The sequence below is a fragment of the Dicentrarchus labrax genome, unplaced genomic scaffold (assembly GCF_905237075.1).
Source record: "Dicentrarchus labrax unplaced genomic scaffold, dlabrax2021, whole genome shotgun sequence".
In the NCBI taxonomy this organism is placed as follows: domain Eukaryota; kingdom Metazoa; phylum Chordata; class Actinopteri; family Moronidae; genus Dicentrarchus; species Dicentrarchus labrax.
Window position 1 is genome coordinate 13159458 of NW_026136711.1, and position 121896 is coordinate 13281353.

A 121896-nucleotide genomic window follows, 5' to 3' on the forward strand; every position below is an offset into this window, starting at 1 on the left:
TGTTCTTGTTACCTTAGAAGGAGCTGTGTATAGAGTGCTGCAGAGGGATGATGTATTTTTGAAGGCCAACCCAGAAGTTAGCATTGCCCTGGTTCCTTTGACAAAACGGTATTTTTCCACTGGATTTTGAATTCTTGCAGAAAATAGGCTTTGAAGCGAACAAATGTTTATAACACTCAGCAAGATAGTCCTCACAAATGGACACTACTTTTATGAGTTTTGAAGTGTACATGCAAATGTCAAAAGTAAAAAGTTAACAGACAGGCCACAAACAAACCACACCACAGTTGCATGACTTCAACGTCACTGCCACTAAACCAAGTTGTAATGTTTTATTTAGAATAATAATGCAAGAGTATGAGTACAAACACAATGAGGCTGGAAATGCGGACTAGTGAGTAGATAAGTTTCTGTGTTTTGCATTCTGACGTTTCTGACAACTGTCACTGACAACATTCTTAGCAACTGCATTTTTTTAATACACATAAAAGCAAAAAAATTACTGTGTTTTTACTGACTTATTTTATGTCGTAGAGTTAAACGTGAAAATTGCTTAAGCTTGTGTTAACCACAGACCTTGTTTCATGCATCTAACCAAAAAAAAACAAAACATTATAAAACCCATTTACTTTGAGGCGAGGGAACCAGAAGTGCTAAAATGCTAACTCAGTTACGGGTTTTAGGACCCCTGCAGCACTCAATATCTACAGAAGGAGCGGGTCCTCTTCCACGGAGTTCACCATGTTGAATATTTATACAGTGGCCCAGAACGGACACCCCAAACACTCTAGATAGGACCTGTCGTGAGTTTCACAGCTACTGCAGTTGCAACCACAAGGGTGTTGCAATCAGCAACTATACCGCTAGGTCCCACTATATCATACACACTGGACATTTAAATGAATAGTTAGAACATATTGCAGGAATACACATATTTGCTTTCTTTTGAAAATTAGATTGATGCCATTCAGGGTACTTATTCAGGGTGTTTGGAAAACGATCAATTGGCCCAGCTTGGAATTATTTCATTTTACGACTCAGTGAACAGTAAGTAGGTACACTTTAATAGTGTCTTTGACATTGTGAATTATCCACAGCTCAGCCTCCATAATTCTTAACATGGTCATGTTCCTGTGGCGGTTTACTTTGTCCCAGCCAAGAACCAAAGCCACAAGTGTTAAGGTTTGTACCCGTACACACAGCTTTCCGCTGATAGCACGTTAAGGGAATTCACACATTGTCCTGACCGCTTCAAACAAGACACGTAAGATCAAAGAGTGTCTAGACTCATAACTACCGCAGCACCGCGCTGTCAGTGTAAAGCGTGGAGCCGGTTGACATTTTGTCGAGATAAAACAGCCACGTCATGATCCTGAATCAAACAGCAATTTGCCAAAAGTGTGTGGCTGAAGTTAGAGATAAGGAATCAAAGTTGAGCTGGCACCAGTTGAACCACAATTGGGGCTTGAGAGGTGACGCGAGCATGGCCACTATCACTTTCTTCCAATACAGGCTAATCTAATCAGTTGTGTTACAGTAAAGACCGACTGGAGGTGAAACTGTATAGACGCCAGAAGCCCAACACTCCAGAGATTAAACTCATGCCAGACAGGACTGGAGACAGTCTATAGGATGGAACACAGAGAGTGAAAGCGGGACTTTCACCACATGTACACAAGAGATTAAAACTATTTGAAGATAGATATATTTGTGTTTTATTTATTTCGCATATCAACTTTCACTTATTGCTTATACAGCCTTGTTTTTAACTCAAAAGCTGCCACTTTTCTAACATCTGGTGATTCACAACATAAAGTGCTTAAATAGCAGGCCTGTTCTTCTCCAAAGGAATTTCCTCTGCGCTCAGTTCTTGTTGACACATATTTGTTTGTGGTGGGGCAGGGAGGAGAGAGGAGGGCGAGGTGAGAGGCAAGGAAACCATCATACCCCCTTCTGAGATGGACAAGCCCCTATTATCCCCTCGTCCACCCCCTTCTCCTTCTCTGAGTGGGGGCTCATAATTGGACCTTTGTGCTGTGTGTGAATTCTTCGCCTGCACACACTTTCCCAGACTGTGTCCGGCCACCAAACAGATGGGGTCTGTATGCAGAGGACACGCACACACATTGCCCACACACACACACACACACAGTGCGTCGGTCCACGGGACATGTCACACAACCATGCCAGACCCTTCTCATGCCCCATTAATAAAAAAAAGTAGCACAATAACAAGAGAAGGGGTTTGAGGAGCACTCGGCCCCTGCAAGGAGGCCTTGCACTCCGGATTCTGTGGGCCTGAAACGCACAGAACATTCAATAATGTTTTTGTAACTGGGACGTTTTGAAGTCATTGAAGGAGAATGCATCATTTTTGGGGAAAGGGGGAGGGGGAAATGGCCAAAGGTCCATTGTTTGGCCTTTCCTTGGCTTTGTTCACATTATTGAACATTGTGGTAAGTAGCATGGCTTGGAAGAAAGCAACATATTGCCAAGGCAACCAGAGCCTGTAATTGTCTGCTTTAGAGCTTGCAGCTGCAAGCTCTAAAGCACTCTTCTGTTTTGGCCATTGGTAATAATGGCAAGGAGAGGCAGTTTGGGGCACAGGGGTGGGTTGTGTGTGTGTGTTAATGGGGGCCTCCCACTTTTTCTGTCTTTTAGAAGTATCAAGCTTTTTTCTCCTTTTTGTCCTCTTCTTTCACTGCACCTACTCTCTCCTTGCTTCGGTTTGTTTCTGCCACTCACTCACATTCTCACCTCGTTCCTCACTTTGTCACCAGCTCTGTCACATGCCCTCTTTACTCTTTTCACTCATTCTGTCAATCACTCCCCTTGTGTCTGTCTCACCTCTCTCCCTCCCTCCCTCCCTCTGTCTCTTTCTCTCTCTTTCTTCTCTCTCTCTCTCTCTCTCTCTCTCTCTGTGTGTCAGGTACCTCTGTATGTGACGAGATAACCGTGAACTGTGTAGCCGATTTGCTCCATAAGTCAGCGACTTGTTAGGCTGTCGGATCTGCTTCGTTTGGACACTCCTATCCGTCAGCAAACAAGCTCTGCAATCCATATCTCTTGAACCACGCTGAGCTCATTTTGTTTCAGCACAGTGGCTGGAAAAACATCACTTTTTCATGGTAAATGCCTGTATTGTGATTATTATGAGACAAGAGAATATGATTTGTGTCCCAAGACAGATATCAGATAGCAGAGACATGTTGATTTGAATGAAAGAGACAGAGATAAATTAGAGAGCATGGCAGAAAAAAGGGTGTTTGTAGCTTAGCTTAGCTTAGCTTAGTGTGTGTGTGTGTGTGTGTGTGTGTGTGTGTGTGTGTGTGTTTAAATGCACATGTCCATGGGTGTCTGTGTTAACCTGTCTGTCTGCCTCCTTACAGCATTTATGTCTTTTGACAAATAGGAAACAGCTTCAAGTGCCTCGCAAAAAGCATGCCTGCTTCCCGCCATTTAAGAGCAGGACAAATTGGAGCGGGGTACTTTCACAATTCAAAGCAAACAACATGATGGATTCTGGCAGGGATTTCCTCCAAATCAATAGTCATGCTTTTTCAGATGGAATGTAGCTGGAACATCTGCTGCCCGAGGTCTGACCAACAGGTGCTGCTGAGCAGCGCAATGTCGTGAGAACACAGAGTCCGCTGGGAGCAGGGCAAGGCCAGGTGCTCCAGACTCCATGTTCATCTGCAGGGGAATCCGCTTTATTAAACCAAGCAGAACTGTACACTTGATCCAGGACAGAGCAGAGTTTAACACAGGGCCAGCTCGCCCACGCAGGCTAACATTGCCTAGTGAGGCTCTGCACAGAGAGGAACCGGGTTATTCACCAAGCTTCTTCTAACTCCTTCACATCCCTGTCTGTCACAACAACCGCTGTTGATGCAAAGCAAGCACAAAGATTTTTAATTTAAAGTTAGGAAATGTGGGACATGCAGAGGGGAAATACTGAAATTTTGTCACTATTGCTAATAGTCTGCATACTGGGGGAAATTTACAGAGGGAAAACTATTCAGGGGGAAAACTAACTGAAACGACACTTCACCCAGAAATGTTTGTTTTTCCCATTTTGGCGGTATTGACATAGCTGTTCCTTCGTTCCGGCCTGTCCTGTCCTTTTACAAACACACCCAGGTGCATTTTGGGAGTGTTGCAGCCAGCCAACCTTGTCGCTGCAAGCCTTCACCACGGCAACAAGCCCAGTGGAATTGATGATTTTCAACACTTCACCCTGAGGGAGTGTGTAGATTGCTGACGATGGGGACTGCAAGGTGTGTCTACATAAAAAGAAAAGACTATTACCAATAAGATTAGAAACTGGGTTATTATTGAATTTTCTAAAATCAGGCTAAATACTACATTTTCACACAACCCTGGCGATTGCATGTTCCTCCAATACTCAGTATTCAGACATGCTGAGCAAATCGTTTTGTTAATTTGGGTTTTGGTGCCAGAAATGGTGTGATATTTCACTGAGAGGGGAGAATAGTAAAGTCCAGCTGTTGTGTTTGACAGCTTCAGGGCACAGCTGGTCTCGGTCTGTTCGTGTGTGTCTGTGTGGGGGTGGAGTGTGTGTGTGTGTGTGTGAGTGTGTGTGTGTGTGTGTGTGTGTGTGTGTGTGTGTGTGTGTGTGTGTCTGTGTGTGGCTGGCTGATATGCACGTAAAAGAGTGTATTACTTATCCAGTGGCTCACATCCGTTAAGTCCATTCACTTTAATTTTGTGAAATTTTTAATAGCTGATGTAACGAGGTATGATGTTCACCAGTTAATTAAGACTTTGAAATGATATGAGGCTGTAATGCGGTATTAAATATTAGTGAGATGGAGATATAAAATCACTGAAATCCATCATTATTTAAACACCTCTGGCAAGGAGTAGATCTTTGCAGAATATAATAGGAACATCAAATTATGAATATTTACCGAGTAAGATTGTGAAGATTGATCCAATCTTTTCTAACTACGCTTATCAACCCTTCCTCCCCTTACACTGACCTATGGGACTCCTGTAGATGGATGGAGGGAAGGAGGAAGGATGAGGGGTAAGGGGTCCTGTCCCCTGGGTGTGGTGGGGAGTTAGATGAGACTTGGCTGTAACCCACAGGGATCAAAGGCAGCACAGTCAGACGCAAACACCGTCCTCTCCTCTCCCCTTGTCTCCTCTTCTCTCCTCTCCTCTCCCCCATTGTTCTCGCCTCTCTTTCTTATCTGATCGGGCATCCACTCACTCCTATTTGCAATTCTAATGAAAATCAGACACCTGCCCTGCCAACCTTCGCCCCTCTCTGCAGATCCCTGCCACAACAACAAGGGGAAAAAGACAGAAAAGAAAAGAGGCAGAGAGAAAAGCGAGAGAGGTGAAGAGAGTGGGAGAAAGCCCCTATCAGAAGAGAGATATTATGTTACTGCTGGCCTGGTAGATTGGATTGTCAGATGGCCCAGTGAGGGGAGAAAAGTGGTTTCTTTCATTCTGGGTCGCTACGACAGAGTCCTTCTCACACAGCGAAAGAATTACAATATGATGTTGGTTGACAGACTGGTCGGAGGACCTAATCACCCCCACGGGAGGTCCAATATCGGGGTGATCCTGGCCTCTGTCAACCTCTTCCATGTTGGGGGAAGAGGTGGGAGTTTCAAAGGCGGTGATGTTATGAAGTCCACAAGGACTGTAAAGCCATCAGCACTGATATGCATCGACAAACCTTCAGATATCACTTCCACAGTGTCATTTCAATTGTGTCCCCTTAAAGACTTATTTATGAGCTGGTATCAGTGAGGGTGAATGCGCACCATATAATGTTACAGAATGTGTAACACAGGTTGAAGACAGTGTTCACTCCGAACAAGAGTTTACTGTGTATTCTCCCCATTACCTTACCTCATCTATCACCGCACACAATCTGCACCTCTCCCTAGCCCTCACTTGCTGATAGCCAAAGGTTGAGAGTATCAGCAGCCCTAAATGGGGCCTTTAACAGCCAGCAGACTTAAGAGAGGAAAAGAAGCAGGTGGGGAAGGAGGGAGGTTAGCACGATTCTATCAGTCCATTACAGACCCCCAAGGACAAAAGCAGCTTCTCTCCCTTTCAGTCTGGCCTAGTTGTGGCCAATGCAGGGCCACTGTGCTCCACATATGGGTACCTGGACAAAGAGGCCTTGATACAGGTGTCAAGAGGTGCCAGTCATTTTGACTGTTGCTTTGTTCCATAGTAGAAAGTAACCTAAAACAAGGGTCAACTCAGCACACAGACCAGAGGCCCCAAAAGGCCTTCTTCTACCATGGCAAGTCGAATGAAAGACCCTATTTGAGTAGACCACAATACATATACGGTTGATGATGTACTAGAATTTAGATGTTCTTTGGATTTAGATCTTGATATCATGTGATGTTCAGCATTCACTGTAGCCATAGGAAATAATGTGTAAAGAAAAAAATATATATTTCAGCTTTGGCTCTAATAGCCCTCCCGGTAACCCCAGTGCTACTTTGCTGGGACAGAGAGAAATATTTTTGTGTGGGGGCCTAGGGGACAGCTAAGAAAAAACAACACACACCTGTTTCCCCCCCTTTTAATGCCTTCCACACCCCCTCCCCTTGGAGCAGCCACTGGGGCATGGAGAGTGGATTGTACCGGTGCTTAATCCAGACGGGCGAGGACAGTGGTATTGTCACCCATTTAGAGGGTGCCGGGGACACGTGGCTCACCCTTTAGCACGCTTGAGGGGGTATGGGTGAAGGCAAGCTGCGGGCCGCAGTGGCAGGTGCTGTGACGGATGTCCTGTGGAGTGCCAAAGCAAACATAGGGAGGCGAGGTGGGGTCAGGGTGGGGCAGTCAGAAGGGTAAAGCGGGTATGGGGAGATTAGTGCTCCATGGCCCTGCCCTTTAGAGACAGGAGAAGGGGAGGGAGAGGTGTGGGCAGTGAAAAAGAGAGGTGTCAGGACACAGGGTCACATTCTGCTGCATCATGCCTGTGCGTTTTCAAGCAAGGTGCCGAATGAATGACCTCAGAACAGAGTCGAGTATGAAATAACGCAAGACAGAAAATGAGAAATGTCCAAGTCAGCTTAAATTCCCCAGCCAAACAAAGAAGCAGTGTTTGCATGGCAATCAACTCTTCATCTACTTAGGCTTGTAAGACAACTTTGAAGTCCAGCTCCAACTTGCAGCAGCACAGGGAGGAAGTATGAATCAGGTAGAGTTTCACTTGCCTCATGTCCTCTAATGGCCCACCCAATCACCAGGACATGAGCATTACACAGAACATGTGCACAGGAAGCCTGGAGGTATTGCTGTTACACAACAGAAACTGGATACGCCTTGTTCGCTAACCTTGGGTCCCTGTCCTGCCCTCAGCCCCCCTTGCACCATTATAAGGGCGACGAAAGAAAGGCACAGAGAATGTGTGAGCTTCAACCTATTCTGGACCGAGCACCGGCGAGCTGTTGGATGAAAGGTTACATGGAGGTTGTGGAGAGATTGCATTGCTAGCCAAAGGTCCTAGAAACATCTGGAAATGTCTTTAATGTTACCATGGTAACGCAGGGGGATAGAGCATTGAGTTGGGGATGTCTGGGAGAGGAGCCAAAGCCAAAGGTTAGCCTGCAGGCTTTGATTTTGATCAGGCAGATCTAGGGGTCTATACTGCCTCTGTCTGACAGTGACAGTGGGCCTGTTTTCCAAAGCTGGACCTTGAAAAGAAAATGGATGGGAGAAATAACCTGATCACAATGTGCAAATACAATCCATTCTCTACTGGTTGCCAGGTCAGTCATCACAGGAAACAGGAATGAGAGTAACAGGTGGTAATATAACTTCCTGTTGCCTTGTCCTGACCATGGATCTTAGGCAGCATCGTAGTCTGGTAAAACATCATAGTTCGACTATCCAACAAGCACTCCAGTTGAAGTATACTGATGCCTTTACTCTATCGTGTATAATTTTTCTTTATGGATCCATGGCATACTGTTCCAAAACCTGGATGTCTACTCAACGAAGCAGTGCATAAGCATTAAACATGAACCGAGGAATGTCTGATAGAAGTTCAGAGGTCAGAACGAAGTATGCCTTGGCAGGGACAGAGGGACATAGCCACCTGGTCATCTGGGTTAATTATAAATGTTGCAGGCCGCAAGGGGAGAAGATGAGCTGGACAGCTGTCTCTCCAGACCCACATATAAACACACACACTCAGGATCACAGCACATATGCATGGTCCGCTCCGTTGAGCACCAGATCCCAGGGGCCCGTCGTGGCCGAAAAGCCCTTCGCCGCAGCCAGGTGAAACTGGGGAAAAGTTCACCGTCGCAGCCGCCAAACTCTTTTTCACTCTCTCTGTCCTTCTCTGTCCCTCTCTGTTTCTTTCTTAGAGCCTCCCACGGAAATACAAGATGTTCCTTGGATTTGTCTACTGTAATTCTCTGGTATTCTCATGACTATCCTGGTAGGAAATAGACCTTAGAGGGACTTTGGAACATAGAAATAACTGATTTATAAAGAGTTAGACATTGTTGATCAGGTGAGGAAATGAGCAGAGCAGAGATCAATGCTCGAGGGGTGAAATTCTTATTATTTGTACCTTATTAAGTTGAAAAATTCTGTCTTTTGTCTCAAGGATAATTTCAAATAGGGTATGGAGAATTGATTTCAGTAATATATATGAGGGGAGGGTTGTACCTCCTTGTCCCCATACGATAGTCACAGATAAACAAACACTGAAGATGTTCATAATAGGGCCTATTTTATTCAAACAGCAATTTGTCACAGCCTCCCCTTTGCTGTGCCCATGGGTCTCTGTGCTAACAGGTTGTGCTCGGTTTAATTGTGAAATAAGTGTTTCTCTGTTCACAGGCAGCAATCGGAAACCCCACAGGTGCACAACGCACACCAGCACACACACTGGTTGATCGTGACATGGTGATGAGCCGCACAGCGACAGAAAAAGGACACAGAGGTACTGCCACTGAAGGGGGAAGAGAAAAATAGCAAAGCGATGGGAGAAGATGAGTAATGGTAAAGGTGACAAGGAGATGGAAAGTGATGGATAGGGATACGTGTTAAAGAGACACCAAGAGAGTGAGAAATATGAAATTGAAAATCAAGCAGGAAATAGAGTAGGGGTGATCATTTGCCAAAGAGACTGATACCAGCCATATGTCTTCATCACAGGTTATGAAACTGGACACACATCGGATTATGAGTATCAGTCACATTCAGCACCTGTGTTTTTACTTGATAATATTTCACTGGCTGAGTGTTGATGGAGGTAAAATGATAAGGCTGATTATTTTTTGCTGATCTTGTACATAGAGCAAAATGCACTGCTCGAGACATCAGACACACACAGCCACTGAAAAATTATACTGCTGTCCCTGCTGATAGCAAGTTACATGAAGTATGTCTATGTTTTTTTCTGCCAGATACAAGAGATCTAGAAAGCAGACAGTTGAGCTTGAGCTTTTGTGAAAGCATTGTCCAAAAAGGCACCCCCCCACCATCACCACCACCACCACCCCATGAAAGAGCTTTACTGTATGCAAGTGTCCAGTGACTGGAAAAGCCATTGCAGTAAAGTGGAGGAGTAATCCTGGCAGGGCCTGTCTTTTCACTTAGGAAACCCATAAGAATCCAAGCCCTGAGCAGAATGCCTCCCCTGACGCCCATAGCTGAGATAGCGAAGACGGCAAAGAGGGCCACTGTGTTTGAAATAAACACAAAACCTGTGTCCACTGGGCACAATAAGACTGAGTCTGGCTTAATCACTCTCATGGCAACAAGGGAAAACTTTATTTACGTTGCAAACAAGTGTGCGTGTATGACTGCTTTGTCTGTGTGTGTGTGTGTGTGTGTGTGTGTGTGTGTGTGTGTGTGTGTGTGTGTGTGTGTTTGAATTTTTTTTTAAGGAGTGCACATTTGAAGGATGCACCCAAGGACACATCGCATTAATATTATACCCTTCCTCCAACCTTCTCCTAGCATGAATGCCAAACCATACATAGGAAAAATCCACTAGTCATTTTTTGATTGTCATACTAATATGCATCTTTTGAAGTCCAATCCATAAGGATCAGCACACTTCACTCTAATGTTGTTTGTCAGATCCAAGCAGAGGAACATGCTTAGCCTTTCATTTCCAACCGCACAATGACAGCTGGGCACAATCTGCTGTGTATCAACCATGCCAACTCACTTCTTCTCACAGGCATCTGCCTTTGAGAAATGACAATGTCACCTGTCACTCATGAGCACCATTAAACCAATCAGGCCCCCAGGAGATCTGATTAGGTGGGCCTGCTAGGATTTAACTGAGTAAGAAAATGAAATGCCCTGCTGTTGTCCCTGCTTATCATGCCTGAAATCGGCTGTCAACAGCACACTGAAGTTGGCCAGAAACACAAGATAAGAAGTCTCCGGTAGAGATGTGGTCTGATGAAATGTTTCATGGGTACATAGATTCATTCTGAAATGTATGTTTTGTTAAATTGTGCAGTAAGTGCTCAGTAAGGATCAATAAAGTAATTTAGTTGATGGCAAAATCTTCTGCTCTGTTATGACTTGATGTTGTTGAACATCATATGATCATCATAATTCGTGTTTCTTGTATATTTGCCAAATTTAGTGATAGTAACCAACTTATGAAAGTCCTTCAGCTCAGAAAACTTGAAAACGTCCTGCTGAAGTTTTTGCTTAGCAAGTCTTTTAGTTGCACCAAGCTTCAAGGGCGATCTGTAATCAACTCTGAACTTTGAACTTTCCAGAATAAAAAGAGACATTCCTTGTATGAGTCCTTAATAGAGCACAATAAAAACAGTTCAATCTTCTATCAAAACACAACCTGAAAATGATCACTTTGCTTATATCACATCTCAGTCTGAGACACAACTCTCTCTGATCAGAGAAGCGGGCCTCAGTCACCCGGCTACAGCATCCAGCCGCAGCCAAACAAAGCAAAAGTGCCGATCAGCTGCAAGTTGAGCCCAGCTGTTGCTGGGGCTGGGAGACGTGGAGCAGAGAGAAGGGTGGGGTGGCGACTAAATGTCCAGCACAGGGAGAAGGGAAGGGGTGGTGGTAAGGTGGCAGCGGCGGTGGGAGTGCAGAAAGGGAATACAGGGGATGGAAGGGATCAGGTTGGAGTGTGGGATGAGGGATCGGGTGATGTTTGGCCATGGCCTGGGGAAGTATCATATGCGACACCTTCATGCGAGAAGGTTACTTTGGGGCTGAGGCAGCCTCCTGGACCACAGGCCTCAGGAAAAGCTGACGGATACACATACACAAGTCCACACAAACAAATATGCATACATGCGCACAAACACACCCACACAATCTCTGCTCACATTCACACACAAACATTCAAAGATGAAGGCAGTCAGTGAATCACATTCTCAGCAAAAGTCCCGTTTGCCAGCACACACACACACACTCATTGATTAATCCATATGGGCTAGCACAAACACAGCAGCGTCTAACAGCTGAATGGTGAAATTGGAGGGCTCCACCCAAACAAAGCTTAGCAGGTCACAATCAGTTCAATAGTCTGCTGTCCCTTGCAGGGCCTTGGGATCATAGGAACTCTGCACCATGTGCAAAATCCTTGGTACTGTTTTATAATCTCATCAAAACAGACACTGCACTCATGTGATAGCAAACATTCAAGCAGGAAATAATAAGATAATATAAAGCAGAAGACCACTGAAACATTTGGCATATCAAAAGATAGTCTTTCCATATGATGCAGGAAGCATTCCTACTGCTACAAGGATAAAAGAATCCCATCAATCTTGAATGTCAGGTCATCACTGCAGCCATCATTGTGCCAAAAGATGAAAAGGACACTTTCTACTTTATCTATATATCTATCACTCTTTCATCCATCTATCCATATTGGATCATCTTTAGCACTTTTATTGTGCATTTATTACAAGGATAATTCAGCTGAGCTTACAGAAACTCCTTTTCCTCTGGATCGAAGTGCCCAATCAGCAGGTGGTGGTCTGGCGATTGACATCTGAGCGAGATGTGATCACAGATAGCCCTCCTGCTCTATTCCACCTGGAGCTGGCCCGGGACTCATGACTGACAGCTCTGCTCTTAATAATTCATCCGGCCCTGGGTGTCTGAAGGTCAGAAGATCATCTGCTTGGGCTTGGGCGCTGAGGAGAGGTGGCACTGTCATCAAATATTCATTGACCTGCTGTACTCCCAATACACTCTCAAAATACACAATCTCCTTCGCTAAACACAGCACAGATTCGCACCCAGGAGCTTCTGCGGAACGGCACAGATACTGTTTGACTGTGTGTGTGAGGGTTACTGGTTGTGGAAGTGGGGTACAAAGGACTGAGAGTGTCTGTAGGTGTGGTGTGTGTGCATGGTTTATTTTATGCATATGGAGTATGAGTCAGCCAACAGACATAATTGTTGATGAGCCAGTGTGTTATCCATTTTTAATTGCACAGCCAGATGGAAAATAGCACTGAATGCACCAACACTCAGCATTACAATGCTGTTAATCTAGTATTTTATGCAATCACAGAGCAATACTGTGAATGAAATTACAGATACTGAAAGGGAAATTCTGGCATTTGTCAACCTGCGTATGTTTCTCATATTTTTGTCAATTATCGCTAATGGTCATAACAGTTGTTTACTCAATGCCTTCTTTGTAGAGATTTAGGGGGAATCGTGAAGTCAAGCAAGAATGCCATCACTCATGGCAAGGAAAGTTTGCTTCTTCCAGATTTACAAAAAACGTCAGTGCTACAAAGGTCATCTCAGTCTCATGAAAATCCCCTTAGAATGTATGCAAAGCATAGCGGATCCATTCCCTGGTCAACGTCCTAACTGACGCACACACACGCCAGTTTGTTTCCTTTAGGGTGAAGCCGCGCCAAGCTTTCAAAATAGCGGATATGAGTGAGATAAAGTGATTACGGTCTCCAACTTTCCCAGTTGCAAAACTAAAATGACAACACTACACACTGTGCAGTTTATGTTGCACAATGCTATAAAGCAAGACCTAAAAATATAATATGATAATAATACTAGAATCTCCCTTTAAAGAAAATATCTATAAATTAATAAAGCAGCACAGCACAGTCCATATACCAGCCACAGCATTAGTCAATTAATTATAATTGGGAGTACAGCAAACCTCCAAAAAGCTGTAACGAATCATCTGACCCATTACAACCCAGAAAGTCACATTTCTGGTTCCAATTCAGAGTAAAGTGTTCATATGAAATATTTTGTGAGCAGAAAGAACCTCCATATGTGGACATGTCTCCACCAGTCAAGCCCAGCAGCTGTAGAGACGCCAGCAGAACTGATGACCTAATGCTAGTCCTGCTTCATCATGATCACTCCTGAAGGAACATACACACACACTCACACACACTGAAATACACATCCCCTCTCTGAAGCCAAGGCATTACGCTCCACTCACTCCCAGATTTCAGGCAGGTGCTGCTGTTGTTTGTCGGAGCGTTTGGCAGCGCAGTCTTGGATTGCAGCATTTTGGTGCATCTGTATCAGCTTGATACAAGTAATTACGTGTTCCTAGTGGTATGCTGCAGACCTAACTCACAGGCCCTAACTGTTCCAGTACAAGGTTTCTCAATCTGAATGTGGAGTCTATGAATGTTTTATGCCTCTTAAAGAATGACTGTTTGCACATGGCAGAGTTATCTAACTGTATTCAATATCGTTGTGTGTGTGTATGCACTCGTGTATCCATCTGCATACTGTTATGGTCTTTTGTGAGTGTACATAAAATACACGTGGTCCTTCGGGCGGTTACGCCAAAACACCTAGGTGTGAAGGAAAATAGTGTGTTTCCTCAAGGTTTTGGAGAATGAATCATGCAGCAACATTTTGAGGGTCTGCTGCTGCTTATAAAACTGCATGTCACACTTTAACAAACCAAACTCAGAGTCAGGGCATGGAGAATAGTGATACACTTAGGTGTGTGACTGGAGCAAGAGTGCGTGGTTGTGTGTAAAACTCTCTTAACAATTATAGTCTGCCTGTAAGAAGTTTCCATTGTAAATTACAAAGTGATTTTATTCATGAGGTAAGACAGGGGTTGTTTATCATGCAGTAGGTGAGTGAATATCTGCCTCAGATCGAGTCTACTCATGCATGAGTGTGGAGTAATTTTCTCCTGCTTAGAGGCTGATGAGTTGTGCATGTTTGACTGGAGGCGTGCACATCGGAGGTGGATGTGTCCACAGTGACACAGTTGGTGCAGTGCCAGGGAGTGGAAGTGAGTTTGGGGGAGCAAAGAAGAAAGAGGAGAGGAGAGTTTACTAAGTCCAGATGTCTTGTGTTCACTAATACAATCTACCTCAATAAACCTCTGGGGGAACACATTTGTATAGCTTTAATACCTTTGATCAGCTCTTTTAGTTGAGTATCTTTTTGTGAAGGATTGTCATCCCACATTTTAACATCAGGTCTGTTCACACCTTTATCTAAGTATTTGTGAGGCAGGGTTTGGATATTAAAAATAGTGTGTTAGGCTGATGGCACTCACACTATGCATGTGGCACAGTGTGATGTAACATGCTATAATTTCCTATCCAGGCCATATAATTTACATCTATGTAACTCACATTAATTAGTCAGATTGATGTAACAGAAATGTTAAATTACCTAGCCGGTGATATATTTTGCTTGCTATTTGGCACACTGCTGGAGATGCCACAGTTACATTAATTGGCTTTCTGAATAGCCTTGAAAGCAAACAAGTAAAACATTTATGCAGCCTGTTTAAATGCAGCCTGTACATGTAATCTCAATGACTTTGTGCAATAATTCTTGAGGCATGTAAAAAGACAAGTAAATTAGTGCAGAGTACTGCAAATCATGATGCAGTCTGATTGTGTACATGTGTGCATATAAATGTAATGAATGTGTTTAATTTCAGATGAAAGGTCTAGATGAAAAAGACAAATATCACTCATGCAGCCTCCGTCATACTCACAAAAATCTAACAAATTGTCGCTGCATTCAGGTGTCCAGAGAGCAAGCATGACAAACGACTGCACATTGTATGAGGATATGTGGAAGATATGAGCAGTTGTGTTGGAGCTCAACGAATGGAGCCACAGGTGTTAAACAGCTAAGCGCTTTAGCTGCTCCGGGGGAAAAGATGTTATTGAACCAGGAATGCTTCTCAAACAGCCCCTCTCTGCAGGCCTACTCAAAGCCCAGGGGTCACAGGTCACTGTGAGCAGCAATGGAAGCCATTTGTTTGGTTGTCATGGCTCAACAGGTGAGCCCTGGGTGGGGGACCAGGCTTCTCAAAACATCTCACCCGGCAAGAAAAAAAATAGCACCACAGGCTCAATATCAGGAATGCCCACCACACACGGTCACTCACTCACCACACACGTCACAACAACCTGTGTTTACCCATATTCCACCCCATGTTCACACCCTGTGTTTGCTTTGTAGCTTTGTGAGGGGAGGCCCCCCAAAAAAAAAAAAATGCTGAAACAGAGAGGAGAAAGAACAACCACGGCCACCATCGGTGCACAGCTCAGTGCTTGTTTTTGTTTGAATGTCACAGGGTCGAGTTTTTTTTTTCTTTAGTCGAGGGAGACACCCCCAGCTGCACCTGTGCTTCAAGTGCCTCTGGACTGGTAGCTACAGCTCTAGCTGGGTTGTTTTGTATAGCATCCAGCCTAATCATCACATTGAACGTGTTGCTGCACACATTCCTCCTCCCTTTAGTCCATTGTACAAACTGTGTGGCCAGTGAAGCATTTTCTATAGAAGTTGCACAGCTCATTTATACAGCTTATGGGTGACTTCCATTTCTTCACAATGAGGCCTGATTGCTTGTTGGCCACAGGTCATTTAAAGCTAATTTAAATGATGTCCTTCATGATTTTGTGTGAATGATTGCAGTGTCCAGATTAATGTATATAAAATGGGGCATACATAATCTTGAACAGTCAACACATCATTTCATGTCTTAAGCACTAATAGAAAGTAACTAAATACACTCACTCAAGTACATTATAAGACTTTTCACAAACTATTTGATCCATTAGTAGAATGTGATGCACTGAAATAGATTAAACTATTCAGCAGCATGTAAAGTAGTTAGAAATTAGCTCCACTTCAATCAGCCACAATATTAAAAATGCCGCTTGCATCAATAATAATGCAGAGTGTGTAATGAGTACTTACATATTACTTAAAGCTGCACTAATTAAGCTTTTCCTATTAAGAATAGATTAAATCACCACCAAACAGACAACGTTAGGAGCTAATGTATGTCTTACATTTACCAAGATGCTAAATAAAAACTCCAAATAAATGCTAAGTAGCTTAACTTCTGCTGGATATAAATAGGCAACTGTTTGCTAATGTAAATACTTCATAAAGTGATACTATGTTGTGTTTACAGCATGTTTTGCTACCCCCAAGAAAATCACACACTGCTTTAAATACATTTTGCTGTTAAGATACTGGATTTTTGGCAAAATAATCTGCTCAAGGTCCACTCACTGGCTTTTCTGGAGCTTTCAACCCATTTTAATGGTCTTTAACCTGGAAGAGAAAGAGTTCAGGAAGTGAATCTTCAGTAGACCTTGAGTTTGTCAAGAGTAAATTGTCAGGCTCTGCTGCACTTTGCCAGACCTTTATTTGTAATGGAGTATTTTAACATTGTACAATTACTACCATTACCTAAATCATTTGTCTAAATACTTCCATCACTGACTACCTGCTGAAAATGTCTTTTCAAAGACTCGAAATCGGCTTCCTAATGGTTAACTCAACACAGCCTGTTCTTTCAGACAGCAGATCAGTCGACTAACAAGCATGAAGTTAAGGTCTGCAGCAGAACACGACAGCACATTAGATGAATTATCAGAAAGGGCCGTGACTATTTCAAAGCTGTAAAAACAAGGCGGTACACATAAAAACACTGATGTGTGTGTGTGTGTGTGAGTGAGAGAAGGTGAAAAATATAACAATTTCAGACCAAGAAAAACACATGGAACATCATCATCTCAATTTTCCAGCACTCCGCGGGATCGACGGCACATATGCAAGCGAACATAAACACACACACACACACACACACACACACACACACACACACATACACACACTGATGTCCTATGTCGTCCCGTCTTGATGGGCTCTGCAATAGAGATAATTATGTTTAAATGCAGCCATTTAAAGATAAATGAGCAATAGTAAGTAATGATGGCTTATTTCCCATCTGTCTGTGCATCGCTCTGCAGCTGAGCCCTGTGAATGAACATCAGTGTTCTGAATGCACAAAACTACTTCAGAGCCTTCATTTATCTCACTTATTACAAGCGTGTAATATCAAGCGGTTCGCAGGCTGTGCTGTACCCACAAAACCGTCCCAACTGCTGTTAGAAAAACGCCACCTTGAAAGAGAAATTTGAATGGTAAAAAATGCGGAGCAACAGGAATGAAAAACAAAAAGGATGGACTAGTTGATCTTTGTTACCGCAACAGTCTTCCTGGTTCTGACTCATGGGCCTGTAAACCAGATAGTGAGGGAGAAGAGTGTTTAAGGAGGACTTAATGCTTTGCAGGTTGATTGAAACCAGGCCATTGACATGCAGGAGAGTCTTGTTGGGTGATTGAAAAAGCAACTGTGCAGAGGGAAAATAAGAGAAGGTCCTGGGCTGAGCGAGGGAGGACCTGAAAAACATCCTGCACGCTAACTCTAACAGAAACTTTACAGCTTCTCCCTGAAAGTGCATGGGAGAAAATGGCCGCCTGGAGCCTCAGCCACCTGTCTCGACGCTTTATTCTGTTTGTGTTTATCTTGGTTTCATTTCTTTTTTACCGTCTGTGTCCCTCCTTCTCTTTCTCTTTTTCTGTGGCTCTTTTTCAACTCCTCTTTCTCTTCTTCTCACGCACACGAACACACACACGCACACCCTCCAAACAAGTCCAGGGCCTGCAGGTGTGAAGGTTGTGTAAGCAGCTTGTCCCAGGTGCAGATCAAATGTTTCTGCTTTGACAAATGCTGCATTGCATTTCCACATTCCAATACATTATTAACCTTCTGCTGCAGTCTAATTGTTTGAAAAGTAGATGCGCTAAAAGGCACATTTGCACATTTGATACATCTGTTGTTTATGTCATATGATACAGAGGCTTCAAAGATTTCTTGACAAGGTTAAGCTGGCTGTAAACTCCGTTTGGAGAAGGAATGAAAATCAGTTACTTTTTTCAGGTCAGTTAAGCCTGAGTGAAGCCTGTTTAACACCAAATCAAAACTTTGTATTGCACTGGGCATGCAACTGGAAAGCAGAAAAAAATTGATGAAAATTAGGTGAAATATGTGCTTAAGCCTTTGCGCAGAGCATGGTGGGCACTTTTTTTTGACTGCTGAGCCTGACCTGCATTTAGAGGAGCAGACCACAACGTGATTGATAATCTTCTAAAGAGGAATTCGATCGAAGAGGCAGTGCTTGGCATAGACGCACAGACTCCCATCTGACAGTGTCTTCCACATGAGCCCATATATCTGTCACCAGATGCAGAGTTTTCATTAAAGCCTGTGGAGTTATGATGACAAACTGGCACTGTGATGAATAACTCACAGTTTAATGAAGAACAGTAAAAGGCAATATTTTCCATAAATTCACAGGTGAAGCAAACTTTTTTGTGGCTTAATGGACTAACTTCCTGTCGCATGGATTTTAAATCTAAGATGCATATCTCAAAACTTGGCAATTAAGACCAGTTAGATAGCGCTGCCACTTTGGTCCAGACTGAAGTATATAAACGTATATAAACAAATATTGGCCACAGTCTCCAGAGGATCAATCCCAATGACTTTTATCATCTCTTGACCTTTCTTTTAGCTCCGCCATCAACTCAACTGTATTTTCTTATCCAGTGAAATATCTCTACACCTACTAGATGGAGTAGCACAAGCTGTTGTACAGCCTTTTATGGTTCTCAGACAATGAATTCTATTGACTTTGGGGATCACTTTTCCTCTACTGCTGCCACATAATTACTGCATGTGGTTTTGGGTGAAATATCTCAACAAGTACTGAATAGACTAACATGAAATTTGGTACAGACATTTATGTCCCCCTCAGGATAACTTTTAATAACTGTGGTGATCCCTTAAAGGACCAGTGTGCGGGATTTATTGGCATCTAGCGGTGAAGTTGCAGATCGCAGCTGAACATTGTTCACGTTTGTATTTGAAGACCTCGGAATGGCTCATTCTGAAAAAAAGAAAAAATAACAATTTTTATTTTCAGGTGATTATACGCTGATGAAAACATACCCATGAATATTATATTCCTCTCCTGCCAACAGATCCTCCTAAATGTTTCATACTGGCCCTTTAACTTTTCATTTACAACAGGATTCAGACAAAATGTTAATTTCTCCAAAGCATGAATTTTACCTTTATGACCAAATACCTGCAAAACTATCATTTTGGTGAACATGGTCATTATGATGTGTATCAACTTACCTTTTTGCATCTTCACACATTTCTTCAACAGCTGGCACAGGCTTCCCTAGTCTTTCCAATCAGGCAGACATTTCCTGTCCAATCTGCTGTCAAAGAGAGAAGAAAGAGAGAGAAGTGAAAGATGAGAAGCCACGGAAGGAGAGAGAGGGTGGAGAAAAACCTAGAGGACTCGTTGGTGTCATTGCTGCAGTTAACTGTCCGTGTCTGCAGGCATGCACACACATATTCACACCTGTAAATGGGTCAGTAACCCGCACACCAAATGTTCATTCGCATGCCTGCATGTATGCATTCATGCATGTTGACATATACACACACATAACGGGCAGGGCATGTGGAGAAACACAATATGGCAAACGTGCATGTCCACTGAATCCTGAAAGACAGAAAAAGTAAACACACTGTGCTCACTCACTTTGGAACCACACTTTTAAACAAAATTATATAAGCCTCAAATACCTGTCTATTTCAATTAATTTAAAGTCCATCTAATTCATTCGAGCTATTTATGACATTGCAAGTAGGGGAGGCCCTACTCCAAACAACTCCGAGATGAAATCTGAGATTAGTGTGTTTAATCCAAGACAATCAATCTTCTCCCCTCAATGACTGCCAGACTTCAGTGCTCCACATCTCACTTCAACCCCGAGTTTGATTTCCACTGCAAATTTCCTGTTATGGTCATGTTCTAATCAACCTCAGTGTGTTTGACTTGGAGGCTCCTCACAGGTGTCAAGAAATGGATTATTCTGAGGACAATATCCAGCAGAGGCTGACACGCTCAAAATGTTCGATTATTTCACAGGACTGCTGTTTGAAACAATAAAATGCGGGTGTGCTGAGCATGGTTCTGCTATGTTGTGTTTTTTGTTTGTTTTTTTTTACAATTTATTAGAACATTACTGTAATGTTTTTGTTAGTTCATTTATATTTTTAACCTTTGCTGTCAGGCTGAACATACAGGGAGACTGATTTATAGTCAGAGAGCAGGATATGCAGCAAGAGACAGAGAGAAACTGTGAGTGTCTGCTTGGAGTTAGACATGCGGAACTGTGGTGCATCTGTCTTGTCACGCTTCTGGCCTCAAACTGCCTGAGGTGCCCACACTAAATAAGCACAACAAATTCAGCACAGGAGGGTGTGTGTGTGTGTGTGTGTGTGTGTGTGTGTGTGTGTGTGTGAACAGGAATCAGGAACATCAGGCAAGTTTGACACGTAGCAGCACCTTACCAGTAAAACTAATCACCTCATCATGTCTGTAGTGCAAGAGGTTAAATTGATCTGCAGGAGTTAAGTCAAGATGGAAAAGATCCAGACTGTGTGAATGACAATCCGTTGCTGTCAGCGGCAGCAATGAGCTAATGAGGAATAAACGCAACCTGTTGAATGACTTCAGTGGTGAAATGAAGTGATGTTTATAACACAGGTCTCAGATGTCCGTATCTCATTATGAACTTGATTTTAAGGCTTCTCCTCCTCCACAGATCCAGACATCTGCTGTGTGCTCATAGATACACTACGTATTGAGCAACCCGAAACCACCAAGAAACTTCTAATTCATGGGTGTTTTGTGGTTTTTTGCATCATGGCCAAGTGCTACCAGCCAGAGTCTGGCATATGGAAGACATTGTCAATATCTTGTGTAATGCTAGATGTTAAATTATCACATTTGATGGCATGGCAAATTGGATTTTGCAAACTTGTTTTGCGTGGCATTTCAAATTTGTCAAGGTGCTGAGGAATGTTAATTTACACCACATGGCTGATTCTTATTTTTTAGTATTTGTATTATAATGATTCACTCTAACGAGATCTTTGAATTTGTTATGTCCAGCAACATACATACAGTGCTCTATAATTGTGTGTTTATGTTTGTGTGTGTGTAAGAGCCCATGTACATGCCGTGCAGATACATTGTGTGTGTCTATGGAAGTGTGCGCGTTTGTATGTATTTTGGCACTGCGTGTAAAGGCTCTTGATACGAGTTCAGCACACTGTGTTTGATTTCTTGAACTCCAGCATTCTTCCAGCACAAGCTCCAAATAATAAAGTAGAGGTGCATGCTAAAATGTTATGAGTGTCCATCTAGAACTTATCCAGCTGGATGAGAAAACCCTGACAGTTTCTGGCTCTGCTTTCGCTCCACTTTATCTCATGTGCCTGCTCTTTTACGGGGGAGAAAACGTTAGCAGAGGGAAGTCTCACTTTCCCTTTCACTCAGTCCCCGGGCCTCTTTTTTTTCTCATACCTGTGCCTTGCTGTTTAACTTAGACTGTTTTTCAAGGAGGAGGACACAGGGCTTGCAGGCCTCAAAGCTCAGTTGTGTGGCCAGAGGTCCCCTGCGCTGTAAAAGAATCTGGATGCACATCAGAAGCAGTGAACATCTGCTATGTAGTTTAAACAGCACCTTCACAAATCTGGCCAAAACTCAGGAAAGCTCAAAAGGCCTTTTGTTATTGTCCACACGTTTTCCAATAAACAGATGCAGATAAATGGAGTACATTTTTAATACACTATAAATCATTCTCTATCTCACCTACTTTACCATTGAATATTTAAAGGAACCAATTTGTAAAGATCTCAGCAATTTGTCATTCAACTTATTAACTTGTTTTTTCTTTTTTAAGTAATAAGTAACTAAGAAATACAATTAAGTTTCACAACCAAACTTAGGATATATTTTGGATATATTTTGATAAAACCCTGTTTAATACAAGTTTAAAGAAACTCCATTGAGTTGTTTTACACCGTTGTCAAGAGATTAGGAACTTCCCAATTACAGAGTATGAGTTATAGCCCACAGCCCCAGGGCTGAGTGGCTATGTTGGATGGTGAGTACTGCAGTGTCTATAGACGAGAGCTTAAGCGCTTTTGACTGCATGGGCTTCTAATAAAGCCTGAGAGAGTAGAAAATGGTGAAAACTTTGTCTCTGCAGGACTGTTTAACGCCCAGTGGAATTCTGAATGTAAGGTAAGTGTGTGCAATTTACTTAATTTAGACTTTGGAGTTGATGTAGAAATTCACTCCCTGTGTGATCCCTGCACCAAATTTTACATCGTTCTAAACACATCCTGCACTCCCCAGTTTGACGGAGGAAGCAGGCACACACACATTCCCACACACAGCCCTCAGCACTGCTCTGTGGGTCTTAAGTGTGCATAACATGGCAGCCATTATCCTATTAGCAGCAGCAGAGGCCTGGGGACAGGCAGGGAAGGGGGGGGAGGAAGCGAAGAAAGGAGCGAAGAAACTGGCAATCAAATAAAGGAGGTACAGTCAACAAAAGGAGGTGAAGCAGCAGTCCATGGGCAAAAGGAGGGAGGTTGAGAGGAAGGAATGAGAAGAGCAAAAGGGAGGAAAACAAGCTGACATAAGCTGAACAGCTGTGGCTACAGCGGTGGTGCAACAATACCACTGTGAAAACTGGAAGGACGCGGATTAAAAAAGTAAGAAAAGAGACAGAGACTGAGGCGACTGAACTTTTAAAAATAGCCCCACAACCAGTGTAAGCCCACCTACAATCTTAGAATAACCACATGGATAAAAGCACTGGGAGGCCTGCTGCGTGAATATCATTACCACTGTATCCAGCATGCATTTTAAAGCTTTAAAGTACTTTTTTTCTGTTTGAGCTCAACAGAGGCCCTGCCAAGCTTGATTTGGCCAGCATCCGCAGGTCCCAGCTCCAAAGTCAGTCTCCCCTTTGAACTGCCAAAATAATTGACTTCTCCTACCGCTTCATTATAACATGCTAATTTCCATTATGATTGATTAAAGCTGCTCTTCTCCTCCTTCAACGACCAACCCCAAGAGCTCTGCGCACAGTGGGGGCATAACGATGGGCCTATGCAAACTCTGTACCCTCTCTCCTCCCAATTACTCCCCCCCTTCCCCCTTTTCTTCCTTCCTTCCCTCCCTAACTTCCATTCCTCACTTTCTCTCCCCGTATTCAGCTACCCTGTCCAGGCTCCTTTCACAAGGTCTCTATTGAAGCCAGGGAAAAAGGCTCAGCAGCAGCAGCTGGCCACTCTTTTCTCCTGGGCAGGTATAGAGGGGCTGGGAGCTCTCTGCATGAGCGAGCCCCACTCCTCCAGCTCCATTCAGCCCTGCTTTTGCCTCCGCTATTCACCAAGGCCCTACTTTGTCAGGAGCAAGGGAGCACAGAGAAAAAGGAAGGATCACCCTTTTCTCTCTTTGTACTCCACATAGCTATACAAGCGTTCCCAAAGCCTCCGCTAATGAGTTGGCCTCTGCAGTGTTGTGAGCAGAGAGAGAAGCAGGTTTGTGGAAGAGAAAAGGATTGATTAATATGGGTTCATTCTCTTTACTGATGGAATGTCAGTCCTGTGTTCATTAGCCTACTGGGTGGTTTTGCTTTGTAAGTACGTTCATGTTGTGTACTCCTGCTTCAGAATATTTATAGGGAGAGCTTGCCAATTAAAGTCTTTATTAAATGTACAAGTGCAAATGCAGAGGACTGTTTTATTGAATCACAGTAATTTGTGTGATTCAGAAGGAAAACTTTTGTGTCCAAGCAGTTCTCGAAAAAAAGAAAAAAAGAAAAAAGAAAAAAACAATTCTCTGTGAACCTTTCCTGTTTTCCCAGTGGCTGATAAACACACACACACACACACACACACACACACACACACACACACACACACACACACATTGCAGCATCAGTTAACACACCGTCTAATTGCCATTTCTCCACAGTTAATAACACGCTTAAGATAATGTAATGATGCTGAATGAATTGCTCGTAAACATATACAACGCACACCAAGGGAGAGGCCATATGGTCCACTGTGCAGTAAATGGGTATCCAGTTACTTCAAATAAATTGAATTTTCCACCTCTGGCCTGCGGTGCCATTGAGCATGTTTGAAGACCTAATTGAATTTAGACTGGTGGACCATTCTGATTTAGCTGGCTAATTAAACCGCTCAGTGGATGTCTAAACAAAGGGCTACGTGTAGCCAACCATAAAATGTGTCAGGTCAGAGGTAGAGCTGGTGATTTTATATTTCAAAGGTTTAAATATGGCAGTTCAGTTCACAAGGCTAGAAAATGGCTTTTCCAATCTAATCTCACAATAAAGGGCATTGGGTTTAATCATTCTCACAGCAATAATTATATTCCACACAACAACAAAAGCTGTGTTTAAACCCCTTCAGACACTGAACAGAGAGCAGGAGTGAGAGACAAAGACAAAAGGGGGAATGAGATGCCTTCTTGGTGCAAATGCATTCACACTAAAAACACAGAAACAAAGAGTGCTGGCAGACAAAAAGCTGTTTGGCTGCCGCAGCCGTGCAACACAGAAGTCACCTTTCAAAGAGTGAAACAAGCACATTCCTCTCCTTGCGCAGAACAAAAACTGTTCCAGGCCATCGCTTCTTTTATGAAATATTCTATTGACAAGGCCTATTAAAACAACCATAGCCAAATACACAAGAGAGTCACCCTTCCCCACCCTGTCTGTCAAAGAAGCTGTAAACCAACAAGCCGCAGCTTCAACTTTGTCTTCACAGGGTGAGGATGTGAGAAATGTAGACACAAGTAAACACCTGTTGAAAGGACGTGGAAACTAACTGCCATTTTGGACCTACTTTCAACAATGCATACCTTCATTGCGGCTGACACCAAGGTTTGATGTGTAAGCATAACAGACAGGGTGAGCACCTCTAACCACGCCTACCTCGTGATGGAACAGGTTAGGGAGCTGGTATGGTTTGTCTCTAATCACTTGCCATTGGGCCGCCAAGCTGCAAAGCCTTACCTACTGACAGGAACTTGGCACAGCATGGCCTGATTCACCCTCTTCATGAGCAAACACTGATGAGAAATGTAAATGTTTGCACACACTTTTCAATATACATTTTTTTTTTTAAAATAGTAATACGGGGAGAATAAAAGCCAGAGCTGTGGTGTTTGGACACCTGCAGATCATGCGCTTGTGTTGAACACTAACAGCCACATCACATCTGAGCCTTCTTTATTCAGACATCACTTTGTTTTCACCTCCTTCATTAACAGTTGTTTAGTTCATGACCCGGGTGAAATATCTGCTCCTCGTAAGCAGTGTTGGGTCACTATTGTAGTTACTGTAAAGATGTAATCAATTACTCAGTTACTACATCACTTTTGTTACTAAACAACTCGAAATCCTCCCACACACATATGCTTTTCTTAGAAATTAGAAACATTGACATTAGACATTGTGGTTTAACAAGTAGCCTACATTTGTTAAGTATTTACTCACCATCTATTGCAGCGGTGCCCACACTTTTTCCCTTGGAGGGCAAAAACGTAAACTTTCCGGTCGTGTGTGTTTTCATTTGTGTATAATGACCTGAAAATAAGGAAGTTGTGTTTTTATTATCTTAGAATGAGCCATTTTTATCTCCTGAGGGAGTGGGTCCTCTTCTACAGGGGCCACCATGTTGAACCACCATGTTTCTACAGTAGCCCAGAACGGACAAACCAAACACTGCTTCTAGATAGGGCCTTTTGTATTTTTTGTGGCAACAGAAGAGTCTCCTCAGTGGTATTCAGTTGGTTGCCCTTCTAGATGCCACTAAATCCTATACACTTAGTGGGCCAAGGGCCAAAACAAGCACCTGTTTTATTGTATTGTTAAGATGAAAAATGTTACTAGTTCATTTGCTTAACTCTAGAAAAATAATTAATGATTAGGGATCCTACAAATTTAAAGAGATTTCAATTAGCATTAACATTAGCCCTACTTTGGCACACCCTGATCAACAGCTAGCCTAACATTAGCCATCCAGAAGGCCCGTCCTCACAGTGACACTCCATGGTTTGCACATCCGTCAGGAGTCGCCTGTGTCATGCCCACAGGTCATCATTTGTCATTTTGATTGGTTGCCAAACTTCTTTTTGTGGAGGCTACCTGGCTCCACCCCATGACAAGCTAAAATGTAGTTTCTGTCCTCAGAATGCAGAGACCAACCTGATACCAACCATCCCCCAAACTCCTGGCAAGACAGCAAACAAGCCAACCCCCAAATTGTTGTTACAAAATACAATTCCTTCCTCCACTCAATCACAGCATTATAATGGTGTTATCAAGTTAGTGATTCTGTCTGACATTGTTCATGAGCTGGTGGCCAGTATCAGTCCTCATATTTATGCTGATTAAACCCTAAAGGAGGCTTTTGGTCCCATGAAAATGATAAATACACCATGAAGCCAAAGAAAGACAGAGCCTTTAAAGCAGTTTGGGTATGTTAGATTTGCATAAATATGAAATTTAGCCTCTAAAAACTCTAAAGATCATGCTGCATGTTGTCCTCTTAGATTTTCTCTTTCTCTACATCTGTCTTGCTGTGCTTTTCCCCTGTTCACTCACGATCTCCCCCTTGTATCACGGCACTTAGCAGGCAGCCTGGTATTGACAGAAATGCCCAAACTGTTCCTGCTTCCTATTAGCAAAGCATCTCCACGCTCCTGCAACACCCGTTAGCCATCCAGTCCCAGTATGAGTTGGCCGGGTTTCACGCCTCTCCATTTTATAGTTGATGAATAGCTGCAGCAGATGGTTTCTTATCTTTGAAGATTCCAGTAAGATGAGCGTGATGAATTGCTGCAGGCCTTACACATCCATCCGCCTTCTTACCATCCCCAATCCGCCATCACGTTACCCCTCCAGCACCAAAAACAAAATAGGTGAAATGTGAACAATATGTGGTTGACTCATCAAGTACACCTATGAAGCTTCTGCTTTCACTTCTTTCATTCCAGCCCCAAAATCTTTAGACATGTCTGCATTGACACTTGCGTTCCATTCCAGCTGTGCAAACACCAATGTGGTTGGTGTTAAAAACATCTATACAAAAAAGAGCTCATCTGGTGCAGTCATTATCCTCTTTACAATGCACTCTCATCACAGACTCACGTCCACTCTTCTCATCAGTCACAACTTCACACAGCAGCTCACAGGAGAATGGGCGCGGGGTGAGTATGAAGAGCAGACCAGTTATGGTAGCAAAAGCTGTTAATGCTTTCCTTACAATGTGAATTCTTTGTAGGGCTCTCTGTTTCTCAGATTATAAATCAATCCATACCAGGGGAGAAATATCCCTCACAATGGTGATATGCGAAATGTCTGAACTCTCAAGGAAAAGAAACCAGATTGGTGCTGCTCAGTGTCATACATTAATGACAGAGATAGCTTGGGTACAGTGAATAAAAATGTGCATACTCACCTGTTGTCTTATTTTGCTGTGACAAGACATGGAAGTTGGTATGTGCTGTTATTTTTTAATGCAAAATACTGTGACACCTGAAAAAGAAATGATTTGCTATTTTCTATTACATCAGTAAGATGTCTACTAGTCGATGAACTACACCATTTCATCAGTGGGAAGAAATGGCTACAAACTTCCGCCACAAACATTTGTTGTGAAAGACCCTGAGCTCGGTGGATTGGTCAACATTTTAACCTGGTATTTGCCTGCTGCATTAGTAAAGTTATTTGTGTGCCAAGTCATACATAGCAGATCATCCATCAAATAAATCACATTAAAAGACGTGTCAACAGTCCTCTCAAAATAGACCCCCAAAGTACCTGGTGCGCATACCCTATCTGTTGAAGGAACATCAAAATGCAGGGCTGAGCATACTCGGAATAGCTGCAGGTTTAGACCTCCTGTCACTTGTAACTTGAAGATTACTGAAGATATGACATAAAATTACACAGAAGGCCTAAAATAATGAAGTGAAAAGGCAATATGCAATAAAATTTATCTTACTTTGTCGATTTATATTAATTTTATATTCAGTATGCTGAAAGAAACTTTAAAAAATGTGATTTAATACACCACCAGCAAAATATGCTTGTTAGATAAACTGCAGCTTAATTGACCAGATATTTATATTGTAGGACATGTTACATTAATCATAGTGTTTTAATAAAATTACTGTAGGTCAATCAAGTCATGCTCTATGACAAGTAACCATAATAAATATATCTAATAGAGTGATTGTTAGCCATTTGACCAAGTTATATTTTAGTATTGAGAATGTTTTTCTATTTCTTTAAAGGGGGTTTTCTTTTTAAAGACATTGTACAGCTCCAAACTACTCCAAGTCTCAAAGTAATAGGATGTCAGGACAAACTATAGAAATTGTTTGTCGTCCATTACTCAGTTTTCCATCTCCAATGAAGTCATGTTTTAACAGGGTCTCATTTCTTAGATATTTCCCTTGCTTCTAAGAGCTAGAGGCCTCACCTGCAGGCTACTGTGCTCACTCACAGACACATGATGCAATGTGAAACCTTCGTCTATTCACTGAAAAAGGAACGAGGAACTGTGCCACTAAACTGCCTGCAGTGCTGCAGGTGTGAATATCTGAGTCCTCGCTACTGTGATTAATAGCAATGAAATCCGGGACTTCTCCCAACATGATGCGATCACAATAGCTCTGACAAAGTCGATCAATCCGATCTGTCAGTGCCAGGAAAAAAATGTGTTGAGAAAAAAGTGTTCGTGGGGCCAAGAGGCTGACAGGACAACTGATTTATCACAGATGTGCATTTTTGAGACAACGGGCGAACATGACTTCAACATTTGGGAAGAATTTCGTGCTATCATGTGGCTATTACAGGGCACGCTCAAAATGGCTTAAAGATCAGTCTGGATTCACAAAACACATAGACACGCATGCATGGGTGTGGCTGCACACATTCACACCTAGTTAGCACACCATCGTGTACACAGATGCACAGACACACCTGCACAAAACATCCACTTTTGCTCAATACTCATACATGATGAAAGATGTATTTGGATGCTTTACCTAAAAGACCAGTGTATGAGATTTAGTGGTGAAGTTGCACACTGCAACCAACTCAATACAGCTCAGCCTTCCAAGTGCGTAGGACAAACTACGGTGGCCTAAAAACGCAAATGGCCCCTATCTAGTGTCAGAGTTTGGTTTTGTGGTACTGGGCTCCTGTAGAAACATGGCGGTTCAACATGGTGGTCTCTGTGGAAGAGGACCCACTCCTTCTGTAGATAAAAATGACTCATTCTAAGGTAACGAAAACACAACAACTCTTATTTTCAGGTGATTATACAGTAATTAAAACATAACTATGAATATTATATTCCATTTCTGACAATAGGTTTTCCTAAATGTTACACACTGGACCTTTAAGTAATATTGCATTACCCCATTACAAGTAAAAGTCCTGCATTACAATTTTTACTTTAAGTAAAATTATTTTCAGCAATATGTACCAAAGTATTTAAAAAAGTATTCAGCCACTTAACAGAATCTTATGATCTCATTATGTTATATTACTGTAATATTATAATTGATGCTATAACGTAAGCAGCATTTGAACTGTGTATTTGGTAAATATGGAACCAGTTTTTCTTCATAATGGGCAGTGCTGGAATGTAACAGTACTTGATACAGTACTATTAATACAATTTTAAGTTATTGTACTATACCTTGGATTTCCATTTTAGCAATATTTTTATATACTTTATCCTGCAGATTTTGGAGCTAAACTAATAAATTGTGATGTATTGTTATAGATGAGCAACCCAGCAGTATAATTAAAAGTTAGCCCCACCTTTACCAGCTGCAACATAAGTAGTACTTGCAGATTTAACTTCCCAGCAGCAGAGCATTATATTATTAATGTACATCAATAATTATAATCCATATTATTTGGGAATGGGCTGTTCTGCATAATGAGTACTTTATTTCTACACTGTGGTATTGTTGCTTGTTATTTAAGTAAAAGATCTGAATGCTTCTTCCACCTCTGCTGCTGGGAAGTGAAATCTAAACAACTTAGTAAAGTGAGTGAAGTATACTGTCTTTAACTGGTAATACTCAGGTATTACTGTGTGCTTATTACTGTGCACCACTGCTCAGAGGCACACACACTCAAACAGTGCACAAGCAAAGATACACTGTCAAATGAACTTGCATCTCCAGTTGTAATTTTATCTTATTTGACAGAGCATCAACGGAGCTGTTGAGATGAATTTAGGCTCACATCAACAGAAGATATATCAAGAGAAGCAGTTGCAACCTTTATGACATGCAGTACAGACACACACACACACACACACACACACACACATAAATATACCAAGAGTAACAGTATCATTATGCCGAATGTCACATTTTAGAATAATGTGTCTTGGATTTCAATCACTGACAGATTAAGTTATGTATCGCTTTAATATTGCAGTTGGTAAAGCTGGGGCTAATTTTATGACTTCATCTACTTCTGTGTATCTTAATATATAATAATATGTCATATTGTTTTTGTTGATAAAGTTTTGCATCAATAATCTGAATCAGTAAAGTAACTTGAAACAAAATGTATCAAAAAATAAATGTAGTGAAGTAAAAGGTACAATATTTCCCTCTGAAATGCAATGGAGTAGAAGTGTAAAATAACAAGTACCTCAAAATGTACTTACCTACTGATACAATAGTTAGTAATGGCAGTATTAATAAAAGAACCACTAGGCCAAGTAACACTAGTTGCTCTCTCCTTCATATCCCCTGTGTGGAGATTGGAGGAACTTCCGCTCTGACTTTTTCTTTTAAATATAAATCTTGATTTCAGCCTTACTAACAAACACTTTAAATGGCATTGTTATGGCATTCAAACCAATTATGTTATTATGGCTTGTTATAATGCGATTACAGAGCTTGAGCCCAGTGATTGTCTCTTTAAGAAGCAGTGAGAGTGAGAGGAGGTGGTGCGGTTTCACACCCCGGGGTGGGAAACATAGGCGGGGCCAACAGCCGCTGACTGACAGCCGCTCAAAAGCTCTCCAACGCCGCGGCGCACGGAAAACCCGTAACGACCAATCAGATTAAGCCTCGACCCGCCCATCAAGTCACAACAGCCAATCGGAGCAAGCCATGGGCGGAGCCTGGACTCGCTGTTGTGCATCCAACGTGGGACTACGGAACGCTCATCCAGAAAAAAAGGAAAAGTAACTCAAGAAAGGAAAAAACTCATGGTGGTGGTACACGGTCGGAAGGAGGGGGACTCTTATTTTGCTATTAATCGGATCGTCGAGATTTTGTGACCACAGACTGCACCTGATAAACTGTCGGTTGAGCTCTTGTGGGACGGATTGTGTGTATTTCAAAGTTGGATTTATTCGACCACAGAGCCGTGAAGTGCTGCGGAGATTTGGACGGTATGCAGCGCTCGGTTTGAGACACCGACGCTGGAGTTTTCGGCACTATTCCTGGGGGTCCTAACTTATTTGCTACAACTTCAACTTTGTTTCGGACATTTAATAACGCCGCCAGAAGCCTCAGTGTTACCTTTTAGCAAAAGTTTTGAACAGTTTTGCTGCGGCTCCGTAGATCAACAGTTATTACATTGTGAGAGCTACCCGGGTGTCCTTTAACATTTTGCTGTTGCATGTTTGTCAAACATGCCACCAAAGGCATCACCCTAACGAGAAAGTAGCTTTTAGCCTTTTATGAACTCACTGTCGACTTCTATCTGTGTTCAGGACGACACACAAGCTCTCTGTCGGCTACTGTTGCTTTTTAATCTGTGAATCACCTTTGATTTTTAGCCCGCGTCGGACACCAGAGGACAAAGTTGGACTGGGAACTAAATGACTGCCACTGGGATGGAAAACGTTTTACTGCGCCACACTAGTTCTTTCTATTAGCCTCTGTATCACAAGAAGACTATTAATGTGCTATAAAAAGCACCCAGTTTCTCCAAATCTACATTAATATTCCAGTTTGTGGGACCGAGGAGAGAGCTCAGCGGCCGCGCTATTAAAACTGGATACAAAATGGCGGCGTCCCTGGGACGATTTGGATTTGTTTCTCGTTGTGTTTTTTATTTCATTTTGTCGGACCAGCTGTTAATCAGTTATGGACAGAGTTCAGACTTGCCGTGTGCCCAGAACTGTACCTGCAACGGAGATTCAGTGGACTGTAGCGACCTGGAGCTGACAGCTACCCCTCTGGATCTTCCCGTCCGGACTGTTTCCTTGTAAGTAAATCGCTTAGTTGCCTTAGCCTATTTATTGACCAGACCATAACGGGGTGACAATGTTTGTAAAGAAGAGAAAAGTGCACAATAGCGTAGAAACTTTTCCACAAAGACACAAATAAATAGCCAGTGTGCAGGGGACCCTATGTTGGTACCGGTTCTCTCCAGGAATCCCGTCTGAGGAGATTTTTGTGGCTCTGCTTTAAGTTGCATAACTTAATTGTGTATCAACTGTAACACGGAGAGTGACACCAGCTGTCAGGGTCCTTATGTTTATTCCTTTCACATAACAGTCACTTTTGAGTGAGTTAAGACTTTAAATTGAAGTCTCTGTCGTTTTGCTGGGGACCCCCATGTTAAAGACCCCCGGAGGTCCCTGCAGCAACAAACCTCCAGCACTGTTTACTCAGACAGCCCGGGCACATCACGTTGTAACTTGATTAGGTCTGAGTTTTCACCTCATCTTTCACAACAGGCACAATGGTTTCTTAATTGAGTTTGACAGTATTGTCATTTGTCGACGTTCTGCTTTTAAAAAAAACCCCAAAACTTATGTAATCAGGCTTGATGACTTGTATTTGCAGTAATTTAAGATGTAGTGACAATTGCAGGAAGAGGGACATACACAAGCAGCATTCTGCTAATGGACATCATTTATTTAGGGATAAAATGTCTTGCTCAAGGGAACATTGAAATATTGTGGATAACAACAATAACTCTGTTGTGTCTGACAATGATCCTGTTGGTTTGAAAACTCTTCCTAATGTGTCAGACCTTTCTTGCACCTTGAAACATTTTTTTCCATTATCAAATTGCTCCTATAATGTAAATTAATTCTAAGTTCCTTAACCTTAAAATTCAGTTAACTAAAAAATAAAAATGCAACTAAATATCACAAGTCATGACTTCTGACATCTTCTTCAGTAAGTAAAGTAAAAATGTGTCCACATTTATCAGTGATAGAAAGAACAAACGGTTCCCTCAGGGTGAGTAAACAAATAGACCCGAATGTGTCATAACTAATAAAGCTCCCCTTTATTCACTCAGATTTATGACAGGTCTTACCGTAATTCTTGTTTCTGTGTTGCTTGCCATCGTTCACAAATTACATTTCTTGTAAATTAAGAATTATCCTCAGGACAAGACTGACAACAGTTGAAACCCTGTCTGCCAGCTCATTTAGGAAATGAGCCAATTTGGGACATTTTTCATGGAACATCCTCCAATGTTTAGGGAACTTCAGCACTTAAGCTGAATGACACAATTTATTTACACACAACACAACTCTCTGTCTTCCCAATCAACATTTTGGCTCTAACTGCTGCATATTGCAACCACTGTGTCCAGTGGCAAATGTGAATCCTGAGTGACAATTAGGCGTCTTGTTAGAGCATTTTCAGCATCTGTTTGTGTGTGTGTGTGTGTGTGTGTTGCTGGGAATGTGGGGTTAAAGACCAAAGACCCAAAGACTACTCTGGCTCCCAGGTTCCTGTGTTAGGCGGTTTATCTTCCCCTGGGAAGTAAGGAATGCAACTTTTAAAAAAGTCCTCTAAAAACATGAATAACAGCACTTGTGCCCGGGTAGCCTCATTGCCCTGAAGCACCACTTAGCCAAGTTCAAGTGCAGAAGCTGTTTATCATGCATGTACGCAGACACACACTGCTCCTCCTGTCCTCGTGGACAATGGACAGCTACTGTGGGACAAATGTCCCATCCCAAACAGCTGCTCTGAACCCTTCGGTTTGTGTAAAGATATGGTCCTGCGTGAGCCTGTCTCGTTCCAAGTCTACTTCTATTATCTCGGCCAAACCTTATCGGTCAAGATTTAAGGACCGGCAGGCTTGTTGTTTTCAAAGGGAATGGCTTTATGGCTTTGAATTATCTTTTAAAACACCTAGGTTGCATATTTCCACACCACTTGAGATAGTCACATTTTGTTGGCAGGTAACTCAAAGGGAATCCGTTCTCTTCCTCCGGGGTCTGTAAATGAGCGAGCTTATCTGATGATTACTGTTAACCCAAAGAGACATGTATGGACAATTTCACCTGTAGCCCAGTGTGATCCCATTATAAGGTCCCTTACGCCAAGTCCTGTCCACTGGAGTGGGTGAAACAACTTTTTGTGTTGTGGATTGAACGTTTTCGAGTGCATCCTGTGCACAACAATGTGTGTGTGTGCTGCCTGTGAGTGTTACTCACAGACAAAAGTGAAACTCTTTGATGCAAATAACAAGTTGACACAGCAAAGGTTATAGCACAGTTCAACAATAACAGTTTTATCCTGTTAATAGTGCTGACTGTCTGTTTGCTTGATGGCCAGGTTTTTAAATGAAGCACATTTGTCCGTCTCTACCTTCAGGCGTCTGAGCCAAGTGAAATCAGTGTGGAATCGACTGTCTCTGTTATGTTTACCCCAGGGAGGGAGCAGCAGTAGGAGTGTTGGTAGGGAGGACGGCATTGGTGGGTCTCAGTAAACACGAGTCACCGCAGCCAGATTTCCTCCCTCCCTCTTCTGCATAACAAAGATGTAAGGCTCGAAGGAATATCTCAATAACCTAAAACACCTGTAGGATTTGCCTTTTAAACGAGTAGCTAAAACGTGTGACTGCACTTGTTAATCAACAAGAAGCCCCCCCAATTAGTCGTACATATATGTGTGTGTTGTTACAACTACTTACAGACTTTTAAAGTCCTCCGTGTGCTGCTTTGCTCTCTATAAAATGAAATAAGTAGAAGCAGAGAGGATGAATCCAGCTTAAGATAAATGGAGTTTTCCCACCCTTTTGTGTGGGTGAAGAGGGATTGCACTGTCATGTATTTGTTGCAATTATCTTTATACAGGCTCTTAAATTGGGATTACAGTAATGAATGCAGTGATAGTACCTCAGGACCTGCATTTATACAGCAGCTCACAGAGGGAAATGGTTCTTAAGGAGAGTCATCATATCTCCACCAGAATGTAGGTGCGTTGCAGTGCTTTGTACAGGTGGCAAATGACAGTGGCAGTGTGCTCGCACTTCCTGGTAGAAATGGAAATATAAAATGCTGAACTTTTTAAATTGACCACAAGCTTTTCATGTGGGATGTATCACCTTCTCATTTTAGAAAGGCACAAAAGGAGATCTGGCCCACCCATAACTTCCAGTGCTAGATCAAACTCCGTGGCTTTATGCCTAAAAGACATGATCAACTTCAAATAAGTGGGCGTTGGATCTTCATTGTGAACTCTCACCTCCTACTCTGAAGTAGCACTGTTTTTAGTCACTTAAAGAGCACTGTGTAGGAGTAATTCTGAGAAACCCTGATGAATGTATGTCCAAGAGAGATATGTGGCTGGAGGGTAGGTGTTGGCAGTTTATGGCCTGATTTTAATAGTCCCCTGTGTGGAAACGGCCTTGATGAGGAATCAAGGAAACAAACATGTTGGCACATCCCGACAGGGCGGACTGAGCTAACAGGAGAAATCGCAAGGGACTGAAGGGAACTAGAGTCTTGGAGGAAGATATGTGATTGAGGTGTGGCATATAAAGTAGAAAAACTATAATTTACACAACAGTCATTTAAGAACTTCTCGCCAGATTCATTAAAAGGAAACTGACCATTGTATACTGCTGTAGCAATTATTTATTAATATGCTCCCTCCCTGTGATTGACCACACAGGTATACAGAGTGAACAATTGTGGTTAAAGGGCTGATATAACTTATTTAAAGGCTCTGCAGTCATATCCTTTGCTGTTTTACATCAGTGCTTCTAACATTTAACAAACTGACCACCAGTCTCAGATGTTTGTCCATTTTTTCTGATTGATGAATAGCCTAATAACATTCAAAGCAAGTTTGCTCTCATACAGTCACATATTCCCTCTCAGGAGTGGTGCCTTATCTTATTTGCAGCCACGGTAATGTGTATAAAAAGCATTTTTGCCCACAGTGCCACAGGCGTAATGGGATTTTGCAAGTAAATAAAAGCATGAACATTACTAATTTAGGCTGAGATTGCGGTGGTTTGATAGAGATAAAGCAGATTCATGGTGTCTGTTTGCCAGTGTCTCTCCATCTTTTCTTATGTGAATTTGTCAAATCCTTTTTGTTTTTGACTACAGAAAGCTACCATTTTTTTTATGGGATTTGTCTTTATTTTTATTTGTCAATGTTGAGTCCTTGCATTACCCGTTTTACAGCAACTCTAGTGAAAAGCCAAAAGCCTGATCTTAAATGATCCCCTTTGCAGTCCAGCCTTTCCCAAGTGGTTTCCCAAGTTTCCCAGTCTGCTGGCCATAATGTTTGGTGTACGCCAAACGTTCTGCTGCGACTCAACCCCAAACTGTAGCCTTAAACCTCACAGTACAGCCTTATTGGTAAACACCACCCCCAACAGTTGGTTTTGGCTTCTGCCCTCAGGAAATGGGTTTGTGTTGGTGGTTTCCTGGCAGGGGCTGGGAGCTCAGCTGGCTGGTTGTGTGTGGACCGGTCGGCAGAGGGTGGGGCTGCAGATCACCTGGCCTGGGGGAATATGAGGGGAGGTGGTGGCGACGGGGGTATTTTCCGCCCACTGCATGCAAGTGTTTTGTCAATGTCACGGTCTGGTGCTGCTGCTGCCTTCAGGCTGGTTGGTTAGTTGGTGAAAGTGCTGTCAGTGGTCAGAAACCTCAACCACTGTCACACATGTTGTAACACACTGAGAAAACCCAGAGGAAATGATACTTTACAGGACAGTCGCTAGTATGTCACATACTGCACAATTCCTTTATTTTTAGGTTGTGTTTTTGTTCATTTAACCTATGAGTAAGCATACAAAAATCATTTGCCACCATAGGGCTATGGTTGCCATTGGTACAGTGTTTCTACCATGTGCATTTCTACAGTTACTAAGTCTGAACTTGATAAAAAAAGACTCCGTAGAAAGGCTTTTCTCTTGCTTAAACAGGTGAACATTTCAGTAGTTGGGCAACAGCAGCAGCACTCAGCAGGGGTGAGCCCCTTGTGGTTTGTGGGGCAATTCTTGCTGCACAGCCTTGTAATCTTGTTGTGTTGGTAGTAATTTTACCAAGTGTGTTCATTGTCATAGTTTCCCTGACTCACATGTCTTCTTACGGCTATTTTAAAGTCAAACTCAAGCGTTTGAAGAGGTTTAGAATGATACTGTCACTGGCACTGATTTTTATCAGCTGCTTTTCACTTTTTCCTCCCATATCAGGCTGTTTGGTGTGAAGTTGGATAGTGAAAGTACAGGAAGTTCCTATATGGAAATTTAAAGCAGCAATCTATTTTTATTGTAAATGATCCTGTTTTAACCGTTTGAGATGATTCATGCAAAACATTAGCTGTGAACAAATTAGGAAGGAACAGCTAAGGTTGAGCCCCTACTCTTATAAGACCAGATAAAGTCTGACATTAACATGAAGATATGGAATGAGCTCATGGCCTCTCACTGGCTTTAATGACAATCAAACAGCTGCTGCCACAAGTCATTCTACAGGAATCCAGTCAGCAGAATAGATGGCCCTTTTGTGAAGACACTTTAGGGCGCCAAGTTTTTTTTTTTCCACCTTTCCCTCTCCCCCGAAGTCGGTGTCTACAAAGTGGGCTTGATCGATGAATCATCTGTGAATTCTCTACATCTGGTAAGAGTTTGGAAATCTGGAGAAGATGTTAGAGCAAGAAAAAAAGCGTGACTTGGACAGAGAGGGAGAGGTGCTGTGCAAGTGAAGCAGTTTCTCCCCAGAAAATAGGTGGTCCTTCGAGAAGTGAGTGAAGCTTTTGACTGCTAAGTTGGGCCAAACCTTTCTTTTTTTTTTCAATAGGAACGGAGAAAGGAGCATCAGAGCTCCAAAGTCTAGACAGCCACACATTCACTCAGATTGTAAAGTTAGCACAGTCACTATTTAGACACTTCATTCACCACTGGCTGGAGTGTAATTATTGCAGAATTTTCACTCTGCTAGTATAATAAACAATAAGTAGGAAAAAATTGACTAATGATCCTGTCTTTTTGTTCACTTTGAAGTTGAGAGCATAAGGTCAGCTGTTTGCACAGTACTAAAACAATAGCCCAACTAAAGAGACAAGCAGTACTTACGTTATTCTATAAAACAGACACTTTTTCCTTTTACTCATACTGAAGTAATCTTACATTGTTATCATGCTAGAATCCAGTGTTAAATGCAGAAGCGGTCCTGTGTGTTTGGACAGTGTGTGCACATACATGTATGCAGTTTGGACAGCACAAGTTGTTATTATGCTTCTCATCTGGAGTGTCCGAGCTGGCGTTGGTTGGGCCTGCGTCTGGTTCATACAGTGCCTCAGGCTACTGCAGGCCCTTTTCCTCAACCATCTCCCTGTTTGTTTGGAGTGCCCCGCTCCATCCCCTGCTCCAGCCCCAAAACCGGCAGCGTGAAGAATGGTGGTGCACATGGCCCCAAGATGTGGCCCGCCTTCCTGTCTCAGAAAACTTCAGAAACTGAGTCACGCTCCCAGCCCGACTGATTTCAAAGGCTGGAGCAACTCCTTTGTTGAGTTGTGTGTGTGTGTGTGTGTGTGTGTGTGTGGGGGGGGAGTGGGAATCTGTAATGCAAATGGTGAAATATGCTGAGCCCATCAGCTCTGCGCTTCTTTAATCTTGTACCTAAGTTCTCCTCACCCTTCCAAAATCTTACACTTACTGGTGCTCCACTCACATTTCAGCTTTTCACATTTATCATTATTATTATTATCTTGTTTATCGGCTTATGCTTTTAACCTTGTCACAGTTGATAAGATATTGGCTTTGTTCTGCCCGTTTCCTTCCTCTGTTTGACTGGTGTGTAAAATGGTGGCCTGGAGCTGGTGTTGGCTTTGTGTACACTCTCCCTGCAGTTGCCTGGCTATAAACTGGCCCTTAATGACAGGAAGAGTGGTGTGTGTGTGTGTGTGTGTGTGTCTGGCCCTGACACTCAGGTTATTATTTGGCTAGTTTTATGATGGTCTGAAATCGACCACATTAAAGGGCCTTTGTCTCCCAGCTGGACTACAGAAGGCTCATCACTGACATCACTTCACACAGCGAGCAGAGTTCACACTGCATTTATCAATCATAGAAATGGGAAAGATAATGATGATGTATCTCTGTATGTGTAAGTCCCTGCTCTCTTCCTCCCTCCTCATATCTCCTCTCTCCCACACACAGTGTGCTGACTTACAAGCATAGTGTCATATGCGATGACATCACTCCTGTACTCCCAGCTTTTTCTCTACTCCCACAGCACCCATAACACAGCTATTTTTTAAAGCCTTTTAATGAGTTTTATATGTCAGATCAGCCACATGGTCCAGCAATGACGGTCTACTGCAGGCACCGAGCCCTATTTTTCTTCCTTAGACAGTTTGCTTAGTCAGACGGGCCTTTTATGAGTTTATCACGTTGTATTTTAAAGACTTTCTTTCTAGGCAGGCTCAGATTGAAGCTAGTGTTTCCGATTACTCATGTAACGGACCACTATTTGGCTGATTAGAAGCTGATCCAGCAATTATTTTTGTCAAGCCTATAAATGCCCTTCACTAAGGTCATAAATAACATTTTATTTCAAAGTTATACACATTTATAAAGAGAGGAATGGGAGAAATGCAAGGGACCTCATGTCTGAAAACTTGCAACTAGCAAATGCTTGGTTTTTATAATTGCTAAATGACTGAATCAATGACTAAATAGTCATCAGTTTATATTTATAGATTAATGAACTGAGTGATTGTTTCAAAACTAGTGGCACGGATTCAGGGCAACAGGTGGTTCTTTTTCGTGGTATTATTGTGCTGCAGCCTTGTGTTTGAACTTACTGCTATTATCCACAGAGAAACATTTTCCTCCTGATAACAGTCTCTCTGTGTTTGTGGTTATTGTTTTGTAATGTGTGGGAAGGCGTTTGGGTTGTGGCGACTGAGTGGGATTGGAAGGTTGGAGTGTAACTGCACCTCTTTAGCCCAGACCAGCCCTCTTTCCAGCTGCCCTCCAGTTTCGTGTCTCTCCAGCTCTGCTGACAGAAACGAGGTTATGCTGACCTTTGTGCTCACGGCTGGCCAGCAATAAGATACACTTAAAATGTCACCTAGTTCAGTTAAGAACAGATGAGAATTGAGACCTGTTTTATAGTTGTGAATATATGTAATATCAGGCAGTTTTGACTTGAATATGATGACTTTATAGGTACTTTGAATGGTGGTTGAGAATAATCATCATAATCGTAGCATGTTTCTGTGGTTTAGTTATGATAGTCATAAATTAAATGTAAATGATACTTTTAAACCAACTGACTGCAAGAGTAATAACATGATAATTCATTTTAATAATCCTTTTAAATTATTATTTTAAAACACAAATAATTTAATTCCATATTTAGTGACTGTAGTTTTACCTGGCTGCAGTGCAGCAGCCAGTACAGCTGGAATTCAGTGGGAAAATTAGTATTTGGCTCAACACGCAGCCTTAAATTATCACACACTTTCTTTGGTTAAGTACCTGGCAGAGAGTGTTTTTGATTTTGATCCCGCTGACTAATGTCAAACAGTCCTGCCCATTTGTATAAACTAGTTGTACCATACAATGGAATGCTGTGTTTGAAGCATTATGGCAAACTGCTTTGTAGTGTTTGCCATGGTTAATCACAGCGACTGTTCCCATCCTGACTAGACGTCCTTCTCAGGCAGGTTGAATTATATGATGTAAACTTATGGACGCTGTTGTGGCATTGTTGGTTTGTTCTCTGCACCTAGCGTGGAGTTTAAATGGTTATTTCGAAGATTCTCTTTCTTCTCAGTATGTTTGTTTCTGCCGGTCTTCTTGTCTACATCTCTCAAAGTCAAAAACTCTAATGACTCCTAGGCTTCTGATCCCCGCTGTGCAAACTCTTCCAGAAACAGCGTGATTGTAAGGTCACTTTCTGGAAAGCATTAACCATGTTTAACACTGGAGCTCCCCACCCCCCCTCCAACCCCTCCTTCCACAAAAGAGACGGGGGAAGGGAGCGGGAGAGGGAGGGAAACCAGCGTTATCACCATCGCCTCATACAGTAGGTGTTAAAATGCTGTGAAACTTATCTCATCTGATAGGGAAGAAAATAAATCTGGCTGAATGAGATGGAGTGAAAAAGACTCAGTTGTGTAAACACCATAGGTGACTGAGAAAGAGGCTCATGCATGCTTGTGCACACTCTCAAAGGACCAGTTTTGTTTGTTGCTGTGGCCTTTAGCACCAGTATGGCAGGTTTGGCTCTCAAACGTGACTTGCTTTTTTTTGTTAGTCATCCCTTTGTTCGGTTTTGTCCTGTTCCTTTATTTTAAGCTTTGACTTTGAATATGTGCATAGCCAATTTCCTCCACCTTTTGAAAAAAACATTTTTAGAGGTGGTGTTCCTGGATACATTTTTTTTTGTGTGTGTGTGTGTGTGTGTGTTGGCTGAATATACATACCTCCAGGCAGAGGCGGCCCATAGGAAAGCTGGGTGATTTTTCACTTATCGTCACCATAACAAGGTAATTGCCTCCTGTTGCAGCGGACGACAGTTTAGTGATCTGGGCCACAATGGTAGGTGCCCCAGTACATCATAACATAGACACACATGCACACCTCCCTGTCAGGCCTATGTCTGTAGGGCAGACACATGCTCTGCTATTATCTCGTCACACACACGCAGGGAGAAAGCTTTGGGGAGAGAGACTGTCATTATCTGTAATCAGGCAGAGAAGACAAGAAAGGGAAATTTGTCAAGTGAGTTGGAGATTAAGATTGATAGGAATAAATAGTATTAAAGAGGTATTGGGCAATAAAACATGTTTTTTTGAGTGGTTAACTGAATTGTATTACTGTACTGTGATGAAGCATAGATGCTGGTGTCAACCTCTAACCAGAGGATGGTAGCAGGCCTCCCCCAGCCTCTGCTTCGAATGGAAGTCTATGAATTTTCTAATGCTGATCATTCACAAGAGTTTATGCTAGTTTTTGCTTAACATCTACTTTGCATTTTTTTATTTTGGTGCAGTGGTTTTGACTTGTGCTGTAGACGGCTGTAAAAGCACCACCAGACAGCAGTCATTACCTTGATCCAAGGCACTGACATTCCCCCTTACAAACACACACTCACTGTCCTTTGCATGTCTCTGATGTAGGGAGAGAAGGAGGGACTTTAAAAAAACAGTTTCTTTAATTAAAGTCCAAAAACATATTTTAAAAAGGTGGAGTGGACTTGACCACACAGCGGTCTTTTAAGGCCACGATGGGACAAGAGGATGAGGAATGTGTTGCATCAGGTGAAAGCATCCCTAGTCTCTGGGAACAAGCAGCCATCTCTCGGCAGGCCTGTGAAACATTCCTGGGCCGTCTCTCACGTCTGGACAGAGGGATGGAAGGGCGGGAGGCGGGCGGCTCGGAGCTGTGGGCTCCCTTTGTCTCGCCTAGCCCTAACCCCACCAGACAAACACAAACACCACTCTCACTGCAGCCTCCTCTCTGCCAACAGTCAGGCTGCATGCCAGCCAGCCAGCCAGCCAGCCTGCGTGCGTGCGTGCGTGCGTGCGTGCGTGTGTGCGTGCGTGCGTGCGTGCGTGCGTGTGTGTGTGTGTGTGTGTGTGTTACAGAGATAGCTCTTGTTTATGCATGAAATAAATTTGATTCATACATATGGCATAGGAAGCTCAATCTGAAATTCAGATGTGTGTGTGGTTGTGGGTGTGTAAGGCGCACACACACGCCTCCTTCTCTCTCGCTCTCTGACGGCGGTAACGCTATATCACTGGACAAATCACTCTAATAAGCCTCCGTACAAGTCAAGTGCCAGCTATTAAATACACTGTTAGCCTAAAGTGCAAATTGACTTCTGCAGATGAATAGCCTGTGGGTTATGTTTGGAAAGTGAGCCAGGAGAAAGAGGCACTCTGTATCGATAGTATTGATCTGGCCCTCCTTGAAGGCCAGCTGAATGGATGTACTGCAGTGTTTTCAGGCATACTTAATGTGGACGGATGAGGCTGTTTGTCAAATGGGAGAGATAATTGTTGTTATTGATCAGGATCCTTATTTGAACTACTGAAAAATGGCTGTGACAAATGCAATACAAGTTATGATGAACATTGTTGTGCTGTTGAGAGTATAAGGAATTAAGCTGCTTTTTAAATTTACATCTTCTCTTTTTTTTTCAGAAATCTTGGCCACAACAAGCTGACCGCCTTCAGTGTTGAAGCGTTTGACAACCTTCCAAACTTGAGAGAACTGTAAGTAGTCACCAACAGAATATGCACTCCATTTCCACTGAGCCAATCGACAGCAAAACCCAGAATACTTTCTCATGGACTTGTGTTTGGGCCAGTTAGTCTCTTTTTCTCTGTTGTGAGTGTTAAACTTTAAATGTAGCTTAGTTTAAGTTTCAGTTCAATCCATGAGTCTCAGTTGTGTGGCATTTTTATCAATGACTTAATTCTGAGTAACGGGCATGGTTGCCACTCTACTTCCTAGTAGCATCCTCGTATGTGTTGCCTTGAACTAAGTCCAATTGAGAATAAAGTGGTGGTTTTCTATATTAAGCCTCCCTTCCACCACCCGATACTGTGGCCAACGCTGGCCTTGTAAATATTTTATATGGTGAAGAGAGGGCTTGGCTCTGTGTCACTCAGCACCGGTACACAAGACACACACATACACAAGCTAACTGATGATACACACACTGGTGACATCTTTGGCAGGCCGGCCGGCCAGTCATACGCTCCTCGACATCTGTTTTACTCTCATGTTATTTTTGGTTTTTAAAAGGATGACTTGCCACTTGCTCTGCGGCAGACGTGACGAGCTGTGTTTGAAATCTTTGGTTTATGCAAGTACAGCTCCACAAGCATTGTACCTTTTAGTTTCCTGCAGGCTCTGTTTTTTTTTTTTTGCCTAAATTTGAGATTTGAAGTAAGAATATGTATTTGTACTTATTGGAAAAATCTCTGTTAAGTCCTCAAACCTCATAACAACATATCATTCTTTGTTGCATTTCTTTGTTTTTTTTCCTTCGGGGCACAGTTTTGTTCTCTAACCTTACTCTATGTGCCTTTTCCACTTTCAGGCGGCTGGACCACAATGAGCTGACCTCCATACCAAATTTAGGACAGGCTGCTTCCAAGATTGTATCTCTCTACCTGTGAGTACCACCCCATTTACTGCTTAAACATGCTACCAGAATTTTCTGGCTCTCTGTTACTGTATTCTTAGGTCAGTGGCCTCTTTGAAATGCTCTTGAAATAGTCTCTTGACGTCTGTGGAGGTTGTTATCCTGCATTAATGTGATCTTAAATTTAAACTAAATCAAAAATCTCTCTTCTGTTGGCGAAAAAGTCTGAGCTCTGTCTTTAACGATTAGTATGTGGTCACGTAACTGACTAGTCTTATTAACTGGCCATGTGGACTGTCTACAGTGAGCGATGCTGGCTGCATGGTGTGTTAGCTCATATATAGTTCCAACTTGGTTGCTCCCAGTTGTGAAACTGTGCCTGTGGGGACTGCCTGCACTGGCATCTCACTGGAGATTTACTGCCCTATTTGGGAAGGGCGTGTGTGTGCTTGTGTATGTCACAAACGTGAGCTCGGTAGTCCACAACAGTCTCATTTTGTGAGAAAGTGGTGATTGATAACTTTATTTATTTTAGAACTCATTATTGGTTCAACGCATTCAACATTTTTCTCTGTTACTATGACCGTCCGAAGGAATGCAAGACACACAAAACAAATGCAGTACAATGAAAGGTTTTCTAAGGTTAGACGAAAATAAGCCTAAGATAAGAATCAAGAGGCTGAAGGCGATATGAAAGCTTATTTCAGTTATTAAAACAAGATAAATGGTAATGCCTCTTGGTATGTTTCTGAACACACACACAGTGATAAGTACAATCATGACCGCGTTCCACCCGTATCATCTGTTGGGTGGACTGGTGTTTTCCAGCATGCCATAGTTTTTCCCCCTCGTGTGACTGGGGAACATTCTTACATATCACTCAACCTGAAACAAGAAAGTTAAACCCCCCCCAAGTTAGTCCAGTGCTAGCCATTAGCTTCAGTCTGTGTATTTTCTCTTACACACCTTGCTAGCATGCTGGTTGACTGACAGTGGTAGTAAAGTATGCAGCTGCAGATTCCTGTAAATATTGGTCATTGTCAGTGGTGAGCTTTTCTTCGCCTCTCCCTATGTGTCATCTGCCTACACTAATGTGGTCAGAAACAGGTCTATAAGCTGGGAACAGATTAAGCAACTCGAATATTTGGTAATATTTGTTCCAAGAAGTTTGATCTGTTATTGTATCTGTAGGGTTTAGCACAAACTTCTGTTCACTGTGCTTTCGATACAAAACAGAGCAAGTTCTTTACTTGCACAAACTATGCAGAGTCGCAGCCCCTCCAAATGATCGGGGTGTCTTTTTTTGGACTGACTTGAAGCCTGTTGCTAGGGGAAGGCCTTTAGGGCTGATGGGAGTGGAGGCTGGAGGGAGGGTTGGATCTTTACAGAGCCACGCAGCTGAAGCGAAGGCCCACTGAAGCACTTGCAGCTGCAGCTGTCAGTCACATGGCTTACAGTAAAATGGGTGACAGTGAGTAGGGGAGGAAGGATGAGAAAATAGGGAGGGAGGAACGGGATGGGGGATGTGAATAGTGTCAGGTCAGGGTGACATCACCACATATCGAAAGAGGAATGGTTAGGGAAGAAGTAGTGGAGGAGGCAGTAGGAGGGTACGCAGAGGCAAAGGAAGGGAAAAAGGGGAAGCGAGAAGTGAGCTCATGCTCAGGGTTATTCCCAAAAGTAAATCCAATGCACTGCATCTCCCTTGCAACCACCAAGCCCTCTGGACTGTGAGCGTGTCTGTGTATGTGCCCTGGCAGAGGCAGCAGTATAGACTGCAGGGCAGTGTTCCTGTGCCATTGGTTGAGATAGTCTGGAATGTCGTCTGACTACAAGTTTGTGTGAGACAGTGGTTTACACACAAACACACACACGGGCAAATGAACTGAGAATCTGCTTTCAGTCCTTCATCCAACAGTGAAGTCTCCAAAAAGCATCATATGTGGTTGCTACTGCCTGACTACCTGTGAGTCTGTGAGTGTATCAGTTTGCTAGTTGCTGACACTGTCTGATGGAAGTGACAATATTAATCATGTTTGTAGAATTACACACATTAAAATGCTTTAAGGAAATGGCAATTTTCCAGTATTTCTGGCTTTCTAAATGTCCAATTTATTTCAAAATTCTGCAGTGTGGTGCAAACTGGGTACTTGCTATTATCCCACAGTGGCACACGCTGGGTGGAGTAATGCAGAATGCCAATAGTTGCACACAAAAAACAGCTCATATCCTTTTACATTTTTACATGATTTCATTGGAAACTTTATTTCAACAAACCTTTTTAGTCATTAATATATGCATTATATACTGCTTGGAGATGTTCATGTTAATTCAGCAAATTTCACAGTTGCTGATGATTAACTTTTGCCAAGATAATAATCGGACGGTGTAATCTTATCAGCACATGGCTATTTGGCTATATCTGATTCAGAATCTTATTTGAAAAGTTTGCACTTACAAAGAACTTGATGACTTGCTCCTGTGGGAGTGCCAAATGCCTCATTATGAGTAAAGTAGTCTTGTTTCTAAAATAAAAAAACATGAATTTGTTGACTAAGAAAGGGTAGGTGTGTGGGCTGGATTTGTTCCTGTTTTTTTTTTTTTCTTTCTCTGTTCTTCTTAATCTCATGCTCGGTTGAGATGTGACATTTCTTTGGCCTTTTTTTTTCCATTTCCTGTTCCTTTCATCCTCTTCCTTTCACTGACATGTCTGGCAGCTCATTTTGATGGCTGTCGCCCTCGTGGAATTCATTAGGCACAGATAGGACGCTCTGTATAGTTGTATTGCTCCAGTTTTCATCAACAGAGCTCTATGCATCTTAGATTTAAAACAAAAGTCACCTGATCAAATAGAAACTCCTGACAAACTAACCAAAGACCATATGCCAAACTCCCATATTCCCACAATGCACTTGGCGTACCAACTGGCATCCCGCAGACTCCCAGAATGCCACAGCAGGATGGCAAAAAAAAAGAAGCAACAAAAAGTTTTAAAAACACACTGTCACAGTGACAGCATAGCAGCACAAACTTTCCCATTGTGCTCATCGCCTGCCCAGTGAACATCAAAGGGGGCCTTTAAAACAGCTTGGGATAGAAATCATATGGCCCGATGGATGATCTGATTTTAAAATAATTCTTCTTTTGTCCCAACCGCCAGCTTCAAATGGGAAGAGACGGGCCAAACAATCGCCCCCTAAGATGACACTGGAAATGGGAGAATGGGCATGGTAGTGTAAACCGCTGATGTACTTTCCATACATCAAAAGAAGTGTCGAAACGAGCCAGGCTCATGATAATCAGATGGTCAATGGGGCAGGGTAATGAGATTTGGAATTAAGTGGAATCAAGGCGAAAAAGGCCCCCGGACATCAAAGGGGACAAGAATGAACCCAGCTCCTCTTTATCAGAAATGTCCCTGGCCGTATGATAATCAGTTTTTATAAACGCTACTATTGTATGTGTAGACTTCAAACACGCTGAGCGCCAGGGCTTTATCTGTCTCTCACACGCAGCTGGGCTTTGACTGTGGGAGGGAGGGAGGGAGAAGGGGGAGGGAGAGCGGAGAGGGAATTTGGTTTGAGTGGTGGAAAGAGAACGGGGCGAGAGAAAGAGTGAGAGAGGTCAACCTCTCCCACCAGTTTGAGACTGATATGTTTTTCCCAGCAAAGGTCACCAGCTGTTGACCCCACCTCACCCCTTCATTCTCCTGCCCCCCTTTACCCTCCTCTGTTCCTCTTCTCTGTCCTTTTTGCTCAGGCTCACTGTAGCCACTGTCTGTTGCTCTGTCCCATGTGTGCGTTTGTTATTTGTGGTGTGTGTGTGTGTGTGTGTGTGTGTGTGTGTGTGTGTGTGTGTGTTTGCCCAGGCGGACTTGCGAGGCTCATCCTTAACCATTTCTGCCACTGTTTATTCAGGTGGGCCACTGTGGTGTGACCCCCTCCTCCTCCTCTCAGACACCAATAAGAGTATGTGTGCGTGTCCATCTGCTGGCTGAAAGCTAGAAAGGAAGGAGGGACTGACCTTGTTTTGACGAGTTTGACTGGTGGAACACCTGCTCTCTCTCTCTCTCTCTCTCTCTCTCTCTCTTTCTCTTTCTCTTTCTCTCTCTTTCTCTTTCTCTCTCTCTCTCTCTCTTTCTCTCTCTCTTTCTCTCTCTCTCTCTCTCTCTCTCTCTCTCTCTCTCTCTCTCTCTCTCTCTCTCTCTCTCTCTCTCTCAAACACACACACACAGACACCATCCTAAGAAGTTAACTCAGAATAATGTCAAGCTTTCCATGGGTCAATTGAATTGATCAGAAGATACATAATTTTGCTGATATTTCTACTTGTAATGCAGGTCAATCTGTGACAGGGGGTCTGGGAAGACAATGATGGGATGCACTGCCACGTGTCTGAATGTTGCCTGTATCTTGTGTAAATGGATTCACATGGGGTAGGTCATCAGATTTGGACAAAATGGATCCTAGGCAAGACGGCTCTGTGTTGGAAAATGGGGCTTAAACACAGCTCTTTGGTGAGACAGAGAGAATAAAATGCCCCATTCAGACCGAGCTGGCTGTCAGTATGAGTGGGTTAGCCCCCGTCAGATGACATTTCTCCACGAGCCTTCTCCAGGCCAGGGTTTGATGCAGGTTGGATAGTGCCCAGCTTTGGTTAACTGGTGTTTCTCTGAGGGATGGAAATGAATGTAATGACATTGCATGTAAATGTAATTTTACTGTGTGTGTGTGTGTGTGTGTGTGTGTGTGTGTGTGTGTGTGTGGACAAATGGAGAGAGCTTTTATTTGGTATTCGGTAATTCTCTGATATATCTTTGAAGTATAGAACTACAGTCATTGCTAAGAGTGACAACCAGAGAGTGGTGTCATCTGCGTGTATCTGCTTTCTTGGTGCTTTTACAGTTACTCAAGTATCAAATATCAAATAAAGGTACTTTATTTGATCTCTCTCTTGCCTTTTCACTCTCTCACTCATTAGCTTTAGTTTTTTTTAGACCAGTCGGATAAATGAAAGTGATACTAAATGAAATTCCCGTCCCTAGTTAGCACCCAGGCATGTGTCAAATGTGTCACCCAGCAAAGGCTTTCATGTATGCTCAGATAACACTGGCCATCAGACTCCTAACACACTCTCATATATGGAACACACACACACACACACACACACACACACACACACACACACACACACACACACACACACACACGCCTACATAGACACATAGACCACTGGTGCAGCAAGATGGATGTCTATCTGTGTATTCTGTTTTCACCTGTCTGTCTGCTTTGCATATTTTATGCCTACTGTATACATTGTCTGTGTGTATGTTTGCAGTAGAGTAGAACAGTGTTTGGGTTTCCTGTGTGCCCTGTGGCCTATTTTGTGTGAATGTGTCTATAACCGAGCAGCGTTTCCACAATCTTCTTCTCCTGCTAATTGTAGGTTAATAAAGGGGACAGTGTCTTTTACTTTCTCTTTTTTAAAATTTCACTTCTTCTCTGTGTGCAATTGGGTTCTGGTCCCCAAAAGCCAAAATAAAGACAAGAATCTGTCCAGTCTTCTGTCAGGCCTCTGGCTCAGGTAAGCTTTTTAGGCCTGACAAAACAGAGCTGTAGCATGTTGATGTTAGGCTTCCTTGTGTGGAGACTTAAAAATGGTATAGCTGTATTTTTCTAGTCAGCTTAGGAAACTTTAGAAAGGGGGACATGCTATTGCTCCTCTCTGGGTTCAGGTGCATCGGCTGGCTAGATGTTCAGATTTTCCTGTGAAAAGTGTTTCATTGCATCTTTTCAAGGTTAAGTTTTGTTTCTTTGTTATCCACTCAGAACTTTCCACTTGTTTGTCCTTAGATAGATTAGGACCTTGGTAGTGTTCAGAACTTCTTGACACCCACACAGGCATCTCTCCATTCCATCACATACTGAAGTACTCCGAAATCCCCCTTCAAGTGGCACTGGTTGATCACCGAGGCCCCATCTATCTAATAGATTTTGCGTCTAAGCTCCGTTGAGAAGCACAGGTGTCCTTGGAATTGTTTAAAGAAGACCAGCCTCTGTTTGGAAGCTCTTAAAGTACACATTTTGTGGTGGATGAAGACCACTTTGTTCTGTGTACTCTGCTCTCTTTGTGCCAGAGAGGGAGTTTAGAGAAGCCAGGGGATTTGGAGTGTCTTCGTTGGGATGGGAAAAGGACGCTGAAGTTCAGCAGGGTCATATTTTCAGAGATAGTGATTCAGATGCTTCGTAGCATATATTTTTTCAGATTTCCAACCACACCTAATGCCTTTTTTATGTGTTTTTTTAATTTTCCAGTCATCATAATAAGATCCGCAGTATAGATGGCAGACGGACCAGAGAGCTGGTTTCTGTGGAAACCCTGGACCTGAGCAATAATGACATCACTGAGCTCCGAGGGCCTTGCTTTCCTGCAGGCCTCCAAATCAGAGATCTGTAAGTATACTCTCTAAGTATTACTGTGGCACATAATTAATATTTAATAAGATGAAACTTAACTGGTCGCTGTGGGTCAAGATTAGTAGAAACATTTAACAGGAAGACAGTGCACACAATAGCTCTAACATTTGTATCCAAAATACCAATATGAAAGTTTCATAGTGTATTAATGAAAACATGGGGGGAATTTGATTACAGCATACAAGAAGTATGTTAAGTAATTCAAGAGAGACGAGAATGGGGCCATTCATGAACACATGTTTGAGGTTTGTTACAAATCTCTAATGTCACAATGTGCTGTTTCTGTGTTCAGGTACCTGAGCAACAACAAGATCATCGTGTTGGAGCTTGGCGCCCTGGACCATCTGGGTTCAACTCTACAGGTCCTGAGACTAAGCCGAAACCGCATCAGCCAGATCCCTGTGAGAGCCTTCCAGCTCCCGAGGCTCACCCAGCTGTAAGTACCACTGGATTTCATCAGTTAAACAGCATAGATAGTATGCTGAAAAGGTTGTGTTTTGATCTGTCAGCGCAGTTCGACCTGCAAAAACAATATTCATTTTCAACCTAAACACAAATGTAAAAAAATCTGAGTTTCCCAGTTGTAGCCTTTGGAGACATTACAGAATTGGAAAGATTAAGAGTTTAAATGAGAAGCAGTTTATTGTGTCTGTTGATCGAGGTCTGTGTGTTTTAACATTTGGAACACTATTAGCGTGAGCCTATACCTCTAGGGGTGGATAAGGTCTGACTAGGTAAACACCGGAGCCATATCATCGGTGATTTATTGCCTTCCTCCATATCCCCAAAGTGGTTAGTTCATTCTCCACACCGTGCTCCATTATCTTCGTCAAACTTCCCTCCAGCGTAACAGTGAGGTCGACCTATTTGTAGCTCAACGCCTCCATTCTGGAGAGCAAAGGGACTCACGTAATGGGAGTCTCCCCCATTGTGACTCCCGTGGTTTCCCCCAGGTGCCTTTTTGTTGGACAGGTGGCCTCGGTGACACCGTATCTCCACATTGTAGTGGTGATGTACATCAGGCACAAAAGAACCTGTGTAGATGTTTATCTTTGCCAACCTAAGGGGTTTTACAGCCCACCCACACACCCACACACCCACACACCCACACACACACACACACACACACACACACACACACACACACACACACACACACACAGATTCACTATTACACGCAGAGATGTTCCTCAGTCAAAAAAGTAAGAAAATGGTCTTCGAGATGTTGGGAATATTTTGAAATGTATTTTTTTGTTTGTCTGTCCACCCCGCAGTGAGCTGAACAGGAACCGTATTCGTCAGGTGGAGGGTCTGACCTTCAAGGGTCTGTCCAGCCTGGAGGTCCTCAAGCTGCAAAGAAACAGCATCAGCAAACTTACTGATGGGGCCTTCTGGGACCTGGCCAAGATGAAAGTCCTGTACGTAAATAACAACAACCCTGATCAGTACATAAACCTAATAATACAATTACATAAAATTTGAAAATTGCCAAGTATTATACATTATGTAAAACCCTCCACATCAGAATCATAGAACATATAATATCAAACCTAATATCTGAAACTTCCCATTTGATTTAAGGCACATAGCTTGGAGCAAGCACTATCTGAGAGGATAATCCTATTTGCACCAATTACTGACTATTACAGGAATACTCACCCAACCAAACCTTATTAGATATTTTTGTACTTACTGGAACTTGCCCAGTATTGCAGTAATCACACCTTTTCCTGCTGACTGGCAGTTTTTACATATTACTTCAATTACATGCAAAATAACACCGTAATAGTCACAAATTGCACTGCAGTTTTTCAGAAACACTGCTGCACATTTTAGGGTAACACAATTACCACCAAACTTCCTGATATACTGACTTACTGAAAACCTTTTTTGCTCATTTTTGTCTCTCGCAGTCACCTGGACTACAACAGCCTGACAGAGGTGAACAGTGGCTCTCTGTACGGCCTGACCTCCCTTCAGCAGTTATTCCTCAGTAACAACTCTATAGCCCGCATCAACGCTGATGGATGGAAGTTCTGCCAGAAGCTCAGGGAACTGTGAGTACTAGCATTCAAATTAGCCTAAACACCCTTGTGCCAGATGTCCTCTTGCAAAATCCTTTCAGTACAAGGTGGTTAAAGTTTCTAAACCTGGAATGATAACTGCAGTGGAAGAGTTGAATGTAGTTCAGTATAAAAAAAAAGAAAGCTGTATGATTAAACTATAGCCTGAGAATCCAACACTCCCCAACCCCATCCATATCACCCATCCACCACCCCTAGGGTTAAATGACATTGTGCTTTAACACTCAATACTCTACGCTATTCTCAGAATAAGCCTGTTTATCCCATAATTAGAACTGGGCTCTTCGACAAGAGTTTTTGTACTCAGTTCTGAAGCGTGGGGGTTTGGCAAACCTGTGTGTAATCCTCTACGGGTTGTGTTGTGGTAATTACACTGAAGGATCGCCTTCACTGCCTTTGTCTACCGAATGAGGAGTTATTATCTGAGAGTCTTCCCTGTTCTGTTGACAAGACGGCCGTATTGCTGGTGTAAAGTGCTTTGCTCAGTTGAGGCGTTGCTAACTGCGAGGTAGCCTGGGGTATCTGTGGCGCCTTTGTTTGTTTATGTGTAACAGTCAGAAGGGATAAAGAGGTAGATGGCATTCATGTTAGTTTGCTTTGTGTGTGTCTCACTGCCGTTTTGCCGACAGATTGCTCCCAGCGACATCCCTTAATCATCCCACCGGCGCTGCAGCAGTCAGTGGTTATATGATCTTTTTTATTATCAGGGGTTATGATGAACCCCATGACTGATAGAAAAGAGTGACTCGTCTTTATAAGGAGCCAGTTATTGCATTCCCAATGGGCCAGGCTGAGCTGGTCATCAGGGAGAATCTCTGCACACATGACTGGTCAAGTAAACCTGAGGCCTGGCCACAGAGACAGACAGTGAGGGCCACAGAGAGGGCAGAAAATGCACAATACTGCCTTTGACCACTGTTTGAAAGATACCTTTATTGGATTTATAATCAAGATTTATCAAGACCTATTATATGCATACTATGAAAAACATTCTTACAAGTCATTAAAACATGTCATTCAGCAGTCTTCATTTCCACTTGTTTGTCAAGTAAATTATACCAAACATTTCCCTAAGTCAGGTGTCATCTTGTTACTACAGTATAATTTTCTTCCAAATTCCTAAAACTAGAGAAACTGCTTGGAAATCCATGTACTGTTCTCATCCCATTTGGATGTCCTCCAGTCTTGTAAGAAAAAAAGAGATTTGATATGAAAATAAGTAACATTTTGAGCGCTGCAGTAAAAATGAGTGACAGTATATTCCCCTGGGGTTTACCACATGCTCAAGTAGGCTTATAAATGGAGATTGTAGACATGTAAAGTTCCAACCAAGAATTTCTTTTCTTCTCTGTCAAACGGTTAGGACCTTAGTTGAGCTCTAAGGTCTGCTAAGCCCATTCTCTGTTAACATCTTGTGGTAAAGAAAAAGGCACAATGGAAAAACATATCAGAGTGGCAAATAGACATTGAATCAGCCATGAAATTTAAGAATAATGATGTTGTGAGCTGCCTCAGCATTCTGCCAACCTGTCATCTCCTTCCAGACCTCACACAGAACATTTCTCTTTCTTCCCTCTGCTTTTCCCCTCTTTCTCTCTGTCTCTGTGTCTGTCTCGCACTCTCTTTCTCTCTCCAGGAATCTGTCGTACAACAACTTGACTCGTCTGGATGAAGGCAGCCTGGCTGTGTTAGGGGATCTCCAAACTCTCCGTCTGGGCCACAACTCCATAAGCCACATCACCGAGGGAGCCTTTAGAGGCCTCAAGGCCGTACGCATCCTGTAAGTACACCCCACTCTAACCACCATTATCAAGCCCCTAACGACCCCCAAGAACCCACTCATTACTGTTTTTACCCCTGCATTAAGGCCACTTGGGAGCAGTAAAGGCGGACATGTTTAATATTGGTTATGCCTCTGTGATATTCGATATTTAGGCTTACGTAGTCACTTCATTTGACTTCAGGCAGCAGAGTTGTTTATTTTTCAAGACGGGTTTGATCTCAATTTGTAATCATGTCTGTTCATTAGTTTTTTGTACTTAAACGAGGTGTTCATGCATCACTACTGGCATGGTTTCTGTGGCAACTCCTTAATTTTCTTGTTTCTTCTTTCACTTAGTTGCTTTTGTCTGGTTCTGTTGTGGGGTTTTTGTTTTGAAAACTAGTTCCCAACAAACTTGGATCTGAAAGTGTTCCATGTCGCTTACCTCCCTTGAGATCCTTCCCCCACTTTTAGAAGCCATGAATACAGACGGAGGCTTCTTTTCCCTCTGATCCACCTTGTGCACAGAAAGCCCAAACAGGCCGAAAGAAAGAAAAGGAGGGAATGAAAGGGAGAAAGTCAGGGGATAAATGCAGAAGAAAGACTTTGGGGGTCTTGGTTCCTAACCAAGGTTCTGCTGGCTATGCCTACTCCTGGTGAGAGAGCCAGAGAGGAGAGTTGTGCCAGAGCTCGCTAGACAAGCTCTCTCTCGCAGCTGGGTGACAAGCCAAGGCACATAAGGCCTCTCTCTCTCTGCTGGCACACTGGGTGCTAGATAACTAGTTACAGAGGATATAGAGGGTGGGATAGGGAGCTGAGCTTGTGACTGCCCTATCTCAGGCTTTTGGTCACGTTTTCCTTTCTTGTCTTTTAATTGCTCTCTCTTTGTTTCTTTTGGCTTTACCCTTTTTAAAGCACATTTAATGCCCATTTCTTCCCCTCCGTTATCGTAAGTGTCTTCTGTCATTGCCCCAAGGTAACCCCTGAATACACACACTATCTCTGTTTTAATTTTCCATAATCTTTTGCCTCCTTCTCTTTTACCGCTCCTGCGCCCTGTGTCTTTGAGGCAGGCCTAATCTAATCAGTGAAGGGGAGGACAGGCATAGGCTGAGCCCTGAAAAGGAGCCGGGGGAGCTTTAATTGGGCCTGCGCTGCTGGTCGTGCTGGCATGGGGCTGGAGCCTGTATTGGGGTGTGAAAGCTCCAAACAAGCCAGCCTGCTCTCTAATTCGGCCACGGGGGTCGTTGGCTCATCGGGGCCCCCCTTCTCCGTGCCCGGTCTCCCTGCTCGACAGCCCCCACCACTGGCCTTGCTTTAACAAGGCAATGGCCATTCACATCCAGCCAGCCAGAAAGAGTAGGAAATTGGCAGCCCTTGTCCAGTCTAACTAAGACGGTGGCCAGTGGAGACTGAAAAGAACCAGAGGGGGATAAGAGATGCTTGGAAAGCAAAGGGTGGAGAAGGAGTGGAGGGCACTATTGTGGAGATGGTGGAGGGTGTGGCTGATCATCAGCCTCAAAGGCCTTTCTCAAGTTTGAAAGAAAAGTCTTTTAATGGCTCAGAGGAGTCCTCCGACTCTGTTGTTTTTCTTTTCGATTACCATGCCGAGGGGTGGGATGGTGGCTCCTCTGCAGCTATGACTTCACCTACATAGGTAGTTCTTTAGACCTTGCAAGGGGAAATAAAGTGTATTCAACAAGTGTTTGGGAACCTCAAAAGCTCTGAAAGAAGCCATTTTTCTCCCCTTTTCTTTCTTTTCTCACTGAATCCCTTTTATCTTTGACTGGCCATGGCTAAGCTTGCTTCCTGACCTCATTAAGACTCAGCTTTAGTTTTGGCTGTGCCATACCTGCCGCCATTGGACGAACAGACCCAACTGTTTTGGCCACTCACAAGGCATTGTGTTCCCCGCCAGTGCCTCCATGCCGTCATGAATTATACATGTGTTTCCCGGTGCTGGGTTTGCCTCGACACACCAACGCACATGCACACATAGTCACATGCACGCTCCTTCTCCGCCCCTCTAAGGAAAGAATGCGCTTGGTTGGCAGAGCAGAGCGGCAGAGGGGCTCTTAAGGCCAGGTGCAGAGGGGGGAGGATGATGTGGGGGGGGGAATGTGGGCGAAGGGGGTAACCCGTGACTTCCAGACCATCCTTTGCCAGGGCTATGAAACGCTTCAGCGCTGGCAGACCCCGTCCCTGTTCTCCTCCTTCCCTCCCTCCTTCCATCTTTCTTATTCCCCTCTTTTCTCATTCTCCACAGGGAGCTGGACCATAACGACATCTCAGGCACAATAGAGGACACCAACGGGGCCTTCTCTGGATTGGACAGCCTCAACAAGCTGTGAGTGTCTCCCCTCGCTCTTTCTTTCAATTCCCTCCGCCTCTCGTTTGCTGTCGACCCTTCCTTTTCATCCCTCTCTGCCACTCTTCAAAAACAGAGAAACAGTCAGAGAAAGAGATTTTTCTTTGCATCCAAAAGTCTCCCTCCAAATCCCAACTCGCCCCTCATTGCCAGCTAACACTAGTTGGTCCAACTAATGGCCGCAGAGTTTGAGATGTCTGTCCCCTCAGGACCCCACACTTCACTTGGTAGGGAAGTGTTTGCAATGACTTATAGGGCCCCTCTTTCCCTCTTTTTTATTATTATTATTTTTTTTTAACAAGGCTTGTTCATGAAACATCGAAGGTGATTTTATTAGTCCCGTCATCCTGTAGAGGCTCAGGCCAGTCTGTCTCCAGTTCAATCTGGCTTTCATCTCATGATTTCATTGTTTAACTGTAGCTTTATTGCCAAACTGTGGAGATACAGTGAATCATTTTTTTTTATCTGTTTTTCATGATTACTCCTCAATGTTTTCATTAAGACAGCTAGTAAAAAGTCCAATGTCGAAAGTTGGCGAGTTGAGAAATTACAGCGGACGTGGAGTTGCTGGCACTGAGGGGCAATCATCAACCTGCAGGATGAAAAGATGATGTCCAGCCAAGATGGTTCGCAGTGTGAGCACCGCTGAAAGAGAAAGAACTGGAGAAAGAGAGGGAGAAAGGGCTTTTCTTCGAGCTGGCAGGGGTTCGCTCCCCAATAGGCTTATTTCTATTTCTCCTCCATGCCTCTGCTCCTCTCGTCCCCTCTTTCCCAGTCCTTGTTGTTTGGAACTGAGAAAGGGTGAAATTGAGGGCTGCATTCAGTCATCAACATCAAACGCCTCACACGCCCCTCCCTCTGACCCTGCCCCTTTTGTCACGGCGTTGGCGGAAGCGGCCCGCTGCATCCCAACGCTGGCAAAGCGAGTCATGGGAAAAAGAGATGCAGAAAAGAGAAAGAAGGGCTGAGACATCAAAGTATCAACCACACACACACACTGGGTTTCCTTAAAGCAGCTTGTGAATGCCGCCACATTGGAGGAAGTGGATCTTATAGATCTAAGCCGAGGAAAACCATGAGTTGATCTCGGTTTTTATTCTGATTTTTAATTCCTTCAAACTAAAAGTTTTGAAAATGACAAAGTAACCCTCTCATCATCCCTGTGACAAGACAGCCGTTTGTTTGTGTGTACATGCGGATGAGTTAGAACACCGGGGTCTTCATTGTGAACCAACCAGCCGTGTGTCCTCTTCCTGTGAAGTGAAGGCTACAACAGGAGAGGAACGAGGGAGGGGGGGGAGGTGGCGGAGGGAGAGGGTGGAAGAAGGGATTAGGACCCCAAATCAGAGGGAACAGCGACTCACTTCTTGGCTCACACCAGGCTTGACAGGCACAGACACACACTCACATGGTTGCATGTATGTCCTTACAAGCGCTGCAGGGGAAAATAATTACGACTCCCGCACATACACAGCCCCGCCTGGTCATTGCTATTAAATTCTAATAAAGATAAAAGTGGTCTTTGAAGAGCTGCGCAGAGCCCAGGTGCCCCCCCACCCCACACACACACACACACACACACACACACACACACACACACACACACACACACACACACACACACACACACACACACACTCACTCCAACCCCATCCAATCTCCTTCACCCTTCCTCTGGGCTAATCTCCACACAGTTCAGATTTCCAATACCTCAATCCCCTCACTCTTATCAGATTCAGCCTTGCTAATTGTGCTTCTCTCCCTCTCTCGCTCTCTCTTTTCACCCCCCTCCCACCCCCTCTTCCCCCCCCCTCCCTCTCTCCCTCTCTCTCTCTCTTCATCTATCGACACCCTTCATGTTTGGAAACGGCAGGACTCTGTTTGGAAACAAGATCAAGTCGGTGGCCAAGAAAGCCTTCTCTGGCCTGGAGACCCTGGAACACCTGTGAGTATCCCACAATGCTTAGCTGCCCCTCCTCCCAGCCAGAGAGAGAGAGAGAGAGAGGGCGAGGAAGAGAGGGTTGGGTGGTGGAGGGAGTATTGCCAAAAGTAGCTGGCAGAGAGCAGGCTGCTAGCAATTTAATAGCGTCTTTGTAAAAGGAGAAGACAGAGGCTTTTGCGAGCACCCAGCTGCTTCTCTCTCGTTAGCCTAGCACAATCTCAACTTTGGCCTTTTTTTCCTGCCTCTGCGCAAGAACAAAGTTATTGAGCATATGGCGAGCTCCGCAGAAGAAATGGAATTCCTATAAGCTCTTTCACAGGCCTTTGTCAAATGAGGGTAGGGAGGGACGGAAAAGCTGGCATGTATCCTCAGACGTACATATATTTCCACCTTGCTTAGAAGTCAGAGCCTCCTTAATGAAAGCCTGTGAGTGTATGGCTGGAATGTGTATTCAGTTGATGAGACGATGTGTAATGTCCCAACAGGAACCTGGGAGAGAACGCTATTCGATCCATCCAGCCCGATGCCTTCAGTAAAATGAAGAACCTCAAAACCCTGTGAGTTATACAGTTGCATTTACACAAACACACAACATCCACAGTATGTGTACAGATCCACACATGCAGAAAACAGCCAGCAGCAGACACACATTCACACACGCCTTAAATCCCCCAGTGCTTTTGGCATCCGCACACACTCTCAGAAACACATATTCCGTTACAGATGCAACAGATGTGATATATACCACATGTACTTACCTCTCTCCTCTCCTCCGCAGTCTCATTCAGAGCGACAGCTTCCTGTGTGACTGCCAGCTCCACTGGCTGCCCGACTGGTTGGTGACACGTGGTTTGCAGGCTGGTGTCAATGCCACCTGCGCCCACCCGGAGAGCCTCAAGGGCACCAGCATCTTCCAGGCTCCGTCCAGCAGCTTTGTGTGCGGTGAGTTATGTGTGTGCTTAATCTGTGTTTATATGGGCGGGTGTGTTGAGCAAGAGTCACACTGACAGCTTGGCGCTGTTCTGTTATTTACATACTTGCACATATTTGTTTGTGTGGTGTTTTTGTTTAGCTCTGCATTTGGCCTCAGCCATTATTTGCCTCTTTCACAGCCATTTATGCATAGCAAGCAGACACCTACTGAAAGACATTTCTGGTGTTTGGCACTGAACCACACACACAACTCACATTTATCTCGTCCCTCGATACACACTATCTTTTGCGCCTTTTCTCACTTTTTTTTCTTCTTCCTTCCACTTCTGCCTTTCCATCGCTCTCCACCTTCAGATGACCTTCCGAAACCTCAAATCACCGTTCAGCCAGAAACTACGGTGACAGTCCTCGGTAGCGACGTGCGTCTCACCTGCACGGCCGCGAGCAGCAGCTCCTCCCCCATGACCTTCGCTTGGCGCAAGGACCAGGAGCTACTTCGCCACGCAGAGACGGAGAACTATGCCCATGTGCGCGCTCACCACCAAGGCACAACATCTGATTCGCCAGGTTCAGGTGGAGGCGTGATGGAGTACACCACTATCCTGCACCTGCGGCACGTCACCTTCGCCCACGAGGGCCGTTACCAGTGCATCATCACCAACCACTTTGGCTCCACCTACTCCAGCAAAGCCCGCGTCATTGTCAACGGTAGGTTTCTTTTTTTTTTTAAAGGTTAAATCAATGTTTCATTATTATTATTAATATTATGGAAGGGGGAGAGTTGAGTCATTATGGTTTGAAAAATATGATGACAAATAAAATGAAAAATAGTAGAGCTCCAGTGTCATGTCAAGACAAGATGGACAGAAAATAACATGCTTCAGTATCTGTGTTGATATGTGTGTGATTACATCATTTCCACCTAATAAAAATGTCTGTTTATGTTAAACTTATCTGAGTTTCAATTGTCCCGTTTGACAGAGGAGCGATTGAGATTAGTGGCCATGCTGAGTTCTTCTCTTTCACTTGAATAAAGTCTTCCCTCTCTGGCTCGGGCCTCCATCTCTCCCAGGATGGTATTCGGAACAAATTGATTTAGCTGCATGTCAGTGCTAACAGGGGCCATCTCTTCTACGCTCTGTCAATCTGCTTTTCTGCACATGGAGTATTTATCTAGAGTTTGGTTTCCCTGTCCAAGTCTGCAGCAGACCTCTAGCTGCTTCTTTTCTTTGTGGTGTAATGGCGGAAATACTTGTGTCGTGGAGTTGTGGGCTTGGATTCAAATGCCAGCACCAGCTGTGAAAGTAGAAGAAGTGAATGTGTAATGCTGTGTAATCCCGAACAACTGCTGTCAAGGTTCTTAACCCAAAACTGCTGCAGCGAGGTTTGTGATCAGCTCATAGGTGTGGGCAGGGGATGAAAGAGGGAATTGCTCAAAAAACTTTCCCGGGATACATAAAAGTTAAAGATGCTGCTTTGCAAAGACTACACTGATGAAAACTGTCTCTCTGCTGTTCACAGTTCTCCCATCCTTCGTAAAGACTCCCAGGGACAGCACCATCAGGACGGGCCACACAGCGAGGCTGGAGTGCGCCGCCGAGGGCCACCCGGCACCGCAGATCGCCTGGCAGAAGGACGGCGGCACCGATTTCCCCGCTGCCCGCGAGCGCCGAATGCACGTCATGCCCGACGACGACGTGTTCTTCATCATGGACGTCAAGCCGGAGGACATGGGCGTGTACAGCTGCACTGCCAAAAACACGGCGGGCACTGTCTCTGCAAACGCCACACTCACTGTGCTGGGTAAGAGCTGCGTCTGTATGTTCCTCAAAGTTTAGTTGAGCTAATATTGGCACATTTTTGCCTTGCGCTCAGCGTAACCCAGCGTTGATAATTTTCCCACATGCCCAAAAAGAGCACTTGTAAATAGCTTGGGCGCTCAGTTGGGAATTGGTCAGTCTGAGGCCGCAGAATGAGAGGCTTTATATTTTTCTTTTCTCTGCAGCTGTGGCCTTGCGGCGGGTCAAGGGCCAAAGGTTACAGTTGGGGGTCAAAGGGGGATGGTGGGGAAGCATGGGGGGGCTCACAGAGGGGTGTTTGTTAGGCATTCCCACCTCCCCCTTCGCTTCTCTCGGTGGGAGGGACAGTCATGGCTGCTTCACTGCAGGCCTCAGTGCTCCCAGTTTATTGGCTGTTTTACACTGTTAAATCAAACAAAATGGAGCTGCTCTCCTATAACCATCTCAGGACATAGATCATCTTTGTCCTTTGTCTTTGAACTGAGCAAAGCAGTCCCTTGTTGAACAGAGCTAAAAAAGTTGGGGGTTTTCCTTGCTACCAATAGTAACAAGCCTTAAATTTCCCCTGAAGAGCTCCGAAGCAACAATTTCTATATTTAACATGGTCGGACTAGTAGAGGAGGTATTTTACTGACACATTTGCATGTTGCGCGACTTGTGAGAGACTTGGTAGACTTCACAGCAGTTCAACCTGAGTGCTAATCCACTCAGCGAGGTAAAATATTGAAGCAAGTGACCATGCCTCTAGACTGAATCTGTGATGTTTGGGTTTGAGAGAGAGAGAGAGAGAGAGAGAGAGAGAGAGAGAGAGAGAGAGAGAGAGAGAGAGAGAGAGAGAGAGAGAGAGAGAGAGAGAGAGAGAGAGAGAGAGAGAGAGAGAGAGAGAGAGAGAGAGAGAGAGAGAGAGAGAGAGAGAGGGGGTGGCGGCTACAGTCGAGGGGCCCCTGTCTGGAAAAGAGTGGCGGGGGAGAAAAATGGGAGCCAAAGAAGAACTGGAATGGAGGAGAGTTTGTGGGGGGAAGGTAGGCCAGTGGGATTTAGAGAAAAGAAAGAAGATGGGGGGGGGGGTTACTGAGAGGGAGAAAGTATTGATAGAAGAGAGAGGCGCGACTGAAGTGGGTTAAGTGAAATCTCTTAATCTGTGTATGTCCCACTGTGAGGGGAAGTGCTCAGTCTGAGAGGAGAGGCCTACCTTAACACACACACACACACACACACACACACACACACACACACACACACACACACACACACACACACACACACACACACACACACACACACAGAGTTCAGTGTGCTCCATTCAGCAGAATGTGAAGTTGCCGGGAACACACAGAAAACTTTGTTCTTAAGAGGATTATGTCCCGACAGACATCTTGTTTGTGTGCTGTAATTAAAATGTATGAATTTGTCAGCGCTACAGATGTGACCTCCAGATGTATAAATATGGTCATTAGATGAGACTCTCATCATGAGATAAGCTTTCAGTGGTTGGATATCAAACTCGGAACATCACACTTTGTGCTCAGGCTGTCCAGCTGACTCACCAGCCTGTAATCAATACTGTGAACAAACTGAGCTCAACCAGAAACCTGAGAACAGAAACTAAAACTTTGATGTCACAGAATAACAATAGAATGACGGATAACGCTGACCTCAGGAATCACTCCTCTGCTCCACAGAAACACCCCACCTGGCCCAGGACCTGGAGGACCGCAGCGTGGTGGTCGGAGACACGGTGGCCCTGCAGTGTAAGGCCCTGGGCAGCCCGCCGCCCCGTATCACCTGGCTGCGCAACGACCAGCCGCTGCGCCCCTCCGACAGACACCACTTCACCCCAGGGAACCAGCTGCTGGTCATCGGCTCCGCCTCGGTGGAGGACGCCGGCCGCTACACCTGCCTCATGTCCAACACCCTGGGCACGGAGCGCGCTCACAGCCAGCTGGTGGTGAATCAGCGCCGCAGCCCCTGCACGCCGCCGGTGGGGCCGAGCACGGTCACCATAGGGATCATAGTCATCGCTGTGGTGACGAGTATCGTGGTGACGTCACTGGTGTGGGTGTGCATCATCTACCAGACCAGGAAGAAGAGCGAGGAGTGCAGTGTCACCAACACAGGTGATTTATTCTGTCCTCTTCTAGTGGCTAGAAAAGTCTGTCCAGCTGTTTGTGTGAACATGTGTGCCACGTAGGGCTGCAGCTAACTATTATTTTTGTTACTGGTTAATCTGTTGGTTATTTTTACATGAATAGTTTACTCTGTAAAGTAACAGAAGTAGGGAAAAGTGTCCATTACAAGTTTGATGTGTGCCAATGTCTGGTTTTGTCCAAACAACTCAAAGAAATTGAATTTAAAATAATAGAAGTTGCATTAAAGGAGCATCACTTTTGATAAATGGAACCTGCAAATATTTTCCATTTGCCTTGATTAAACAACTGAAACGATAAATCATTTATCAATTAAATTAAACACTTAATTTTCTGTCGTGGTGTCGGAGTAGGGCTGTAACTAATCCTTTATTTATTATTTGGTTGTATTAATTACTGGTTTTGTTCAAAATCTTTTGAAGTTGACATCAACACTTCTTGTTTTGTCTAACTAACAAACCCCAGTGTAATACCATAGAATTCAAGGAAAAACCCAGAGATATTTGACAGTGTGCTCAGCCCTGGTTCTAATGTCTGACTCTTTTGTCTCTCCCAGATGAGACGATAGTTCCTCCAGACGTACCCAGCTACCTCTCGTCCCAGGGCACTCTGTCCGAGCGGCAGGATGTGTGTATCCGTGTGGAGGCCAGCGGTGGACCTCAACCCAACGGACACGTTGTAGACACCGCAGGTAACTGACAGTTCCGTCTCCGCTCAGCCTGCCAAATGTTTGTGCTCCCCTGCTGTCTCTCCCACTTCCCAAAAGCAACGCTGGTTTGTTGCATAATGATGAAAGGAGCGCCGCTGCCTGCTCAGCATCAGAAATAATTACAGCAGACACCCTAACCACAGTGTTGACATACAGTTGTTGATTTTCTGTTTCCAAATCATTTATTTTCCCCTTTCCCTGCCTGCAGGTTTCGACGGCGCGGTTGTGTGCACAGATTGTATGGAGAACGGCAGCAGCTACTCCAAAGACCCCGACTACCTTACGCACGGGTTCGGCCCTGCGGGAGGAATGGAGTACCAACAGCACACCCCTACCGCTCCCCCACCGTACTCTCATTTTCATCCAGGGGAGCAGCACGACGCGGGGCCGCACTCGACTCCGCTCTGCAATGGGACACCCAACGGGATCCGAAAGGACATTCAAGGATTTCCAAAAAACCACAATACGTTACAGCACGATCGAAAAGGTACGCTGATGAGAGTGTAGTGTGTTTAAATGTACTCTGAACGCTTGAAATAAAGCATGCAGCCCTGAGGACCTGCACTACAACTGCTACAAAATATCAACAGCCCTATAGACAAAACCCGTTTAAGCCCCGAACTGTCCCTGCTTCTCTAGGAATGTCATTCATATCACCAGAAACTATCTGCAATTCAGGAACCCCTGTCAAGGCCAATTCCTTTGAACGTGACTGCTGATGGATTGGCTCCTACTAGCATTTGACAGTGTGTCATAGTTGCACGCCCAGAAGCCCCTCAGGATATCTCTGTGGAAACACTGTAAAGAAGCACAGAGTTCTTACTGCTGCCAGACTCCCGCAGTCTGCACGTCTGGGCCCGTTCTGGGATACAGCTTCTTTAGCAAGGAGTAATACCGGAGGAATTGGCCTCCGAATACCAGTTCTCACCTCCACATGTCAACGCAGCCCTGTGCATACATTCCACTGCCTGTATCCCGAAGCTGAATGCATATTTGTCTACATACATGTCATTGACCTATTTCTAACCCGTCTCTCCTTCTGCTTCTTTGTTCCTTCAGTGAGCAGAGTGGGACAAATGCCGGCTCCATCAGAGGAGGTCTTCTTCCACAAGCCGGTGAAGCTGGGCATGACGGGCCTCGACAGTGACTGTGAGCCTGAGCTCAGGCAGACTCTGCTGTCCAACGGACACACCCTCAGAGCCTCTCAGAATGAGAGCGCCCCCCTAAGGAGAGCCAGCGACTAGCAGGCGCTCCATCCAGCCCAAAACGTGGACTTGCAGTAGTGGAGTGGACTTCTATATTTTTTAATTGCACTGGGAAATAAACTCCTACCTCATATCGAGGCGATTGATCCTGAGCCTCCTGGATCTGGACTGAAACGGAGCACCAGGAGGGGGGGAAAAGGCAGGGGGCATCCGGAGTGTGAAGGCGGAGCTTGTGTGGGTGGCGTCCCATCTGAGCGTATCAGCTGTACATAGTTAAAAACCTTCTTTTGGGAGGTGACCAATAAGAAATTCTAGCTCCAAAAAATGTGACTTGCATTTGAAGCATGTAAATGTAGGGAATCTTGTACAGTATATGTATGTGCAGGGGGAAAAAAGAGAAATATACCTTTGGACATTTGACTGTACATAAGAGTTTTCTTATATTATATATTATATAACTTTTACAAAAGAGTATTTGAATTTATGTGCATGACAAAGAAAGGAGTGATGGTATTTTTATTTTTATTTTTCAGCCTTTTTCAGCTTTTACCAACATTCAGCTGCGGTGCCTTATTGCATGATCAAAGAAAACTCAACTTGTAATAGCATATATCGAGAGACTTTTTGTGAGAGATACCGGTACACTCTTTATAGCAAACAAAACAAACACTTGATTGCACTTGAATGTTTTTTCTGACAAACGCTGCCAACCATGGCCTTACAGAAACACAGTTCACATTCATTGTTATTGTATGAAGGAAGAGCTTTGAGGTAAATTATTTTGGTACATCAGATGGTTCGAGCTGGGGTACTTGTGTGGGCGTGGGGCGGTTAAAGCACTTTTTATATTCACTTCACAAAGAGATATCTGCCAATAGGAATGCAGGAACCTCCTCCGTGTGAAGGAGCCATTCCACTTCTTTTGACACAGTAAAGTCGATACAAACTGTACCATTAAGGCTCTTCCACCTGTTTCACAACACTTCAGGTTACTGCAAAGCTGCTCCGACCTTGTTGGGAGAGAATATTCTTCTCTGTACTCTGATTAGTTTCTTTATTTGTCCAAGAAAGTGAAAGTTTGGCACAAGTTCGCAACCAAATGCGGTCAAACGTAGGCAAACAGCTGCTCTATAAACTGCAAAAAGCCAATAATGATAAATGAACATGGTCACCTCACGTGTTCTGGGTCACATTCATCATGCACAGCTACGTGCACATGACATTTAATTGGCTGAATGCTTCATTACACCATTTTTATGCTATAAATTTAAGACAGAGAATCAGGGAGAACGATGTGTTGTGTCATTGTGTTACTGCTGTAATGTGCCTGAACATCCACCGTTGTGCATTCACAGGCAAACGGCCAGTAATCTGCCTCCGTCACACCACCACAGCGCAACCGTAACTCATCATCACTAAAGCTGAATAATGTTCCCTGCATTACGATTCATAAAGGTGCAGTGTCTTGCTGTGAACAGTCGGGAAGCTGGTGAAATGTGCTCTAACCAAACATGGAGGGTTAATGCAGTCAGGACTGTCGCAGTTCCTGGATACACTGGCTCAGAAATCGGGCAAAGCAGCGGTTACATTGTCTAATGTATGTATGCGTCTCGCCAACGTACCTTTGTCTGAACTGTGTTCTGTTAGTGGCCTTATCAAGGTAAACTGGAGGACACACTCCTCTGGTTACTCCTGATAACACCTATCAGAGATGATTTTACCAGCAAGACCAATCAGAGATCCCTGTTGGAAAACCAATCCCAGTGAAGCAGGTAAAAGGGACAAGGGGGGAGGGGCGGAGGGAGGTGCAGTTCATGTTCTGAGTAATTTATTGAAACAAACTGTCTGAAACAGTTGTATCAATGTCAAAGCTGAAACAGTGAAGTGTCTAACATGGCATTGAAGTGTCTAATAAAATCCCATTTTGCTATTATTGCCAGTGTTTTGTGCTGTTTTCCTGCCTGCATACACAGAACAGGGAGGATGTTTCAGTGACAACAGAATCACAAACAGCTGAGTTAGCATTTAGTGCCGCTCACATGTCACAGTGGTTATGGAGAAGCCATCAATTCAAATGGAGCATGCACAAAGACATGAAACCCAGAGACCTTGATCTTCAAAGCAGTGAAGTAGCTTACACACACACACACAGAGAGAGAGAGAGAGAGAGAGAGAGAGAGAGAGAGAGAGAGAGAGAGAGAGAGAGAGAGAGAGAGAGAGAGAGAGAGAGAGAGAGAGAGAGAGAGAGAGAGAGAGAGAGAGAGAGAGAGAGAGAGAGAGAGAGAGAGAGCTCTAATCTTCCAAACAGGAATGTGTCCTGGCTCCCTGAAGCTCCAAAGACAGCAGGCATATTTTTTCCTTCTGCGTTCTGTTTAAAATATTTGCAACGGAGTCAGGGCTGACTGAGGGTCAGAATGTGCATTCCAGATGGACGTTTGTCACCGGATGATTGACGTGCTCCCAGCCGTGGCCTCCACCAATCACACGCCGACCATTGTTGTCCAACAGCCTAGTGACAACCGACATGACAAACACTCCCACCTGTGAGGCCATCCGTCTCCCTCTTGTAATAAGTTCTCTTGGATAACTGTGTGCTCTAATTTTAAAGAAACAAGCATGTGGAAAGCATCAGTACTCGTACAAAGCAATATCTTTTTACTGCAAACAGAGCACGTTGTATCTTAAAACATATTAACCATTAAATGAACTTCTGAGAAATCCACTGATTCTGATCATAATGGATTTAATTCCAATCTTTGCAGACCTATAAACTTATCAATCAGATTTGTTTTTACAGAACTACTGATAATTAAATGGTCAGTTAAGACAAATCACAACAAAACCATATTTTCCCCCATTCAGCCCGACTTCATCTAGACGTTTTTGGTTTTAGGCCTCAGCTGCTGATATCTCAAAAACTTGGCAAATAAAACTGAAACCATCTGCACGGCTAGACACAATATGCTATTCCCTCCTCCTGCACACTTCTTTTATATGCGCAGTTCCCAGTAAGTAATCTGTCTACAATTTAAATCCATCAAAAATGCATGCAACCTATACTACTTATTCTACAATGAAAGTACATTTTATTGATTCTATTATGACAACTCTCCATCAAATTGTTTTGGTTTTTCCAGGTTGCATAACAAACTTCTGGTTAAATGTATCTTGTAGTCTATCTAGTAGCAGTGCTTTTAAATGGTAACACTTTTCTTAAAGGACTTACATTTTGGGAAATAAACTTTCTATCTTAGATTGAGATTAGAAGACCACTGTGTGATATACACACAGATCAGCCATAACAGTAAGACCACCTTGGCACCCTGGTGGTCATAACCACACCTAAAACAACACCAAATAAAATCTGCCGACCCGCCTCTGAAGTGTTGGACAGAGCTCAGCTAGCTGTTTCTCTCTGTTTTTTCAGTCTTTATGCTAAGCTAAACTAAGTATACGCTGAATGTAGCTACATATTTAGCGTACAGACACAAGAGATGTTTTTTATCTAACTAGTAAGCAAACAAACATATTTCCCAAAGCGTCAAACTATTGTTTTAACTTCATTTTTAGCCACACAGAACTGTTTTCAGTGACAACCCAATTGTAATAACAAGTATCTTCATTTGAGGGAAGAATGGATGGAGTTTCTCTCCTAACTACAGCTTATTATGTAACACCATGCTCTATTGATGCAATTAACAAATGGTTGTAACTTTGAATAGGCCTGCACTTTCACAGCTCTGAGATGAAGGAATTACTCCTTACAGACTGACATAAACTCCAAATACAAACAAAGTCAACTTCAGAACGTAAATCATACGTACGACAAATGAGGATTTTGTTGTTGTCAAAGAATGAAACACAATTAGAAAGTATGAAAAAACAATAGATTCCATTTTCCAGTTAACCTAATAAATATTTCACAATAAACAAAGATAAACCCCCAAAATGTGACACCTGAGGTTCCTAATAAACCTAAAGCCTTGTTAACTTAACAAAGTGTTCTATTGTTGAAGATAGAAAATAAAGCTCTCGCAGGTGGATGAGCTCAGTTGTGCTTCAGTGGGAAAGTAACAATGGTGAGATATTACTGTCTCTCTCCCCGGTGGCTCTTTCACACAGGTGGCCTGGCTTAGCAGAGAGAGGACTATTGATAAAACACTAAAGTGATCATGAAGCCGTGCAGAGGGAGTCTGCAGAGAACCAAATGAATCACCAAAACCTCACTCAGAGTATAAAAAGAGACGGCCTTTAATACCATAACTTATTGATCCACGCACAGTACACATTGAACAGTAAAAATGCTTCATTGCAAGTCTGGTGTGACGCGGTCATTTCACCAAACCGCTGGTGCCGTTACGCAAGCGCGAGCTCGGGCTGTTAAACTCAACCCGCGGGGCACTGATGAGCAGGAATGCAGCACCCTGGGTAATGCGATCAGGGTGCACGGATGGCTCTTCCCACCCGAGCACCAGGTGTTCCTTGCTTCTCATGGGCCCGGCAGCATGGAGGTGCAGGCGGGGGTGCTGCTTCCCCGCGGTTCCTCCACCAGGTCAGGGCTCAGGACGGTCGCTGAGGATGTGCTGCTATAGCAGAGTGCGGCGGACCTTCTCGTAGGCTCCCAGGAAGATGAAACCACCCACGCTGATGAAGGTCACCCTCGGAATGCTGCCTGCAAACAGACTGGAGGAAGAGGAAGAGAAATAGCGATACATGCTTTATAGTTTGAAGTCACTGTTATTAATATTCAAATACAAGCCGATCAGTAGCGATCAGTGTTTCTTGGATTTCTTTCCTTATTCAAGTAAATAAATAACAGACTGTGATATGCAGGCTGATGCTCATTATCACTGGATGCAAATATACAATGACACAAGATATTCAAATATTTAAAAAAGTTATTAACAATGTTGTTGCTAATGGAATAGTGCTGTTTTAGTTTAGTATATTTATATTTGACCTATTACTGACACATCAGCCAATTTATATGCTAAATATAGTATAGTATATATAAACGGGTTATAGTTATCAAACTAAATGTCACTGTTCATGCATTATATCAATAAATTAAACAATAACATTTATTTCATATTGATTTAAACTGATGATTTTAAGTGATTCCAGTATAACTAACTGTGTTTACTAATATAATACAGCACTGCCTCTTATAATTTATGACTAGTTGAACTAGTTTGACTATATCCGTGCTAAGCTAAATCCACTAAAGTAATGTGTTCACAGCAGAGATGACATGGGAAAAAAAAGATTACTGGGGGCTGGAATAAACCTGCATATAGTTAAAATAAAAAAAGAAAAGTTGTTTCTCCACAGCAGAAGATTCAGGAAGGAGATTTGTGTTCTGTACTTGGAAATTCATGCTATTTCCTCCACAGTTTTCCTGCTGCAACTTTAATTATCTCCACGAAGAGATCCTGTGAACGGAGCCGAGGGCAGCTCAGACTGTATCATGTATCGCTCCACCGATCAACAGTATCTGCGAGTGATTTACGGCTCCTTCGTGGAAGCGGGGACTCGTGTACGGGTGCAGGGGGTCCATGGGAGCGGCTCAAACATGAGGCCTTGTTGGGGGAGCCACTGTACAGCGAGGGAGAGGGGCCACGAGGAGCAGCGACTGAGGCCCAAGGAGAAGCTGTGTGACGTTGCGGGGGTCAGAGGATGTGATGAGCCATGAGAGAGCACCCGTCTCCCAAGAACCACCACCACCGCCCCCCCAACCTCTCCCACCCTCCCCACGACACACAGCTGTTTTTGGGATTAGGCTTCAAGCCCCCACCCCAAGGCCTCCCTGGAGCTCTCACCCCCTCCTCTCTCTCTCTCTCTCTCTCTCTCTCTCTCCCTCGCTCTCTCTGTCTTTCTCTCTCTGCGTGACTGATGGCTGGATGACATCCACACATGTCCCTCTGCTGTCCATCCATCCATTTCTCTCTGTCTGTCCGTCCAGCGGCGGCCCCCTCAGCTGGCTCACTTGTTCGGGGATTTCTCCTCCGTCTCCTATTCTTGCTGCGTCATCCACTTCTCAGACACGTGCTCACTTCGTTCCGTCTGTTCATCTGCCTTTTTTTTGTGTCTCTCTCCGCTTTTATTTTCCCCCTGTTTCTCCCTGCCTGTCTCTCTCTCTCTCTCTCTCTCGCCGTGTATTTGCCTACCAACACCTTCTGTCTGCCAATACGCCCCCGCACTCACATGGTCTGGCTCCATCCAAACCAGATGTAATAGATGAAGAGTATTGTAGTATATGTGTGTGTGTGTGTGTGTGTGTGTGTGTGTGTGTGTGTGTGTGTGTGTGTGTGTGTGAAGAAAGTGTGTAAAACTGTCTACGCACACAAAATGTCTGTATTCATCATCTGCGTGGGTGTGTGTGTTAGTACTTGCGTTTCTGTCCGTTTCGATTTTGAGAAAAACTTTGGATTCCATCAGCTGTGCTCGAGCAGATGCTGCAGAGAAGCCTCTAGAGTAGGGCCTTTTCACATTAACAATGTTTTATTCGAGTGGTCCAGTAAGCCAAGCCAATGCGACGGTGAGCCGGCAAGCACAGTAGGGACCCTAAAACTGAAGCAGCTAAATGGAATTCAGCCATCATTGTTTTTTATCATGTATACCTGTGGTTTTCTTTTTTTACTCTGAAATGTTAATCTGTCTTCCGTGAAAAAGGTTCACAAAAGGTTGGTACTGTGTGACAGAAAAGCTGACACACACTACGTCAGATCTCTGCCAGCTCTTTCCTATTGTCGCCATGAGATAAAACCACTTCCAAAAAGACCCGAAGAGTAATCAAGTTTGGCTGTTGGGCTTTTTTTTTTTTTAAGACATCATCAGGATCATCTCAGCCTTGGTTTGGAGGCAACAAAAAATATATGAAAGTGAGCTGCACTATGGGAAATGTAGGGTTTCTGGAGTTTGGTGCAGATGAGAGACTAAAAGGCAGGATATCTCTGCCTCTGATGCTTCCATTTTTACCATTCGTTCTCTAATTCGTCATTTGCGCGTCCCCCAACTTTTTGGAAGTGCAATACTAAATCACTTGAGTGTGTGACTCGTGACTAATGAGCGTCACTCACGATATAACATTCATGCTTGGATTTTGGGATTTGGCTTGGGTTGATCTTGGCTTCAGTCAATGATTTGTTTGTGATGATGCATTTACTTTTCTCCTGAATATCCAGTATGAAGTTGACAGAAATAAGCTAGTATGTCGACCTTGAATTAAGGATATTTTTTGTTTTCATATGGAACTGCTATTTTCAAGATCAACCAACATGCTCTGAAAAACAGACCACCTGACACAACAACGATCAAACTCTTTGCCAAGATATGGTTGAAAATCCCATAAAAAAGTTAGTATGCAGCCATTGAGTTATTTTTCTGTCAAGAATCTGTGCATGCGCTGTAGTTTATTAACTTTTAGTGCCCTACATTAAGCTACTATTTCTAAACACTTGGGTGCAGCTTTTTAACTGGAATTTTAGGATTTGGGTCACAGATTGTTGTTATTTGTCTTGTATGTCACTTTTGTCGACTGCAAAGCTGTACAAGGTGGCAAGCATGTCAGAGATCTCCCAGCCATCCCAACAATTCACGCAACTCCACGTTTCAGAATACCCGGGCCCGGATCGGGTGTTTTTTAAAAGATGCCTAGTGACGGGTTAGGTGAACGTGGTGTGAGACACAAAGAGAGTGTGAGTGCCTGTGAGTGTGTGTGTGTGAGTGTGAGTGTGAGTGTGAGTGTGAGTGTGAGTGAGAGAGAGAGAGAGAGAGAGAGAGAGAGAGAATCCAAGTGTGTTTGTGTAAGCACGGACTGGTGTAAATGCTCCAAATAAACGTGGAGACATTAGTCAGAGGTCGTTGTCCTGCCCTTCAGTGTGCTCTTTCCATCTCGACACGGCGTTCTATCACCATCTGCTGAAACATAAGCCACAGGCCCGCTCAAGGCGAGTACTTAGCATTACTTACACGACAATATGACATGTGCTCCAAAGCTAATCACAATCCAATGACAGGAAGAGAGGAAAGCCAAGAGACAAAAACAGCTGGGCCGCTAAACAACAACACAGTAGACACAACTTGTTCTGACAGTCCCGTCACATGAGAAGATGGAGCGGGATGTGATTGCCAGCAGTGGGAGGAATGAACTAAATTTAAAACTCAACGTTCTCGTTTTGTCTCAGCTCTCGACTACCGTTACATTTCCTGTCTGGAATCAGGCCCACCTGTGGACTCAGAGATGTCAGAGCACAGCCGGAGCTCGAGATATTCCCCTAGGTTCCCCCGGGTGCCCTGACCTCACTCTGACATCACAGCCTGGCCAGCCACTGAGAGCCGTCATCCCTCTATTGTCGGCCAATTGCCTCTTGTGAGGAATTGGACTAAATATAGTTGTAAGGCATGACAGGAGAGCAGAAGAACACAGCGGTGAACTCAGAGAGAATGTCTTGGCTGCAGTTGAGAAAAATCTTTGTAAAATCTTATGTATGTACGTATGTGGGAGTTAATTTCAGGCTTGTGTAGGAACAGGAACAATGCTGGGGTTATCAGAGATAGCCGTTATTAGTTATGTGACTCTTTCATTGAAAGGATTCAAAAGAAAGAGGCCAGTTCTAACCTGTGTGGGTCTTATCTCATCAGCTTGATATTTTATACATTCAGTGGGTCTACTGGAATTTCTGAGACAAACAATGGATCCCTCATCATTTGCATACCATTTGTTTAAAGGATAGGTCTAGTAATGTTCTGTATTTTTCCCCATCGTCAACAAACCGCACCAACAGACAAACACAACCCATGAGTTGATCCTACTGAAAAGTCTGTGTAGCGAAAGCCTTATGTAGTTATCCCTATGCCGCAGAGCTCCAACACATCAGTGAGCCACACAGTTGCAGTGGGTGATATGTTTTGACTCATTCCCACATCCTGCTGGATGCACACCAGATCCATGGCTGAAAATAGTCCTCATCAAATGTACTCCTGTTTGAGTAACATTTGCTAAAAACTACAAGCTGGGGAGGTTGGGGTGTAATGGCAAAGGGACTACTGAAGGCACTACTGGTTTTGATCTTTTCTTGGGATACATTCAGAACAAAAAAATATATACAGCCAGCCTTATCTTTTAGCTACATCCACTGAAATGATTGCCTTGCACGGCGAAAGGATATGAATGGATTTAATCTTCCCAGAAACGCTTCGTAAAGCAGAAATGCTCCACTTGCGGATCATCTGGGCCTCCACAAATAGAAAGTCCTGATTGGCAGGAGAAAGTTGCTCTTCACTGTGTCAGAGTCAGTTATAGCTGCTTGCTATACCACATCACTCTACACCTAAATCACACTTACTTAAAGTGTGTTCATATCATTTGAATTTGAATAGGTGGAAAGTGCTCAAACTGCTCAACTTCTTACTTTGTTACAGTGAAGAACAAAGACTCCTGATGCCATGAAAGGACAATTATGGTTTACCACAAACTTCCAGAGTCTCTGCTTTGTTGTGTATATGCGGTAGAAACATATCATTTGTGAACTTTTTTTTCCATTTTGGTTTACATAAGGCACAAAGCAGACGCAGACTGGAGGACATGTTGCTTATTAGTCTTTGTTTAGACCCGTTTCCTGGTGCAGTTTGGTAGTTTTGCAGGTTACTGGGGGAGGCCGGTGTAAGCTCCACCGCTCTCCGCTAACCCGGGGTCTCTGGGGCATGGCACACACATGGAAGCACTTTAGAGCTTCACTACACTGCAATTGGGCCTATTACCATAATTACAGCTTTAAAGCCCCAGCAATTTGTATCAGGCATGCACCAGCGCAACCACCAGGCCTTTGGCCCTGCGGAGCAACAGGCCCCCCTTTTACTTTCTACACACTCTCCTTTGTCTTTGCATTTCATTCTCTCGTGTCTCTTAGTTTTTTTTTTTTTTTTTTCTCTCTTTTTTCTTATTTTCTCAACCCTCTCTGGTGACCTCAATATAAAGGGAGAAAAGGATTTTTCAGGAGTTCATCATGTTGTATGGTGCACAATATGAGTGAGTTTTGCAGCTGGCCTCAGAGGACAGGTTGAGGAGATAGTGAAGGTGAGAGGAAAAACATGAAAGGTTGCCGCGCGGTGCAGAGGTGGGGGACGGGCATCAAAGCCCTGTACATTACCACTTGGTTACTGTTCCAGCTGTGAGAGAGGGGTTTAGGCTTTTCCATAGGGGCCTGCCAACTACCACCTCATTGAGATCGCGCAGTAGTCTTAAACATGATCTTTATTAAAATTGAAGGCTGGGTTATTACTGATGTTTGAAAGCAGTTTGTAGGGAATCACCCTTGGCTCATATTAAAACACGAAGCTGAAATGTAATTTCTCTCTGATTAGATTCCAGCACTACAGCCTACACAAACAAACAATTACACAGTGGTGTGTGTTTGTGAGAGAGAGATGTCCCACTGGTGTTTGGCCCAGTCCCAAACCAAATCTGCTCTGAGCACTAAGCCGAGGTGCATCCTAACTAAATGATAGCGGCTTGTACACAAGCAGGCCTATTATTCACAGCAACTGAGGGTTTGTTTTAGTACTGGCAGCCCTCTGCGGCCCCATTAGACCTGGCCTTTTGTCCGCTGCGCATTATAAACACATCAAAACACTCAAATAAACCCTTCCACTTGGCCCCCGTAACACCTTAATCAATAGGACGGTACCGCTAGTCGGCAGGAAAAGCTTTTATGCATTTCATTTTTCAGCTGCACCCGTAAATTTGCACCCCCCCCAGAGTAGCAACTCTATCATCAAACATGATTACGTGAGGGATCAGGGCGAGTTGAATCAAATCATGTAAAATAAGAGGTTTTTTAATGGCCAGGGATATGAAAAAGAAAAAAAAAAACAGGGTTGTGTGAACAGACACACAGACATGATGGCACTTTCTCTGAAATGAAGACACACCCTCACCCTGTAAGGCCTCGGCTCTTCCAAACGTCATAGAGCACCAGCGGGATGTTGCCGCTGGCTGTGGTTGACCCGGCCTAGAGAGAAAGAGAGGGAAAGAGAGAGAAAATAGAGGTGTGAAGACTGATGGATCGTCTCCTTCACTTCCTGCTCCTCCAACAGACACCCTGTTTAGTCTTCCTCAGCTGAGCTTCCTCCCTCCCTCCTTTCATTCCACCCTCTCCCCCTCCAGTTCTCCTCACGGACAGCTGTGTCAGCGAAGGTGACACCTTCCAACACCCACCCAGCCGTTTGCCCACCCAAAAACACACTCAACAAGTTCTCCTCGTCTTCCTCCACACCCGTCAAGTCTACAACTTTTATTTACACAATACGGCTTAACTGGCCAGAGAGCTTTTAATCCATCACTGCGGAGCGGTGGAGGGGTACGGGAGCTGCAGGATAGGGCCAGCCAGGGTTAAGTGAGGGTGGGTGGTGGCAGCCCAGAGAGAAGAGAAAGAGAAAGACAAAAATGAGGAGGAGAGGTGGGAGTGCGGGCGGCAGGAGTATGTGTGTAGGTGCACACACGGCAATCCACGCTACAGCTCACTGAGCATGTAGGAAACAGTTTGCGGCATCCGCTGAAAATTGCGACTCCCAGATCTGCTGGAACGAGACGAAGATTCCCGCTTTTTATTCATGTGAGGAGGGGGAAAAAAAACACCCCTATCCCTTGTGTTTCTGTTGGAGACAGGTGGCTGAGAAATGACTCTCTCCACGTCTGACAAGTTTTCTTTTCCTTTTACCACTTTGGAATGATGGAAGGAGGGAATGGAGGAAAAGGGTGTCCAACACATACACACACACACACACACACACACACACACACAGTCCCTGTGTAACTTGTGCTGACATACAAAAATATCTTCATGCAGCTTATTCTAAGTTTCTCCGACATGATGGCTTGCTGCTTTGCTCCTTACAATCACGTGTAAGTAGTAATAATTTTAAAAATCATGTCGACCAATGACCGCTGAACAGGTGTTAGACCACACCAGCCTGACATCGACTGCTGTGTTTGCCACACCTGGTTCCAGAGGAGGATAGTGAACATGATGGCAGCAGTGTGGTTGCAGGAAACACGCCAGCCTGAGGAGAAGAGCAGTGTTGTATAGTAACAGCGTAGGAGGCGTGCAGCAGCAGCGTGTGGTACCAGGCATGTAGCCTGTGCTGCAGGCAGGGCGGTGTGGCAAGAGTGCCTGCCCTGGAGAGGCTTTGCACGTCCAGCTGTGTCCTGGATGTCTGCCCGCACTAGGCTGCCTACCATACAACACCGCTCTTTCATTCTGCCCGCTGTAGAAAAGAGACAACCTTCTCCTTCTACTGCTGTGGGACGGAAACTAATGTGACAAGTTCCAACACCCACATTTCCTCCGCTTCGTCCAATCCAAACCGTCCATACCCGTCAACAGCAGCCCTGCTCTCTCCCCACTTCACTCTCCTGCCTGGACTTGTCATCTTTTGCTGCTTTGTGTACAACTAAATCAAACTTAAGTCTGACACAATTTAAAAAAAATTACATGTTACCTTTTAGGGTTAGGCACCACAGGTGGAAATGGAAATCTTAATTTGTCCATTTTGAGATTTAACATACTGCTTTAATATCCTTTAATATAATTTTTTAATATCATAACCTACACAACACTGACAAAAATTTAATTGCAAATGTTAAAGCTAAAATGCCAAACATTGGTTCTGCAGACCAGTTCCAGCTAGTTCCAGGTTCTCAATTGTGAGGATTTGCTAATTTTCTTCGTCATATGTGAACTCAATATCTTTAGACTATTAGACTGTAGAAATATGAAGATGTGACCTTTGAATGTAACTATATTAATATTTAAAGTATTTGTACCTGGTTAGATTTTAAACAGAGAAACCTCCAGTTTGGCAGCAGCAGCAGTATATAAATGTATCATCCTGGCTTTTATTTTGGTGAATAGCTGGTGAATATGTAGTGCTGGGGTATTATCAGCTGATAACCACTGTCAAAGTAGAGGCTATTAAGTCTGATTCCAGTTTTTTCCCAGGTTACCTGTGGTGCCTTAAGTGAATCAAAAACTTGGCCTTATAAAGTTATAACTGAAACTTGTTGAGGCAGCACAGGCCAAGTCCCTTTGCTGGTGGTAAATTACAGCAGCTGCATTTCAAATAATGTTTACAGGAAGCTTTTGTACCGTGCTGTTCCACCTATAGCCAACAGCTTCTCGCAAGAGATCAAGACTGTCTGAGTGTTTTGTTAATTCCAGTATCTCATTAGTTAGGATCGGGGGGGGTGAGGAATGGAACACTGTGTCTTCTCCAAGGACAGTCTGTGTGTGTCTGTGTGTGCGCGATTGTGGGGGGGCTGATTGGGGTAACTCTGAACTCACTACCCTTTACGTACACTCACAGAGGACATAGTGAGGGAAGCCAGACATACAGTGGAGAGCGAGCCAGGAGTGAAAGAGGAGGTGGAGAGAGGGAGAAAGAGGAGGGGACAGCGCTACAGAGACACAGACAGAGAGAGAAAGAGGGGGACTGTTTGAGAGGACGGACAGAGTAGAAGAGTGAACAGGAGGGACACTGGCCTTCTGGTTCACCTCTCAGTGACAAGCAGCCTTGAGATGGAAATTCCTCTGGAGCAGCAGCAAGTCCTCACTCTAACACTAACCATGCACACAAACATGTCTTCCCAACACTGTCCATATTCCAGGTCAGATGACAAATGTGTGTGTATGTCTCACTACTGTCCCGGTGCTACCCCGGCCCGCTCCGTCCCATGTGCTGACGCTGTTGAAATTTCCTCAGGCTGCAGGCCCGCTCAGCTCTCTGCCTGCGAGGCATCACCTGACAGCAGTGTTTAAAAGTTGCTGCCAGAGGAGGTGGTGCGCTCTTGTATGTGTGTGTTTGAGTGTGTATACCTTTGCGAGCATGATCCTGGTCTTCGCCACGTCAAGAGGAGTGGTAACAAATGCTGCTACCGCACCTACAAAAGACAAACATTCAGCAAAGTGCAAACATAAAAGGCCCTCTCTTTGCTCTCAGAAGAGTCTTTAAATATAAAAAATAAACCCATAAAAAAGTCCAATTACTTAACCACAGATACAGTAACGTATTAATTCAGCAATAAACAGTGGAGCTCTTGGCCCTCTGCTCCATTAAGTTCATAAAAATGATAATATTCCCCATCCGAGACCTTCCATGTTAGACCACAAAAACCAGACAGACACACTTCTATTCCCAACGTCCCCCCCCACCCCCCCCACCCCCCAGTCTCATCCAACCCACACCTTCCTGAGCTACACACACAAACACACACACTCTCCCTTTGCCAACACACTCAAGCACAGATGTACAAACACACCCAGTTGTATGCACAAGCATGAAATAAAACACACATTTGGATACATTCAGATGCACACATATTCAATCCCACAATATACACACACACACACACACACACACACACACACACACACACACACACACACACACACACACACACACACACACACACACACACACACACACACACACACACACACACACACACACACACACACACACACACACACACACACACACACACACTCTTCCTCCTACGAGTTTTATAGAGCAGTTACACCCCAACTTCCCTCCGTCCCTCCAACTTGGAAGCTGGAAGGGAGGAGTGATCCAGCGGTGTCCCCTAGTGAGCCGCGGTGTGTATCTAAGTGAGAAACTCTGTGTGTGTGTGTGTGTGTGTGTGTGTGTGTGTGTGTGTGTCACTCTGCCACAAACATAGCAACTGTTCTCAGTAAACATATCCATATGGGCCACCGAGGAGCAATGTGACTGTAAGTGAGATGAGGATACAGGAAAACATTAGGATCAGTGTGGTGTAACACACCGTTACATTTTACTAGTTAATGCTGGCTGATTATAAGAGTGGATCTGAATGATTTTTTGGATAAAACTTCAGCGAAGATAAAAAGACACAGCCCTCGTACTGTAGCCTGTTTTGTAATATTCTTGGAGAGCAATAAAGGGATGCATTATCCACATAAATCTTACACATGGAGCGCTGAATTGGAGGATCTAAATTTGGCTGGTAGAACCATGTGATGTGATGAAGGTTAGACCCAAATCAGACGGTGATGTAATCTTGTCTCGGGCTGGGCAGTTTTTTTCAAGGTGGTTCAAACAGGGTCAAGTCCGTCGTAAGTCAACGCGGGGTGCGAGTGGAGATATTTGGTGATTAAACGCGCCTGTGTGAGCATTTCCACTGTCAAGCAGATTATGTATGAGTGAAAGAGAGAGTGTGAAGCGCGATGTAAGGGGAAGTGACTGAAACTTGAGGATCCCTCTTGGACAGCAGCTTGGTCGCAGAGGGATGTGAACTTGATTCCTACCCTGGACACACGCTCCAACATAGTCCTGCCCCCTTACTACCCAATTGCCCATTTTCCCTTCTCTGCTCCTTTTGGCTCAGACTGCCCTCTATCATGTTCTTCAATCTAAATATCCCTATTAACAATTCTGTCATATCCTTATGTATTTACAATTAGACTTTCATAAAGAGTTGAATCTTCACTAGCTTTACAAAAGGTTCAAACTATGTGAGTATTTTATGTATTTGGATCTGCATGTCTTCTAGTCCAGTCTTTCTCTTATTCTATTCTGATTTCTTTCCCTCTTCTTCCCTTTTCTTCCCAGCGTGGACTGAGTCCAGGTGGGGTGGCGCAGGGCCACGTCTCAGCTCCTTGGGGTGCTGTTTCCTCATCCCCTCTTCTCTCCTTCACCTCCATCTCCATCTCTCCATAACCCCTGGAGCAGCTAACCTCAATCTTCCTGTCCTGTCTGGCTCGTTGTAGCGTTGCAAGAGTTATGGACTGAAAGCTGCAACCGTCCAACACAGCCCGGTCTGCGGGACTGTTATACTGAAATATGTATTTTGATTGTGGTTCTGCTTTTTCATCGCGAGAAAGGTGAAGACTGAGTGGAAAGATAGATGATGTGACACAGGAGGTACATGCTATATGCAACTGGATTTATATTTTTATTTGAATGTGCCTTCCCTTGCCAGTCTTTATGCAGGAAAACTTAATTTCTAGAAGGCAAGAAGATCATGAAGCACAAACAAGCATCCAGTTTCACATAAAATAAGTTAGAAAACATAGTTAGTGCAAAATATACAATAAACCCGGCTAAAAAGAGGTCAGATTTGATTGAACATGTGCTGCACATCCATACAGATGTTTTTACTAATTCTGTGATTAGGCTCAGTCTGTACACACCTCCACTGTTCTCAGAAGACCTCTAATCAGGCATATTATGTCAAAGTATGTAGAAAATCCAAAAAAGCCTCAGGACAGTTCCATGCATAATAAAGAAGAAGAAAAGATTTCTAGAAATTCACATTTTTACTGGGAGTAGCCTTTTTTTGTTTTTACGCATCTAAAGTTGCATAAGAACTTCAGATAAAGTAGGTCAAACTCTGTATGGAGTGGATGATCGGGGCATTGAAGGACTGAATTACGTTTATGATTAAACTTACGTAATAGATGTCCTGAAAGTTAGCTTGTCTAATCTTACAGACTGATTCCAGAAAAATTATTGGGACCATACAGGATAAAAAAAAGAACCTTTTTCAGTCTTAAATACTGCTAATATTTGTATAGAAAAGAGTTATGAGTAATAGTGTTAATGGACAGAACTATGCTCAAATTCAGCAAACTTTTAAACTGACAAACACTGAATCTCTTTGACTCAAGCGTCTAGCCTCTATCTAGTATTTATCTCTAGTAGTTGTTTATAGTCTGATTTCATTCTCTCTAGATGCTTTCCTTTCCCCTATTTTTCTTGTTTTCAGTCCACTCCCCTTCCCCTCTTTCACTCCTTTCCTGTGCCTCTCTCTATCTCTCTCTCCCTCTCTTTTAAACCACTTCAGGCCCCAGTGCTCAGGAGGTCGCACAGCTGCAGGGGCCCATACCCAGGAACTGGCCCCCTCTCATCCCTGCTCTCTCCTGCCTTGGTGGTGTGTCTCTCCCCTGATACTCATCCAGACTAGAACCATAGAAGTCTGCAATGGTATGATTTCAACTAGCTGAAGGGCTTGAGAAGTCTGATAAAAAGACCTTTACACGACAACAATGCAGAATCCGCTGTATTGAGGATTGCTAATTTAACACTATAGAAAAGCAATGTTTGAAAAAAAGGCTGTAATAGCCTGTTCTCATTTCCTTTCATCCATACTCTACTTTTTTCTTTTCTTCTCTGATCTGCTGTCCAGGTGAGGATGTGATTTGCCAGCTGAGCTCACCTTTGTGGAATCTTATAAGAATGTGGCTTTGGGTAAAACTTGTCCTGCCCTCCTAGCCATCTATTCAACCATCCATCCATCCATCCATCCATTCATCTATCCATCGATTCTAGCCATCCATCCCTCCCCTTCCTTCGTCCACCCCCTCTCTCTCCCTCCCCTTCTCCCTCTCCGCCTCTTTCCCAAAGCAGCAAATAATCCCCTGCACCTGCAAAAGCTCCGCACACTGCAGCTTGCCAAGAGTAGAGCGTGTGACCTTGCCTCAACGACCACAGAGTCTGGGAGAAAGAGAGAGAAATGTGGAGAGAGAGAAAGAGGGGGTTGTCGATAGAGGGGGATGATGAAAGAGCGAGAAAAAGGGAAAAAGAAGGAGGGGAGACAAAGAGAGAGGAGATTGTAGTTAGTGGAGATATCAGACACATTGAAAACACATTGTGAACCTTGGTCCGGTCTGGGGTTCAGGCCCACGGCTGGGAACCGGGCTGTCCGGCTATTTTTGTGTTGCTTTTTCTCCCCAGTGATGTCATGCTACTTGTTTCCCAAGAACTGGGACGGGACAAGAGGGAAGCAAGAGGATATTCTGCAGCGCTCCCACTCTATCAGGCTACAGCTTTACACATTTTGTCTATGATGCCATCATATTAAAGTACAATACGTTAGCAATATTGTATCTGTTTATATTTATCTACTGAAGCACCACAATATACAAATTAGTACGGTCATATGAATATCTCAAACTCAAATGACATTGTTGCGATTGGTGAGGTTCTGTTCCTACAGACAAAAAAAGAAAAGATTTGAATTGCTACAAAACATGTACATACAGTAGCATCCTGTTTTGCATGTTTAGTGCTCCAAGTAAAATTTTCTTTTAGGTTTAGAAATGTGCATTTCAGTGTGAGGTGAGAAGAACAAAAGTGCTGTTGGTCAATGTCTTTATGTTGACTAATTTAGCAGTTAGATGCAGCTTTCTAGATGTTAAATGTGTAATAAAAAGATTTTATGCACTAATTTTAAAGCCTTGCTAAAAAAGTTTTTATCATTACACTAAAATAAAAGATTATATTTGTGTTGTGAACAATCAAATGACTGAGACCACAGCTTGTGAAATTCTCTCAAAAGTGATTGAACCATCTCACAGCTATATTCGAGGACTGACAGATATATCATTTTATGAATCAAACCTTGTAGGATTAAAACAATCAAATAACACTGATAATAAAGTAATGGCTTTCATTGGCAATATATGTAAAAAATATATATGTTTGATGCATTGATTTTTGCCAAAAATGTAGCATGTAATTATTTTGATGAACATATATATATTTATTCTGAAATTTGACAATTCAGTTAGTAATTACTCACATCCAAATTACTTCTTAAAAATTATAGTGTTTGGACAAGTCACTGTTTTGTGTATTGAACAAGAGATTACACAGCTTTACAGTTTCTACAGGTAAAGCTACACTGAAGATGTTTACTTGAAAACAAAGCTAATTATTGTATATAGCTAATGAATTAAGTTGTAAAGTAAAATGAATTAGTCCAGTGCATTTTACAAGCACTCTCTGTGTCTGAAAACCTTCACATCACAGGACTGCTTGCCCAGATGCAACTGGCTACTGAGTGAAACCACCTGATGTTTTTGTTATGAGAATGAACTCTTCGTCTCTTTTTCTCCCCCGACTCGTTTCAGCAGAGCGATGAGGAGACTGACTACGCGAGGTTAGTCTTTGTATAAAATGCATGTGGACAGCTGGGCTGCCTCGGGCGCTGCAAGGTATGATTACTTCTCAGGGAGAGCAATTGAGCAACAGCATGGAGCGATTACTAATATTTTCTTTGTCCACCCCCCTGCGAGTTTAATCTGTTGCACGTTATCTCATTCTCCTCCTATCGAAGACATATGTGGACATCACACAAACCATGTGTGCGTGCACAACACATGCAAACACAAACAAGTAAACACTCAGAAAAAGACAGAAAGGAGAAGAACTGGCAAATAGTGCATACTGGCTCAGGATGTGTCATGTGTACTCCATTATAGGGCAGATTAAAAAGGAGATTTTGTTTTCCACATCAAAGGCCTCATGCTGGGGGATTCCTCTGTCTCTCTCCCCATCTCAGTCTCTCCATCCCTTCCTTCTTCTTTTCATGAATAAATCATGAGGGGTAAACCTGGGAAAACAAACTTTTTGACCTGTGAACCCTTGTGTCAGGATCAGAGTTTGCACCTGGACGACTTCCCACAGGAAAGAGGTGGTGGCTCCGTGTGCACGTGAGTGTGTCGGGACGACAGGTATGTGTTTGTATTTTTGTGTGCATGTATGTGTGGGGAGACGGCATCTGTAAGTGCGTCTCATTGGTTTCAATGTAAGTTCCCAGCATGCCTGTGACGCAAAATTCCTTGAAGTTTTTGTGGCTCTTTCTTGGTGTTCAATCATAACCTAAAAAGTGTTACACCCTCCTGTTTTGCTAATGTTGTTTTTGAGGTCAGAACAGATGGGGTAAACTGTGAGCCCTATTCTACAGTTGATGTTGGGAAAAACAACTGAGTGAAAACCACAGTATTGTGAAATTAATGTGTGAAGAAGAACAGTGAGAATTATTCACATGTCTGGTGTGACAAAAAGTCGTTAAATCTCTATGCAGTGACCAATATGTAAAATTCCTTCAGATCCTGTGACTTGAGTTTAGAAAATGTCCTGACTTTTCCTGCTTGGAATATGCCTTTGTGTGATATCCCAGTTGAACTTAATGCACTCTTCTTACTAAACTCCAACAGGCTTATAGCAGTCGGTTGGTTTTCTCCCTTTTCCTCTCTCTGATTCTCTCACTGACAGCTGTGCTGGCTCGGTGTGAAGCAAAAAGAAAAAGGCTATAACGCAGCACATTACTATCCCACAAAGCAGATGGGAGATCATGCCACACACATTCACTCTCTCAAATTCCTTCACTCTGGCCTTTCTTTCGAACTAAATCATGTTATTACTGTTTATGAAAGCCTCTGAACATCTTGGTGGTCACTCTAAAGGAATGGCAGTTAAAAAAAAACCTGTTGCAAGTAGTTGCTTTTTCTTCTCCTTCCATGACTAGTCAGCTAGTCTCTGCCATTGTAACTGAGGAAACGCCTCATTAGCTATTCAGAGCACCATGTTAATATGGAGGCTACATCTGGGAGGACTGGGTGTAGGGAGCCATTGGATGGAGAAGAGGACAAGGAGAAAGTGGAGAGGAGAGGAGAGGTGCAGATTCCAGCAGCTCAACTCTCCGCCAACGGACGTGTCCAGATGGCCTGGAGAGAGAGAGAGTGCTTTTGACAGAGGGACAAAGAGACACTTGTGAAAGACAAAATCTAACTCTCACAAATGCACAGACACACACATATATGTAACACACACACACACACACACACACACACACACACACACACACACACACACACACACACACACACACACACACACACAGCTGTGCAGTGTATTGTTCATCTTAGCTCGGCCGTTAGCTTCTAACATTGATGGAATTTTTGACTGTCCGCCTCTCTTGCCCTTGAGACATGATGTCACTTCAACAAAATGTCGTCTTTTCAAAGAGAAACGGCTTTTATGTGTTCAGGGCCACACAATGAAAAGAGAGAGAAGGCGAGGAGAGAGAGAGAGAGAGAGAGAGAGAGAGAGAGAGAGAGAGAGAGAGAGAGAGAGAGAAACATATTCAGAAAAGAGAGGAAGAGAGATAGAAAGAGACAGGTATACAGGACTGGATAAATTGAAGGCTGGTTTGATGGCAGTCGTGACAGCCCATTAAACCGGGTCCCATTTTTGCCTGCCACAATGATATAGGGGAATGTAGAGGGTGAGCCCACTGTAAATGTGTCAGAGCGTAAGCACACTATTATAACTTTACTACGGATTTATCACTGAGAATAATTACTGTAAATAATGGTGCTGAGGAATGGTGGAGAGTGGAGGAATGAGAGGGGATAAAACAGATGGATAATAAAGACAGAAAGGGAATTAAGTCAGTTAGACAAACATTTATGGGAAGATCTGATACATACCTTTAAATACTCCCAGAGTGGAAACTGCACCAGCGAGAACGGGATCTGAAAAACAAGTAGACAGAATTTTAATCACCAGGATTATCTCAGTGTTAGTTTTTCGATTGTCTGGAGGTTCAAGTTTCATCTATATCCTCCAATCTCCTGCACTTGTCATTCCTGCCACCTTTCTCTGTTTCCTCTCTCTCGCCTGACTGCTCCCTTGTTCCTTCTCATTGCTGATGATTAATGAATGAGACGGGCTGTGGTCTGGCAGTCCTGAATGGATAGATGGATGGATGGATGGATGGATAGACAGATGGATGGAGCAAAGTTGGAAAGAGGAAAAGAGGGATGGTGGGAGGGCTCTAAAGTGATGGTTGCAGTGTGAGTGTTGCCACTGGAAACACTAAATCGGCTCAGGCAGGAAGTTACAGCGGGAAGAAATCAATGGCAGTGCCAAGGCAAGGGGGCAAACGACACACAGTCAGACCACACACACACACACACACACACACACACACACACACACACACACACACACACACACACACACACACACACACACACACGCAATCACGCACAGGAATGGGCATACTTTATATAAACAGACATAGAAAGACACACAAATTCACACAGACACAGTATATTCTCTTATTCACTTTGAGAAACACATTGCAGACACGCACACAAAAGCTTGTTCAACTATCCTTGTTAGGACATTCCATTCACTTTATTCATTATGGACACTCTAATCCAACCTCAAACCTTATCCTAACCTTAATTCACACCTCACCCCTAACCAGAACAAGGACCTCAGAAATGAGGTTTTGGCCGCATTAGAACCGGTCTTTGGTTTCCGTGGTGACTACTGGTCCCGACAAGGTGTTAATACCACAACAGGTCCCCAATAGGTAACAAAAACGCACACATGTGTATCCTGTCATCTTGCGCTGCAGGAATGGAAGAGCAGGACAGGAAGGAAGAGAGGGAACAAAAACAAAACCAAAGAGAGAAATAAATAAAGTGACACTGGGTTGTGTCATCCGTCTTTGATCACAGAAACAAGAGGATCATTCACCCATCGGTACCACCTCCTCCAACATGTTCCATCAGACTACATAAACACGTCACTACAAACTGGACTCGTCCAACTCTGACCCAGGCAGATCACAGAGACAATACATGAAGTGTGTTTATGCCACTTAATGAACTTATTAAGCACTTAGTCCAAATTAACTGACCTCATATAAACAATTAAAGGGTATCTGGTGCATCTGCTTTCTGAGAGCTGAATATAACGCTTTTTAAGATATTCATAATGACCTGGAGTCTGATTAAAGGCCATTTTAAAAGCAAAGTAAAGACATAGAGCTGTTATTGTATTGCAACTGGAAGCCTAATGTACAGTAAGGGGATATTCAGAAGATAGTCATTGTCTGGTGAACAATATAATACTTTTAGCAACTATTTAAGTGGTCTGACATGTAAGTTTAAGACTTTTCATATTTCACCAGCTTATACCGGACATTTCTGAATGAAAACACAGCCGCTATCACACAAACATTCTAGCAGTCTTTCCATGACAGGCCAATACTGTAAAAGAAGTATAAATATAGACAGAAATATCAACAAGTGACTTTACTCTTCAACTGACAATTTGCTAAGCCCTTACACACACACAGGCTTTCCCTTCCAGCACTACACATAACGACATAATGCAATTTACCGTGATAATGGCAGATTTACCAGTCTACATTCACAGTCATTTTCAATTTCACACAGAAGTAAACACAAGCAGGTTTCTTATTTCTAGCCAATAAGCCAGTGAAAGCTAATGCTAATGCTAAATTTACACAAGTTGGCTGACTGTGCTTCCAGCTGATTTGTTTAAAAACAAGAATGTAGCTAAAAGACTAAAGCTAAAGCCAAATGTTTCAAGCAAAAAGTCAGCATCCTCTCCAGCAGAGTATATCATGTATTTCAAGGTAGTCATAAATAAAAATGGACTTACTAACCTAACCCTTGAATAACTTGGACGCTTAGAGCAGAAAAACATACCTGGACAAGCAGCACAGAGGTCAGATACTTTAGTGCTTACTGTATATTTAAACAGCATACTTCACTTTCACAACAGAAAAGGATTTGTAAATGAGAAATAATCAGTGAGTTTGACAAATGTAATGCAATTCAACAGTCTGGCTGTGGAGCGTAAACCTCGCCAAACCAAATAAAGAGCAGGAAAGAGCTTCTATTAAATTCTGATATAGCTGCAACTGGGTGTCTACACAAAGGATGTTCCAGTCCCGAACAGGTGTTTTTCTAGCGCAACTGTAACCACATATAATAATGCAGTTAGTGAATGACATACACTTTCAGAAGTAATGCTATGATAGAGTAGTTGCTGTGGCGTGCTAACGTTTGCAATGTACGTGAGAGAAGATAAACCCACACTCTACAAATGCTGCATACAGCGATATAAATTATTTAATTATGAAATGTTTTATATTTCTGTATGCCCAATCAAGCATTCAATTGTTGCTTGATAATTGGTACATGGTGCTAACAGAAACGTTCCAGTGGAAACTCTTTATGCCCATCTGGTCTATCCGGGTAGACAGAAGCAAATTCTCTCGGCCCTTTGAGATGATCTAGAAAATCTTTATTTGATGTAGGTCTGGTGTCCAGCCCCCTGATAGTGGAGTGTTATACGATGAAGAGAGAGTACACCTCTGTTTTCCAACTGTGGAGAGATGAGAGAGGTTTCAAAAGGAATAAAAGTGCACCTGTCTTTTATTACCAACCTGATGGCTTATGCTTTTTTTTGGCCAGGAAGAGAAAGGGGAAGACAGGGAGAATGGTGGGTTTTGTGGGGATAATGATCACTGTTGCTAAATGTAAGCAGAACAAATTGTACTGGTATACGTGAAAGTAAATTGAAGTGAAAGTAAGTAAACTTTTATATATCTCATCTGATATGTATACTTCAGAACTTCTAAACTATATTTGCAATCATGCTCAAACTATTTTAAAGAGACATCAACATTGTATGTGATTTAATCTCAGTATACATACATTTATTTTATTCTGAAAGACTATATTTACAATATTTATCAAATCTTTATTATTTCAAATCAGCTTGAAATGTAGTTGTCAGATATGGAAAAGGAAACAATTAACTACAGAAAGATTGAAAAATTGTATGATTATAATTGAGAGAGAGAGAGAGAGAGAGAGAGAGAGAGAGAGAGAGAGAGAGAGAGAGAGAACAGATGGGTTCTGCAGAGGATCTGGAAAGACTGATCCACCAATGATTTATGACTTGGTTTGACACCTCTGGCACAGGCTGCTTGCAGTGTGTGTGTGTGTGTGTGTGTGTGTGTGTGTGTGTGTGTGTGTGTGTGTGTGTTGCCTGGCAGAGATGGAACGTCTGAAAACCACATGCGGTCTGATTAAAATTGATAAGCCATTTATAGTTAAGGGAAGGCTGATGGCACACACACACACTTGAAACACGTATGAACTTGACTAGATGTGGCATCCGGCAGACTCCAACTGTGTGTGTTTGTTTATTTCAGATATAAAATCAATTACAGGGTGGAGGATATTAGAGCTAATTACTGTAGTGTTATGTTCCCGTTCTAAATTGATTTCTATTCATCTTACATCAACAAGCTTTCCCCTACCAAAGCAATACTTTAACCTGATGTTGGTGTAGTGATGGAAGGGGGAGAATTGTTGGGGGACAGAAGAAAGAAAAGGGGGGGAGGGGGGGGGAATTTTTCCTTTCCTAGACCAGTGCATCATCCCACTGCGAACATCCCAATCAAAAAGTAACCTGAAGTCTTTTCATTTTCTATCGAGCTGAGCAATGCGTGCAATGTGTTACCCGCTGTGGAATGATTATTCACCACAACTGCAATCCTTGTGTCACTGCTCTAACTTGCAATAAAAACACAAGGAAGATTTCTCAAAACAGCCCAGGGGAACAGTTTTTTTTTAGTTTTTGGGCTTTTGCTATTGTTTTTGAGGCGGGGTAACCTTGGAGACTTGTGCGTCACCATTGCACCTGATAGACAGAACGTTGCTCATATCCTTGAAGACAGAAAATTCCATAAAATACCCACATGTATTTATAAAAAGGAAAAGATAACCCCTCACAAAACATATCAGTAAGGAAAAGTACCTCTGTAAGCATTCATTTCAACAATGTCACTGTAATTACATTACATGCACTTTAGTCTTAGACCTGTTCATAGTCCTGTGAAATTATTTCTGTATAATATATTTTTTGTCCGGTGTAATTATTTATCTATTATTTATTTCTACAATATGCCACTACCTCCTTTTGAAACCTGTGGAACATTATTATTTAACTTTAAATCACATCTGTAGAATCATACTGTACATAGTTTGTGCATACAACCCAAATTCTATTTGTTTCTTGATATCTTGTATTTTTTCTATTTTGTTATTTAATGTGTTTTTTTTTTTTCTCATCTGCTTTGTTACACATCTGGAGCTGCTGTAACAAGCGAATTTCCCCAGTGTGGGATCAATAAAGTCTATCTTATCTTATCTTATTATCTAATGATACAGAAGTAGACACTGTGGGAACTGAAATGTTAAACATTTTGTCTGACTCCTCGGGCAAAACAACTAGTCTCTCAACCATATCAGATAAATAAAAATGTAGTTCTTAAGGAATTATATGTGACAGAAATTACTCAATTGGATCATTGTGCGAGTGCCATAAGATGGAATAACCCCTCATCCAAAACTGTGCTGCTGACAAAAAAAAGTCTTGATCAACTAAGGGATAATTATCAATACATGCAAATGCAAATTAAAATAAAACAATGCCACTACCTCAAGTTTTTTTTCTAGTACTTTCTTATTCAATTACATTTTAAAACATAATGTGACATAATTAGTTCAAAGCACAGTATGTTTCAATTCCATTTTGAGTCAACTAACTATCAACTGAGTGAGTTACTTCACCTGTGCTCAAGGACACAGTGCAGGACCACCTGGTTGCAACTGGTTGCAGGTGCTGAACTTGAAGTCAAAAGGGGACATTTTCCCTAACCACTTGGCCAGTAGGCGAACCGCATGGTTTTGATATTCTACAGTTACAAAGAGGTCTGCCATGAGTGTTGAGGGCACATTTAGACCTGAGCTATTTCATGGTAGACTAGCACACAGCCACACAGACAGCCAGGGTTGTGCTACGCTAGGCTAGCATGAAGGCAGCCAATATGCATAAAATCCACACTGCTCCACAGTGCTAACTGCTGACTCTGTCTTATCCCCCTGCCTTGTATAATGCCTCAGCTACCACGGTCTATTCAGTGCCATAAACACAAGCCAAACTTGCTGTGTGTGTGTGTGTGTGTGTGTGTGTGTGTGTGCTTGCGTTAGTATGCACGAGTGTGTGCGGATGATGGCCTCTCAATCCAAAGTCATTATGTTAACTCTGAAAAACAGACAGGACTCCATAAATCCCAGTACAAAGCATGGAAAAGAGATGTCTGTCAGTATCATCAGGACATAAACAATCAGGAGTCCTCAATTATTTCATCAAACTTGCAAGGCAAATAAGAGAGAGCATGTTTTTAATCTTCATTTAGTGTTTATTTCACACAGACTTAATGTGTAGCTGTTATTCAAATGATCAGTTAGCAGAAGAAAACACTACCCTGAAGGCAGAGCAGCACTGATGTTTATGTCCATTGAAAACGACTGAGGTTTTCCTCTGCCTGCCAAAACTTTACTAGCTCACTCAACTCCAGCTTGAGCCAATCAGGGTGCTTCCACAGCCACATAAGCAGTAAACGAATCATAACAATAACCAGGGAGACAAACACACCCAATACGTTTAACACGTTGTTGAGGTCAGTGAACATGACCTGTCACATGACATTAAGGTTGTGACACAAAAACCACACAAACACACTCAAGTAACTAAGTAATCAGTTCTAGAGTTATGGAATAGTGAGGTTTACAATTGTATAAATGTAAACATAATGGATTTGTTCAGTCATGCCAGCGTAGCTCTAGGGATGGTAAGGTCAGTCAGTCAAGCACTTTGGTTCAGACTGAAATATCTCAACAACTAGGACCGATTGCAATGTATTTTTCTACGTACACTCGTGGTCCCCAGAAGATTAATCCTACTAACTTTTGTTATCCCCTGACATTTCTTCTGTTGGCATCTACAGGTTGACATTTCTGGTTCAGAGAGAAATGTCTTAACAACTGTGGATTATCAACTAAAGCCATTTTTCACACAAAAATGTCAAATATTCTTGGATACTATCTTCTAAAATGCGAGGATTTCTCTGCTTTATTGTCCGATAGTGAAGTGAAATTCTTCAGGTTTTAGACTGTTGGTTGACCAAAATAAGCAATTTCATGATGTCATCCTAGGCTCCGCTGTAGGACATTACGATCTTTCTGTATTATACATTTCATAGGCTCATTGATTAACCAAAAATGATCAGCTAATTAAGCCATACTTTTTCTCCTCCATCTCTCTCATCCAACCCTAGCTTGAGTATTCCAAGGATAAGACATTTTTTGAGTAAGCAAAACATTGGCTGTCCAATAAGCCTTGCACTTAACCTGTTTCACTCTGGACTAAAGCTTTGCTGAAATCATACAGCAAGCCTTAGACAAATCTTTTGTTCACACAGTTGTCAGGGATGTGTTCTAGTGTCTAATGTCAAATATCTGGCCCTCTAATACACATGGCTATATCTTCCTCTTGAACTGAATGCATCAACTTATGGTCTCTCTGTCTACCAATATACCTCTTCACCCTACTGACGACTCACCTATTCTGATGTCTTGCTGACCTCCAAAGTAAATAGTCAGGATCACAACGGGTCACCTCTAAGGTTAGAGCTATATTCACCATTGTATACCTTTTTTTTTTTGTTTTGTTAAAATCATGCCAAAGTATGGCTCTGCAACTTGGCCACAAAGTAAAAACTGTGCTCCAGGAGCTCAGCAGCATCTGCTCACAGAGCCCACAAACATCTGTGTCATACAGCTGGCCTCCAGGGACAGGATTCGACTGCTGGGAAACACTCGACCAGCCCTCACAAAGACCTGCTACTCTGCATGTGTGTCTTGCCTTTCTGTATGAATATGTCGACACGCTTAATCATATTTCTGCTGATGTGTGTATGTGTGTCTGCAGAATTTTATGTTTGCTGCCTGACACATTTTGTCAATAATCAAAGGTGACAGGGCCACTTGCTGTGACTGTCAGGTACTATATTATAGGAATATGGAGATTGTGTCTGCTGTGTCATTCTGACAGTGCTCCAGTTTGTGTGTGTGTGTGTATATGCATCCTTGCCAACTGTATTAGTGCTAACTTTATTAGTATTCAGAGAGGCTTCGGGCTGTCACAGGTCCTTAGGCACTCAGCGGAGGGCAGGAAAAACACATGTCAAAATATATTCACATTGAGCCTGATTGCAGGCAAGCCAGTTGGCTGCAATTTGACAAATGACTTTTAATAGGTCATACTGCAGCCTCAGCATACTGATGAGTATTTAAAAGGAGAGAGGATGGATATTAAGATGGAGACACAAGCAGACAAATGTATAGATGGCCAAACCAACAAATGAGACGTTATTCATCTTTTCCAATAGATTCTCTTCCAAAAAGTACCTCATCCCTTAATGTTTGCAGTTTCCCTACTTTAAAACATCTACCTGCTGCTACTGTGGAATCGCTCTCCAAAACCAACTTGACTGGAAACCAAACTTCAGATGCTTTCCAACAAAATGTTACAATTTATGTCAGCATGTTGGATATTTAGCATAATATAGTACCATTAAGATGATATAAAGCTTGTGTGTACAATCCACTTAACATTAATAGTGCACTAGAGACTATTTATACCACTGTCAAAAAAAATACTGATTGGCTGGTAAATGTTTGTTGAAATCAGCAACAACAGGAAAACTGGTGAATCGTTTAAGCACTGCTCTAAACTATAAACTGCTGATAAAAAGTACTTCCATTTGACATTACCAGAAAACTCACAAACCAAATCTTGAGTTAAACTGTCTACAAACAAAAGACATTATGTGGGGTTTCAGACTGAAAACAGCCCTGCATTAAAACGCAGCAGGGGTATGCGTTGGCATGTTGTTTAAGGTATCGGTGAGACCATGAAATACAATCCAGGAAGCCCATATGAAGTTTAACGCTTATCCAACACTGCACAATGACTCTGGCAGCAACTATCTTATCTTTCATTGAGCCAATCACAACGTAAACTGCAGCGTTGGCGTTAAAAAGTAATCTACCAGGGAAGTCCATTTGTATGTATTTGATTGGCCAACGTAATGTATGTACAAAATCCATCCATCTAAAAGTTGACAGTTGAGACATTTCTCTCAAAACCACAAACCACCAAAGAAACCCTGCTTGTGGTGCTGGAAGAAAGGGAGTGGATTATCAAAGTATTGAGAATTGAGAGTCCAGCTGAAGAGCAAGGTTTACCATTAATGTGAATAAAAAAGTGAAAGTGAAAGTGAAAGTGAAAAGTGTTAAGTTGATCACACAGTTTGATTAAATTATTTTGTAATCATTGATGTGACACTGTAGCATGTCACTTTTCATAACAATAGTTTATAAGCAATCTGATTGTTCACTCTGCAGTCATGCTGATAATTCTTATCTTTGTTGAGATGCAAGTCTTTTGGAAACTAGAGCTACAATTGTGTTTAATCTAGATTTCCACCCACATGTAAAGGCCCCCACCTTGCTGAAAACACTTATGTCATTTTTATGTCTGCATTATATCATTTAAAAAGACTTCAAAAAGTATATGTTTAATGACATGTTTATTTCATTACAATGCCAATAAGGCCCTCCCAGATTATACTGCTGTAGTATGAAAAACACAAATAACAAGACACTGTGGTGCAATCTTGAACCCAAAAACTTACAAACTTGCAACTCATTCTGCTCTGTTCTTGCCACCAGATGTGGAGCAAATGAGCAAATGAGCAAATGAGCAAGTGATTCATGAGCCAGAGGAGTTTGCTGGATCATTTGCTAGTATTTGGTACTGAATGACCATTCCAAATCCAGTTGGCAAAACCTCCTAAACCCGTGGATTTGGAATTTACCAAATGTACCATTTGAAATGAGACCATGTGTGCTCTCTCAAAATGTAATTTATACGCAAAATAAAATCAACACTTGATGCTTTTACATGTTTACGCTGTCATGTTAAGAAATGGTGAATCACTAAAGAGCTCAGGTTGAGATTAGATTAACAGTTTTACTGTCCAGTAAACTTGTTGTTCTTTTATTTCATTCAGAGCCCTTTACAGTAGTTTCCCAACTGCACTACAATATATCAATCTCAGCATTTCCCTTGCACTGATACTTTTTGTAGCAGTAAACCTGTAGACCTGAACTTTGTTTGCAAAAGTCTGTCTTCTGATAGTCAAAGAATGAATGACATTTGATTTTTGTTTTTCATGGTAGAGAATGGGAAAGGTGGAAGAGCTGGGAGGGGAGAGGAGAGGAGCTTTTAAGGGAAAGCAGATGGGAGTCAGATGGTGAAGCGATCAACAGCAGCCTTATTCAAAGTGGGGAATCACTATGGGCCATGTGAAGACACACACACACACACACACACACACACACACACACACACACACACACACACACACACACACACACACACACACACACACACACACACACACACACACACACACACACACACACACACACACACACACACACAGAGAAGAGCCCTGAGTCTAAGTCCACATTTATTACCAGCTAATGCAACAGGGCTGCAAGCTGGATTCACTTGCCAAAGTCATACAAGTACACACACACACACACACACACACACGCACACGCACACGCACACGCACACGCACACAAACATCCAGACACACCCACATTCTATCTGCTGCGTGTCACAAAAGTATGACGAGGAACTGACTGTGGTGACATGCTGATAACAAACAGACAGAGATCAGATTTTAATACGTTGAAAGATGATAAAGTCATTAATCATGGCAGAGAGGCAGGTGGTGTTGGACACCTCTGCGCGTTACTGTGCCAAATGTGCAACCTCAGTCATAGAAAGTCACTGAGCGGGAAGAAGCCAGACCAGTTTGTCTGACAGTTGGAAGGACAATCTGGATGTAAATATGGCGGCAAAACACAGAATAGCACATGCAAACAAAAATACAAAAACAATCAGTAAAAACTGCACAGCTGAGTACGTTTCAGACAAGCACAGACAAACACAAAGGCGTGTTGCTGGTTAGTGATACTCTAATGAAGTATGACAGATATGCGATAAGGGTGCATGTTGCAATACCCTGAGCTCTAAGTAAACGGTGAGTGGGGGGCAGCAATTACTTCACTGAAATAACACCAGCTGGAAATGTATTAGAACATCACTCAGGCCAGGAAATGAAATAAATATATTTTTAAAGAATATTTTTTATATTGACGTATATATTGATGTTTATGTTCATTGTACGGTTTGTAAAAATGAGCCAGAATCCCACACTGATGTCTTTTACCACTGTAATTTCACTGCAAAGTTTTGGTCAGATGTCGGTGTGTCACTTGCAACATTATAAACACACCAGATGTATTACCACCCAAACAAGTTACTGTAATTTACTGCTGTAAATTAGGCTGTGCTAGCCTATTCAATTTTCCAACATTGTCCCTGTTTCACATATGGGGCATTAATGATGTCCCTATTATGGGCAGCTATATGTTATGTTTCTAAACACTGGACACAAGTTGTACGTGCACATATGAGCTAATGTCACACCTACGTACTGCAGTGACGACACACGTTACACCCGGCAGTGACGCTGCAAAAACCCTGCCTAAACATAGGAACACAGGAGGAATTTGTATGTGTACAGTCCAGTAAGAGAGAGACAGAGAGAGTGTGTATGTGTGTATGTGTGTATGTGTGTATGTGTGTGTGTGTTTGTGTGTGTGGCACCTAAGTACCCCTCAGGGACAGAGGGGTTCAGGGCCTTTTAAATAAATAAACAAACACATAAATAAAGTCAATCGATAGAAGGAGCCTGATCCGGCACTCCGGGCCTGTGTTTGGCCTCTCACTTCATAAGAGAGGCCTGAGGGAGAGACAGAGGGGGAACGGACAGGGGAGGGAGGGGAAACTGAGAGTGCCAGAGAGAAAAAGAAAGAGAGAGAGTGAGAGAGTGAGAGAGTGAGAGAGAGAGAGAGAGAGAGAGAGAGAGATTGGATTACTTCTCTCTTGGTGGTTGTATATTGCTGGTTAGTGGAAGCCGAGGCCTTCTCTACCTATAACAGAAAACAGACCCCCATATGCTGTCTCAGTTCAACCATACACACCTGTCTTCACACTCCCCTGAGGCACACTTCACACAAATCATATGCCGATCCAAACCTAAACCTCTAACACATAGAAAGCATAACTCCCCCTGTGCTCAGTGCAGTTCCTCAAAACCTAAATTTGTCACAGATTAGGAAGTGTTGGAGGCCATGCAGTTGTGTCAATCCGTATTTGTCCCTTTAAGGCCTATATTGTGTAACTATGAGGAGTGTTCTGCCTTAAGCGACTCGCAATCACTCATCTCAACCTTTCCAGATCCCCAGCGCTGTAAAAACTAGAAGGAGAGTTAGTGCACTTGCTGAAGAATTCCATCTGACAGTTTTGAATGCCGAGGGCAGAGCAGTGTGTGTGTATGTAGGGACTAGGGAGAGGTTTGAGCACCGGCACATCTCCCAATCGAAGCTGGCCCCGGTTCCCATACGCCGCTGCAGACCGGTGAATGTCGGCGCAGGACAGTAATATTCCCAACAAATTAAGACTTGTTCTGAGGTGGAGAGAGGGAGAGAGAGAGAGGGAGCAGAGAAAAAAGGGAGGAGAGGTGGTGGTGGTGGTGGTGGGGGAGAAACAGTGTGCTGGCAAAGATTCAATAGAGCAATTCCATCGACATGAGAGAAATGCTTCCCAGAAACTCTGAATAATATTTATGTTGTGCTGGTGATTTTTTCTTCCCCCCACCTGTGTGCAGCTTGTTGCTTCAAAATGGACACCTGATACAGCAGAACAGGCAAAGGCACAAAAGGGAAAACACAAGCTTCCTTATCAACAGACACCTGAGGCTTTAATGAAGGGATATGAAGTAAAGCCTGCTACTAATGCAACACTGCAACAGGAACATTCACATGTGATGTAAAATGTAAAATGCTAAACATTATTGATGGGACTTAATACACTTTACAAAATTGGCTAGAGGCAGGTAAGTATGTATTAAGAATGTTATGGTAGACATTTTCAACATCCTCAGAGCTGGTACTTGCATGTAGGGAAAATAAACTGTTTCATACATAATTCATTGGTTATACAGCAATGAAAGAATAAGTCTTTCACTGGGTTGAAAACACGACAGTTGGGATCTGTCACAGCCACTGACAGATGACATCAATGGCAGAGTGCATATTAGCCAATGAATGGTGGTGTGGTGTGACACAGGAAGCCCTGAGGGCCAACCAATTAGCTGCTGACAGGAAGAGAGACGTATGGCTGCCTGAGGATCTGGCTGAGGCTAGGAGAGTGGGAGAGTGGACTGGCGGAAAATGTGCCATGGGAGAGGTTGGTGGTGCAGAGAAAGCCTAGTTACACAGCTGGTTGAGAGGCGTAGAGGCTCTGGTTACATAATTAAACGAAATATTATCAAAATCGCAATATGGCCAAGTGAAATATCCAACTCGCAGAAGCTGCAATTTTATGATAAAGGTAAAAATCGGTGACAAAACAGCATTATAATGAATTACTGTATTGCTGCAGAAAAATAGCCTGGGTTATAAATCTTGTTCTCCAAGTTTGTTTGGTACAATCCCCAACAAATGATGAAAATGGTAAGGCAAATATGTATCATAGCCATTTGATGATATTTTTACGTATATATGGTGCAGTTATAGTAGAGGCTACTGAGCAGTTAATATTTCTTAGTTTCTTACCAGCAAATGATCCTGGCACTGACTAGGATGTTTGGTATCAGGAGAAGAAATGGTTTTCAACATTATCTCTAACTAATATTTAGAGTCGTAATACTGCTATATTGTGTGATTCTACCATCAGGTATATTTTTGGGGATAGTCAGTAGATGAAAACAAGCTTGAATTTCCTGAGTTTCAGCTGCTACCCACGGTGGATGTGATATTGTCTTTTCAAATTGTGCTTTCCAATAACTTAATTTAGAGAGATTTTAGAGAAAACATTGGTGCCAACGATGTTAACCACCTGCATAGAATGAGTTTCAGTGTGGAGAATTTATTACTGAATTCTGTTGTGGAAGGCAGTACAGACAGACTGCTGAATGTGTAAAAGACTGGTACTTTAATCTCTAAGACATACTGAAAGAAAAACTAAAACCTAGCTGGGATAATGGAACCCACAGCTGTAATCAACAGAAGCATCCCATTATGGTTTAGTTAACCACAGGCTGCATATTTCTGTCAAAAATGCACACGGAGAGCACAAAGGAATTATGAATTATTCAAAGATAAACTGTAAGAGACAACCAACACCTACAGAAACAACCACATTTGACTACTAAGAGAGTGTGTAACAAAACATGTATATAGTCAATAATGTAAAAGAATGCCATTCCTTGAGCTTATATAGTTGCTTAAATGTTAGCATTGGTTAGCTGCTGATGTGAGCCAGTTGGTCTGACCCTACCCAGTCACAAATAAATGTCACTATAGTTCAGTTGTTTTCTATTTTAACCGTACATGCAAAACTGTGGTTGTGTATTTGTCAGTCAAAACATATGCATGCTAATTGTGGTTTACTGTAACTGGGCGCCATCATGCCAGCACAGAATTTGCGATAAATACTGGTTATTTTATGAACAGTTAGAAAAAGCCACAAGTTGGCTAAAGGTAGAAAACATTGTATGTATGTTTCTTGCAATATATTTGAAAGGCTTTGTGTCTATAAATACAGGTAACTGTTAAATAGCCGCAGTAATGACGTGAGAGTTTCCTTTTAAAGGAAAGAGAGCAAACTACAGTAAAGTGGGCAGGAAAGTCCATTTTAAGGCTGCTTGCTTTGATATCTCATCAGCATGGCACACACACATGCCCATATGAAAATACATGCGCGCGCACACACAGACACACACAGACACACACACACAGACACACAGACACACACAGACACACACAGACACACACACACACACACACACACACACACACACACACACACACACACACACACACACACACACACACACACACACACACACACACACACACACACACACACACACACACACACACACACACACACACACACCTCTGGGAGCATTGCCCACAGCAATAAAACACAGACCAGAGTCATTGCAGCTAACCAATCACTGCCTGACGGCCAACTGAAATGTTTCTCTCTCCGTTCCTCACTAACAGAAACATATCTTATCAGCTGGGAATCAGATAAGAACAGCAGCAGCAAAGCTAGAAATAACAGAGTCTCCATAGTGAGAGAAGTGTATATTGAAAACATACACACAGATACTAGATGAGTTAGTCAAACAAAACCATGCATGGGCCTGATCAATATGTTATAGACCTCGACAAAAGGCTGCACAACATAATAAGCTGCACTACCATCAGTGAATATAAAAACACTAGTCCTTTACAGATACAGTAAGACATCTAAACTGCCATACTATGTTTTCCAGCTGGTCACAGAGTCACTGATTTCTTTTTTATTAAGAACTAACACAGTCTTTGCACCAATATTTCATCTTTAGGCTCCTCGAATAAAAAAGGTGCTAAGCTAGCAGACTAAATGATCATCAGTCTGGACCAGAGTAGTGGACCGACCGACCATCCCACGAGCCCACCCACTGGGGCTGATAAGTCTGTGTAGATGTGCTGGTGGTACGTAGTTAACCTAAGAGGAACAGTCTTTCACAAGAAGAATGCTTCTTTGTTTGGTAAAGACCTTCACATTTTGAACATCAAACCTGTACAAAAACGTGAAGTTTTTCATTAATCTGACATGGTTGGAATTACAATTGTGGTATATCAAGCACAAAGCTACGTAACCGTTTGGCTCACATAAACAACGGCTCCAGCTTGGACTGCTGTGAATGTAGATGAGTGTTGAATTATGAATTGGTTTGAACTCCTAACCTCTGCTGAGGTTGAGTGAGGTGAATGCTTGTGGTGCAAGTGACACTTTATATTGCTTTTTTCCATTGGACATTAAGCAGTGACATCACAGCGTGACCCTTGACATTCAGGTGGTTCGTTCCAGATGCTTTCGGGTCGTAAGCATTGCTGCTAGAAAGATGATGGTTGTGGCGGAGGAAACAGGGCAGGCATATGCCTTGCTGGGTGGGGGGAGCAGGTGCTGCTTCTGGAGAGCCTCATATGACTGTTTCGGGAAAAAAGGGCACTTATGCAACAGAAACCCTCGCAAACTACAAAACAGTCCTGCAACTTGTAACGTGGTTGAAAAATGAAACTCATTGTCTGAGTCTAAAATGATTTACATTCCAAAAGCCAATTGAATTCACAAGGGGTTATATATTACATTCAACTGAACGTTACTGTAAATCCACAGAAATGAGAGATGAGATTGCCTGCTTTTGGAAAGGAGGGGAGAAAAGGAAAGGGAGAAGGATGTGCATCGTTGCTTCCCATGAAAGAAAAGTGGTTCTGTAATTACCGGGTGCTTCCCCACGTCTGGCTATTGCACAGCAGTGATTTATACTCCTTCCACTCCCTTAACTCTCACTCTCTCCTGTCACTCCGGGATAAAGTGAAAATAAGACATTACTGTTACTTAGAGTGGATCTGATTGAAGGTTTAACTCATGTAAAGGTTTCTGACAGTGACTTTATAATAGGCAGATTGACTGAGATGGGTATTACAGTAATTAGGCAGTTAGGGTATTATGTCACTTTAGTGCCTGCTAAACTCAAGTGGAACAGGTGTCCAATTCAAACAAAATCTGCATTGCAAGTATTGCTCACAGGGGAATAATGCATCACATTTAAGCTTGTGTACTGGCACCAGATTCCAACATGCGGGAGCATATTCTTGACATTTATTTCCTTCCACATGACATCCAAACCACTGCCGTCCCTTTTCCTTCCATCCCAGAACTACCCCCCCCTTCATTAAATACCCTCCCACCCTCAGTCCCTTGCCAGGCCGTCAGGGCTGTGTGTTATTGGAAACACATGTGGAGCACCAATGGTTTTCTGCTTGCATTGAGACAAACATGCGTAAAGTTGTGGGAAGCAAACATAGCCCCGAGACCCGGAGAGACACACACTGACTAACATGGCCATGTCCACACACATACACAGATACACATACAGCACAGGGGAGAGGCATAAAATCAGCTATAGTTGCACAGCTAAAACAACAGTCTTTTTCCTGGAAAAAATGTCTGGCAGTAGATATTGGTTATAAGTCTCCACACAAATATGCAGAAACGCACAGAGAATCCCTGCGTTACGAATTATAGCCACAATGATGGATTTTTGAGTGGATTGAAAAGCTCAATGGGGACAAACGTGCTTAACATAAGTGTGTGATCCATGGTTCTCAGTGGCACACACTTCCAATGCATCATCCTCAACAGGGAAGCACAGAAAGCCCTGCACTGTCCCCTGGCCAAGACTGCACTGAGCAGAAGGCACACGTGGGGGTCTGACAGCATGGTAACTTACTCCTTAAGCACATCCGACTGTAGAAGTCATTAATGAGACCACGTGTTGTTCTTAGAAAGGTTACTGAGGTTTAGTCAGATTTGCCGCAAAAGCCACATTGCCAATGTCTACCCCGGACGGACTGAATGTATGAGAGGGATGTAATATAGGTGCATGGGCCAGCATGGAAGACGTATTCACACAACTACACTAATGTAAATGACAGGTGCAGCCGAGGAGCCCATCCATCCGTCATCCAGAGTGGTGGTGGGAGTAAGCCATTAATCCCTGAAGTGACGTGTGTGGTAAAGTGATAGAGATCCTCAAGTGACGAAGAGGAATCGTAGTCTGCAGGTCGAGCTGACCCTTGTTAGAAGACTGATGGTCTTCCTAAGCTACAAACAACTCCAACAGGGGCAGCATTCAAAAAGGATAGTCCATAACTCAAGCAGGTAGACTGATAGTGATTTATTAAAAGAAAATAATACTATTAAACCCACAACGTGAATAGACACATCAGGTTGAGAGCTCTCTATGGCTGTAGTTGGCTGCCTTTGAAATTAATGTGAAAGAATTGTGTGTGCTTATTAACTGACTCAGAGACCAGGTGTACAAAGGGCTCATGCATAGCTGCATGGTGAGACTACTGTTGAGCTGCTGCACATGTTTACCTACGTACCTACCTACCTCCAGATTGTGTCTTTAGGACCAACCATAACAACAAAACTTGAACAAGAACGTCTTTGAGGCACGCCGTTTTGGTTGGCTGCTTGGTGAGGCTCTGCTTGTGCGAGCCGCTCAAGGTAAGTCTCAAGGTAAGCCCCAAACATGTGCCTGCTATCCAACCACACCTTGAGAATAGCTCTTGGTTCCCTTGTAGCCTTGCATAGGAATAATTAAGGTTACCACAAGGTGTACAGTAAGATAAACTTTGAAAGAGGTTTTTCAACTTCAAAAAGTAGACCAATATGAATGTTTTAAAAAGGCGTGTGCATGCACTGTGTATGGCTCAGTTAAGATTTTGTAAGAGTCAGTATGTATGTAATTAATGTGTAATTAATGCCAGATCTAACTATGTCCTGCACCAGACAATACATCCAAAACACCTTGATAGCTGACGCTCTTCTATTGTTTCTCCATATCACACCAACAGTCAAACAAACACACACCCTTCGATAGGTCAAGTCATGTCAAGGGTCAAATCTTGAGAGGTCAAGAGTTTTACTCAGGACTCTTGGTCTACTCATTGATCACAGTGTAAACAGATAAGGTAGCACCAGTAGCTCAAACACTCACCTCCATCTTTAAAACCAATAGAAACCTCCATTTCACTGTCACTTATTGTACTGGCTTGATACAAATCTTCTTCTATACATGTGTAACTGCAAACAGCTACAAATTAAAAATTGCTCTTACAAAGAGTCCAAAACAATAAAAGAAAAGGCACAATTTAAGTGAACACAGTAATCAGTAGGCATTATATTTAATTTTCAACCAACAGTTTCATATTTTCCTTAGTTTCATTTCTCTTTTTTCTAGTGATATTTTCCATTTCATTTAATCCAGTTAAGCTTTTTAAGGCGTTGAAGTCATTTAGAAAAGTTGCTTTGCTGTCTGGCTCTGGGAGACTAATGGCAGCCGTTTTGAAAAGGTCCAACTTCAAGCACAAAGCAGGAGGAAGCCTCCATGTCTGCACACATGTCCCACAAAACCTGCCTTTACATATGTAGAGGAAAATAAACACTTTTTGTTTCCCCTGGCCTGTCTCTCTTCCCTCTTTCTGCTCTGTCTCTCCTCTGCTGTGTCTTAGTCATATGAGGGTGTATAAACACGAGCCTCTGTGGATCAGTGCGCACAGAGACAGGATATGAGAGTGATTCCCCTCACCTCTCCCTTTTGAACCTGCGTCACAGACAGTGAAAAGTGGCTACTTTCCAAAAAAAGGGCCACGCAGGGGTCAGCACTGCTCTGCTCTGCTGCATGCCTGTTGATACGGTTTCAAGCTCAGCATCCCAGTAGTGTAAGCAGAACTCCCTCACTGCTCTCTATGGACACATAACTCAATGTACACACCACAACAACTGAGATGTCATTGCACAGTTGTGATTGCACATACCATACACACAAACATACAGGTCCACTTTCAAAAGCTGAATCCAGCGTGACTGAAGCTGAGCAGGGGGGTAAACAACAAGGGAAATCAAACACAGTGAAATGGAGGTTCGACTGGGACCCTGAGGGGCAGAAGGGCCCCGCAAGGACGAAGAGAGAGTGTGGTAAGGGGGGGATAGTGTGAGCTGGAACGAAAAGTCGATTAATCGGTTAGTCGAACAACAGAAGATAGCGACTATTTTGATAATTGTTCAAATGCCAAATCCTTTATTGCATTCAGCTTTATAAATGTGAAGATTAGCTGCCGTTTCTAGTTTTACACAATAGAATACCTTTGTTTTTTCGATTGTTAGTGAACCTTGGGTTTTATTTAATTGTGGTGGCCATTTTTAACTATTTTCTATTGTCAAAACGATTAATTGAGAAAATAATCAACAATTATGAACAGATAATGAAAATGATGGTTAGTTGGAGCCCTAGTCAATTGATAGACAATTAATCAGCATCTATTTTGATGACTGAATCGTTTAATAATTGGTTTTAAAATAAAATAATTTGTATATGTCAACTTGGGATTTGAGAAATTTGCTTTTTTTTTTTTTGCTTTTCTGTCATTTTATGGACCAAACAATTAACTGATCAATAAAGAATAATAAATTATGAAAATAATCGATTGTCAGAGCCCTAGTTTGAAGGGTATCAAAATGAATGGTAGCCTTTACAATTAGAAGTGTAGAGGACATTGCACTCCACCATAATCAAAACACCACATGATAAAGGAATATGTTTTCTATTAGGTGTTCTATCTAGTTGTTCATCCCTCCGGTACAGTTCCAGAAACTTGGAGGAGGCTTGTAGTGGCCCAACACCAAAACACTTCAAGTTGGTTTTTCCTTTAATTTGTCACCCATCTGTAGCTCAGTCAGCCCTAGTCATGCTTTGAAACTGATGATTGAAAACCTTAAAATCAGCTCTGAAACACGTAGTCCAGAAATCCCAAAGTTGGAGTGATGTAATTTGTCCTGTTGGTATCAGTTAAAACCCACATCAACAAGTCTTTCCTTACAGCTAAACCCCCTTATGGAGGAAGCAGAGAAGGGATCAACTAGGGATAGAAGCCAGGGATAAAGAGGAAGCAGAGGTGTGGTGTGGAGGAGCCTGGATGGAGAGGTGTTTCATAAGCCCTAGTGCCAGATCCTGTACCTTGGTTTGCCAGATTCCAGCTGTTTGGGTGGAGAAACTTTAAGGCTGATTCAGAGGCTGGCTAAAGAAAAATATATATAATGCCGGTAAAGGGAAGAACAGAAACGCATTTTTCATCGATAGACTGTTCAGTCTCACTTAGCTAGGTCAAATACCTTCCTTTTTTGTGTACTTACCCACTTAAATATGTGTAAAAAATTTACTTGGATAAAGTGGCTTTCACAGTGAGTAAGTGAAAAAGTATGAGGTGTAGTGTGGTCATATAGGCAATCAGACAATGTTCAAGGCTCTTCAGTCGACTGTGTCAGACACTGTCAGCTTCACTAAAACCTATCCGTCCACAGCCCCCATACCACCACATTACTAAATTACTATCTAATAACCCATCTCAGGCTCATTACTCAATCTCAAATTGGAGCAGTTTAGATCAAATCCGAGATCACCTCACAGCGCTTTAGATCGGAAAAATAAAGAGCTCTCCATAAAAAAAAGTCATCATTTTCGCTGCAGTGACTGCTGCTCATAAATGTCATAAAGCTGGATTGGTGTAATGGGGAAGCAGAGATAGGAAAAAGAGGGGGGGGTTGAGCATGGAGGGAGTGGAGAGAGGAGCGAAATGAGAGAAAGTCAGGCACAAACATCTATAGCAGTGCTAATCTTAGCATGCCATCTAATGGTGAAAGATGGTATTTTCCAAAAGGAGAAGCCTGTTAGAGCTTGAATTGAGGAATTCCTGCCAAAATGACAGGCATCACCAGATCATGAAAATATAAGTAGAGTCTTGATTAAATATAAGCACAGTCTGGGTTAATTGCATTTTCATAAAACGAATACAAATTACCCAGACAACATAAACTTTTATCTGGGACTTAAAACAGGTATACTCAAACTTAAAATCATGAACAAAGAATGGCTGATATTAATTAATAAACCCTTGCTTCTTTTTTTTTGTTGAATAGTCATTTTTCACGACACAATTGTATTCACCACAATCTGAATCTCATTGATTTAATGCTCTATTCAGCTGGAACCCAAAAGGTGCCAACTCAGCACTTACTAGTTTCTTTTAAATTGAGGGTAGACAAAAGCAAAGATTAATGTGGAGCAAAAGAAAAAATAATTTAATGCCTATAAGTCAATAGTGCAGGTAAGGTTTAGAAATAAACTTTGGGCATTGTTGGGATGTGATTTGTAAAAGCCACCATAACTGTATGAAACTGCTAGGTATGATGATCTGGATGTAAATTGGTACTACAATGTGAACCAGATCGCCAAATCAGTCACACCTGCACTCCACCTTCCAAGTCCAGGTCTGGCCAGTCTCACACATCCTGCACTAATGTGATATCATGCCGATCACAAATGCCTTCTGAACCCTAATGAATATAAAGCACAGAGAGGACCCCAATTAGTGGGCCAGCAAGGGTGGGGAGGCGCCACGCCGTACCACATAAACAAACTTATCTTGACAGGGTCGCTTGGTCATAGGAGGGAGATGTGCGGATAACCAAGGAGGCCGAGAGAAAATGAATTACCTTCCTGACACACGTCAAAGCCAATCACTGCGGAGCATCCCTTGCCGTTCCTGCGCTCCCAAAATCCCTGCCGCCACCGTTGCGTTTCATCTGCTAGTGTTAGTATGCACACAGGCCGTGTGCCAGCCTCCAAATGTATTCATTTATTCAGAGCCCCTCAGAGAAATCACAGTGTCTTGTTGTCCTTTTTTCTGCGGCTGTCCAGATGGAATTTGCGTGAATAACATCAGTTTAGTGAGGCAGAAAATAAGTACAGGCTAGCACAGCAGAGGGGACTAGATTACGCCCTCACCCACTTCCCAAAAAAAAGGATGGAAAGACAAGTGTCACCTTCATATACTTCTTTCTCCCTCTCTGCCTCCCTTTTTCATTTTCTTTTCCAGTTCTATTGAAACTTATCGGGGGAGGGGGGCTTCAAGTGAGAGATCTATTCAGTTTTTGCTCCAATTATTTTGTGTTATCATGCACTGCAGGTGCAATTAAACAGAAGATCATGAATCAAACAACTACAACGGCTTTTTCATTACAAAAAGGTGAGCGGCCATCAAGGGAGTGCAGCCCAATGCTCATTTATCCTCGTTTTGTTTTGCATTTATAACGCAACTAATTGCATTAATTAATCAGATGTACTTCTAATAGGAGGGAGAGCATCTTGCACAAGTAAGTGAATGAGATGAAACTGGGAAAAAAAACTGTAAATCAATATTTCCAACCTCAATAAAGCCCAAGAGAAATTAAAATGTCTTTAGTCAGAAGAGTGGAAAGCCTCAATATTCGTCAAGCCAATCAAAAAGAATTCACTACACAGCCTTCAAGGAGTCCCGTAATTGTCTATAGTATAAACTCTTGAAATTGATTTCAATAGAATCTGTTAGATCAGGTTTGCTTCACAGTTGCATGAAACTTAACTTTACCGAAGACAGACGTAACAAGCGTGTGATCTGCTTTAGAACAGGCATTGGTTGTGCTCACTACCACTAGTGGATGGCAGAAAGACCAACTGAGATAAAAGAATGAATAGGTGACAGAGAAACAAACTAACAAACTGAATGAATCCTACCTCTCTGAGAACCGTACTCCCGTATCCTCGGTACAGGCCTCGGACACCCTGCTCAGAGATAACACAACAATTTCACATTTATTAGAATCATAGACATACGCTTTATTTTAATTACATTCAGTAAACAGAGGAATATTTTCCTTTAAGAAGTCAACAATATTTACTCAAGAAAGTATGGCAAAGTAATTATTTTACAAGTAACCAAGTTCAATATTTCACAACAACCAGATGAGAAATTATTAATCTATGAAATTAAAACATAAAAAAAAGAATAATTCCAATTTATTACAACTTTTCACATTCTACCTACTCCTTGATTTTAGTCATCAAAGTTACTGCTAATAGCTGGGTTAGGGTTAAGGTGTCAGTATCCTTCAACCAAGGCACTTGTCGGATGGTCTAACAGCCTCTGAACCTAACAGCCGACCTTTCCGACATTGAAATTGGGGCAGCAGCGTCCAGCGATTTCTGTAGCTTTCCAAAACAAACAATCTAACATTCATGCCCACCTAATCTCTCTCTGAGAGCCGGCTTTTCACCCCGCCTTCAAGTGTTGTCTTTCCGAACAAGTACGAACACTTTCAGACATGGCCTTTAGTATTTTGTGTCTTTGGGTTAGGTTTGTTTCAAATCTTCCTGTCTGAGGGCTTGTGTTTCATGCCCCAACGCTCTTCTTTTTAGCGATGTCACCGGACTCCCAGATCTCAGCATTTAAGGTTGAGAGCACAGTGTTATTATCACTGATAGGAATGATGGGCAAAACCACAAAAACATATTAAAGTTGTAATAAACCAGAGTTATCATTTAGTAGAAAGTGCCATTGACTACTGTGTACCTCTTCTCTGAGTGTAGCCAGCAGCATGTGGTAGGTGGTGAATGAAGGAGAAGCCTGGGTCCTCTGTTTGACCACCTCTGTGGGCACCCGGATCAGACACGCCACCTGCAGGATGCAAAGAGCATGAGTAAACAGATACTGTCCAATAGTCTTGTCTCAACACATAAAATCTCAATTTACAGTACTGGATTTCTCTCTAAAGGGTTTAATATCCACAGTGTGCTTCATTGCTGGTGGGTCTGTCAGCAGAGACTCCTCATCCTCCCCCCCATGCACCCCTCCCCCAGGTGCCTGTTTACATGATACTAGCCTGTGTATGTTCTTGCTATGTGGCAGGTGGCCATGATATGGCACGGCCTGAGGAGAGCAATTACATCGAGCTGGCATGATAACAAGTGATTCAGTTAGCGTCCAGTTGGACCAATTAACAAACCACTACACACAGTAGACATATGACACCTGAGAAACAGGTAAAAAGGTCATCAGGCTGACTGTGTCGCTGTGTCCGAAGAACATGCGCTTCCATCAAACACACTGATATATCCAGACACACATGCACACCTCAGTAACCACACTCCACGCTACAAGTTCCAGCCCATCTACCATATGTCAACAAAAATATGGACTGCCAACAGCTAGTGAAGATAGACATGAATATTTATGCTTCATAATTCCCATCGCCCTAAAGGCAGGCAGGCAGGCAGGCAGGCAGGCAGGCAGGCACAGCTGCCCACCTGGCGACTTGATTTCCCATTTATCCTGCATTGGAGCGGAAATACCAGCTAAAGGCAAGCAATCTGACAAAGTGATGGTGAGCCACCCCCCTGCTGTGATTCCCTTGGTCATACAGATGCCAGTCCGGCGGTGCCACCCTCCCCACAGTGCTGTGATGTTTGGAGAGGAGGAAAGAGAAGGAGTGATTGTAGTACTGCAATAAAGACAAAATTCACCCCTTTCTTGCTTTGCTCCTTCTCCTTTCACCTATCCATACTGATTCAGCATTTGGGCCCCATCAGACGTTTTTGAGGAGATGGGCCCTGGAGGATCTATTGCCGTACTCTGTGAGAGGGACAAGGCTACCCCGACAGCTGTTAGAGGGCTCACTTCTGTCAGCCCCTCATCATTTCTGTCGTCTCCTCTGCCAGACACCAAGGACACCTTATGAGCAAGAACGTGAATGTATGTGGACCACAAAAGGAGAAAGGATAAGTCAGCAGTGCTGGAAGTCAAGTAAAATCACAGACCGAGTTTAATAAGACTTTACAGACATAACAAGCGAATCTTTACAGCCACAGTTCTGGCTCCATATCTCTAAAAATCCTATTAAACTATTGATTATTATTTGGTCTACGTCTAAGCTTTGTTTTGACCTTCACCATATCACTTTTGCAACAAGACAATGCAAGTTCTTCCTCTTTTCAATACATAATGAGCAGATAAACCTCCTTCTCTTTACATAAGAGCAAAAACAAAAGACTTGAATGAGTGTCTATGAAGAATTCAGCACAATTCCTATTGGTATTTCAGGTGAGTATGAGAATTGTTCATCACTTCAACCTAACCATGGAGCAACAGTACCACCAAGTGGCCAAACATTCACCTGCATCACCTTCCTGTAATAACTAAACTGGCTGCATCCATCTCAGAGATCTCATTTGCTCTCCCTTTGGTCAAGTTACCATTTCTAATACATTGTACATCATGTTTTCCCCAAACCAATTCTTCAAAGGACCAGAATAAGGAAGCTAAATAGAAAGAAAGTGGCTATGACAAGTAATTACTGACGTAATTGGATGCGGGGCCTAGAGTTGAGACGGCCTTTCCTCTCCTGTCACTGCAGAGGGGAAGGCAGAATGAGCCAGAGATTATATAAATAAATTAGGGACATTGTTTATTTGGGAGTAATTTGCGTGCCTAGGGGTGGGGAGAATGATGTTGAGTGGATAGAAGATAAAGCGTGCAGCCTCTGAGGCCATTTCAGATCTCTGAAAACAGCGGAAAATGGGGGAACAATGGTGATGAATCAGGGCATGATAAAAACAGGACTGGGGCTTAGAAAAGCCTGAATAATAGAGTCATATCCTGTGTGGAGGTGTTGAAGTAGTGTGTCATCACATTTTTAAAGAAAGAACAAATAAAAGAAAGGATAAATTAAGAATAGAAGACTTAGGTAGGTGTCCCTCATTAAAACTCAGGCTTGTTACCTCATGTTTAGGGGAGGGCTATGGAAGACCATCAGGATGACTGACGTCTCTTTCTTTACCTACTTTGATTGCCCTTCATTCTCAGTGCTGCAGTTTCTCTGGCTTGTAAACTTATTATAAACCCATTGGCAGTCTTTTAAATTCCTGCTACCATTCATCTTTATTTACAAGCTGTTGGATTCGTCAAGCAGCGTTAATTAGGAGGCTGCCTGCCTGTGATTTTAGCCTTTCAGTTTCCCTTGGCCTGTTGTTGTTAATCCAAATCACAGAGCGTGTTTTCAATTCCCAACATTGGCCGCCAAACAGCAAGGTAAGAAGCCAGCGCTCAATCACAGTAAGGAATGGGAAATTAGCAGAGACGCACAGCACATTAAAGGCATAGCCAGCGAATCAATCCACAGATTGAGTCATTACATCGTCCGTCCTTCCCTCCTTTGTTACATCCCTCTTTTACTGCTCATGGCCATAAGGATGCTGTGGTCAGTCAATCAGGACCAGGATTACCATTTGGCAGCATAAAGAGATAACAGGTAAGAAAAACATACAGGGTGCAAAAGCTGTTATGGACCTCAATTATTTGGATTTATTTGTCAATAAAATATATGTATTCACCACCAAAACAGGGGAGCTGCTGCAGTAACACATAAAGAACTGCAGGACAAACAATGTCCCTAACTTTAGCCTAATTTTAAAATCTAAAATCTTACATAACAAATCTCTATCGATCATGAGACAACTAAACATCCTCAAAAACCCTGTTACATCTGCCTGTGAAAGCCAGTTTGTACCATTGAATGTACCAGTACCAAACTCCGATGACTTTTGTCTTTTGTTTTGATCACTCGTCCAATCCTGGAAATATATCACAGTACCAAGAAATACAGACTGAAATAAGGGTCGACAAAGGAAGGAAAGAAGGAAGGGAGGGGAGGAAAAAAGGTCATGAAGAAAAAGGGATAAGGACACTGCGTGTCTCCAAATTTGAAACAACAGCCAATAAATCACAAAGCGTGGCGCTGCTCGAAGGCGATGCATGGATTATTTCTCAGTGCCAAGTTAAGTGGCTGCCAGTTTCTACCCCCAAAACTCCTCCCTTCTGCACCCTCCTTCTCGCTGTCCCCCTATCTTGTCATGTCACACTGTATTTTCCAGTACATCCTCCCACAGACGTGTGGTGGTGAGGTGGAGCTGGTGGTGAGTGTGTGTGTGTGTGTGTGTGTGTGTGTGTGTGTGTGTGGGGGGGGGGTTATAGATGCAAGAGAAGCCCGCCGCCTGGCCTTGACAAATGAGCTTTCAGGGCAGACGTCGAGCGAATGGGAATGAAGATAAATCTGATCTAATGGCTGGATAACAGCCTGCTAGAGCCTGACAGACGCCATCAGCTTACACATTCTTTATGGGAGCATCCCACCGCCGCAGTCACACAAACATCAGGGCACTTCTGGCGAGGGGGATTTCTCACATTGTCTTGTCCCTACTCTAGTTCCATCTCTCTACAACTTATGACTGTCCGACTGTCCGACTGTCCTCCTCTCTGTCCTCCCTGTCTCTGTGTATCCTGCTACTCTTCACAAGTTAAGCCAGGCGTTAAGTAGGTTAATATAGAAATGGCATTAGTTATGACATTTGAAGACCTCCATCCAACAGCAAAGTACATTCTACCACCTTGGTTTAGGTCTTGAACCTTCAGTTTTAACTCTCACAGGTATTTCACATATGGTGATTACCTTGGTGAGGCTTGTTCTTTCTGTATATGCTTAACCATTCCTCCTTCCCCTCAATGAACATCTGTTGGACCATGGCTTGACTGTTAAGATAAAAATAGCTTAGATTTAAGTCTGTCTGTGTTCTCTTTTTTTCTCTTAAATCCCATCTCATACTTTAGGCAGAACAAATTCTGAACAACAACTCCCTCTGGTATGATCATAATAGACTTTGACTGAGGTCCACATCCAGTAAGTTAGTGTCAAGTCGAGCATATCATCCATAGAGGGAGGCTTGGGGATGGGATTAGCAAAGCAATAAGTCCCATAAAGCTTCTGTTGCGCATGGTGCGGAGTGCAAACAGTTGGTAAAACACAACTAAATGGACTCCTGGGAAAAAGGATCATGAGCTGATGAAGGGGTGGGGTGGGGAAGTCGGACAGAGACCAAATAACAAGTTACTTCTTCTTATTTAAGTTTCTGTGTGTCAAAGCCTGCCTGCTCCCAGAAAAGAGACAAGAAGGAGGAAGAGCAACAGAGAAACACAATGAAAACAAGTGACCCTGTCTTATACTTGAACAGAACAGAATATACACCGATCAGCCATAACATTATGAGCACTGACAGGCTAAGTGAATAACACTGATTTTCCTCAAGTTGATGTGTTAGAAGCAGGAAAAATGGGCAGCGTGAGGATGTGAGTGACTGACAAGGACCAAATTGTGATGGCTAGACGACTGGGTCAGAGCATCTCCAAAACTGCAGCTCTTGTGAGGTGTTCCTGGTCTGCAGTGGTCAGTACCTATCAAAAGTGGTCCAAGAAAGGAAAAGAACCGGAGACAGGGTCATGGGTGACCAAGGCTCACTGATGCACGTGGGGAGTGAAGGCTGGCCCGTGTGGTCCGATCAAACAGACGAGCTGCTGAAAAAGTTCATGCTGGTTCTGATAGAAAGGTGCCAGAACACACAGTGCGTTGCAGTGTGTTGGTATGGGGCTGTATAACATAATGACCAAAATCTCTTGAGTTTCCATTCATGTTGAAAGTGTGATTTGTGTTTAACATTTCAGATACGAACTGAAGTAAGATTCTCTCTCTTTCTCTTTCTCTCCCTCCCCCCCCACCCCGAAATATGACAAAACACAACCTTTATATTCACAAAGTAGATGATAAAAGAGGCAGCAGGTGAGACGGTTGTCTTCTTTCAGAGCAAGAGAAGGACAAAAAGAAGTAACGGTGACATTAACCTGGAGGATACACACACTGAACTGAGCAGGTACCTTACTGTTAGAGTCTGATCTCTTCTCAATCTCAACAGTGTGAAATGGCCATTTTGAAAAGGTCCTTTACAGCACTGAAATCATGATGTGGGACTGATGTTTTATTCATCATGCAATATGGCTTGTATGGCCCCTTAGTCAAGCTGATGTCAGAAGCACAGTGCAATAACTTTTAATTAAAAATCATTAACAAAGACTGAGTAGACACAGAATCTTATGTGGCAGTGGTTGCATCACAGTGCGGGCGTTTAGGCCTTGCATAGGGCAGCACTAGGGCAGGCCTTTCGTGGCTTAGCCTGAAGATTACTCTCTTTGAACAAGACGTATCCAGTTGCCTGAATGCGGTGGGATACCGCCCCTGCTCTGCTCAGCTCCGCTCCGAGGATTTGTGCCTTTGATGTGCTCAAATCCAGAACAGCGGGAAAGGGGTTAAAGGTAGCAGCAACCTCAGCCTCACCTTTCGCGCTCATCTGGACCGTGTCACAGACAAAAAGTGGGAAAAAGCACAGAAGTGCTACAGTATCTACAATAACTGCTACACTGATTGAGGCAACCAAGTGATACAAACTAAATCTAACTGAATTTGTGCTAATGTAAGAATAACATGTGTCCTCTTCTCAATACTGTGAGACACCAAGGCACAGATAAACTCAAGCACAGAGAACACCCTCCCATGTGGAATAATCCCACTTCATCGACATGCAAAACTTGGCTAAATTACATCCATCCAAAAGCCATGAATACTGAAAACCTAGTATTTTGCAGAAAGCCATGGTGGTATAGCAGGGGGCATCCCTCTTTCCATACCCCCATCCCTCTACCCCCCTTCATGCCAATGTGAATACGCGTGGCCCCCATATGGCTCAGATTCTGTGGTTCACTGTGAGTGATTGGGAGAGGATGGGCTGAGGAAATGGGCCGTGTTGTTTCAACAATCCAAAAAAAAAATGGAAAAATGGGGGGGGGGGGGGAAAAAAAAAAAAAAAAAAAAAAAAAAAAAAAAAATAATAAAACAAAAAAGGGGGGGAAAAGGGGGGAGAAAGTGGACCGGGGCCTACGCAACACAAGGGCTACTCCCTTGCATAGTGGTCTGTGAAATCTGAAAGGCAATAACATTAACAGACATGCCGTTGGTGTTCATTTGGGACTTTTAGTGGTGGGAAAGAAACAAAGAGGGCAGAGCGAGTGCATGGAAGAGCAACAACAAGTGCGTAAGGCAGCTGGCCATGAGAATGAATTAGGCCTACACAAATAAACATGACTTGAAAAGTATACTGCCAGAGTGACAGAGGATGAAAAACCAAAACAAGAGGAGGAAAAAGTTGGGAGACAGAGGGACAGGAAGACTTACTATTTCTCCCAGGGAGGCGGCCAGCATGTGAGTGACAGGTGCCACGTGTGGTGCTGCTAGCACTCCGCCGGCGCCGAGCAGGGACTTTGTGCAGTCGTAGGTGACAAAGAAAGCAGCGGCTGAAACCAAGCAGAACCACAGCCATTTAAGGCCCATTAGTCAACCAGCATACAGCAATTAATATCCCTCACTACCACTGACAGGGGAGAAACTGAGGGGTGTGTGTGTGTGTGTGTGTGTGTGTGTGTGTGTGTGTGTGTGTGTGTGTGTGTGTGTGTGTGTGTGTGTGTGTAATTGTCTGTCTGCATGTAGAATAGGGGTAAAAACTGAGAAAGTTAAGCTTGTCTCACATGGATAGAGTTCAGTTCTTTCTTACTCCCAAATTTGTCCTGCAGATATGTTGAATTCATTAGTAAACTGCAGCAAACAGATTGGATTATATTCAAACCAACAACATATGTCTTATATATATACATAAATATATAACATATATCTCTCATCTTTATCAGTCTCTCTCTGATATGCTCATGAAAAGGGCTTGAGCTTAGTCACCAGATTAATGCTTGATTGAATGCTCCATTGATTATCAAATGCCAGTGCTTCTATCTGCGCCATACAGTACCCAATTAGAGTAGCCTCAATATAAAGTGAATCTTGAGACTATTTTTGTATTTAAAACTTCTACAGATAGCACTAAACTGTTTTTGTTCGTGCAGTCTGGTCACTGGAGAGGTAGTCTAATTTTAAAGGGGGGGTCAGTTGTTGACTGCAAGCAAAAGTAACCCAATATGTTCATATGTGACTCAGATCTGAATTTTTCAAGACAGTGTCACACAGACCAAATCACATAATTCCACATTCATATGAGGCCCAATTCAGATCCAGGTCTGATTCTCTGCAATGTGACATATCATATCAGAATTCATGTGACTTACATGTCACTCTTTATTGACATTAATCATGCGAGCCACTTCAGGACTGTGATCTGCTCAGACTGGACTCTGATATGGGCCACATCGAAAAACAATGTGAACAGCCAAACAAAAATAATCAGATCTTTAATATCAGATCAGACAATATCACAAAACAAAATATCTCAATACAATACCATACTGTACAACACTACAATACATACATTACAATATTCTATTTTTATAACTATCTTTCTCCAAAATGACTATCCCCACATTTAAAGAAGAGTTCAGAGCATCAATTATTGTAAGATTCCACCATCTTAGTCTGACTGTAATAAAATTATATCATCTCCATAAGTAAATTTCCTCAAAGAATTTCACAACAAGAGAGTCTAATCTCACCAAAAATATTATTAAATAAGTGGTCCCCAATAATTTCATATTGCTTTAACTGATGTGAGCTAAGACACAGTAAAATAATGGATTTATTTTCTCCTAATTAAAATATTAAAACTACATGTTATTCTTTTTTAATGTATACTTTCTCTGGGTTAATAGACAAAAGTCATTATTTAACTCTATGTATGAGGATGCTGAAAATCACAGACTGCCTCCTAAAGACATTTATGCCTGTGTTGTGTCTCTGAGCATGTGACTGTACTGCACAATTGCATTTGTTAAAAGGAAATAAAGAATATAAATAAAGTTTAACTTGAAATTATTTAATGATCTTTGATTGTTTGGTATGTTCCTTTGGGAGAACGTCAGTAGCAACCAATACTGAACAGTGAACCGTCGTTGGAACATAGTATATATCAGGTTATCAGAAAGAGCAGCTCACCATTGGGGAAGGAGCCGACAGCAGCAGATGGGACTCCGGCGTAGATGCCCCTGAAGCCCCCTGCCTTGTAGAAGCCCTGCTGACTCTGCAGTCGTGTCTTAATGGTGTCCAGGGGGAAGAGGGTCAGATCCACACACATCCCTGCACAGCCTCCTGCCTGGAGAGACAAAGATCAATTTGTGCAACATATTGCCACAATACACACTCTATAACACCAGTGGCAGAACACATATTCAGATCTTTTACTTAAACCTGCTTCTTTTTTTTTTTTACCACTTGAGGGCAAAACAACAAGCTGTAAACATAACACTTAACATATTTTCATCTTCTAAAGTTGGCAAACAGTTATTTCTTTATATATCCAGCAGACACAGGGCAACCTGACATATGTAAGCTCATATTCATTCTCCTTTTAGCTTTGTAGTGGTCTCTAATAACTCCTCTGGGAAATATCTGTCTCTTTTGCTGCTAAATGTCCCACTGTGTCCACCAGCTAGTTGCTAACTGTGCCTGTCTGCTGCTTAATGCTGGGCAGGTAGTGTAGCACAGTGGATTCAGCTATCAGCTGCTGCCATAAGCGATGCTGATGTGAGCGGTCCGGTTGAACCAAACCAGTAAAGATGCAGGTTGTACAACCAAAACAATGTTGTGCTTTAAGTAACAATAATGTATCATTTTTGGTCAAATTTACCTAGATACAAATGTTGTCTTTATAAATGTTTAAATTTATATAGGTATTAATAATGCATTCATGTATAAGCACTATTTTAATGTTGCAGCTGGTCAGATGGAGCTTTTTTTCTTTTCTTAGAACAATAAACACGCACAATACACACAAAGTACCCAGTACCACTACACAAACTAACAGAAACACAGACAGGGGAGCAATATCCAAAGTTTCCAGGAATAGTCCAAAGCTGCCACAACAGCCAGCAGCAGAAGTGTTGGAGATTCTGCCAGTTAAGGGTTAAGGGATGAGAAAAATAGATAAATAAGTCAACAACACAAAACAAAACAAAAAAACACACATGGGTGGGGCTAAAGTGGAGCTAATTTGACCTACCTTATAACCTGCTGGTGGGTAGATTAATCTATAACAATGCATAATGCATCATAGTAATATAAACTGATTATATGTTTTGTATTTAAAAACTAGCAAAGTAGATAAATTATCATAATTTTGGGAAATTTTTTTAAAGAGGGTCACACTCAGTGACAAAAGGGTCATAAAATAAAAGTACTCGAGTATAAGTACCTCAGTACTTGTAAATGTATACTTACCATGTACTTGTATTTACTTTTTATCACTGTACATTACAAACATTGGTAAATGTGCAATAAGATAATAAAAGGGGGTCATTTTTCACTAGTCACACATATCCACTCACATCTGTCTATTACAATTTAAGTTTTACACGGAGGATATTCCTTTCCTCTTCATTGTGTCTCATTATAGACAGTTTCCAGTGAAGGAACACAAAAACATTTGAGCAACGTCCCGTCACATGTCTTCTGTTACTTTGTCATTTTGTGTTAAAGTTATAACATTTAATTCCTTGCTTGGCCAGAGAAATAAACCCACAGAGGGACAATGATCATTAATGAGTTGTCACGTGAAAGGGCACGTTAGTAAGAGGGTAGAGTTGCCCCGCCCCCCGGCTCTTATCCGCAGTAACTGTTGTAACTAAACAGAGCTAGTTTCCGGCTTAAAATGTCTACTAAATGGACATGTTTATGTCTAACTTTATCTGTGATAGAACAGTTAGCTACCTCCCACCATGTCAGTATTATTTTAAAATATTTAAGGTTGTATAACGTTAGTTGTGGAGGTAAGAAGACCCGTCGTCGTCCTTTAGGATTTAAAATAACATGAACCTGCGGCTGCAGTACGTTACACAGGTACACAGTTACACAGGTACACAGGTTTATACACAGGTCCTTAGGGTGCAGTCTTGTTTCTAGCTTGTCTGACACTATACTTTGCAAACAGATACATTCTTTATTGTCTTATATGCAGCACACGAACAGAATACTTACACGACGTAAATTCCTGTGGTAAACTGGTCTTCTACTAACAGTAACCGACAAAAATTGGGATTAAATGTGAGTTACCTAGAGGTTGTTTGATGGCAACATTAACACATACCATGACATATTGTATAAAAGTGCCACCTTACCACCAGGGACGCGACGAACTCTCGTCTCTCCATGCTCCGCTCTCAGAGTCTTCTTCTGTCGGTCGTGCAGCCTGGAAATGTGCATCTGTTGTGCATGGTTTACATTCAGCTTCAATCAAAACATGCCTGTCAAGGACGCTGCCATCTTGGTCGAATTACTTCCGCGTAACGTCACGACGCATGCTACCCACGTGATGTCGGACGCTAGTGAGGGAACACGTTTCCGTGGCAGCTCCACCTTATTTGGCTCATAGATGTCTGAGGGAAAGCTTAAGCCTTTCTCATTTGCCAGGATGCGAGGTGAGGAATCGAGGAGAGGAAGCGAGGAGGGACAAATTATATAAATGAGAAAGGCCCCTTGTGGTTGATGAAGAGAATTAGCCTGTAGCAACAAAACTGCAGAGATTACAAAAATAGAAATATTTTGGGCCACTTCTGTTAAATGCTGGGCCATTGTAACAAGTTGCATTGGGTTGTTTTACAAGCTCTTTGGTAAAAGAGCACTTAACGATCAAACTTTCTTTCTCAACATGTAATCCCTCAGATCTGCCACAGTCGA

General features: G+C 43.0%; 2 protein-coding genes and 1 long non-coding RNA gene across 3 annotated transcripts; 2 read left to right on the top strand and 1 right to left on the bottom strand.

Moving 5' to 3' along the window:
• The first annotated feature begins 8228 nt into the window (after positions 1-8228).
• Positions 8229-9747, top strand: LOC127371594 (uncharacterized). Its single transcript, XR_007886422.1, has 3 exons — positions 8229-8286; positions 8857-8959; positions 9426-9747. It is a non-coding gene; the product is annotated as an uncharacterized LOC127371594 (long non-coding RNA).
• Positions 9748-31475: 21728 nt separating this feature from the next.
• On the top strand, positions 31476-68011 carry lrig1 (leucine-rich repeats and immunoglobulin-like domains 1). Its single transcript, XM_051414454.1, has 18 exons — positions 31476-32535; positions 43704-43775; positions 44609-44683; positions 50968-51105; positions 51422-51565; positions 52404-52547; positions 53043-53186; positions 54850-54993; positions 57242-57322; positions 59217-59288; positions 59771-59842; positions 60064-60227; positions 60573-60926; positions 61740-62021; positions 63700-64134; positions 64721-64855; positions 65082-65360; positions 65933-68011. Exons 1-18 carry the CDS (start codon positions 32333-32335, stop codon positions 66115-66117), a joined length of 3123 nt encoding a protein of 1040 aa, XP_051270414.1. The 5' UTR covers positions 31476-32332; the 3' UTR covers positions 66118-68011.
• Positions 68012-70305: 2294 nt separating this feature from the next.
• slc25a26 (solute carrier family 25 member 26) lies at positions 70306-121518 on the bottom strand. Its single transcript, XM_051414469.1, has 10 exons — positions 121338-121518; positions 119161-119317; positions 117406-117524; positions 110868-110972; positions 110033-110080; positions 87393-87437; positions 83541-83610; positions 79953-80017; positions 77017-77090; positions 70306-70761 (listed from the first exon to the last, which is right to left on the bottom strand). Exons 1-10 carry the CDS (start codon positions 121368-121370, stop codon positions 70665-70667), a joined length of 813 nt encoding a protein of 270 aa, XP_051270429.1. The 5' UTR covers positions 121371-121518; the 3' UTR covers positions 70306-70664.
• Between the last annotated feature and the right edge of the window lie 378 nt (positions 121519-121896).

Excerpts from the sequence above, each read along its gene's own strand:
- slc25a26 (XM_051414469.1), bottom strand. The coding sequence starts at position 121,370 with ATGGAGAGACGAGAGTTCGTCGCGTCCCTGGTG. Across the intron at positions 77,091-79,952 it reads CCAGGATCATGCTCGCAAAG|GCCGGGTCAACCACAGCCAG; the intron begins GTATACACACTC and ends CTTTCTCTCTAG. Across the intron at positions 70,762-77,016 it reads AAGAGCCGAGGCCTTACAGG|TCTGTTTGCAGGCAGCATTC; the intron begins GTGAGGGTGTGT and ends CTCTTCCTCCAG.
- lrig1 (XM_051414454.1), top strand. The coding sequence starts at position 32,333 with ATGGCGGCGTCCCTGGGACGATTTGGATTTGTTTCTCGTTGTGTTTTT. Across the intron at positions 43,776-44,608 it reads CTTCCAAACTTGAGAGAACT|GCGGCTGGACCACAATGAGC; the intron begins GTAAGTAGTCAC and ends TTCCACTTTCAG. Across the intron at positions 51,106-51,421 it reads GGCCTCCAAATCAGAGATCT|GTACCTGAGCAACAACAAGA; the intron begins GTAAGTATACTC and ends TTCTGTGTTCAG.